At 37.9% G+C, this 144179-nt stretch overlaps 1 protein-coding gene and 4 pseudogenes across 1 annotated transcript; 4 read left to right on the forward strand and 1 right to left on the reverse strand.

The window, feature by feature from the left end:
• Nucleotides 1-6350: 6350 nt before the first annotated feature.
• On the forward strand, nucleotides 6351-7594 carry LOC109678787 (lipoamide acyltransferase component of branched-chain alpha-keto acid dehydrogenase complex, mitochondrial-like; annotated as a pseudogene).
• A 3913-nt stretch (nucleotides 7595-11507) lies between these two features.
• Nucleotides 11508-11707, forward strand: LOC109702252 (cytochrome c oxidase subunit 7C, mitochondrial pseudogene; annotated as a pseudogene).
• A 33452-nt stretch (nucleotides 11708-45159) lies between these two features.
• Nucleotides 45160-46219, forward strand: LOC109678785 (etoposide-induced protein 2.4 homolog pseudogene; annotated as a pseudogene).
• A 20657-nt stretch (nucleotides 46220-66876) lies between these two features.
• LOC109678782 (olfactory receptor 7G3-like) lies at nucleotides 66877-73411 on the forward strand. The gene is made up of 2 exons (XM_020154229.2): nucleotides 66877-67789; nucleotides 73383-73411. Exons 1-2 carry the CDS (start codon nucleotides 66877-66879, stop codon nucleotides 73409-73411), a joined length of 942 nt encoding a protein of 313 aa, XP_020009818.2.
• A 44189-nt stretch (nucleotides 73412-117600) lies between these two features.
• Nucleotides 117601-118617, reverse strand: LOC141416782 (olfactory receptor 7G2-like; annotated as a pseudogene).
• Between the last annotated feature and the right edge of the window lie 25562 nt (nucleotides 118618-144179).

The raw sequence follows: 144179 nt of genomic DNA on the forward strand, positions 1-144179 counted from the left end.
CCACAACAAAACTCTCTGTATAGCTATCTTATACAAACAAAAATATCTTTTTTTCAAAAACAGAGAATAGGAATGTAAAACAGTTCCTGCCCGGGGGTAGGCACGAGTGCGGGGGTGGGGGGAGGTTGTAGGCAAAAGGTGTAAGAGGGTGAATATAGAGGAAATATTATGTGCTCATGTATGAAAATGGAAAAATGAGACCTGTCGAAACTGTTCCAGGAATGGGGGTGGGGGAAATAAAGAACAATTATGAAAGGGGGATTCAACTATGATATATTGTAAGAACTTTGGTAAACGTCATAATGTACTCCCAGTACAATAAAAATCTTGAAAAAGATTTTTTAAAAAATTGATGTAAGACTGAGTTTGTGGCTCAAATGGTAAAGTGCTGGTCTAGGAAGAATTGGTGTATGCTGGTGATGACAAAGGATCTGTCTGCTATTCTGAGAACAAATGACATAAGCAATTTCCATAATGGTGCCTCTGCAGTTGGTTAGAAAAAAGAACCATGACAAAGCACTGGAGGTTCATGCCTGAACTCCTAGTTACTTGGGAGGCTGAAATAAGGAAGATCATGACTCAAAGACATCCCAGCCAAAAAGTTTCAAGACCCAATCTCATCCAATAACTTGGCAAAATATCATGTGACTGTCATCCCAAGCTATTCAGGATGCTCAGATGGGGAAAATCACCATTGCAGGCCAGCCCAGGCAAAAATGTCCATGAGGCCTCATATCAACAGAAAAAAACTGCACACGTGGGTGCACTTGTCATCAGGGCTATGGTAGTAAGCATAAGTAGGGGGATTGCAGTTCAAGCCATAAAAAGTGAGACTTTCTCTCCAAAATAAGCAAGGCAAAAGGGGGTGAAGTGGTAGAGCACTGCCTAACAAGCCTGAAACCTTGGTTTCAAACCCCAGTACACCACGAGAGAGATTGTATGCGTGTCTTTGAATAGTGCAGTAAGCCCAACTCAAGCATTCCTCTTTCTTCACAATTTGAAGGCTTGAGCAACAGATGACTTGCTTGGAGCAAGGAATGATAATGAAAGCATTGAGCACTTGAGCATAAAACTTGAACTCAGACAGTTATTGATGCAATCAGGAATTTCCCCATTGTGACATAAGAAATTTCAAGAGATTCTTTGAGCAGACTCATTTCTCTCATTTATACAAGATGAACTGCTGTGAAAATGTGCAAGATTATTGTAGGAGGCATAAATAGGTTAAGCATAGGGAAAAGTATATGGAGATTTATGACGACTTCCTTTCAGTTTTTCTTCAGCTGTGAACATGTTAGAAGCATAGAAGCTTAGAAGTTGAGGGTGACAGGATGAATGAAAAGGAGAAAAGAAAGACAGAGGATACCCCATAATTAATAGCTAAATACTGAAAAAGGCGGGACTATGCTCAAATTCTTCCCTGGGAAGTCATCCATGTGTAATGATGTAGAAGGAACAGAGTATTAACAAACATCAATATGGCAGTAACTATTCAAACTATGTCACAGTCAGGTAATGCCATATTAATGCTATTTATACTACTTTATATAATTTAATCATACATAATATTCAAAATTATCATTATGTTTTAAATGCTCCAAATGAATATATACCTATATATTAGTTCTGTATGTATAAAATTAAACTGAAAAATATAAAACACATTTACACAACAATAGCTAGAACCATGTGAAATCTTTACACGTAAAGGTTGTCATGTTACACATAAAGATATGTTACGTTTATACATAAACATAAATTCCCTTCAAAATAATTAAATGTTCTACTTATGATGCACTAGTTGAAAAATACTGAAAAGTACAAAAGTGGCAATGAAAGGCTTAAACCCATAGGCCAGCATGATCAAATTCAAAAGCAAATATTATGATGCACTTGCTTTGCTTTTTAGACATAAGTATATAAAATGGTCTAGATCAAACTTTGCAGTTTCAGTGAATACTTGCAATCTCAATTATGACCTTATCTCCCTAGGGACAAAGTATGGTAATGAACTTCACATTTACCATTCACCAGGAATGCTTTATCTGAACTATGATATATCCTATGCTTATGCAACATTCCATATTACATGTTCATAGTTTTATGCATGATATTATATTAAATATTTAATTCAGTAAATGTATTATTTGTTTGACACTGTATTGATGATGAGGTTTCCCAGTATTGTGAAAGGTACATGATAGCCTGACTTTTGTCACTGTTCCATATACCTGACAAAACAACATAAAAGGAGGAATGATTTATTTTGACTCATGGGTTAAGAGGTTTGAGTCCATGGTCAACTTGCTCTCTTATTGTTCACTTGAGATGAAATAAAACATCATGGCAGCATTGGCACTGAGAAAGAATGCCTGTGCTAATGGCTTTTGTTCATTTTCCCCTTTTATCCCATCTAGGCCCCAAGTCTATTGGATGGTACTGTCCACAGGAAAGGACTTCCACTATTAGTTAATCATTTCTGGAAATGCTATCTCAAACAAACCAAGAAGTGTGATTAATAATCACCCAGGCATCTATCAATCAAGTTGACAATGAAGATTAACCACCAAAGGTAAGTGGACAGAAAAATGCTAAAGAGGAAGGACTGCAGCTCTGGATCACCACTCAGTCCTGTAAGAAGGAATTCTGAAACATTTATTTGGTTTCTAGTTTCTCTGCTGTTAAATCTGAAGGGATGAGGCAGTGAAAAAATAACAAAATACATTCTCAGAAACAGCATCACTTAGAAATATGTTAGGAAAACACTCCTGCAGGCACCTTGGTCTTTGGACTTCTAGACTTCAGAACTTTGAGAAAATAAATTTCTGTTGAGTCACTGAGTCCTTGGTTCTTAGTTATAGCACCACTAGTGATGAATACACACACCATATACCTCTCTAATGTCTCTGTGAGAATTTGAGTAAATTTTAGAATACATTATAACATTCACAATGTTTAAGAAATGGCAGATGAATGATTTGAAGGATATGGCCTTATCCATGTACACAGTATGAGACTTGAAAAATGAGAGAGAGGTGTGTGTCAGTGCAAATGTATTTAAGAATTGGTGAAGGGGCTAGTGGAGTGGCTCAAGCAGTAAGAGCACCTGCCTAGCAAGTGTGAGTTCCAACCCCCATGCTGCCAATAAATAAATAAATAAAAAGAATAAAGATTTCAAAAAAAAGAATGGCTTGAGAAATCAGCAAACATCTGAGGTCAATACAAGAAACAGGAGAGGGAAAGAAAATGTTAAAGAATGAAAAATATTGAAACATCCCATTTATATATGGGAGATATATATATATTATATATATATATATATATAATATATATATATATGAATATAACATGACAAAATGCACTGTAAGCTGTTGAAGAATAAGGGAGCATGGTGATAGTGAAAGAGTAAATAATTGGGGGTTAATCTTATTAAAGTATAATATATGCATTCCCAAAATGCCAAGGCAAAACTCCCTCAGACTATTAATATACACTGTTAGCAAATTGAAAGACAAGAGGGAAAAACAGATCTTTTCATGGGATGGATATCACTGGAAGGGGGAGAACATAAGAAAGGAGTAAATGAGGAAATATGATAGATGTATTTTGTAATCATATATGACAATAGAGAAAGGAGACATGTTGAAATTGTTCTAAGATGCGGGAAGGGGAAAAAGAAAGAATCATGGTGGAAGTGAACCTATCTAAGATATATTATAAGCTTATATGTAAATATTACCATGTATCCCCCTGTACAACTGTTATATGCTGAAGAAGAAGAAAAGAAAAGAAGATGAAGAATAAAAGGTAGAGGCAGACAGTTGGGAGGAAAGTCTTGGGAGTTGTTTTTCTCATCATTTCCTCTCCTTTGTTTCTTATTCTCCTCACTACTTGTCAGGATAAAATTCTGGTAAATTCAGTTGCCCTTTACCAAAGGCTAAACTAAGGGACTTAGGTTAGGTGGTTGCCTCTTAGAGAAATGATGTTCATCATCTCACATGGATATAGACGATGGAAGATATATCCTTCAAAAGTACAGCCCCACCAAATGAGTCAATAAGTTTCTGGTCAAGATATATCGTCTATCTAAGAAGAGGCTCAGAGTTCCTTTAAAACTAGGTCAGGGCTGGTAGGCAGGTGAGGTGTCACTTGCTGACTCCTATCATCTCTATATTCCCAGTGCTCCACATCCAAAGATCCTCACTAGATCAGATATTTTACTAGTTTTAATATACCAGGAGTGCATGTCCTTAAAGATGAAGAATATAAAAGTGAGCTGCACAGTGGTGGCTCACACTTTTGATCCTAGCTACTCAGGAGGCAGAAATCAATAGGCTCACAGTTCAAAGCCAGCTTGGGGAAATAGTTTGTGAGACCCTATCTCAAAATAACCCTTCGTGAAAAAGGGCTGGTGGAGTGGCTTAAGGTGTAGGCCATGAGTTCAAACCCCAGTACAACAACAACAAAAGAATATAAGATTGAGTTCAGGAGAGCTGGTTTCTTGACCACCGAGGCTGGCTATACACCATTCAGTTCTCCATATTATTTCTGCTCATTTCATAGACTTTACATACAAATACACAACACTTCTATACTATTTTGTATCATTTAATTAAAACTACAAAAGAATATCCCATATTATTAGTGATATCAGGAAGACTGCTTTCTATTTTAGGATGAAAATATTCTTCTATATATACATATTAATACTGTAATTAAATATTAACTAAGATTTTATAAAACAGAAGCATTGAGGTTGTACACTATCATCTTTTCCAGGTGTATATTGAAGCTTAATTATTGATAGTTTGCTCAGAAATTTCTAATCTATTTTTCTATTCAATGCTCATTGCCAAAATGTATATAGGATCATAACTCCATTGTTTTTATAAACAGCTTTTCCATGTTATCACAATAGTTTTTATAGTTTATATAAACTAAGAACATGTTTTCTCTCATATATGGAATACAGACCTAATACAAATACAAGCAATATTATGAAAAACAGGGCATGCTAACTGGAAGTCACATATGAGAGATGGAGGGTAAAAGAAGGAAGTCAAGAAGGTGAATATGGTTGATTTACTTCCTGTACAAGAGTGAATAAAGAATTTTCAAATCTGTTGAAATCACCATAAGAAGGGGACTAGGCGAAATATAGAAATAGAGGAGATGAACCTCTTTGGGTTATAATAGATATATTCATGGAAATATCACAAGGAAACTCCCTGTAGAGCTAACTTTAAAAAAATACAGATCTGTCATTTTTTTCTTTTATAAAATTGGAGAACAGGATAATAGAACAGGTCCTGTCTCTTGGGGGTTGGTACCAATGAGAGGAAGGAGGATGTGAGGAAAGGGTGGAGCAGGGTGAATATGGTGCAAGTACTTTGTACGCATGTATGTTAATGGAAAAATTAGATCTGTTGAAACTATTCTAGGAATGGGAAGAAAGGGAATAAAGGAGAATGATGGAGAGGGTGAATTCAAGTATGATATATTAGAAGAACTTTTGTACATGCCACAATGTATCCCCAGAACAACAATAAAAAATGAAATAAAAAGAAACAAACAAGAAGAAAACTGAGAGTATATGTTAAAGTTGTTTCTTCTTTTTAATTGAAGCTTTAACTCAATTAAAAATCTCCAGGTAAAATGGTCTCAGCAGAAAAGCACCAGTGGTTCATACCTAGCTACTTGGGAAACTTTGATATCAAGAACATCAGGAAAATAGCTCATGGAATCACATCTCCAAAATAAGCCGAGCAAAATGGGATGGAGATGTGGTTCAAGCAGTAAAGTGTCTGCTTTGCAATCACAAAGCCCTGAGTTCAAACCCCAGTCACACCAAAAAAAAGGAGATGGCTGTCGAGCATGTGCTGAGGACCTGGAGCCAGAATGCTGGGCAGTTGTTATCAACAATTTGGTCTCTGAGCTTTCTTTTACACAGTTGTTCAAGCCAAGTCAAGCTACTCACTGCCAAATCAGACATGGTTTGTGTTCAATTTTTCCAAACACAGTAATGTCCATAGTTTGAAGCCAAAATGTATATGTTTTCTTCAGTTGTTCTTAATTCAAATAGTTATCACATCACTTGCTGAAAACTACTGCTGCTCTGCAGGGACAGGTTCTTCAGTTCAAACTTTCATACCCCAGGGAAGGGATTAGAGAAATAACTGTTCAACAATGGTATATTTGGCCAGGTGCTGGTCACTCATGCCTGTAATCCCAGATGCTTGGGAAGCTGAGATCAGTAGAATCATGATTCAAGGATAACCCTTGCCAAATAAAAAAATAAAATAAAAATGAGACCCTATTTCAAAAGTAACCAAAGATAAAGAGCATGTGGCATGACTCAAGCAGTAGAGCACCTGCCTTGCAAGCACAAATACCTGAGTTCAAACCCTAGCATCACAAAAAAACAAAAATATAAAAAGAAAGAAGGTGATACAGTGTCTTGGTTTGATAGAATCTAAGAACTTCAAAGTGATAAAGATTCTGATACCATCATTAGTCTTTATGATTGAGTCATTAAAAAACCCTTTCAATTTAGACAATATTGCCTATGTGGGGAAGCCATTAGTAGACATAGAAAGGGAAGTTAAAAGATTCAGAATAGCTGAATGCTGGCAGCTAACACCTACAATCCTAGCTATTGAGAAGACAGAGATCAGGAAGATTATGGTTCAAGGCCAGCCCTAGGAATAGTTCTCCAAACTCTATCTCAAAAATACCCAACATAAGAAAGGGCTGGCAAAGTGGTTCAAGTAATAGAATGACTGCTTAGCAAGTGTGAGATGCTGAGTTCAAACCCCAGTACTGCCACAAAAACATGATTCAGTAGATGTTGCTGAAATTCCTTCTATGTACCACAATGAGCACCCACACTAAAATGTAAAGGGCCAAAAAAAATCACAACTCCTAAAGTTCACCATCTGACAAAGGAATACAATATCAAGTTAAATGAAGTTGTTAGCTCAGAAAAAGATGGCAGGAAACTTAAAGAAGATATTCTCAACTCTTTGGAAAACTAGACAGGAACCATATTTCCTCCTTCACTAAAAGCTGAAATTACATCTTCTCCACCAAAACCAAAAGAGAGGATTGTTTCCATACAAATAGCAAAACTTCCAATATTCACAGGCAAAAATAAACAGAATTAGTGCCAAGCTTTCAAAAAACAGTCGTTAGGACCATAACTGCAGCCCTGAAGATACCTCATTTTGCTTATAGTGCTGAGGTTGCCTGTACTGACCTGGTAAGTCACAGGAAGAATTAAAACTCATTGCTTTGGCTGGTGGTATTAAATTCCCTTTTATGCCCTTCCCCTTAAAGCCTGCTTCTTTGAGATTGCTACAGATTCATATGCTTCATGATTCTGGGGATGAAAACTGCCAAAATATAACAAACAAGGCTCTCATAACATGAGATAGCAATTGATACTTAGTAGTGATTAATAGTCCCTAAAGTGAGAAACATTCAGATATACTTTGCATGTGAGATCACCCCTGAATGGAACAACCTCCAGAAACTGGGCTTAGCACCATTGGACTTACTAAAGGAACATTATTCTTTCCAATCCTGGATCAATTAGTAGTACCTATGCCAAACCAGTGATATTGCCAAAGAGTATATAAAACCTACCTGTGCTAACATATATTATTCATTACAATTTGCATTAGAAATGTTTTGTGTTGTGTCCTCAGGTGCAATATTTATCACTATTCTATTAGACTTACATTGAAAATGAATAATGGTGTAATGATTCTCCTGGGGCTTTCATGTTTTATAGGTCAGAGCATGACTTTTTTGGGGGGTAACAGATAAGTAGTGTGTGATTGAACTCAGGGCCTCACACTTGCTAAGCAAGCACTCTGCCATTTGAGTATGACTTCTAACTATGGTACTAAAATATGTGTCCCAAAATACGGAAAGTGGTACGGAAACAAAATTAATGTTACAAAAAAATAAGTATACATATACATACAATATTTGCCTTGTTTATCTTTTATTTTTATCTATTCCTTAATTAAACTTTTAAATTATACTTAAATTTGAAAAAGAAATCTATGTGTAAAAATATTTTCCATTTCCCTACAATTGTGCTACTTGTTATATAAAATATGTGCAATTAAGATAACCAGGAATCTATTCTTGCTTTATAGAAGTTATCATCAATAAATGTCTTGTTTTATAAATCAACATATTTGTTAAAGGGAAATTTATTACCTGGTTGTAATTATAGTTTTATAACTAGTAAGGTATTAAAGATATTTGTCTAAAATGTATATGCCTTTAGAATTTTGGTAATGCTTTTGACTTGGGGAAAATCTTGACCTTTGCAAATTCATTCCGTTTGAGAAAGGTACTTTAAGTGTAACAGCCACTGACATTTTTTAACATTCAAAAGTTCACTGCATTTTAATTTTCTCAATCTTCTGCTAAAAATGGGATCAGAAAAAGAATTTGGGTCTACCCCATTCCCCAGATCCTGAGTAGGAACATGAATAAGAGAAGAGTTTGGTGGGAAATCATGGGCATTAAAATAAAACAGTACATTTTACACAGAAATGAAGGCTTCAGACAAGAATGTAAAACAGACTCTGACTGGAAATGGGGACCAGTTGGGGGAGGGTGAATATGGTTGATGTACTTAATACAGTTGTAAAAACAACTCAACAATGAAACCTATTGAAATTGCTTTAAGAAGTGGGGAGAAGAATGGGGGAAAGTGATGGAAGGGGTGTACTAATCAAGGTATACTGTTAGCAAATATAGAAATGTTAAAATATTTGCTAGTATATGCTAGCAAGACATTAAAGAAATGAAGTCTTCATAATGATTGTTTTGTTAAAAGTCCACTTACTTCAGAAAGAAAGAGCATAAAGATGACTCTAATCCAATATCTTCTTCAAAATTCAGAAATCAATGTTGTTTCTAATACTGTCCAGCTGAATATGGCATACCAAAATGGTTGTTTAAATAGAGTTTTGTGACAGACAAAGGATAGCTTTATGTCTACATGATTTTTTCCAAAATGGAAATCATTTCTAAATCAACATAATAATCAAATAAATGCTGTTATTTTAAAAATTCAGAGCTAGGAATTTTAGTACAGGCCTATAATCTCAGCATTTCTCCCTGGAAGGAGACTCATGAGTTTGTGGACACCATGGGCTACATAGTAAGTAAGTTTGAAGCCTCTCTCTGATATGTAGTGAGACCATGTGACACACACAAAAAGAGAATCAGATAATAAGAGTTACAAGGCTGGTGGAATGGCTCAAGTGGTAGAGTGCCTGCCTAGCAAGCATGCAGACCATGAGTACAAATCCCCAGTACTGCCAAAAAATAAAAAGGGAGAATTACTAACAAAATAAAATAGCACTTAATCATACTGTTAACATTTTGATATGTATATCTGTATATAACGCTATCCTTTTTATAAAAATTAGATCATACTGTACCCACTATTTTATAACTTGAGTTTTTAATTAATCATTCTATTATGAGTAACTTCGTGTATTAATAAATAATTCTACATTATCATACTTTTAAATGACTATAAAAAATATCTCCAAAAGGCACTGGTATACAAATGGGTCCATATGCTCAGAACATTGGGATAGATTTCAATCATGCTTAATAGGTGGAGATTGTATCCAAGATTAATGCTCATTTTAAAATATTTTATATTTAAGAACATCAATATTTTCAGGTGTTTATCAACATTTTATACAATGTTCATTTATTCTACATGAAATTATAACATTAAAAATAGATTATTTAAAATTCAAGGCATAGCTTGTTAGCTCTATGTCATTCAAACCCAGTTACTTTCAAAAAGTATAATAACCACTAAAGTATACAACTCAAGCAGTAGAGCACCTGCTTTGCAAGCTCAAAGTCCTGAGTTCAAACCCCAGAACCAGCCCAAAAAAGTGAAATAAAAGGTAACACAGAAATTTGCCAATGGAGTTGTAAGACAAAAATCAAATTTCTTTAAGCAAAGAACTGTAAAATAAAATAAGAAAATAAAGTATTACACTTACCAAAATAAATGCAGAGAGACATGGTTATCAGGCTAAATACAAGGAGTTCTATGGACTTAGCTCCATAAGCAAGAAAGTACTTTCTCTTCTCAGATCATGAGGAAGTAGTGTCCTGGAAGATTAGTTGTAAAGGGCAAGTATAAAACTTCTGCTATAGAAAGTATTTTTTTTAATTTTAAATGAGAATTTTTTATTTTGGTGGAACTGGGATTTGAACTCAGGGTTTTGTACTTGCAAAGCAGGCACTCTACTGCTTGAGCCACACCTCCAGTAACATTATGGTTATTTTGAAGATGGTGGTCTCTCAAACCGTTTGCCTGGACTGGCCTCAAACCATGATCCTCCTGGCCTCAGCCTCCCAAGTAGTTTGGATTACAGGGGTGAGCCACAGGTACCTGCCTTAAAATGAGATTTTTTTAAAATCAGGGAGACTAACTAGTGGGCAAGTGAGTTTGTGTGGGTGGAACAGAGCCTCAGACTAAATAGATAATGATGGAGGCCCCTGCCCATAAGGTCTCCTCCCCAATGAGGAGTACAAATTGAGTACAATTTGGCCAAACAGCAATTATGATTGAAAATGCTTCAGGTGCATGGCTCAAGTCTGTAATCCCACCTACTTGGGAGGCAGAGATCAAGAGCATCTTGATTCGAGGCCAGACTGGGCAAAATAAGTTCATCAGACTCCACCTGAACAAATGGCTGAGTGTGGAGGGGTGTATCTGACATCCCAGCTACTCAAGGAACACAAGAAGGAGGATGCTGGCCCAGGTTGGCCCACACATAAAGTGAGACCTTATCTCAAAACCAGCCAATGAAATAAGGGCTGGTGGAGTGGCTCACGGCCTAGCAAGTGCAAGGCCTTGAGTTCAAGACCTAGAACCACACAAAAGGAAATTGCTGGGCATGGTGGTGCATGTCTGTAAATCCCAGCATTGGGAGTCTGAGATAGGAGGATTGTGCATTACAGGACACCCTGGGCTACATAACGAGACCCCATTATGAAAGAAAGAAGAGAGAGAGAGAGAGAGAGAGAGAGAGAGAGAGAGAGAGAGAGAGAGAGAGAGAGAGAGAGAGAGAAGAAAGAAAGAAAGAAAGAAAGAAAGAAAGAAAGAAAGAAAAGGGCAAAGTTCTAAAAATAAGTTAAATTTCAAGTAAGCCGAGAGATGGTGCCATATAAACATCCACAAAAACTCCAGCCCAGTTGAAGAGGAATAAAAGACACATATCAAAATCAGGACAAAAACAGAAACTATGCCTATAAATCCTATAGATGTTAAATGCTAATACAGGACAATTAGGAGCAAGTTATACTGGTGAATTTGACCCGTGAAAAGAAATAGAACAATTTCTTAAAAACAAATAAGCCACCAGAGCTCATTCAAGAAGAATAGACAATAGTGTTGCCCCTTCTTCTGCCTTTCGACTCTGTGCTTTAGCAGAACTTCGAATACCACCATGTTAGGTCAGAGCACCTGGAGCATCACCACCTCTGTGGTCTGTCAGACCCATTTACGAGGAGGGCTCCAGGCAGAATCTCCCATTTCCAGTGGAAAACAAGTGGCAGTTACTGGTTATGATGACCTTGTACCTTGGATCTGGATTTGCTGCACCTTTCTTTATAGTAAGACATCAATTGCTTGAGAAATAAGGCTGTAATTCATCCATTTAACAGGTATGAAGAATGTTTCAACCTCTTGAACTCACAGCATACTATTATTTACAAACATAGACACAAAGAAAAAAAATAAACAATATGAAGAAACTTGTAATTATTAAAGAAAATGAATTCATAGTTTAAAACTTTCCCATAAATAAGATTTCAGACCCAGGTGTCTTCTCCAGTGAACTCTACCAAAGATTAAAGGAAAAAGTAACCCCTATTGCACACAAACTGGCCTGGAAAATCAACAAGGAGGAACATACCAACCTTTTCATTTATAAGACCAGTTATCATGTGATATTAAGGCCACAAAAAGACACTATAAAGAAGGAATCCAGACAATTGCCAATTGTGAATACAGCACAGGTTTTTTTTTGTTTGTTTGTTTGATTTGGGATTCTGCTGTGTAGCCCAGGCTGGCCTCAAAATTGCCATTCTCTTGCCTTAGCCTCCCGTGCAGATGGCATTACAGCTGTGCACCACTGTACCAGCCTTCTAGATACAAAAATTCTTAAAACTTTAACAAATTGAATCTGTTAATATACAAAAGAGGATAACACATTATGACCAAATGGGTTTCCTCTAGAAATGCAAGGTTGGTTCAACACTGGAAGATTAATCACTGTAAGTTGCCTGTTAACAGACTAAAGGAAAATGATGTACTTACTTCAAAAGATGCAGAAAATATGTTGGACAAAATTCCACATCCATACAGGACTCTAGAGAAATCTCTCAGCAAATTAGAAATAGAACAGACCTTCCCTAACCTGAGGAGGGCATCTACAAACAGTTTATCATTAATATCCAACTTAGTGGTGAAAGACTAGCTATTTTCACTAAAAATCAGGAACAAGGCAAGAGATTGTCAATTCCCACAATTTCCATTAGTGTCTTAATAAGTGCACTCAATCGAGATCAAGAAAAAGGCATACTGAGTAATAGGAAGATATGTGTCTTTATTTTCAGATGTTATAAATACTTGTGTAGCAAATCCTAAGAAATCTGAAGATATATCTGCTAGAATAAAAAGTGGAGTTAGCATGGTCAAAAGACACAGTCTATATATAAAAACCAACTGTATTTCCATATACTAGCAATGAATAATTAAAAGTTAAAATAATACAATAAGGGGTGAGTGATAGCTTGAGTGGTACTCTTTGCCTAGCAAGTGTGAGGCCTTGAGTTCAATCCTTAGCACTGAAAAGAAATTAACACAAGTGCATCGAAATATGCCTTCTGCATCTAATGGAGATATTCTAAATCATGGATGTGGTGGCAGTTATATGTTGCTTTGCTCTGACCTTGTTCTCACTCCAAATTCATATGTTGAAGGTTAATTGACAATGTGATAGAATTAAGAGGCAGACCCATTGGGAGGTGATTAAGTCAATGAGGGGAGGCCCTACTGAATATGATAGTACCCTAATAAAAGAGGTACAAAGGAATGTCCTGGTCCTTTTTTTCTTCCATCCCTTCTACCATTTGAGCACACAGTGTTTTCTCCCCTACAGAAGACAAAATGAGGCATCATTGGTGGAAACAGAAAACAGACTCTTACCAAAGAACTTGCTGGTGCCTTGACCTTGGAATCCTAGCTTCCAGAACCAGGATAAATAGATTTCTGTTATTTCTAAATTATTCAGACTCAAGATTGTTTTATTATAGCAGCAGGAACAGACAAAGACCCATGATTATATCCATTTGTTAACGCATAAAATTGTAGCATTAGTGAATTTTATTGTTATGTAAATTAGAGAGAGAAAGAAAGAAGACAAAAGAGGTTGCTAGTTAGAGCATACCTATTTTATGTCAGGATCTAAGACTGAGAACACTGTAATGAACAAAATCAAGATTTGCCATTGGCCCTAACAATGACATAGGTGGCCATGAGTGTGGCAAATAGTGAAAAACACTGAAGAAAACAGTGCAGGCTAAGGGGATTGACAGCAGTGGAAGAGAGGAGGCATGAGTTGTTTTATGCATAATAGTTGTGGACCGTTTTCCTCTAGTGAGAGGACAGTTGAGCAGACAACTACATGAAATGTGTGAGCTATGCAGATGTCTGGAGAAAGAACATTCCAGCAGGAAGAGGAGCAGGTACACGCTTGATAAGATATATACACATACACACATATATATCATGTCATTCTTTTAAATGTATTTTTGAAAAGACAATAAGGACATTGTGGTGATCCTAACCATGCTGCAAGTCACAATCATCCTAAATGCTCTATGCAATGGAAATAACCAGACTGTTCTATCAATTGCTGAGCATTCTAACCATGACCATTCTGAGTCTTTGTCATCTATAGTTTGATATTTCTCTAAAACATTTACAATGAAACTCAATGAAAATGACTCTAGCAAGTACTTATTTCTTTCAAACAAAAAAAGGTTTTTTTGGTGGTACTGGGGTTTGAATTAAGGGTCTATACCTTGAGGTATAGACCACCAGGCCTTTTCGGGGATGGGTTTTTTCGAGATAAGCTTTGGGAACTATTTGCCCCAGGCTGGCTTTAATCATGATCCCTCCTGATGTCTGCCTCCTGGGTAGCTAGGATTACAGGCATGAGGCACTGGGGCCTGGCTTACTGTTTTTAAATATTTGCTCTCATTATTTTTTCAAAATTTCCCTTTAAAACTTTGTAACTGTTGGCTGTTCACATTTGCAGGAGTATAACTTCTAACAATAGCAACCTGAGCAACATTTTTTGAGATGTTAATGACATCAGCTACAGAACAGACAGAATTAGACTTAAGAATGGACTTCAGGTAAGCCCAGTCTAAAAGACACTTCTTCTAAAACTCTGTTGATTAATTTGGCCAAGGGGAATTTATTGGCACTGACTGCCACCTAATCAATATGTCTCTTCCCCTCTGACATGGCATCAGATTAGGTCATCTGGGACTCAGCTCATCCCAGCGATGGGGACCAGCAAAGCCAAACCACAAGGTGGTTAACCAATGGATAGCTTTAGAAAAAAATGTTCTGAGGTAGTCTGGGCAGGGGGTGAGGAAACTGCTCAAAATAAGAGAGGAAGTTATCAGAATCCAAATGGAGTCACTTGTGATAACCCTGCAAAATAATTAAAGCTGACAGGTTATGCAAAAGAGTTCTTATATGTGACTTCCTCTGACACTAAAGCCCTTCCGGGCACCTCTGACACAAGGCAAACTCCTATTTTTGGCCAAATCCAAATTAGAGACAAAAATGATTTCTGCCAGGTGTCCTAGCTACATGGGATAGTGAAATTGGGAGAATCTCAGTTGGAGACCAGCTCAGGCAAATAGTTTACCTCCAAAATAACTAGAGTAAGGTGAATTGGAGGTGTGGCTCAAGTTGTAGAGTGCCTGCTTAGCAAGGGCATAAGCCCAGAGTTCAAACCCCAGTCTCCTCCATACTTATTTATTTAAGTCCATACTTATTTATTTAAAAGAGGTTCATTTGATTGGACATCTTCTTTTACTCACTCTTGTACTCTGCTTTAGAGTGGTGTTTCTAGTTTAAAGCTTAAGCAATAGGTTCTTTTGGCTGATATACTCCAGCTATTACAATTTGTCCCCTTCTCCTGTACTAACTTATTCCCAGCCAGTTTGAAAACTTCAAAGCCAGATTGGACAACACCTCAATTCCCTCAAGACTGAGAAATGTTCAAGCATAAGTAGGTACTTAGAAACTGCTAAAAAGTAATGACTCCTTACTTGGGCCCATAAATTAACTAAAAGCAGGAGAAAAGCTTGGTATCTCTGCCTCCATTTTGTATCTGTCTTTGCTCTAAGCCATTCACCTAACAGTCACCTTGGAATCCAGGAGTGACAGGCCTGATCCATTACAACTCGGACTGAGGAATCTGCCCCCAAGAAAAGGAACAGCAGAGCCTCAGAGCCTCCACAGGACAGACCACCAGCCAGACAACAAGGACTTGCTTATCCTGACCAGATCGCTCAAGTGATGACAGCGATGACAGCTTCAATAAAACCCCTCTCCAAACAAGACTGCCATAACGACCAACCAGGCCACACTGCAACTGGGACTGTTTCACTCTACATACTTCTCATCCTCTGTCCTAGGTCTTTCTCTATTTAAGCCTGAAGCTCACGTCTGTGCCCACAAGATGGGTTGAAGTGCTTAATTTGCCTCTTCCCCTGGTGTGCCTGTGCTGCGTTAACAAACCTCCTCTCTTTACTTGGTGTGCTGGTGACCTGACATGTGCAATCCCAGGGCTTCGAACTCTAACTTCAAGGCTCCCAGTGACGTGCTTCAGATAAGTAGGGCAGTGGCGGAGCTGTGAGAGGCGGGCATCAAGAGGAGACACAGGTGTGGGAAGAAGAGCAAAGTCAGGTTGCCTTCAAGTTCTGGGGCTTGAGTAGCTCCAACAACGGAGTTGCCATCTGCTAAGCTGGGGTCAGAAGTTGGTTTGGGAGACACCAATCTGAATATACCAGTTAGGAAGTCATCAGGGAGGTGGGGCCTGGAGACCTAACCCTCGGACCCTACAGAGAAAGGCCCTTCGTCTATTTGGGCAGTGCAGAGAGTCCTCTAGCACTACACCTTCTTTCTGATGCTCATTGCCAACTCTGGCAGTTGTCAGGCAGCTTGCCAATAGCTCAGTCTTCTAACGCAATCATTTTCTTTAATCCCCAATGCCCAAACGAGAAAGACAAAAACAAACCAAGCCCGAAACCATAAGACCCATCTTGATTCAGTCTAGAAAGTATTTTTAAATGATTTATTTTTATACATATTTATGAGGTACAATGTGATGGTTTCCTTCTTATAGACACTGATTACTTATCAACTTAGAGTAATTACTAAATTTTTAAAACATTTTTATTAGTATATATTAGTTGTACAGTGAAGATTCATTCCATGTGTGCTTACAATTTACCTTGATTACTTACCACCTCAATCATGTTCCCACACATCCCCCTTTGTTACAACAACTTCATCAGGTTTCACTGTTCTGTTTTCATACAAGTATGTAAAGTACATTGACCTTATTTACCCTCCTTCACCCTCTCCATCCACCCTGCCCACTCTCACTAGTACAAACCCCATAGCAGAACCTGTTTTACATCTTATCCTTCATTTTTTGTGGGACTGGGGTTTGAACTTAAGTTTTGGTCATTTTGTAGATGGGGTCTTGCAAACTATTTGCCCAGGCCAGCCTCAAAACACTATTCTCCAGATCTCAGCTTCCCAAGCAGCTAGGATTATGAGTTAGACACCAGTTCATGGCTCTATCCTTCATTTTCTAAAGTATATATTAATTATTCAAGGAGTTTTGCCATGGTATTTCACACATGAATATTTTATTGTAATCAGATTAAACCCCTCTATTACTTTCTCTTTCCATTTCTTCCCTTTCCCTATTTTTAACAGCTTTCAGTGTGTTTTTTAATGCCCTCTTTTATATACAGGTGCAATGTATTAGATATTACTCACTCTGTCATTCTCTTTATTTCTCCCACCTTCCTCCAGTCCTCTTAAACAGTTCTACTATTATAAACATGTCCTCTATATACACATGTACGTATACCATCATTTAAGTATATGTTTATCTTTTAGGTCTATAGTTTCCATATAGGAAAGAAAACATGTGATCTTTGTCTTTTTTAATCTGGCTTACTTTGCTTAGCATGATGATCTCCAGTTCCAGCTATTTATTGACACTTTTATGGCTGATTAATGCTCCATTGTGTATATATACCACATTTTGTTTATTGATTCATCTGTCATGAAAGGTATCTGAGCTGTTTACACAGCTTCTAACCCATTATATCAAACTTCTATTTTTCCCTTTGTGGGAAGTGCATTCACACTTCCTTCTGCTAATGTGTATTATATATATAATATATAATATAATATTGTTTCATATAAACAATGTGTCTCTATTATTTATAGTCATCTTTCTATGACATACCTTAGAACTTATTACTCCTTTCAAGCTTTAACACTGCTCCTGTTAATTGACAGCATCATCCTCTCCCCTTTCCTGTTCTCATCAGTCTCCAGTAACCACTATTCCACTCTCTAATTCCATAACATCATCCTAGATTCCATTTTTTGAATGAGTTCACGCTGTTTGTCTTTCTATGCTTGACCTATTTCAATTAATGTAATGTCCTTCAGATCTATCCTCCATGTCACTGATGGCAGAATTTTGTGCTTTTTATGTGCTTTTTAAAATATATACCCTATTTTCTTTATCCATTATGTGCTGATGGACGGTAATATTGACTACATGTGGTGGCTATCATGAACAGTACTGTAACCAGCATCACATTGCATTTTCCCCATATGTTGATTTAATTTCTTTCTGTGTGTACATCATGACAACAACACCCTCACCTCAGGCTTTGCTTCTTAAGCAAAACAAAGAAATAGAGCTCTGAGATTGAAATCACTTACCAAGTATCACAGAGCAAGAAAAAAGGAAAAGTTGGATTCGAAGTCCAAGTTGAGACATATTTAAACTTAAACTGTTTAGGCATTTTTTGAAGAACTTCATGACGGATGACAGGAATTATGGCTACAGGTACTGCTGACACATTGACTATTTCTACAAATTCACTTCCAAAGTGAATGGCACAATAACAGAGATGATATCCTAATAATGAAATGTCTCAAAGCTTCCTTTCTTTCCCTGTTCCTCAAACTGTAGCTAGAGGTTCATCATTTGTGGAATGACAATGTGCATCATTGAAATGACTACAATGTTGGTGAAAGAGTCCATAACTGCAGAACACATATACACCCCAAAAGGTGTCTCATAGAATAAAGAAACAACTGAGAGGTGAGACCCACAAGTAGAAAACACTTTTTACCTGCCCCCCACTGATGGTATCAATAAAACAGATCTGACAATTTGAGTATAGGAGAAATAATCCCAACAAGAGGGATACCAGCAAACAGTCTAGCCACTAAATATGTCTGGATGTTATTGATAGTGCATCATAACAGGGGAGCCTGATGACCTGAACAAGTTCACAGAAGTAGGGGATTTTCACATTTGTACAGAAGGACAAACACAATAGCATCAGACTGTGGAGCAGGGCTTGCAAAATGGTAAAGAGCAGGGAGGTTACAACCAGCAGAATACAGAGGAAAGGAATCAAGATGACCAGGTACCTCAAGGGATGACAAATGGCCACTTAGTTGTCCTAGGCCATTATTACAAGGAGATAGTTCTCTACACCACCAAATATCAGAATAAAACAGACCTGGGAGAGGCATCCTCTGTAAGAGATGCTCTGAGTCTGTGTTTGGATGTTCACCAGCATCTTTGGGATTGTGGTGGTGCTTATACAGGTGTCAGTGAATGACAGATTGGAGAGAAGGAAGTACAGGGGAGTGTGGAAGTCAGAACCTGAGGTGACATCCAGTATGATGATCAGGTTTCCCAGGATAGTGACCAGGTATATGGACAGGAACAGGCTGAAGAAGAAGGGTTGCATATCTGGATTATCTGTCAGTCCCAGAAAAAGGAATTCTGAAATAATTGTTTTGTTTCTGAAATAATGTTGTCCAGGAAGCTTGTGGAAAAGATGAAGTAAAAATATAATAAACTGTATGGATAATAACAAAAACAAGAGCTGAGGGCAAGATGGAATTTCAAATTCTTGGTCCCCACACCATACTTACATTCTGAGGATGAAAATTGTCCTTCTATTATTATCAAGGTTTTAGTGCATGCTAAATTTTGATAACCAGTTCATTGAAATTTTATAAAATAGCATCTATACTGTGAATTCAAACTGCTACTTTCCCCACCAATCATGTTTGCTTAAACTCACATTTTCCTCCACTCCCTGTTTTTAAATAAATGTGTACTGAATACCAACTCTGCTTCATACATGGTGCTAAATGCTGAGAATAAAATGGTGTATAAGCGATGGCATTTCTATCACAGTTATGCTCTACCTTCAAATAAGTAGGGCTGGTGGAGTGGCTCAAGTAGTAAGAGAGACTGCTTAACAAGCATGAGGCCCTGAGTTCAAATCCCAGTGCCAAAAAACTAATAAATAAATAAATAAAAACCATGAATGGCTTTATGAAATATGTCCTCTAGAACAAGGCTTCACAACCTGTGCTTCTCTCACTACCAGTGAAGATCTTATGGAAGTGCCAAGATGTTCATTCATATTACCTCTCTATTTACCACAAGGACACTTAGGTAAGGTGAAGTTGCATCAAAGTTATGAAATAAACAGTTAATACCTGATAAAGACTGTGTCAGAGCTCAGACGGAGTGACTGCAGAGAGGACTCTCTTGTTCCTGGGTAGCACAAAATTGGCATACCTAGATAATCACTCAGATTTCATAATTTACCTTTCTAACTTTAATATTTTCTTCCTCAGCAAAACTTCTAGTCTTTTACTTGCCTTCAAAGTATGTACACCAATACCATAAATTTCTTATAGCAAGTGAATGGCAACTGCCCAGCTGGACATGAGCAAAACATATGCCAGATGTAGTACTTAGGAGATAGAGATGTGAAGGATCACAGTTGGATGGCAGCCCTAGGAAAATGTCTGCAAGACCTTATCTCAAAAAACAAGCTGGGCAAGGCGGATTGTGATCTGAGACCTTATCTGAAAAATAACTAAAGCAAAAAAGGAACAGGGACATGGCTCAAGAGGTAGAGCACCTATCTAATAAGCATGAAGACCTGAGTTAAAACCTCAGTACCACATAAAAAAAAAAGAAAGAAAAGAGAAAAAACATTGCCTCTGTACTTGAATCTCATAAGATTCCCCATTTGTAATGTTAGTTCTCTTCTTTACCAATTAATTGTAGAGAAGCAGGCAAACTTATCTATGAGATTGTCTGCTTCATCACAAGCAACTCTTTCTGTAGGGTGATAAGTGGCATAGCATTTTATTTATTTATTTATTTTTGGTCTTTCCTTTTTTGGCACTGGGATCAAACCCAGGGCCTCACGCATGCTAGGCAAGCGCTGTACCACAGGGCTACATCCCAGCCCGTGGCATAGCATTTTAAAAGACAAATCAAATTCAAGAAATGCACACAGACCAAATGAGTCAATGGGATTCATCAAGAAGGATCATCTCTGTGATGAGGCTCAGGTGCTGCTTCATGTATTGATTGAGGAGGTCACAGGCTGACTCCTATAGTCTCTACATCCCAGGGGCACAATATCCAAAGGTCCTCATTAGACTGGGTGGGTCACAATCAGTTTCATCCCAGGAAGGTAAGTCCATAAAGACCAACTTTATAGAAGTAAAGGATTAAATACAGTTGAATTCCTGAACTTCTGAGGCCAAAGTTTTATTAGTGTATAATAATTATACAAACTACTTCACCAACCCAAACTCCCTTTTTGGTGGTATTGAGGTTTAAACTCAGGATTTCACAGTTGCTAGGCAAGTGCTCTACCACTTCAGTGATACCTCCTGCCATTTTTGCTCACTTATTTTTGAGATAGAGTATTACTTTTGACCTGGGCTACTGGGACATCCTACTTATTCTTCTTATAGCCAGTGGAATAACAGGCATGTGCCACAACACTCAGATTTTCTGTTGGGAAGAAGGGTTAAATATATATATGAGCATATTACATGTATGATGGAAATATTGCTTAGGTAATAAATTATTCCGTCAGAATGACCACCCATTTTTTTGTGACATGGTCCGTCTTTTGTCATTGTTTTAGTTTCCCAAATAGTACTAAGCAGGGTAGAGTCACTCACAACATGTAATTCATAGGGTAGTAGAAGCTTTTTCTTGACTGTCCCTATACCACGAGAAGTCCTGAGATACAGATTGAGGTATCCAGCTTATTGAGATTACAGGTTATTAGGAGATACATTCATCCCAGAGAACAGGAGTATGTTTTTAGAGAAAGGAAAATATTTTGACTGACCTATGTCTCAGAGTGGAAGTTTTCTTCCTCTGAGATCTTCTTTTATAAACAAGGAGGGTCTTGAACATGTTAAGCTAGAGAAGGTATCAGGGTCCCCATGATTAATGTATGTATAGTTTCAATTTCTATAGACCATGACATTAAAATTCAGGAAAGTGGAGTTATCTTTAGCAACTTCATGAAATAGATGGACAGAAAAATTAACTACCACTGATAAATTTTCCACTCCTTCCCATCTAAGCACATATCCTTCCTCCATAATCAAAAAATGTTCCAAGTATTCATCAAACTCCAAACCCACTTCCTATCAGTTCAGCCTCTCCTTTACAATCCTCCTTCATGACTACTTAGACACTTTTAATTCTCTAAGGAATGTGAGATCCTAAATCCTAGTAAATTTCATCCACCCAGTAACTTACTAGATATAGTAGATGTACATGTAGCTGCCATTTTGCAGGTTGGCAAATAAATACACCCAGATGGCAGCTAGAAGAACCATGATGCTTCTTTTCTTGCTTCTATGGTTCAAAAATTCAGGAAATGCACTGATATAAATATTAATAAGAATGATCTATTGAAAAAAATCTCTTCCTAGGATGTACAAGTTAAAGAATTTGTCCCTGAGTATTTTCATTAAAACAAACTAAAATCAAAACATTAAAACATATTAGTTAACAGGAAAATGTTCTGATATGTGAAGTAAAAGAGAATTGAAAGCACTATTTCCAAACTGATCATGGTAAAATCTTTGCCTCTCTGGAGCTTGGTTGTGGTGATACTTGACAGTGAGGCAGAAATAGGTAATGACTGGGACAACAAACTGGGTTAAATACAATGTTTGCATACAATGCCACAGAAATTATACATGTAAACCATAGTATGAGATGAACCACGTATGGGTGCTAACAATAGCTAACTCCTTTCTCATACTTCCATGGACCATGAGCCACATTTTCAGAAAAAATGTTGAATTTGAAAGAAAACAATAGCAACATCAAAAACCTCAATGGTTTCTCTTTTGGGGCAGGGCCATTTTTGGGGTTGATTGGTTGTTTTTTGAGATTGATTGTTTTTTGATACAGGGTCTAGCAACATAGTTCAGGTTGACCTCAGAGTTGTGATTCTCCTGCCTCAGTCTCCCAAGTGCTGGGATTACAGGTATGTAATCATCACATCCAACTTGTTTCTTTCATCAACTCTACAAATATGAAGATCTCTGCCTTCTTACCAAAAGCCAAATTTCTTATGTTGCTATATGAGAGTCTTCTGTTATTGGCAAGCATTGATGTTTGAGTCATGAGATTTCATTCCTATGGGGCCTAGGACATCCTGTGTGTTGTTGGATGCTTAGAAACACCCTTGGAATCTACCAATTAGATATGAGCAGTATCTCCTGTTGGGAAACCAAAAATGTCTAGATATTACCAAAGATTCCCTAGGAAAAAAACTGTCCCAACTTGAGGCCCAGTGCTCTAATCCTTTTTTATCTTCTCAGGAAACTTACTCTATGGCTTATGACTTTGTTCTTCTTTACCCATCATCTTCTCCTCCATTGTACTCTTACCCTTAGTATTTAAGATAATCAAATTCCTCACATATTCCCTCATGCTGGGTGATGAACCAATGTCCACACATGTTAGGCAAGCACTGAGTTGCACACCCAGACTCAAATATGTCCCATCCTTAAATAAATTCATTTTCATTTGTTTATTTATATATTTATTGATTTATGTAGTTATTTATTTTATTTGAGTCAGGGTCTTGATATGGAGCCTAGATTGCCCTCAAATGTGTTGATTATCTCAGGGTAGCCTCAAACTCAGCATCTTCCAGCATTAGCAAACCAAGTTCTGGGACTAAAGGCTTGTGATACCACATGACTCTTCAAATACAATTTTGTCTTGAGTTCCACATAGCCCTCCAGTTAATGGTCAATCTCTCTGTGTGCCTGCGTCATCAGGTTTGACGGATGAAACTCATATTGAGTTCATCATTTCCTCACTTCCTTTTCACTCCTTTACTTACTCCAAACTTGCCTTCACTTACCACTGCTTCAGTCATGGACACTGCACCGGGAAAATTTTCAAAGATTTAAGAGAATTGATGATAATTGTTTCAGAGAACATATCTCTATCTCTTTGACTGATTTGATCCCTCAGAAAATTCTACCACTACTCTGTTCTAGAAATCATTTTCTTCCCTGTAGTTTTGTGAACACATTATCATTGCTATCATCTTACTTCTCTGGACACTTTCTTTTAGAATCTGTAACAACCCACACCACCAAAGGTGAAGTCCTCAAGACTTTGTTCTTCAGGAGGGAGGGCAGAACTGGTCCTGCATTGGGGGTGGGTAGAGAAGGGAGAGGTGACAGGGAAAGGGTATAGGAGAGTGAATATGGTGCAAAAAATGTGTACACATGCAGGTAAATGCAAAAATGATACCTGTTAAAATTGTTCTATGAATTATGGGGGGGGAATAAAGGGGAGTGGTAAAAGGGTTGAATTCAAGTATGATACAGTGATACATTGTAATAACCTTTGTAAATGCCAAAATGTACCTTCTTCCAGTACAACAGAAAAGGGGGGAAAAGACTTAGTTCTGTCCTTTATTCTCACCTTATTCTGTGCATTCTATACCTATCAATTTCTTGAATGTAATTTCTTCCTCTTCACTCATAACATCCAAGACTCCAGTTGGTACCTCAAATTTAAGCTTAAGAATTACATATCCCTCTGCTCTTTGAACTCTAGCCATCCAAAATATCCATAGGCACATCTGCTGAAATTCCTCAAAGATGGAACCATCTCTTCATTAAAAAAAAGTTTTTATTTATACCTTTGTACTTGAAAAAAGAGGATAATAGATTCCTAGGACTAAATCTACCTAAGGATGGGCAATGAAAATCACAAAACACCACTGAGATAAATTAAAGAAGACACTACAAGTTGGAAAGACCTCCCATGTTCATGAACAGAGATAATATAATAAATGGCCATAATACATCACTCTGTAGATTCAATGCCATCCCCATTAAAATACCAAAGGCATTCTTCACAGAAGCAGAAAAAACAATCCTAAAATTCATTTGGAAATACAAAAAGCCTATGATGATCAATCTTGATTGCACTTGATCATATTGATAAATGCCTCAATTAATAAGGCAGACATATGGATGTGTCTGAAAGGGTATTTCCAGGCATGATTGGCATGTAGGATAAAAAATGAGTAGAGAAGGGCCACCCTGAATACGGATGTCACTACCCAATAAGGTGAGGACCCAAATTGAAAAAAAACAAAAGAAGCCTACCAGTGAAAACATTTTCACTCTCTGATTCTGCCACAATATTCTGCCTCACCTTCAGCCAAATACAATGGGTTTAGGCCAACCTTACTCTAAAAGTGAGACAAAATTAATTCTATTTCCTTTTTGTTGTTTCCCTCAAGTATTTGTCATAGAGTTGAAAATTCTAGTAAAAGACTACTGGTAGCCAAAATACTCCTGAACAATAAAAGTACTACAGGAGGCATCACAATACCTGATTTCAAAACATACAACAGAACCATAGTAACATTTTAGACCAATGGAACAGGGTAGAGGACTCGAAAAAATAAATCAAAACATCTTCACCCACTTTATTTCCAATGAAGATGCCAACAATATACATTTAAGACAGTTTCTCAAAAAATGGTGCTGGGAAAACTGGATATCCACATGCAGATGATTGAAACTAGACCCAATTCTCACAAATGGATCAGTTCTTTTTTGTAGAACTAGGATTTGAACTCAGGGTGTACGCCTTTTGCCACTCCAACAGTACTTTTTTTGAATGGATTTTTTTCAAAATAGGATTAAAAAAAATCAACAATCAACGGAGAGAACCTACAGAATGAGACAAAATCTTTGCCAGGTATTCATTTGAGAGAGGACTGATATGCATAATGTATCCCAGGACTTGGGACAAGGAGGTGGGAAGTTCATGAGCTCAAGCTGGACGTCATTGTGAGTTTGAGTACAGCCTTTGCTATATAATGAGCCTCTGCCTCAAAAAGAAATCTATATCCACAAAGAATTTTAAAAACTTAACAACAAAAAAGTCATCCAATCAACAAATAGGCAAATAACCTGAAGATACACTTCACCAAGAACTACAAATTTCCAGTAAATATATTAGCCATCGGAGAAGGGTAGACCAAAATAACCTTCTGACCAGGCATGAAAGTACATGCCTGTAATCCCAACACCCAAAAGCTGTGGCAGGAGAATCTCAAGTTAGATCCCAGTTTGAGCTACATAGTAAGACCATGTCTCATGAGAGAGAAAAAGAATCAGGCACCAGTGGCTCACACTGTAATCTTATCTACACAGGAGGCAGAATTCAAGAGGATAGTGGTTCAAGATAAGCCCATAAATGGTTAGGGAGAACCTATCTCAAAAATACCAAACATAAAAAGGCTGTAGGAGTAGCTCAAGTGGTAGAGAGCCTGCCTAGCAATTGTGCCACCTTAAGTTGAACCCGTAGGACTACAGAGAGCAAGAGAGAGAAAGAAGAAAGAAAAGAAAAAAACCCTACATTTTGACTCCATTGTACCCCAGTCAGAATGACTATTATTTAAAAAAAATAATTCATAAATAACAAATTCTGATGAGGTTGTAAAAATAAAGAAACCCTTATACACTGTTGGAGGGAATGTAAATTAGTACACTATGATGATAGCATGGAACATCACTTCTGCATTGGAACAAGACACAAGGAAACACACTGCAAACTGTCAAACAGCACAGAATAGTGGGAAAAGGGTAAGGAAATGGAGTGGAGTGAGGCTACATTAACTTAAGCAAAATTCATGTTCAGGCAAAATTTCTACTGACCAATGAGCAGACAACAAAGGACAAGAAAGAAAAACAAGTCATGCTAAAGGGAGGGAAATAATTGGTAAGGGAGGGTAAAAGAATTGAGTAAAGGTGAATATTGTTGATATACTTTCTACACAAGAATGAATATAGAACTTTTAAACCTGTTGAAATCACCATAAGAAAAGCACTCAGGTAGAAAGGAGAAAAATGGAGGGGATGAAACAATTTGGGATATAGTACATATATACATGGAAATGTCACAATGAAATGCTCTGTACAGATATTGTAATTAAACAAAAATGTCTTTTTTTTTAAGAACAGAGAACAGGAAGGTAAAACAGGTCCTAGTATGGATTGGTACCACTGGAAGGGGGGAGAATATAAGGAAAATGTGTAGGAGGGTGAATGTTTTGGCAATATGTACTCATGTATGAAAATGGAAAAATGTGACATGTTGAAACTGTTCCAGAAATGGGGGGAGGGTGGATAAATGAGAATGATGGAGGGGGATGAATTCATCTATGATATATTGTAAGAACTTTTGTAAATGTCACAATGTACCCCCAGGACAACAATAATACAATAATAAAAATGCTTAAAATAATGAATATAAATCAGTATAATGTATCCTTTAAAAAAAAGAAAATACTATGGAAGTTCCTCAAATAACTAAAAATAGAACTCTGAAAAGATCATGCTATATCACTTCTGGGTATGTATAAGAAGGAAATGAAGTTGGCACATAAAAAAGATAGCTGTATACCCATCTCCTCTCACCCTCCATTCTAAATATCACCATTGTTATTATTACAAGCTAGAAAAAACTTAATTGTACACAGTACAGGGACAGTAACAACACCAAGGGCAATGATGGGAAGACAGAAAAAACAGGGAAACCTGTTTCCCCATAGCAAAAAATGAGTACAGGAACCAGAGGGGAATGAAGAAAACAGGTACTCAGATCCAGAATCCAACAAAATGAAGATAAACTATGACAAAGGACCCAATGAAGCCCACAAGAATAATTTAAAGGAAGACATACTACAGGTAGTCAATGAGAATTTTATAGAGATGATACTGGATCGGGTCAACCAAAATGTGCAGGAGACACTCAAGAAATTCCAAGACAACAAAAATAGAGAATTTGAAAAAGCAAAAGAAGAAATAAAGGAAACCATAGAAGCACTGTATAAACACCAAAGTGAAAGAGAGAACATGATGAATAAACAGATAAATGAACTCAGGACAAAAATAGACAACATTAAAGAGGAAACCAAACAGGATATGGAAAACCTCAGAAAAAAGAACAAAACAGAACTGCAAAACAAAATGGAAGGCCAATCCAGCAGAATAGAACAAACAGAAGACAGAATTTCAGAAACTGAAGATGAAATGGTAATTAAAGGAAAAACCAAAGAACTATTAATTAAACAACTCAAGACCTGTGAAAAGAAAATGCAAGAACTCACCGACTCCATCAAAAGACCAAACTTGAGAATCATGGGCATCGAAGAAGGAGAAGAGGTGCAAGCGAAGGGAATGCCTAATATACTTAACAAAATAATAACGGAAAATTTCCCAAATCTAGAGAAAGATATTCCAATACAGATGCAAGAGGCCTCCAGGACACCAAACAGACCAGATCAAAATAGAACTACCCCACGAAATATCATCATTAAAACAACAAGTTCAGAAACTAAGGAAAGAATATTGAAGGCTGTAAGAGAGAAAAAACAAGTAACATACAAAGGTAAACCCATCAAAATCACAGCAGACTTCTCAACAGAAACATTAAAAGCAAGAAGAGCATGGGGTGAGATCTTCCGGGCACTGAATGAAAATAACTTCAACCCCAGGATACTCTACCCAGCAAAACTATCATTCAAAATAGATGGAGCAATAAAAGTCTTCCATGATAAGCAGAAACTAAAATAATATGTGACCACAAAGCCACCAGTACAAAGGATTCTTTAAGGGATTCTGCACACAGAAAGTGAAACCCAACTTAACCATGAAAAGACAGGCAGCACCAAACCACAGGAAAAGAAAAAGCAAGACAGTAGAGAGTAACCTCAACTTAGGTACACACAATCAAACCTTCAAACAACTAAGACAACTAAATGACAGGAATCACCACATACCTATCAGTACTAACGCTTAATGTTAATGAACTTAATCCTCACCAACAACACACATGGTCCTTCTTTCTCTACATCCTTACCACTTCTGGTTATATTTTGCCATCTATACAATTATACATTTCCTAAACTCTGATGTCATTGTAAGAAGCGATAATTTTTTTATTTTCTCAGTATATTAGAATTAAAGTTTATCTTTCTTTGAGAAGTGACAGCATCTTTACTGATGAAATAGCAAAATCACAAAATCATCTTAAGCAACAGATTAAATTCACTAATTAAGTGAATCTTATAACTCATGATACTGAGTATGAAGGATGCTTATATGACTACATAAGACTAAAAGTTTTCAGGCAAGGTCTCAGTAATTATTTGAGTATGGAATGTCAGTTTCTTTACCTCATAGTAGGTCTGCATGTGGATTCAAACCATGTGATCCTAGCCATGAAAACAGGCCAAACCTACACTCTACATTCTGGCTTGCTTAAACTTTTCCCTGCTCTATCCGCCTTCCACAAATTTCCTTCTTTCAAGTCAGATTTATAAACACTTGCTAAACAACACCCTCACCTCAAGTTCTGCTTCTTAATCAAAACAAAGAAATGGAGCTCAGAGATTGAAATCACTTACCAAGTATCACAAAGCAGGAAAAAAGGCAAAGTTGAATTTAAAGTCAAAGTTGAGACATATTTAAACTTAAACTGTCTAGGCATTTTTTGAAGAACTTCATGACGGATGACAGGAATTATGGCTACAGGTATTGCTGACACATTGACTATTTCTACAAATTCACTTCCAAAGTGGATGGCGCAATAACAGAGATAATATCCTAATAGTGAAATGTCTCAAAGCTTCCTTTCTTTCCCTGTTCCTCAAACTGTAGCTAAAGAGGTTCATCATTTGTGGAATCACAATGTGCATCATTGAAATGACTACAATGTTGGTGAAAGAGTCCATAACCACAGAACTCATATACACCCCAAAAGCTGTCCCATAGAATAAAGAAACAACTGAGAGGTGAGACCCACAAGTAGAAAACACTTTTTACCTTCCCCCCACTGATGGTATCCACAAAACAGATCTGACAATTTAAGTATAAGAGAAATAATCCCAACAAGAGGGATACCAGCAAACAGGCTAACCAATAAATTTGTCAGGATTTTATTGATAGTGCATCATAACAGGGAAGCCTGATGACCTGAACAAGTTCACAGAAGTAGGGGATTTTCACATTTGTACAGAAGGACAAACACAATAGCATCAGACTGTGGAGCAGGGCTTGCAAAATGGTAAAGAGCAGGGAGGTTACAACCAGCAGAATACAGAGGAAAGGAATCAAGATGACCAGGTACCTCAAGGGATGACAAATGGCCACTTAGTTGTCCGAGGCCATTATCACAAGGAGATAGTTCTCTACACCATCAAGTATCAGAACAAAACAGACCTGGGAGAGGCATCCTCTGTAAGAGATGCTCTGAGTCTGTGTTTGGATGTTCACCAGCATCTTTGGGATTGTGGTGGTGCTTATACAGGTGTCAGTGAATGACAGATTGGTGAGAAATAAGTACAGGGGAGTGTGGAAGTAGGAGCCTGAGGTGACATCCAGTATGAGGATCAGGTTTCCCAGGATAGTGACCAGGTATATGGACAGGAACAGGCTGAAGAAGAAGGGTTGCATATCTGGATCATCTGTCAGTACCAGAAGAAGGAATTCTGAAATAGTTGCTTTGTTTCTGAAATAATGTTGTCCAGGAAGCTTGTGGAAAAATAAAGTAAAAATATAATAATAAACTGTATGGATAATAGCAGCAACAAGAGCTGAGGGCATGATGGAATTTCAAATTCGTGGTCCCCACAACATACTTATATTCTGAGGATGAAAATTGGCATTCTATTATTATCAAGGTTTTGGTGCATGCTAAATTTTGATAATGAGTTTATTGAAATTTTATAAAATAGCATCTATACTGTGAATTCAAACTGCCACTTTCCCCACCAATCATGTTTGCTCAAACTCATTTTCCTCCACTCCCTTTTTTTAAATAAATGTGTACTGAATACCAACTCTGATTCATACATGATGCTAAATGCTGAGAATAAAACGATGCATAAGCCATGGCATTTCTGTCAGTTATGCTCTACCTTCAAATAAATAGGGCTGGTGTAGTAGCTCAAGTGGTAAGAGAGACTGCTTAACAAGTGTGAGGCCCTGAATTCAAACACCAGTGCCAAAAAAACTTACAAATAAATAAATGAAAAACATGACCAGCTTTATGAAATATGTCCTCTAGAACAAGGCTTCACAACCTGTGCTTCTCTCACTACCACTGAAGATCTTATTGAAGTGCCGAGATATTCGTATTACCTCTCTGTTTATTACAAGGACACTTAGGTAAGGTGAAGTTGCATCAAAGGTATGAAATAAACAGTTAATACCTGATAAAGACTGTGTCAGAGCTCAAATTAAGTGACTGAAGGGATGACTCTCTTGTTCCTGGGTAGCACAAAATTGGCATACCTAAATAATCACTCGATTACATAATTTACCTTTCTAACTTTAATGTTTTCTTCCCCAGCAGAACTTCCAGTCTTTTACTTGCCTTCAAAGAGTAGGAAATACTCAGCAGTTAGTAGGTATAGGTAAGAACTTTCTCACGAAACCACAAAAGCACAGAAACTAAGAGATAGCATAGATAAATGGGAACTCATAAAACTAAAAAGCTTCTGTTCATCAAAAGAAATTGTCTCTAAACTGAAGAGAACACCCGCAGAGTGGGAGAAAATATTTGCCAACTATACATCAGACAAAGGACTGATAACCAAAATATATAGGGAACTTAAAAAACTAAATTCTCCCAAAACTAATGAACCAATAAAGAAATGGGGAAGTGAACTAAACAGAACTTTCTCTAAAGAAGAAATTCAAATGGCCAAAAAACACATGAAAAGATTCTCACCATCTCTAGCAATAAAGGAAATGCAAATTAAAACCACACTAAGATTCCACCTCACCCCTGTTAGAATAGCCATCATTAGCAACACCACCAACAAGTGTTGGTGAGGATGTGGGGAAAAATGAACCCTCTTACACTGTTGGTGGGAATGCAAACTAGTACAACCTTTCTGGAAAAAAATTTGGAGGCTACTTAAAAAGCTAGACATTGATCTACCATTTGATCCAGCAATACCACTCTTGGGGATATACCCAAAAGACTGTGACACAGGTTACTCCAGAGGCACCTGCACACCCATGTTTATTGCAGCACTATTCACACTAGCCAAGTTATGGAAACAGCCAAGATGCCCCATCACTGATGAATGGATTAAGAAAATGTGGTATCTATACACAATGGAATTTTATGCAGCCATGAAGAAGAACAAAATATTATTATTCACTGGTAAATGTATGGAATTGGAGAACATCATTCTGAGTGAGGTTAGCCTGGCCCAAAAGACCAAAAATCATATGTTCTTCCTCATATGTGGACATTAGATCAAGGGCAAACACTACAAGTGGATTGGAATTTGAGCACATGATAAAAGCTTTAGCACACAAGGGAGGGGTGAGGATAGGTAAGACACCTAAAAAACTAGTTAGCATTTGTTGCCCTTAACGCAGAGAAACTAAAGCAGATACCTTAAAAGCAACTGAGGCCACTAGGAAAAGGGGACCAGGAACTAGAGAAAAGGTGAGATCAAAAAGAATTAACCTAGAAGGTAACACCCACGCACAGGAAATTAATGTGAGTCAACTCCATGTATAGCTATCCTTATCTCAACCAGCAAAAACCCTTGTTCCTTCCTATTATGGCTTATACTCTCTCTACAACAAAATTCGAAATAAGGGCAAAATAGTTTCTGCTGGGTATTGAGGGGGTAGGGGGGAGAGGGAGGGGGGTGGAGTGGGTGGTAAGCGAGGGGGTGGGGGCTGGGGGGAGAAATGACCCAAGCCTTGTATGCACATATGAATAATAATAAAAGAAAAACAAAAAAACACAAAGTATGTACACCAATACCATAAAATTTCTTATAGCAAGTGAATGGCAACTGCCCAGCTGGACATGAGCAAATACTCTAAAATATGCCAGATATAGTATTTAGGAGATAGAGATGAGAAGGATCACAGTTGGAGGGCAACCATAGGAAAAAGTCTTCAAGACCTTATCTCAAAAAACAAGCTGGGCAAGGCGGATTGTGATCTGAGACCTTATCTGAAAAATAACTAAAGCAAAAAAGGAACAGGGACATGGCTCAAGAGGTAGAGCACCTATCTAATAAGCATGAAGACCTGAGTTAAAACCTCAGTACCACATAAAAAAAAAGAAAGAAAAGAGAAAAAACATTGCCTCTGTACTTGAATCTCATAAGATTCCCCATTTGTAATGTTAGTTCTCTTCTTTACCAATTAATTGTAGAGAAGCAGGCAAACTTATCTATGAGATTGTCTGCTTCATCACAAGCAACTCTTTCTGTAGGGTGATAAGTGGCATAGTATTTTATTTATTTATTTATTTTTGGTCTTTCCTTTTTTGGCACTGGGATCAAACCCAGGGCCTCACGCATGCTAGGCAAGCGCTGTACCACAGGGCTACATCCCAGCCCGTGGCATAGCATTTTAAAAGACAAATCAAATTCCTACTTACAAGATAACTGATGAAAATAAAAGTGATATGCTGCTCTTCAGGAAACAGAAACTTACCAGATTACACATACTTAACAGAATGCTCAGAAGATAATTAGAGTCTTAGTAGGAGTGTCTGTTTAGAGGGATGGACTCTGTCTTCAAGAAGAGATAGAAGTGGCTATGACAGCAGTTACCACTTGATGAAATACTGGACTCACACCATTCTCAAATCCAGCACAGGATTTGAGAAGAGAAAAATTTATCATCTGTTTCAAAAGTCTGGATGTTCAATTTATTCAAGAAGAAATGCATGATAGATGTGTTAACTCCCATGATTGATATAATCATTTTGTAAAGTATATGCATATCCAAACATCACATTATACAACTTGAATGTGTACAAATTTTCTCAATTATAATTCAGTGTAGTTGGAAAAAATCTTGGGGTGATTTCCTAAGACAAATGAATAAAACAAAAACACCAGCACAGTGCTCAACACATAGGACCATATGCTGTAATTTCTTTTTCCTTTACTGTCATGAAGTATTACATTCATTTCTTAGAAAGTAGCATCAGGTTGGGGTAGTTGAGTAAAGACAAAAGAAACAGACTATTCCTTGCCAATATCAAGAAATGCTAAAGTCAGGAAGGTATAAATGTGCAAATTACCTCTGGGATTGCTGGTCAGGTAAGAAAAATGAGAAAGGAAACATTGGTGATACCAGTATGCATTTGGCAGGAATATATGATGAAATATATAACAACTAAAATGAATTAAACAAAAAAGAAACAAATATGTGAATCATACATGACCTCACTTCCAAGGCATTTGCTAATGGAATTTAGGTCACCTAGTTAGTTTCAAAACAAATGATTGTCAGCATCTCACCTGGATATGGGAGATGTGTCCTCAAGAAATGCACACAAACCAAATGAGTCAATGGAGTTCATCAAGAAGGATCATCTCTGTGATGAGGTTCAGGTGCTGCTTCATGTATTGATTGAGGAGGTCACAGGCTGACTCCTATAGTCTCTACATCCCAAGGGCACAATATCCAAAGGTCCTCATTAGACTGGGTGGGTCACAATCAGTTTCATCCCAGGAAGGTAAGTCCATAAAGACCAACTTTATAGAAGTAAAGGATTAAATACAGTTGAATTCCTGAACTTCTGAGGCCACAGTTTTATTAATGTATAATAATTATACAAACTACTTCACCAGCCCAAACCCCCTTTTTTGGTGGTATTGAGGTTTGAACTCAGGGTTTCACAGTTGCTAGGCAGATGCTCTACCACTTCAGCGATACCTCCTGCCATTTTTGCTCACTTATTTTTGAGAGAGTCTTACTTTTGACCTGGGATACCTGGACCTCACTCCTCCTACTTATTCTTCTTATAGCCAGTGGAATGACAGGCATGTGCCATGACACTCAGATTTTTCTGTTGGGAAGAAGGCTATGAGCAAAAACTGGGGATAAAAGACCAACTTCACAGCAACTTCAGATAGGATTCTGAGTTACTCCAAGACTCAGTCCTCAGAATCATCCCTTCTATATTTATGCTTACTCCCTAAGTAATATCATCCAGTCTTGAGGATTTAAAGCATCTCTAACACATAACAAATATCTGTCTCTACTACTAGTCTGAGAGTGTTGGTCTCACTTTCCAGGGTTAAATATAGATATGACCACATTACATGTATGATGAAAATATTTGCTTAGGTAATAAATTATTCCATCAGAATGACCACCCATTTTTTGTGACATGGGCAGTCTTTTCTCATTGTTTTATTTTCCCAAATAGTACTAAGCAGGGTAGAGTCACTTACAACATGTAATTCTAAGCATAGAAGAAGCTTTTTATTGACTGTCCCTATACCACAAGAAGTCCTGAGATACAGATTGAGTTATCCAGGTTATTGAGATTTCAAGTTATTAGGAGATACATTCATCCCAGAGAACAGGAGTGTATTTTTAGAGAAAGAAAAATATTTTGACTGACCTGTGTCTCAGAGTGGAAATTTTCTTCCTCTGAGATCTTTTATAAACAAGGAGGGTCTTGAACATGTTAAGCTAGAGAAGGTATCAGGGTCCCCATGACTAATGTATGTATAGTTTCAATTTCTATAGACCATGACATTAAAATTCAGGAAAGTGGATTTATCTTTAGCAACTTCATGAAACAGATGGACAGAAAAATTAACTACCACTGATAAATTTTCCACTCCTTCCCATCTAAGCACATATCCTTCCTCAATAATCAAAAAGTGTTCCAAGTATTCATCAAACTCCAAACCCGCTTCCTGGCAGTTCAGCCCCTCCTTTACAATCCTCCTTCATGGCTACTTAGACCCTTTTAATTCTCCAAGGAATGTGAGATCCTAAATCCTAGTAAATTTCATCCACCCAGTAACTTACTAGATATAGTAGATGTACATGTGGCTGCCATTTTGCAGGTTGGCAAATAAATACACCCAGATGGCAGCTAGGAGAACCATGATGCTTCTTTTCTTGCTTCTATGGTTCAAAAATTCAAGAAATGCTCTGCTATAAATATTAATAAGAACGATCAGTTGAAAAAAATCTGTTCCAAGGATGTAGAAGTTAAAGAATTTGTCCATGAGTATTTTTATTAAAACAAACTAAAATCAAAACATTAAAACATGTTAGTTAACAGGAAAATGTTCTGATATGTGAAGTAAAAGAGAATTGAAAGCATTATTTTCAAACTGATCATGGTAAAATCTTTGCCTCTCTGGAGCTTGGTTGTGGTGATACTTGATCTTGAGGCAGAAATAGGTAATGACTGGGCCACCAAACTGGGTTAAATACAATGTTTACATACAATGCCACAGAAATTATACATGTAAACCATAGTATGGGATGAACCAAAGTATGGGAACTACCAATAGCTAACTCCTTTCTCAGACTTCCATGGACCATGAGCCACATTTTCAGGAAAATGTTGAATTTGAAAGAAAACAACAGCAACATCAAAAACCTCAATGGTTTCTCTTTTGGGGCAGAGCCTTTTCTGGGACTGATTGGTTGTTTTTTGAGATTGGTTGTTTTTTGAGACAGGATCTAGCAACACAGTCCAGGTTGACCTCAGACTTGTGATTCTCCTGCCTCAGTCTCCCAAGTGCTGGGATTACAGGTATGTAATCATCACATCCAACTTGTTTCTTTCATCAACTCTACAAATATGAAGATCTCTGCCTTCTTACCAAAAGCCAAATTTCTTATGTTGCTGTATGAGAGTCTTCTGTTATTGGCAGCATTGATGTTTGAGTCATGAGATTTCATTCTTGTGGGGCCTAGGACATCCTGTGTGTTGTTGGATGCTTAGAAACACACTTGGAATCTACCAATTAGATATGAGCAGTATCTCCTGTTGGGAAACCAAAAATGTCTAGATGTTACCAAAGATTCCTAGGAAAAAAAACTGTCCCAACTTGAGGCCCAATGCTCTAATCCTTTTTTATCTTCTCAGGAAACTTACTCTATGGCTTATGACTTGGTTCTTCTTTACCCATCATCTTCTCCTCCATTGTATTCTTACCCTTAGTATTTAAGATAATCAAATTCCTCTCAGATTCCCTCCTGCTGGGTAATGAACCAATGTCCACACATGTTAGGCAAGCACTGAGTTACACACCCAGACCCAAATATGTCCCATCATTAAATAAATTCATTTTCATTTGTTTATTTATATATTTATTGATTTATGTAGTTATTTATTTTACTTGAGACAGGGTCTTCATATGGAGCCTAGATTGCCCTCAAATGTGTTGATTATCTCAGGGTAGCCTCAAACTCAGCATCTTCCTGCATTAGCAAACCAAGTTCTGGGACTAAAGGCTTGTGATACCACATGACTCTTCAAATACAATTTTGTCTTGAGTTCCACATAGCCCTCCAGTTAATGGTCAATCTCTCTGTGTGCCTGCATCATCAGATTTGATGGATGAAACACATATTGAGTTCATCGTTTCCTCACTTCCTTTTCACTCCTTTATTTACTCCAAACATGCTTTCACTTACCACTGCTTCAGTCATGGACACTGCACTGAGAAAATTTTCAAAGATTTAAGAGAATTGATGATAATTGTTTCAGAGAACGTATCTCTATCTCTTTGACTGATTTGATCCCTCAGAAAATTCTACCACTACTCTGTTCTAGAAATCATTTTCTTCCTTGTAGTTTTGTGAACACATTATCATTGATAACATCTTACTTCTCTGGACACTTTCTTTTAGAATCTGTAACAACCCCCACCACCAAAGGTGAAGTCCTCAAGACTTTGTTCTTCAGGAGGGAGGGCAGAACTGGTCCTGTGGGAGGGCTAGGGAAGGGAGAGGTGACAGGGAAAGGTTGTAGAAGAGTGAATATGGTATAAAAAATGTGTGCATATGCATGTAAGTGCAAAATGATACCTATTAAAATAGTTCTATGAATTATGAGGGGGGATAAAGGGGTGTGGTAAAAGGGGTGAATTCAAGTATGATACAGTGATACATTGTAATAACCTTTGTAAATGCCAAAATGTACCTTCTTCCACTACAACAGAAAAGGGGGGAAAAGACTTAGTTCTGTCCTTCATTCTCACCTTATTCTGTGCATTCTATATCTATCAATTCTTTTGAATTTAATTTCTTCCTCTTCACTCATAACATCCAAGACTCCAGTTGGTACCTCAAATTTAAGCTTAAGAATTACATATCCCTCTGCTCTTTGAACTCTGGCCACCCAAAATATCCATAGGCACATCTGCTGAAATTCCTCAAAGATGGAACCATCTCTTCACTAAAAAAACTAGTTTTTATTTATACCTTTGTACTTGAAAAAAGAGAACAATAGATTCCTAGGAATAAATCTACCTAAGGATGGGCAATGAAAATCACAAAACACCACTGAGATAAATTTAAAAAGAGACTATAAGTTAGAAAGACCTCCCATGTTCATCAACAGAGATAATATGATAAATGGCCATAATAGATGACTCTGTAGATTCAATGCCATCCCCATTAAAATTCCAAAGGCATTCTTCACAGAAGCAGAAAAAACAGTCCTAAAATTCATATGGAAATACAAAAAGCCTATGATGATCAATCTTGATTGCACTTGATCATATTGATAAATGCCTCAATTAATAAGGCAGACATATGGATGTGTCTGAAAGGGTATTTCCAGGCATGATTGGCATGTAGGATAAAAAATGAGTAGAGAAGGGCCATCCTGAATATGGATGTCACTACCAAATAATGTGAGGACCCAAATGGAACAAAACCAAAAGAAGCCTACCAGTGAAAACATTTTCACTCTCTGCTTCTGCCACAATGTTCTGCTTCACCTTCAACTAAATGCAATGGGTTTAGGCCAACCTTACTCTAAAAGTGAGACAAAATTAATTCTATTAACTTTTAGTTGTTTCCCTCAAGTTTTTGTCACAGAGTTGAAAATTCTAGTACAAGACTACTGGTAATCAAAATACTCCTAAACAATAAAAGTACTTCAGGAGTCATCATAACACCTGACTTCAAAACATACAACAGAACCATAGTAACATTTTAGACCAATGAAACAGAGTAGAGGACTCAGAAATAAATCAAAACATCTTCACCCACTTAATTCTCAATGAAGATGCCAACAATATACATTTAAGACAGTTTCTCAAAAAATGGTGCTGGGAAAACTGGATAGCCACATGCAAAGGATTGAAACTAGATCCAATTCTCACAAGTGGATCAAAATTTTGTTTTTTTGCAGAACTAGCATTTGAACTCAGGGCATATGCCTTTTGTCACTCCAACAGTATTTTTTTGAATGGATGTTTTTCAAAATAGGATCCAAAAAAAAATCAACAGTCAACAGAGAGAACCTACAGAATGAGACAAAATCTTTGCCAGGTATTCATTTGAGAGAGGACTGATATGCATAATGTATCCCAGGACTTGGGACAAGGAGGTGGGAAGTTCATGAGCTCAAGCTGGGCTTCGTTGTGAGTTTGAGTACAGCCTTTGCTATATAATGAGCCTCTGCCTCAAAAAAGAAATCTGTATCCATAAAGAATTTTATAAACTTAACAACAAAAAAGTCATCCAATCAACAAATAGGCAAATAACCTGAAGATACACTTCACCAAGAACTACAAATTTCCAGTAAATATATTAGCCCTCAGAGAAGGGTAGACCAAAATAACCTTCTGACCAGGCATGAAAGTACATGCCTGTAATCCCAACACCCAAAAGCTGTGGCAGGAGAATCTCAAGTTAGATCCCAGTTTGAGCTACATAGTAAGACCATGTCTCATGAGAGAGAAAAAGAATCAGGCACCAGTGGCTCACACTGTAATCTTATCTACACAGGAGGCAGAAATCAGGAGGATAGTGGTTCAAGATAAGCCCATAAATGGTTAGGGAGAACCTATCTCAAAAATACCAAACACATAAAAAGGCTGTAGGAGTAGCTCAAGTAGTAGAGAGCCTGCCTAGCAAGCGTGAGACCCTACTTTGAACCTCTAGGACTACTGAGAGAGAGAGAGAGAAAGAAAGAAGAAAGAAAAAGGAAAAGAAAAAAACCCTACATTTTGACTCCATTGTACCCCAGTCAGAATGACTATTATTTTAAAAAAACTAAATTAATAAATAACAAATTCTGATGAGGTTGTAGAAATAAAGGAACTCATACACTGTTGGAGGGAATGTAAATTAGTACACTATGAAAATAGCATGGAACATCACTTCTGTGTTGGAACAAGACACAAGGAAACACACTGCAAACTGTCAAACAGCACAGAATAGTGGGGAAAAGGTAAGGAAGTGCAGTGGAGTGAGGCTACATTAACTTAAGCAAAATTCATGTTCAGGCAAAATTCCTACTGACCAATGAGCAGACAACGAAGGAGAAGAATGAAAAACAAGTCATGCTAAAGGGAGGGAAATAATTGGTAAGGGAGGGTAAAAGAATTGAGTAAAGAAGGTGAATATTGTTGATATACTTTCCACACAAGAATGAATATAGAACTTTTAAACCTGATGAAATCACCATAAGAAAAGCACTCAGGTAGAAAGGAGAAAAATGGAGGGGATGAACCAATTTGGGATATAGTACATATGTACATGGAAATGTCACATAGAAATGCTATGTACAGATATTGTAATTAAACAAAAATGTCTTTTTTTAAGAACAGAGAACAGGAAGGTAAAACAGGTCCTGCTATGGATTGGGACCAGTGGAAGTGGGGAGAATATAAGGAAAAGGTGTAGGAGGGTGAATGTACTCATGTATGAAAATGGAAAAATGTGACATGTTGAAACTGTTCCAGAAATGAGGGGAGGGTGGATAAATGAGAATGATGGAGGGGGATGAATTCATCTATGATATATTGTAAGAACTTTTGTAAATGTCACAATGTACCCCCAGGACAACAATAATATGATAATAAAAATGTTTAAAATAATAAATATAAATCAGTATGATGTATCCTTTAAAAAAGAAAATAGTATGGAAGTTCCTCAAATAACTAAAAATAGAACTCTGAAAAGATCATGCTATATCACTTCTGGATATGTATCAGAAGGAAATGAAGTTGGCACATAAAAAAGATACCTGTATACCTTTTTGTGTCAATAGCCAAGATATGGAATCAGCCTAGGTGCCCATTAACAGAAAAATGAAGACATATATAGATGGTGGAGTATTATACAGCCATTAAGAAGAATGACATCATATCATTTATGAGGAAAATAGATGAAACATTAGGATAGCATGTTAAGTAAAATAAGTCAAACACTGAAAGACATGTATTGCATATATGGAAAGTAAAAAAATTTTTAAAGAGGATGACCTGAATGTAGTAGAGAATTTGTTAAGGACTGGGAGTTGTATCCAGAGGAGTGTAGGATGGTAGACCATACAAAAATGCAAGGTGGACATGATCAAATTTAGGTATAATTGTGTATGGAAATGCCACAGTGAATCACATAAATTCAACAATTAATGTGTAAATAATCATAATACTAACACTAGCACTTGGGAGCCTGAGGCAAGTGGAACATGACTTCAACACCAACCTAAGCTACATACCAAGTTCCAGGCCAGATGAGGGTATATACCAAGACCTTGTCTCAAAAAATAATTATTATAAAAAGAAACAAAATGCTATTCTTTCATACTATCAATTAATAATCTAAAAATAATACTAAGAAAACAATTCTATTCCAATAGCATAAAAATGAAATATACTTAGGAATATACTTAAGATATGAACATTTAACCTGGTGACAGTGGCTCATGCCTGTAATCCTAGCTACTCAGGAGGCAGAGATGAGGAGGATCACAATTTGAAGCCAGCCCTGGGCAAATAGTTCACAAGACCTTATCTCGAAAATACCCAACACAAAAAAGGGCTGGTGGAATGCCTCAAATAATAGAGTGCCAGACTAGCAAGTGTGAGGCCCTAAGTTTATATACCAGTACTGCCAAAAATCTGAATATTAAAAACTATTGTGTGTATTGAAAGAAGGTTAACATAGATAAAGTAAGAAGAATGAAAATCCTGTGTTCATTACCAGAAGGCCTAATATGTTGTTGTCACTTGTTTGTTTTTATTTGGTTTGTTTATCTTTTGGTGGTTGTGGGGTTTGAATTCAGGGCTTCACACTTGCTAGGCAAGCACTCTACTGCTTGAGCCACAATTACAGCCCTTTGAAAGTTTAATATTGTTAAGGTGGGAATTCTTTCTAAATGCAATTGTAGATTGAATGCAAACACTATTAACAACCCAGCTCTATTTCAGAGTGCCTTTTTTCATCTTGAAGTAATTGGAAAATTGGTTCTAATATACATGTGGAATTACAGAAGATCCATAACAGACAAATTATCATAATAAGGAAGTTAAGTTAATAGATTCATGCTTCCTTCTTACAAAACTTGCTATAAAGCAAGAATACTCAGAAAATTATGGTATCAGTATATAGTTAAAAATATAAATCACTTGAACAAAACTGAGTCCCTAAAATTAGAACTAAAATTTATTTGACATTTGTCAACTGGCTTTATAAAATTTCCAAGGCAATTAAATATAAAAATTTTTTTCAACAAATGTTGATGGCCTAAATGAATATTCACAAGGAAATTAGAGTCCTTCTCATCACATAAAAAGCTGTTTTCAAAAGTATCATACAATTATACATAAAAGCTAAAAAAAATCCCACAGAAGACAGCATAGGAATACATTTTTTTGGCCTTAGTTTAAGCAGTATTTTGTGTGTGTGTGTGTGTGTATAACACCCAAAATACTAATGAGGATAGAAGTAAGATAAATTGAACTGCTAGATAATTTAAAAGATAGTATTCAAAGTGAATATTATACAATGTATATATGTATAAAAATATTATATAGTATTCAATAACAAATATGTATTCATTGAAATTTAATTTATCCCAGCTATGCAGTAAGCTATAGCTAAAAGAATTGAGATCAGAGGTTGGCCCCAGTTGTAATACATGAGTGTGTGGAAGCAATGCTAGGAATCTCTCCATGTAGCTATCTTTATATCAAACTAACAAAACCAGTATGTCTTTCTTATTATCTCCTATGTTTTCTCTTCAAAAAAATGAGACAACAAGAGGGCGGAACAGATTCTGCGCAGAAGCTGGGGTAGGGAGGAAGAGTAAATGTAAAAATGACAAAAGAAAGGAAGGAAGGAAGGAAGGTGTGAGATCCTGTCTGAAAAACAACTAAAGCAAAAAGGACTGATGGGTTTGCTCAAGTGATAAAGCACCTACCTAAGAAGTATGAGAACCTGCGTTCAAACCCCAATACTAACAAAAATAAAACTAAATTAAAAATGAACTCTAGTATTCAGCTATGTTTTATGTATTATGGTTCAGTATATTCAACCACTGCATTTGCAGATGATATTTATAGTCAGAGAAAGGAAGTGACATACAGAATGCAAAAGTGAAGTACAATTTTAACTGAGATACTCGTTACAATAGTAGGTGATAATCCACCTACAAATCAAGTTAGTTTACAGTTCATTATGTAAAGAGAAAACAATAGACCAAACTTAAAACATGTATGGAAACACCTTTAGTCTAAACTTAATCTAATGTAACACATTTTCAATATATGGAACTACCATCCTAGGTTTTCAAAGCAGGCAGAAGGGATCATTTGCAACACATTTCTCACCCTCTCACAAATGAAGTTAATTTGAAACCAGATAACTCATGGACTCATCATTCTCCTCTTCTCAAAGTCAAGAGAATCCTTGAGTCAGCTGGCACCAGCAACTCAAAATCTAAAAGACTGGGCAAGGACTGGGAATATAGTTCAGTTGTAGAGCAACTGCTTCATTTGCCCTGTGTTATAGTGTGGATTTTGGAACTGCAAGTAGGTAAAAGAATTTACCAAGATGTGTAAGTAGGAAAAGTAAGAGTTTTATTAGGATGCTGCTTAAGGGAATCAGGAGGCAGCTAAGCAACCACAGAGAGATGCTGCTGTGGGTTGGGGTTGGGGACAGACTTTTAAAGTGTAACTTTGGATTTTGTTGATTGGCTAGTTCCCTTTTAAATAGCCTTGTTGATTGGCTGATTCTTCCTGGTATCATGATTTGAATTTCCCACAGATAAAAACATTTCATTCATTTGGCCCTTCCTCATTCCCCCAGGCCCTTGGTATTTTGCTCCTGACACACCTACACATTCCCCCCTGACATTCCTAGTTTAAGGGTGACAGAGGTGTCTTCATGTAACTGCTTTGAGCTGGGTAAAATCGTCCCTGCCTATGTATTTTTTTGTTCTCACAGAGGGTTATGTGTCCACAATTCACATCAGGGTCCAGTTGAAAATCTGAATAAAATTGTATGGAATCCTCATCCAGGGGACAATAAGGTACTGGAGCATCAGGCAGTAGGGAATGGACCCACAGTGTAGCATCATCTATAACTTTATGGCCTGGAGGTGAAAAGAAACAAATCTGGTTAGAAGATTAATAAAGCAAGGTCCAATACCAAAACAGAACAAAATAGGCACCAGCGGTCCCAAGAAGGAGAGAAACCACAATGCTATGACAACTTATTTTCCTAGACCTATCCTTGGTTGGCTCATTCTCTCAGTTGAGAGACTTGGTAGATTAATTTATGAAAGTTGGTATGAACTTGCCCTGACCTATTAACCCAAAATCAGCCGCAGTCTTCCCCAAGCAGTAATCATACCTGAAGCTGTTCTGTTTTGTAATTCTATTGCCACTAAAGAGTCAGGTTTTTGGTTTTTGGTTTTTGGTTGGTTTTGTTGTTTTGATTTTTTTGTAAATTAGTGAGAGTCTGGAATACGGTTTCTTTTCTTTCTTTTTTTTTTTTTTTTGCAGTTCTGGGGCTTGAACTCAGGGACTCATGCTTGCTAGGCAGGTGCTCTACTGCTTGAGCCACTCCACAAGCCTGGAATATGATTTCTAAAACATTGGATATTTCAATGGACAGGTTTTTGTAAACCAGGGAAGAAGAGATAATTCCTCCAATTCTGGATTCTACACCTGATGTAATTCCTAGGCTAATCAGCAGTGGTAAAGGTTGAATGGCCCTTTGTTTTTAAAGGGTTGTAAATGTCCATGCATAGGGAGGGTCATCTGACTTTCTTCTAGAACTATGGAAATGGCAGGGAATTAGTACATAGGATACATGTTCCTGTGCAGTTTGAAGGCAGAGAGACATGGGCTTGCTGTCCACACAAAAAGTAATCATCCCCCATACGGCCCAGGCATGCCCAGTGCGGGCACAGTGGCCCGGGCCCTGGGAGGTCCTGGCAGAGTGATTGCAGGGCGCACAGGAACCCAGCGGCTGGGCCTGGGGTGGGCGAGCCGAGCGCTGGTGCCAGAGCTGCGGCAGCACGGCTGGGGGGTCCTTCATGATGAGAGATTTTGGAACATTTCTCTCTCCTCTGTGCAGTTGATAGTCTGGGTGGTGAATAGATGGCTGCCAGTGTCAAAACCTTTCTCCAGGACCTTGGCAGGGGAATCAAAGACTCCATCTGGGGTATTTGTACCATCTCAAAGCTACATGCTAGAATCCAGCAAAAGAGAGAGGAATAGCATTGAAGAAGGGCGAGCAGTGTCCTGGCACAGAGGAGTGTCCAGAGTATAGAGCAGAAGCAGGAGAGTGAGCCACGTATTGTTCATAGAATCTTCCAGCGCTGTGCTTGGAATGGCAGAGAATTCTGGCTCAGTCTCCTCTTGTTTTATCCAGTGTTTATCCCTGTGCTTCAGTCAGTAACAGCCCGAATTATTGGTGATTCATCACTGCATGGAGATGTTTGGTCGTGGCTGGAATTCTTCCTCACTCAATTTTCAGTGCTCTTTGGGTGCTCCTCTTGTATGTGCTTAACAAAGTTGTGAATGCCATTTGGTTTCAAGATATAGCCGACCTGGCATTTGAGGTGTCAGGGAGGAAGCCTCATCCATTCCTCAGTGTCAGCAAAATAATTGCTGACATGCTCTTCAGTCTTTTGCTACAGGATCCTTTCCTTATCCAGGAGATGTTTGTGAGTTTCTTTCCCATCCATCTTGTTGGTCATCTGGTTAGTCTTCTGCATATGTCCCTTCTCTACTTCCTGTACTGCTTTGAATATCGTTGGCTCAATAAAGGAATTGAAATGCACCAGTGATTGTCAAACATAGACAGGAACTGGCTTTGCTACTTTGGGTTTGGTTTGCCCTTGGCATTCCTCACAGCAGTCAGTCCTCATACATTACCAATGGTTGCCTCTTCTCTATTCTCTTTCCTTTATTCATTATCAGTGCCAGTGAAGCAAAGACCCCTGGAAAAGCATACGTTTTGCAGTTGTGCCTCTTCTGCTTGGTGGTCTTCTTAAGCAACAGACTCTTCCACAAGACAGTTTACCTGCAGTCTGTGCTTAGCAGCTCCACCTCTGCAGAGAAGTTCCCCTTACCACATCAATCTCCTGCCAAACTGAAGGCTGCTTCAGGCCACTGAGTTGCCTGCTATCCAGAGGGGATGGGTGGGGTTGGATGGAGACTATGGCAGCTCTTTTCTCTGTTCTAACATGCCAGGGAAGGCAGAATCCACTCTGCCAAGGGCCCTCTGCATTTTCCCTTCTCTGAGGAATTGGGATTTTTGTCTCTGGTGCATGTACGGCAGAATCTTCTTAACACCAGTACGTGGATTTTTACTACCAACATGAGTCTGAAAAGGACCACAGCTTTTTCTGCAGCTATTTTCTAGCATTTGCCAGCCCCTGTGCCTGGGTTGATTTGAATACTTTGTTTTTCTCCCTGTGCCATTTACCCTCCTATCTTTTTCCTGCCTTCCAGTATCCTTGGATGAATGGATTTTGTATTTCTAGGTGTTGCATTTTGTGGATTTGTTATTTTTGTTGTTTTCTTGTGAGGCACATACATTGGATGTGGGAGGTAGAAGAGTTACCTCAGTTGCTCTCTAGAACTCCCTTTATAGCCATCACTGTCATGTTTCTTGTAATTCAGGTTAGGTTTTGTTCTCTTGTGTGCAACTGCATAAAAAAAATAAGAAAAAAAAAGAGCCTGAAGAGATGGAACAGAAGGAAAGAACTTACAGCCAGATCAGCTGGTTTTGAGGAGTAATTTTCTTTCTTCCCCTTGAAGGGGAAAAAGATTTTTTTCACTAGTACATTTAAAGTTCCCCAACAATGGGGAGGTACCAATTCTGGACAAGTGCCACTGCAATACAGAATGCTTATAGAACCTGACCTTTTCAACTCTGGAAGATGGAAATTTACTGTTGGCCACTGCCAGGTATGACTGGTATTTCAAAGGAATATTGGGTGCTGCCAATAGGAACCGAAAGGGTAAACTTATTAAACCCATTAAACCTGTGATTGGTGATGTTATTCTGTCATTTTAAGATATTAATGTGGAGGGCAGATGTCAAAAACTTGCACGATTTTAAAATGTCACAATTAAACGTGAGCTACTTTCCCCCCGTCCAAAAAAAAGAGTGTCACTTTTGTTGTATGCAGGAATATATAATGGAAGCAATTGACTCCATACCAAAGAAAGACCAATATCCTGTAGAGCTTCCCATGATATAGTACTCAGCAGCAGCCAAGGGAGATAAGCATGAAATTTGTGGATGAATAGTGGAATTAGTTTTATTCTCCCAGAAAAGCATGGCCATCTTTTGATCAATCCAAAGGGTTTTAGGACAAAGGAAAGAGTTCCCTGCAGTGAACATTTGTGTACATGAGACCTTGCCATTGGGTGATATAATGGCTTGACTTGCATCCTGCAGGGTGACCTAGGCAGAACTGAGAAGTAAGTCTGTAAGTGGAGAAATATCTCAGGAATGGAAGAGAACCTGACCTGGCTGAAAGACCCAAGGGTATGGGTAAAAAATTTCTAGTGTTTATCTTTAATAGTTATAGTCACATTACAAAAATTATTGGGTAGTGTTCCTGCCTGAGTCCCAGGGGGGCTTTCAACCTTCAAGAAGATTGGAGTTTGACCTATAGATCCTACAGAGTTAAATAAAGTGCTAGGGGGGAGTTTTCCATAAGTAAGCAGAAAAGGTTGTTTAGATTGGCTATGATATTCCATAACTTCGATAGGAAGCTGATTACCAGAGGGTCCCCAGTGGTAGACAAAGGAGAGTTCTCTACAGATTTTCCCCTCATAAGGATTAAGAGGGTGCATCTTTCCTGAACCCTGAGGGGAGGAGTTTATACACAGTCAACTGTTGATAGCATACAATGAGTTTGTATGTTGCAATAATCTCTGTGTGGCCCTTCATGGCTCCAAAATATGGGTGTGAGGTAAAGTCAGTTTGTGTTTTCTGTTTGACAGAGAGAGATTACATTCAAAGGGAGCATTTTATAATACAGTGCGAAGATGAGTCTGAGGGACACAAATGGTAGTTGGATGATCCTTAGGAGGAATTCACGGAAGAGGAGAAGGAGTTCAAAGATGTGATTCCATTTATGTTGAGGCAGTGGGGTGAACGGAGTTTCCCAGGGCTTAGGTATGTAGTTACAGAAAAAAGGAAGGAACCTCTGGCTGAAAGAGAAGAATTTTGTGTTGGGAAAAGTCAGAAAATTCACCCTTCAGAAAAAGATCTTAAGACTCAGAGAAATCAGTAAGGGACAAGTGATTAAGCTCCTGGAGCATAATAGGGAAATGAGGTGATACTGTGAAATATGAGATCCATAAAAAGTTATGGTACAGAAATGGTATCACCTGGAGCATGTTAAAATAGCAGATGGCAGTCTCCTGTGGTCTCACAATGATAACTGGAATTCAGTGTGTTTCCAGATGGGAGTGTTGTCTTGATCCTGAAGACATGAATCCAGGAAGAAATACTTGAATATTTAACTGCTGTAGGAGTTAGAAGTACTTGATGGGGACCTGTCCAGATAGAATTTAAGGGTTCTTTATCATAAGGAAGAATTTTGAGATATATCCATTCTCTGGACCCAATGGATAGATTTTCTGATGACTTTTCTGTTAGGTCTTGTTTAGAGTTGTTGACATGTCGGTGATCATAGATATCTGCGATGGTTGTTCATAGTGATTTTACATACTGGGTCAAACAGTGGGCTTGAGGTCTGATAAGAGATTTGTTTGAATTGTATGGTTAAATGGTAGGAATGGTCTACAATATAACAGTTCAAAAGTTTTTGTCTTTGGTGACTCAGGCTCAAAGAAGTACTATTGCTGCCAGGTGCTAGTGGCTCACGCCTCTAATCCTAGCTACTCAGGAGGCAGAGATCAGGAGGATTGTGGTTCAAAGCCAGCCTGGGGAAATTCTTCTCAAGAACCTATCTCAAAAATACCCATCACAAAAAGGGCTGCTAGAGTGGCTCAAGATGAAGGCCCTGAGATCAAGCCCCAGTACTACAAAAAATAAGTAAGTGCTATAAGAAGCATAATAGGCCAGAATTTCTGAGTTCTTGCATAAGTTTGGTTATATGTCTTTGTAGGGTATAGTTAGGATTTTCTATCTTTTGTGAGGATTGGGGTGGTGGTAGGCACCGTGTAGGAAGAATTTAATTTAAAAAGCAGGTATTAGTGGTTCATGCCTATAATCCTGGCTGCTCAGGAGGCAGAGATAATGAGGATTACAGTTTGAAGTCACCACCAGAAAAATAGTTAGTGAGGCCCTATCTCAAAAATACCGAACACAAAAAGGACTGGTGGAGTGCTTAAGTAGTATGATCACCTGCCTAACAAGCATGAAGTCCTGAGTTCAAACCCCAGTAGCAAAAAAAAAAAAAGAAAGAAAGAAAGACAAGAACCTGGCAGACTCTCTGAGTTACCAGTGAGAGAAAGGTTGAGTTACAATCTGATTGTAGACATACAGGGAATCTAAAATGCAATATTATATGTTCAATGAGGGTGATAATCACCTCTGAGGACTTCACCTCCAAGGACTTTTCCACTTGTGTAGGAAAAGTATCTATATATCCCATGAAAGTATCCTCAAAAACAGGCAGATATTTGAGACCCTAACAAGGGAGCATATGGATGAAGTTGAATTCCCAGTCTTCCCTTAGTAAGGTCCCTCACCTCAGAATAGGTTCCCTTTGATTATTTGAAAGGTGTTACTTGATAGTGGTCTAAGGAGACTTTGGTCAGAAGATTTCAGGTACTTGCATCCTGTCAATTCCTGAAGAATTCAGGCAGGATGTAAAAATGTAGTGAAAGTGATAGTAAAGTTTATTGAAGGGAAGGGAGGCAACACAAAAGAAAGAAATAGGCTCCAGACAAATTGCATAGACTCTTCATGTCTCTTTTAAAGGGCCTTTATAATTGAAAGGACAAATGGCAGGACAAATCTATGCAGTCTTTTCAGGATGGAGTAGAGTGTTTGATAGTTTTGATTGACAAGATCTTATCATACAACATGGGACTCTGCACATCCACTTATACTAACTCTCAGGTATTTTAGTGACATGCATAAAGTGAGATCAATATTCATGTTTTAAGAAGAGGCCTTTTACCCAATCAAGTATAGAATACTCCCAAGGCTTCCTGTCTCTGGAGAAACTTACAACTGCAGAGGATTTACAATGAAAGAGGACTCTGCAACCTTTGCAGTTATAAATTTTTTCAATTGTAAAATTTTAGAAGTTGTAGAGTCCTTTTTCATTGTAAATCCTTTGCAGTTGTAAGTTTCTCCAAAGGTAGCATTAGGTTGAGAGGAGGAAGCAGTTTAACATGAAATGCACTGAGAAAAGGCTCATGGCACCAGAAAGTTCCATGACTCCTTTCCCTATTAACCAGTCTGCCTTACCAGCACTGCAAAAAATGTATGCAATTCTGTAAATTGGGCAGGGGATGTAACTCAGTAATAGAGAGCTTGATTTGTACACCCAAGACCTTGAGTTAAAAAAAATTCTGAGTTCGATCTCCAGCACCACAAAAAAAGTACGCAATTAAATAAATTGGTCTGAGTCATTTGTTCAGTAGTGAAGTGCTTGCCTAGCATATGTGAGGCCCTGAGTTAGATCCCCAATACTGCAAAAGTAAAGGAAAAACTTGGCATACTCTCTCCCCATTCACCATACATAGAAACCATTATTTTACACATATTCTGAATGCTAATAGGACTCACTGAAATATTCCCATACATTCCATGCATGCACACAATGTACATTGATTATTTCCAACCACTTCATCTCTCCTCTGTCCCTGTACCTTTCTCAGTCTTAAGTAATCATTATGGGTGAGGTTGAATTGCCAATCTTCCCTTATTAATGTCCCTCATCTCTAAATAGGTTCCCTTTGATTAGATCCCCAGTGTGAAACCCACAATTAATCCTTGACATGCCCTTCTTCCCTTCAATGTAAATGGAAACCCATTGAAACTCAGAATAATGCAAGACCCACCTTTTTCCACAGCACTCCTATCCAATCAACCTAATGGTCATCTCTTCATTAGGAAAAACCTCAAACCTTTGTCCTCCCCATCCCCTCCCTTATCACTAATAGGTAATTCTTCTTGTCATTTCTCAGTCTATTTAAAAGACATTTCTTCATAACTACCTTTGTTGTGATGAGCTACATATCCAACATAAAGTCAGTCTCCTTTGATTTTAATCACCGAGAGCTCACTTAATTTTTCTAATATAGCCTTTACCACAATTTGTAATTATATGTTCAGTTCTTTGTTTAATTAGATTCTGTCTCTTCCACTGAATTGTCCTTCCTGAAAGTACAGGAGAATACCTCTTTTTTCCCCTGGGGAAATGAAAATTATTCTATTGCTACATGTTCAGCCCCAAGTTTTTCTTTCATTAAAAATTATACCCACACTAGCACATGTTTAGCCACATCATAAATGTTCAAAATTCTGGGAGTTGAAATGAATCACAGAAGCATCAATTCTACCCTCCATGTACCCCCACAACATCACTTTGTGCTACTTTGCAACCATCAACTGTCTAACTCACTCTCATTTTACTTATTTATTTATTTATTGGTGATACTGGGTGTGAATTCAGGGCCTCTGCTTGCTAGGAGCCACTCCACCAATCCTTTTTTGTGAGAAGTTTTTCGAGATAGGGTCTTGCAATCTAGTTGCCTGGGCTGACTTCTAACTGGGTTGCTCCTGATCTCTGTTTCCTGAGTATCTAGGATTACAGGCATAGGCCACCATCACCCAGCTCCCTCAGGCACTTTCTTTGTTCCCTCCCCACTAGTGGCTAAACCCCACTAACAACATTTCCCTTGTCTGTATTCAGTGAACTGAAAGGATTTTTAGTAATACACATTTATAAACAATTTTAATAAATGATTAATAATGTAATTAAATTATTAATGTAATAAGTATAAAAATAGTTAACCTTAAATGTTAATAATACTCATTTATAAGCAATTGTTGATAATACACATTTACAATCAAATTGTCTTTTCTTCAATCCATTCCCACCATGTAGCTGTCTAAGCTAAGTACAAATTTAATCATGAAACTCCTCTGCTCAAAATTACTTCCTTCCAGCCTTAAAATTAAGATCTTTTCTTGCTTTTCAGGACCCAAGTCACCTGGCAAGGAAACCAGTATGTCACCTACCACCTGGCAAGGAAACCTGTACATCACCTCCACTATTTTTTTCTTTTTTAGTTACTCATTTCCAGCCTTACAATTTCTGCTAAGCTCCAGTGTTTAAGTTGCTTCAAGGATTTTGCATATATAATTACCTCCTGCTAAAATGCTCTCCACCCACTCCCCATTCCAGGTCACACTACAAGCCCACCTTTTACTCGCTGTATTCTAGTCCTTTCTAAATTGTGATTTGAATAGTTTTCTAATTTAAAATAACTTGCAGTCAGCTATCATTCACAAGGACACTTAACTTCAGGGAATCTGACCCTTGAGACATGTTTTTCCTATCCTACCACTGAGCTTGAGTAAATACTCCCAGACAATAAATCATATCCCAAGAATATTTTTTAGTGTGAATACACTACATTATAAGAATTATTAAAACACACCAGGTACAGTGGCTTACACTTGAAATCCTAACTAGTTGGAAGGCTGAGATTGGGTAGATGTCAGTTCAAGGCAAGCCCAGACAAATAGTTTCAGAAACCTCATCTCCAAAATAACCAGAGCAAAATGGACTGGAGGTGTGGCTGAAGCAGTGAAGCACCTGCTTTGCAACCATGAAGCCCTGACTTCAAACCCCAGACCAACCAAAAAAACCCAAAACAATAAAAGAGAAATACTAAAACACATTTCATAATAAAAGATGAAAACAATGAAGTTCATAAGTGAGTTTTTAAAACAAAGTGAATTATACTTGTAAGAGATGCTCAAACTGCTTTTGCCAAAAAGGAGTTAGGCAGGCTAGAATAATGGAAAGTTTAGGACTGAGACTCTACCTTGACACACCTTAAGAGCTCCATTGTAATTACAATAAATTAGAAACAATGAGAAATTCCTCCCTCATGTGTGGAAGTCAAAAGAGCCGGGTAATAACATGCCCAGGGAGGAAAAAGGGAAGGAAGGACCAGAGAAAGAAAGATCCATGATCTGAGGGTAGAAGGAATATTAGGGACTGCAAAGGGAAATAGGAGGAAGGAAGTGCAAATGGAGGGGACCAAAGATAGAAGGGTGGGTAGATATGATCAGTGCTTCATATATGCATGTATAAAAGTGTCACAGTGAATCCCATTCACTTGTAGTCAGTGTGTGTTAATAGTGAGCCAATAGTTATCAAAATATCCTCAGACCAGCAGCCAGGGTGTACAACCTGGGCAGTCCCAGAGAATCCCTCCTAGGTTTAATACTCTGATGTCACACTGTTGGTATCAGGGATAAGGATACCCATGTTATAATTTTTGACCCAAAAGACTAGTACCTGGTAAGTTGGTCCTGCCAAAATTATTAGCATCACCTGGGGAGCTCTTTTTCATATATACTACAAAATAGGATGTATTTATAGGGTACCAAGTAATTTTTAATTTGGGTATACATTGTGAATTGTTCAAATCAGTGTAAACTTGCCATCATCTCTTCAAATAAGTATAATTTCTTTAAGTGAAAACATCCAATAACCTTCTCTGTAGCCATTTTGAAATATAAAATCCATTATTAACTATACTCACCTTATTGCACAATAGAACAGCAGAACTTACTTTTCTCATGTACCTATAACTTAGTGCCCATTGACCAAAGTTCCCCATCATTCCCTCCCCTTTCTTTCACCCGCATTTGATAATCATTTTACTTTGAACTTCTATGAGATCAACTTTTCCTATTTGTTGATACAGTTTCTCAGTATGTTAGCTAAGCTGGTCTGGAGCTCATTATCCTTGTGTGTTAGCCTACCAAGTGCTGGGATTACAGGCATGAGTCACCATGCCTAGTTTAAATCAACTTCTTTAGATTACACATATGAAATGTTTGAAATACAATTTCTCATGTCTTATAAAGTGAATCACAAACTTTACAGTAAAGTGAATATGGTGGTACACCTGTGGTCTCAGGTTCTTAGGAAGCATAATACACTCTTAAGCCCAGAAATTTGAGGCCATCCTGGACACCAGAACAAGAAAGAAACAAAGGAGGAAGGAAGGAAAGAAAGAAGGAAGGAAGGAAAGAAAGAAAGAAGAAAGGAGGGAAGAAAGGAAGGAGGGAAGAGGGGAAAGAAAGAAGAAGAGAGGAAAGAAGAAAGAAGAGATAGAAAAAGAAATATAAAGGGAGGAAAAAAGTAAAATGAAGGGAAAGGGAAGAGAAGGGAAGGGAAGATAGGAGAGGGGAGGGGAAGGGAGAAGGGAGAGGAGAAGTGAGGAGAATAGAAGAGAAGAGAGGAGGGGATAGGAAAGCACAGCAGAGGAAAAGAAAGGGAAGTGAAGGGGAGGGGAGAGGAGGGAAGGGTCCACTCCATTGGGGCCAATAATTTGTGATTAAGTGACTTTCATGCATAGTCATGACTGAGGTATCATCTTCTACATGAAACATCTAACTTTTCATTAACTTCTCAGCATATTTCCAAATCTGTCACTAAATTCACAATTCCATGTAACTATTGACTTCTACCTTTTAGCCTAAAATTGCAGACTGATTCCCCACTCAAAATAATCAGTACTTTCTAAAATTTTCTAATGGCTAGAGGCTGCTCCAAAACTTTCCCTCATTTGCCAGTGTCAATCAATGCAACTTCACAAAGTACACAAGTGAAAAAAAATTATTTGGAGTGACATGAATTTTAACTTGGGAGACACATGTTCAGATAGCTCTGAAATAGTGTATCAAAGAATATGAGGGTGATTTAAGCTTATATTATGCAAATGGTGCTTAATTACAAAACAGTAAAAATCCCTTTGTGGAACAAATTCTGTTAGAGTGGAGAACAGGTGTTGTGCCATGTGGCAGATAGAAGATAAAGAAAAGAATGTATTTACTTCATTTAATTACTGACTAAAAAATAATCCAACAATCTGTTCACATGCATTTTGTTTTTCTGGCCAAGATGTTTCTAGGATGTCTGCAAACAGTGAAGGCAATGAAAGATCCCATTCCTATGTGGCAGCAATTGTGGTGCATAAGTCCTGATTCTCTAGTGGTCCTCTAACTCCATTATTTCTTTGTTTTGTTTTGTTTTAATAGTTTTTAAACGCACACATCAATGGAGTTCAGTGTGATACTTCATTACATGTATGAGCATTGTCTGATCGACTTCAGCCTCCCTTTTCTACTCTCTCCTCTTGTATTTCTCAATCTCTAGTAATCACCATGCTTTCAGGTTGTGTTTTGTGTGTGTTTGAGCTTCCACATTATTAGAGAATGTCTGGTACTTCTCTCTTGTGTCTGGCTTATTTCACTTAACCTATTTTCTCCAGTTCCATCCATCTTGCTGCAAATGACAGGATTTAATTCTTCTTTATGTCTGAGTAATACTCCATTGTGTATACATACTAGATTTTCCTCATCCATTCATCTGTTGATGGACACTTTGGCTGAACCCAACCTTAGCTATTTTGAAGAATGCTACAATAAGCTCTTTCAGGAATGGGGCTAAAGTGATCAAGATGTAACTCAGTGGTGAAGCACTAGCTTAGCATGCATGAGGTACTGGGTTTAATACCTGCACCACAAAAAGAGAAAAATAGTTCAAAATGAAAAGGTCTTTCAGAGTTGTTTTTTTCTTTCTTCTTTTTTTTTGGTGGAATTGGGGTTTAAAGTCAGGACTTTGCACTTGCAAAGCAGGCTCTACTGCTTGAGTTCTACCTCTAGTCCATTTTATTCTTGTTATTTTGGAAGTGGGATCTCACAAACTATTTGCCCATTCTAGCCAAACCACCATCCTCCTGATCTCAGCCTCCTAAGTAGCTAGGATTACAAACTTGATCCCCAGTCACCCAGCTTAGAGTTTCTTTCTTACTTTCCTTTTTCTTTCCTTTCTTTTCTTTTTTTGTACCAGGGCTTGATATCAGGGCCTTCACCTTAATCCAATCCACCAGCCCTTTTTGTGGTGTGTATTTTGGAGATAGGGTCTCATGAACTATTTGCCCTGGCTGGCTTCGAACCTCACTCCTCTTGATTTCTGTCTCCTGAATAGCTAGAATTACAGGTGTAAGTCTCCTGCCCCTGGCTAGAGTTTCTTTTATTATAGTTTTTTCTTTTATTTTCATACCAGGAAGGGGAGGATGATACCTGCCTGGCTATAAACTCACATGATTGGTTGTAGACCCAGCTTTATAAGACAGACATGGAGATTTGAGGAAAGGAGGCCAGTTTTCCCAGTCAACTCCTTGTTATGATCAAGGGACCTAGTAGAATGTTGGAAATGGCCCTCTCTTACAACTCAAGGGTTTTTGTTCTATGGTTGTTCACTACCTCCTTCCCTCCTTTTTCTCCTTTCATTTTCCCAACCCACTCTAACACACATCTTTTTTAAATTACTTTTTATTTTTTATTTATCACACATTAATAATATGAAGAGATTTCATTGGGATAATTCCATACAAGCTTACAGTGTACCTTGAAAAATTCATCTGTTCTATTATATTCCCATTGTCCCTCTCCCTCTTCCTCCCTCTTTCAGTGTTTGCTGGGTTTCATTATGCTGTCTTCATAAGTACATATGTAGCATATGTTCATCCACTTCCCCCTCAGTATCCCTTCCTTTCCCTCTCATACTGATTCCTCCCAGATAGGCTCCCATACATATTCATGTCCAAAAATCATCACTGTCATCTTCATTTCAGGTCTAGGTTCCACAACAGTGTGAGAACATATGATATTTGACCTTTGAGATTGACTCAGCATGATGATCTCCAGTTCCATCTATTTTCTGGCAAATGACATAATACATCTTTTTTCTTTTCCAGTGCTGAGGATAGAGCCCAGTGCTTTTACACATGTGAGTCAAGCGCTTTCCTATGGACTTACACTCCTAGTCCCAAATACAACTTTCTAGGGAAGAAATCACGTGAAAGTTGAGAATCTCTTTTTAAATCCTAATATAACTATTATAATATAACCATTTTATTATATATACATATATATATACATTTATGTGTGTATACATACATACATATAACCAATACATTATACATGTATGTATGTATATATACACACACATATACATATATAGGTATATATTCACAAACACATACATATATATACACATACATAATATAACTAATACAGCCAATGAGTGAAAATTTTGTGCTACCTAGTTTATTTTTTCCCTTTCCATATGCATTTCTGGAATGTGAGAACTGAATTATATTCCCATTACACAGATGAAAAATAAAAGTTCCAGCAGTTTCAAGGTTTTACTTCCGTGATTTTCCACAGGATTTGAATCAGATGTGGCAAATTCTACTCCATGTTCTAGCAACTTCAATAGCAGTGGCACTTAAAGTTTGGTCCCACTGAAGGAATGGAGGATGGACTGTGGGAGGTCCCAAAAGGCGATAAGTGGTCAACGAGACACTTCTCCATAAGAAATGCCTGTTTGAATATGAAAGGCATCTCCACCCTCAGGCAATGCAAACTAGGCTATAAAACCCACTCCCCACCCTGGCCCATGGATCACCAGTTTCCGGGTCCCCCTTCATTCTCCAATATGCAGTCTTTCTCTTCTCTTTTCTCCAACTAAATTCTCTATAAATAAAATCTTTCCGACCTCTGCAGTTGGAGTCTGCCTGTGCTTTCATTTCAGAGCAGGCTCAAGAACCCTGAGCATCTGAAATTCCTGCCCGTGTCATCTGTGCATCATATTTGGTGACACACAAAGGGATCAGCTTTCACCTGAGGTCGGTATAGGTTGTGCCAAACTGAGAAAGACTGCCTAGGAATGTGACCTTGAGTGTCTGGCACTCCGGTGGAGTCTGTTTTCCAGGAGAGACCCCCCCCCACCATGGCCTCGCTGTGGTGGAACTCCCAGGTCGACCTTTTCTCTCTCTCTCTCTCTGTCTTGTTAAGGAGGGTTTCTTCCTTGGGAAACTGAGGAAAAGGTCCGAGCCCACTACAGCTGTACGGCAGGCAATCTGAGGAAACTCAGAGGCCGGGCAGGGGTTTGTACTGCACTGCCAATGCTACGTGGGTGGAACTCGACTTCAGTGCACCAAGGCTTTTTCTTTTTTCCCCTCCTTAAACGCTAACACTCTCTGTCAAGATCTGACCAGCTTAAGGGGAGGTCCGAAAACAGCCGGTGGAAAGGAAAGTTTGTCTTCAAGCCACAAGGTGTTCTGGCCAGGGCACTCCCCGGTGTCACCCAAAGGCTGGAGATGCAACTTTTTGACCCGCCCTGAGGCTCCAGTCTTGGACCTCCCCAGCCATGTCCGTGGCAAACAGACAACCAGATCTCTCATGCTTTCTTCATGGTTTCTGTGGCCCAAGAGTGGAGGTCACCTCTTGCTTCCAGTGCTCCAGTACTGCCTTTGGGCAGGATCGACCTGGACAGCAGGGATGATCAATAATCCCTCATGTGTTGAGCCTGGAAACTCTCTTTTTCCCCAACCCTCAGCCTCTCTTTCCCCTTCCCCAGGCAGTTCAGGATGAGTGTCCCCCTCCCCGCCTTTGCTGTAAATAGCAGTGAGCTTCTTCAGGGAGTTTGGGAAAATCCCTACAGGCATCAGAAAGTGCTAGTCTCCAGTTTAGGCTTGACTGTCTTTGTCCAGCATCAGATTAACTGGTTAAACAGGTTCTGCAGCCTGCCCTCAGGGAAAGGAGAAAAAAATACAGTTAAAAGGCAAAAAACTCAGGTCTCCATTTTTTTTTTTTTGCCCCTTATCAGAGCAAAAGCCTCCAGATGCTCTCTCTCCTTTCATAGAAAGCATATATGCTTCATAGGATATATAGGGGAACAAAAGTCTACTTCATCAAGAGTCCCCATCTATGCCTCTAAAGGGGTCCTCCTTCTGGCCATGCAAGCCCTCTTGGTTACTTTGATAGAGTTATTTTTTTAAATTACAAGCGTTCAGCTGGTAGAGGAGAACTAGGCCTACTTGGGTCGCAGGGCAAACAGGCAAGTCAAAATAGATGAGAGATTGGTCAAAGATCATCTCAGGGGGGTGGGTGCAACTGAGATATCTATCTGTAAATCCTCCACGACTCTACCCACGAGTGGCAGTGGAAGGAGCAAGGGAGAGCAGGACGCCCTCTCCCACTAGAGTTTCTCCTTATCTGGGGACGCGTAGATAAAAGGAGAAACTTGTTAAGCTGACCAATTTTCCCTTGTTTCCCTTTTTAGATGGGAAATCAAGCCTCGAGGATCCAGGAAGCATCCCCCCTTGCCTGCTTATTAACTCAAGTTTTACTGCACCCAGCCTTGGCCACAGTATCCTCTGGGAGATGAGGAAAGATGGCCAGAAGGAGGGAGCATTAATTATAATACCATTCTTCAATTAGATATGTTCTATAAAAAGGAGGGAAAGTGGACCGAAGTTCCATATGTTCAATAGTTTTTTTTTCCTAAGAGACCACTCAGAATGGCTAAACAAATGCAGGCCAGATACCCAGATCATGGTGACCATTTGCAAAAAGCCCCCAAACTCCCTTGAGCAAAAAAACCCTTCTAATGCTCCATCAGTTCCCCCTCTTCCCCCTTACCCAGCCACCTCACACACTAGACACTGTCCCACAGGACTCTACCCCCTCCAGTTAATTCCCGGAGGGGACAGAGCTCATGTTCCTTTTAGAGTGAGTGAACTTAAAGAAATAAAAAAGGATTTAGGAAATTACACAGAAAATCCAGATCAGTACATCCAGGCATTTAGAGAAGTCAGCCAAAAATTTAAACTGAGCTGGAAAGATGTAACGCTATTGCTATCTCAGACCCTCACTTCTCTGGAGAAACAGCAGGTTCTAGATCAGGCAGTCACAGCTGGAGACAATTATCATTTAGATAAAAGTGGCCCTACAGGCCTGTCTCCTACTGGGTCCTCACAGGAGGAGGAGGGGGAGGGAGAAGAAAGACAAAGACATTGGATACCTAGAAGGGAGCCTCAATTCCCAATTCCAACAGGAGATCAGGCAGTGCCTAGGTATGACCCTAAGTGGTACCCTGAAAATGACAAGGATGAATGGAGTTGTAATCATTTCATCCACTGCATTCTTGAGGGACTAAGGAGAGAGCCAAGGTAAAACCTCTTAATTACTCCCAAGTCACAGCTGTACAGCAAGGACCCTTAGAAACTCCAGTAGCTTTCCTACAGAGACTTAAGGATGCTTTACAAAAGCATACCAACATTATACCAGAGTCACAGGAAGAGGAAATAGTCCTAAAAGACAAATTTCTAACACAGTCCGCACCAGATGTCTGTAAAAACTTCAGAAATTGGTGGCTGAAGGGAGCAGAGATCTGGACCAATTGGTCCATGTAGCCACATCTGTATACTATAACAGAGACTTAGAAAAAGAAAGGAAGGACCTGGAAAGGGAAAAGAGAAAGGATAAGCGGCAGGAGGCTCTGATCGCAGCTCTCTGAGAGGCTCCCCTGGGGCAAAGTCCAAACCCGAGGACATGCTTTCAATGTGGACAGGCCAGCCATTTTAGGAGGGAGTGCCCCTGGAGAAAGCTACCTCCGGGACCCTGCCCCATTTGTTGGGGGAAAACATTGGAAGGCACACTGTCTCTGGTTCTCAGGGGAACCGAGGTCAGAGCCTCCCACCCAATGACAGGTCCCAGGGCCTCCCATACAGGCTTCTGTAGCCACTGTAAAAGCAGAAAAGCCCCAAATTAAACACATGGTCAGCCTCCTTATCAATACTGGAGCCAGCATCTCAGCTATTCCTTTCTCTCCTGGACCCAGGTCCTCCAAGAAAATTACTGTTCGAGGCATATCAGGCCAGCTTCTAGAACATTATTTCACTCAGCATTTAGTCTGCTCCTAGGGAGATTTCCGTTTCTGTCACTCCTTTTTAATTGTCCCAGAACCCCCTACTCCTCTGCTAGGGTGAGACCTTCTATCCAAATTGGGGGTACAGCTTCTTTTACCACCAGGAGAGTACTTTTGCTTGCCCCTAATAGAGGAACAAGTAGACCCCATGTGTGGACGGATGGACACACTGTGGGACGGGCACGAACAGCTGCTCCAGTCCTAATTCATCTCAAGGACCCCTCCTGGTTTCCCCATCAAAAACAATATCCTTTAAAGCCAGAAGTTAAGGAGGGGCTAATTCCCATAATCAAAGACTTAAAGAGACAGGGACTGCTAATAGAATGCTCCAGCACATATAATACTCCTATTCTTGGTGTTAGGAAGGGACCTAACAAATGGGGGCTAGTCCAGGATCTCCGCCTGATCAACGAAGCAGTAGTGCCTCTCCATCCTGTAGTTCCAAATCCCTATACGCTTTTAGCCCAAATACCTCTGGGTACTACTTACTACTCTGTCCTGGATTTAAAAGATGCCTTCTTTTGCATTCCCTTACACCCTAAAAGTCAACCTATCTTTGGATTTGAGGACCCACAAGAAGGTCTGGACAGGTCACTTGGTCTGTCCTCCCCCAGGGATTCAGAGACAGGCCCCATCTCTTTGGGTTAGCTCTAACCCAAGACTTGGCAGAATGGCACTACCCACAAGCTACTCTGCTACAATATGTAGATGACTTCCTGCTCTGTGGCCCAAATGAGCCTGTCATTTCACGAGCCACTGAGTCCTTACTAACCTTCTTAGCAGATAGAGGTTATAAGATCTCTAAAGAAAAAGCCCAATTGTGTCAGTCTAGGGTTACATATTTAGGTCTTGTCCTGGAGAAAGAAATAAGGTCTCTAGGAGAAGACAGAATCCGTCCAATCCTGACATTTCCTCTACCTAAAACTCTAAAATAATTGAGGGCCTTTTTGGGTGTCACTGGATACTGTAGAATTTGGATCCTGGGATATGCAGATCTAGCCAGGCCCTTATATCAAATCCTTAAGGAAGCACAGAAGGATACCCAACCCTTTATTGAGTGTGATGACTAGTCAGAAAATCCATTCCACAGGTTAAAAAAGGCTCTTATGACAGCTCCTGCCCTGGGTCTCCCAATACAAGACAAGTTTCAATTATATGTCTATAAAAATGGAGGACTGGCAGTGGGCGTGGTGACTCAGCTCTGGGGCATCACTCCCCAGCCAGTAGGTTATGTAAGCAAAGAGTTAGATCAGGTAGCCAAGGGATGGCCAGGATGCCTCAGAGCAATGCTACAGTAAGCCTTCTAGTGCTTAAAGCTCAGAAACTTATCCTAAACCACCCCCTGACGGTTTATACCCCACACGACCTAGGGAGAATTTTAAACTCAAAAGGAGAACTTTGGCTATCTGACAGCCGTCTACTTAAATATCAGGCCCAGCTTCTGGGAGGAACAGAAATAACTTTAAGGACATGTCAGAGCCTAAATCCTGCATCCCTTTTACCAGAGGCAGAGGGAAATCCTGAGCACTCATGTGAGGAAGTACTTATGGAAAATTATGCTGCCCGACCTGACTTAACTGATAAGCCCTTAAAAAACCCAGATCTAGAATTATACACTGATGGCAGTTCCTTTGTCAAGAATGGTGCCAGACATGCAGGGTTTGCAGTTGTGACAGAATTTGGCATCCTCAAATCAGGTCCTCTTCCTCCTAATACAAGTGCTCAACTGGCAGAATTAGTGGCCCTAACAGAAGCCCTAAGACTGTCAAAAGAACAGAGAGTAAACATCTATACAGATTCTAAGTATGCCTTCTTAATCTTGCATGCTCATGCAGCCATTTGGAAGAAAAAAGAAATGCTAACTACAAGAGGAACAGCTTCCCATAGGGATAAGAGGGAGGTTACTTTAATGGTTTTAGGGATAGCAGCATTAGTTGCAGCCCTTGGTGGAATCAGCTATGGGGTAATTGCCAATCATGTAACTGCAAAAAACCTAACCAAAGTGGTAGAGGACACCTCAGACCAGGTAGGCCTTGCCATTAAGGACATGCAAAGGTCTTTGTGGTCCCTTGCCTGTATGGTAATGGACCACCGCCTGGCCCTAGATTTTCTTTTGGCTAAACAAGGAGGGGTATGTGCCATTGCCAATACCTCCTGTTGCACATATATAAACACTTCTAGTATTGTAGAGGAACGTGCAGATTACATTGTCCAACAGGCTAAATGGCTCCAGGAGCAATCTCTTGAAACTCAGGTTTCTACTCAGGTATGGGAACAAATAAAATCCTGGCTTCCCTCCAGGACTTGGTTCCTACCCTTCCTGGGGCCTATAGTTGCCCTTGTCCTCTTGCTTGTGTTTGGGCCTTGCATTTTAAACTTACTTGTCAAGTTTGTTTCTCCTCGCCTAGAATCCATCAAACTACAAATGCCTCTGGTGGAGATGAAAATGACCTACTACCGAGGTCCCCTTGACAACCCCTCTCGTGGTCAGCCCTGATGCTGCGGGCCCCTTCATCATCCCCTGTCAGCAGGAAGCAGTTACTGAACAGATTTCGTCATCCCAATCCCTAACAGCAGTTAGGGCTACCATTGAGAGGGGGGAATGAAGGAATGAAGGATGGACTGCGGGAGGTCCCAAAAGGTAATAAGAGGTCAAGGAGACACTTCTCCTCCCTAGGAAATGCCTGTTTGCATCTGAAAGGCATCTCCACCCTCAGGCAATGCAAACTAGGCTATAAAACCCACTCACCACCCTGGCCCACGGGATCACCGGTTTCCAGGTCCCCCTGCATTCTCCAATATACAGTCTTTCTCTTCTCTTTTCTCCAACTAAATTCTCTATAAAAAAATCTTTCCAACCTCTGCAGTTGGAGTCTGCCTGTGCTTTCATTCTCAGAGCAGGCTCAAGAACCCTGAGCATCTGAAATTCCTGCCTGTGTCATCTGTGCATCACCACCATGGGCAGTGTTAGTGAGGCTTGTTAGAAATGCAAATTCTAAGTTCCCACACTAGACCTAGTAAATCTGAATCTCTTGGATGGGATCCAAAGTCAAGTGTTTTAACAAGCCCTTTGGGTGATTTGACTTACACTAAAGTTTGAGAGCCACAATGGTGGAGTAATTTTCATCTTCCTAGAGAGTAATTCTCTAGTCTCTGTCCCTTTTTTGTTCCCTGCTGTGTGGACCTGGGAGGATGGGTGTTGAAAGCTTTCTGATTTTCTTTGTCTTTTCATGTCTGACCCCTGAGGGGTCATTATGGATGATCACTGTACCTTTATTTGTGAGAATAATTGCAGGACAATTAGAAAACCATTCTGCTCTTTGTGACTTCTAAGCATCCTCCAATGAAGAATCCTCTCCCAGGATCTAGAGGTGCAGAGGGGACTGAGCTGAAGAAGATTTAAACCTTTCACAGACTGTGGATCCTTCCAGGGTATGCCACTATCCTTTCTGAGCTGGACTTGGAGGTGATCTTACCAAGAACAAAGAGAGAGTGTGAGAGAGAGAGAGAGAGAGAGAGAGAGAGAGAGAGAGAGAGAGAGAGAGAGAGAGAATGGCTCTATTTTCTTAAAAGGGGCATTTGTATCCATGAAGTTTGAGAAAGGAGGGGCAGGTGATTTTTAAAACACCAGGAAGGAGAGGGGCAGAAATAAAAGTAAAGGAGAGCCTAGCACAGCACAGGAGGCTATGCCAATAATGTTAGCTACTCAGGGGGCAGAGATCAGAAGATCATAGTTAGAAGCCAGCCCCAGGCAAATAGTTTTTGAGACACTATCTCAAAAAACCCTTTAAAAATAAATGGCTGGTGGAGTAGCTCAAGAGGTACCTCAAGTGTGAGGCCATGAATTCAAACCCCACTGCTGCAAAAAAAAAGAAAAGAAAAAAAAGTAAATAAAATAAATCAGAATGTGTTCCCTCAACACTTTTTAATTAAATTCTTTTAAAATTACATAATTATATAAACAATAAAGTTTACAATTTTGATCTTTTTTTTACATTTTTACATTTTTTACATTTTTTCTGTGGCACAATGTGGTGGCTTTAAGCACATTCACATTGTCTGCAACCATCAACACTATCAGAAATTTTTCTTCTTGCAAAACTCAAAAACTTGACCCCATTAAACACTAACTTCTCATTCTCTTTGCCCAGCCACTTCGTCTTACTTCACTTATCTATGGATAGTTAGATATCAGTAGAATCTCAGTGTATGCTTTTTTGTGTCTGGTTTATGTCACTGAACAAAAGTTCATCCATGTTATAGCATGTGTGAGAATTTCTTTTCTTTTCAGGGATGAGTACTATTTCACTGTATAAATATACCACATTTTGTTAATGTATTTATCTACATACACACACTTGAGTTTGCTTTTAGCTTCTGGCTCTTGTGAATGATGCTGCCCCTAACATGGGCACACAAATATGTCTTAAAGTCCTGGATCACAATTATTTAGGGTAGATATCCTGATGTAAATGCGAACTGCTATTTTTACTTGATTTATTTACTTTTTCACACAGTCTCACTGAATTACCCAAGCTGCTCTTAAACTCCTGTGCTCAAACCATTCTCCTACCTCTGCCTCTGGAGTAGATAGGACTAGAGGTTCAGACCACTGTGCTTGGTTTGGTAATTTGGTAATTATATTTTAAATTTTCTAAGGGATTCTTCAACATTTTAATACAAAAAGTTTGTAAAGAGTCCCTTATTGGATTTAAATTTTCCTAAATATATAATCTCCATTAATGTTTCCAGAGTGCTTACAGAGTGTTAATGCAACAGACAATCAGCCTGTCGATCAGAAAACACAGGGAAAAGGGAAGAGCCTAAACCAGGCTGAACATTTGTCCTCTCATAGTGGACCAGAACAACTTCCTGCTATACCACAACTTTGTTTTGTGTCAACCATAGTACTGCTACTAGTAAAAGTAATAACAACAGCAATAATTACAGCTACCATTTCTAGAGTATCAACCATGTCCCTAGTAATGAGGAAATTTTATTTTTTCTGATTTATTTATGTGTTTAGTTTTTGTGGTACTGGGGTTTTAACATAGGGCCTACACATTGAACCACCCCAGTAGCCATTTTGTGATGGGTTTTATCAAGGAAGGGTCTTGAAAATTATTTGCCAGGGCTGGCTTGAAACTGTAATCCTCCTGATCTCTGTGTCCTGAATAGCTAGGATTACAGGCAGCTGTGAGCCACCAGTGCCTAGATGTACAGGGTTTTTCACTATGATATTTCTATACATGCTCACAATGTACCTTGGTTAGATTCATCCCCTCCATCATTCTCCATAATCCCCTTGCCTGATACTTAAAACAATTTCAACAGATTTCAATGTTTTAATTTCATGTAAATCTATAAAGTACCTTGACCATATAAACTCTCCTTTGTTCTCTCCATTCAAGTCCCCCACCCCCACCACTAGTATGTAATCCCTAACAAGACCTGTAAATTTATTACAATTTAACACTAATTTAACAATAGCAGTCAGGCTTGATAGTTCCTAAAATATGATTTTTAAAATTTTTTTTAATTTTAGCATTAGAAAAGCACACCCATTTTATTTTATATATCATAATACATAAAATTTACCCAAGAAGTAATGGTGAAGGAAAGAATGAGAGGGAGATTATGAAGGGAAAATGTCTTAATAATACTAGAAGTTAAGGCATCAATGGAATTTAAGTAAAATTCTAGAAATAATTATTAGGTGCTCCACACCTTTTTCCAACAAATGATAGTTGCATGTCTGTTTCACTGTCACACATATCTGTGTTCCAGCAGGCCACTCAACAAGATGGAATCAGAAATCCAAACAGGTGCAGCAGAATTCCTCCTCCTGGGACTCTCAGAGGATCCAGAACTGCAGTCCATCCTCTTTGAGCTGTTGCTGGCCATGTATTTGGTCACTGTACTTGGAAACATGGTCATCATCCTGGCAGTCAGCTCTGACACTAAACTCCACACTCCCATGTACTTCTTCCTTTCCAATTTGTCCTTTGTTGACATCTGTTGCACCTCCACTATAGTCCCTAAGATGCTGATGAACATCCAGACAGAAAACAAAACCATTACTTCTGCAGGCTGCCTTACTCAGGTCTATTTTTTCTTGCTTTTTGTATGTATGGACAATTTACTCTTGACCATAATGGCCTATGATTGCTATGTAGCTATTTGTCATCCTTTGTATTATACAGCCATCATGAACCCTGACCTCTGTGTCCTGCTGGTTCTGGTCTCCCTGTTCATCAGCAGTGCAGATGCCCTGCTGCACACTCTGATGATGTTGCATCTATCTTTCTGTACACACCTAAAAATCCCCCATTTCTTCCGTGAACTTACTCAGATCCTCAAGCTTGCTTGTTCCGATACTCATATCAATAACATCCTGGTATATTTAGTAACCATTCTGTTAGGTATTGGTCCTCTCTCTGGAATAAGCTTCCCTTACACTCAAATTATCTCCTCCATCCTGAGAATCCCATCAGCTGGTGGAAAGTATAAAGCTTTTTCTACCTGTGCGTCTCATCTAATTGTGGTTTCCTTGTTCTATGGGACTTCTATTTGGGTTTACCTTAGCTCTGCAGTTACTGATTCTCCCAGGAAGACTGCAGTGGCCTCGATGATATATGCTGTGCTCACTCCCATGATGAACCCCTTCATCTACAGCCTTAGGAACAAGGACATGAAAGGGCCCTTGAGAAAACTCACTTTAGGATCATTTTCCTTTTCATGCTTATATTAAGGGCCTTAAGTGTGGGCTTCCAGAATCAGAGAGACTGGGCATGCCAGAAATCCTGTCTATTTCTTAATTCAGTTCTCCTGGCAATGACTTACCATGATATTTGAAGATAATTAGTTTTATCTTGAATCCTGCTTCCCTATGTTTTACTCTATGTCATTGACTTACTAACACTTTGTGCTCAATTTCTACTTCTATAAAATGGACAGAGGAAAAAATCTCACTTAGTAGTGATTTTTTTAATTATAACCCTAGTATGGTAATATCTGAGAAAATTCAATAAATTTTATGTGAATAGAAATTTGTCTTTATTGAGCACTACTAAAATTAAAGAAATAATCACTGAGTGTAGAAAGCCTGTAAGGGATGCTATTTTGCTTCCAGGTTAATTTTTAGCTGAAATCTCACTTTGAGTCATCTTCATTTTTCTTATTACTTTGTGCTCATTTCTGCTGGACTCTATACAGATAAATGATTTCGAATAAAGTACTTTGTGATTTCTCATGTAATTTCTACATTATATAAAAATGCATTTCTTTTTGATTAGCAGGTATTAGTTGAACAGGAGAGTTTAATTGTGACATTTACATATGTGCTTACAATGTTTCTTAATTAGATTCACCCCTCCATCATTCTTCTTCATCCTCCATTCCCCTAGAAGTGCATTTCTTTCTTTCTTTTTTGGTGCAGTACTGACTGGAGCTTGAACTTGGGGCCTCATGCTTGATATTTCCACCAGAGCTTTGTTGAGTTGGGTATTTTTCAGATAAGGTCTCATGAGCTATTTGCCCTAGAATGGCTTCCAAATGACCTCTGCCTCCTGAATAGCTAGGATTACAGGCATGAGCCTCTGTCACCTGACTGGAAATGCATTTATTCACATCCAAATATAAGAGGACATCTTTTCATGTTCCTGTGATTTATTTCTAGTCTAGTTGCACTGTGGTCAGAGAATATACTCTGTATAATTTTATTTCCTTGAAATTAAAAATTCATCTTTTATAAACAAATTTGTGGTCAAACTTAGTAAATATTCCATTTGTTCCAAAAAATTATATGTGTGCTATACAATTGTGGAATGCATTGTTCTTTATATATCAAAAAGTTAAGTTTGGACCAGGGAAGGTGACACCACCAGTAATCCTAGCTACTCAGGAGGCAGAGATTGGAGGATTATGGCCAGCCCCAGGTGGTTAAAAAAAGTTTGCAAAAAATGTTTGGAAGACCCCATCTCATTTATTGGATGGGCACGGTGGCTTTTGCCTGTCTTCCCAGCTACTCAGGGATGCACTAATAGGAGGACTGTTGTTCAGGATGGCCCAGGTATAAAGTGAAATGCTGTCTCTAAAATAACCAAAGCAAAAAGGGCCTATGGTATGGCTCAAGTGGTAGAGCACCTGCCTAGAAAGCATGAGGTCCTGAGTTCAACCAGCAGTAACAGTCCCCCTCCAAAAAAGTTAAGTTTCTTTTTCATGTTCAGATCCTGATTTTGTTGATCTCATTGTATTGTTAATCATGGAGTAACATATGCTAAAATCACCTACTTTGATTTTGAATTTGTCTATTTCTGTTGTAATTAAGTCAAATGACTATTAAATGAGTATACATTCAGAATTATCATTGTCATAGCTTTCTGGTGCCTCTGACCTGGAAATTACTGTGTAGTTCAGGCTGGCCTTGATGTCATGATTCTCGTGTGTCAGCCTCCAAAGTATCAGATCTTTTATATTTATGAAGTCACCTTTGCTATAATTGGACAAGTTTTTACATTAATGTCTACTTTGTCTGATAGTAACAAATGGTAGTTACATGAGCCTTTTCTGTGTCCTCCAGATGATGGGAAACCTGGATTCAGTCCATACTTCCAATTGATTTACTTCCAAAACTCCTTTATTTCTAAGACATATCTTGTTATGGTCCCAGGGCAAAGAGAGAAGACCTTGACTCTCACTCTTCACTCCTGAGCCACTTCAGATTCACATTGCTCCTCAACTGGCTGTTCTCTAAATTTAGTCCTGGTGCCCATTTCACCTCTTTGGAGCCATATCTTCTCCTGGTATGTACATAGTGATTTGTTCTATATTCTTTAAAAGATATGTGTTTCTTATTTTATTTTTGGTAGGACTGAAGTTTTAACTCAGGACTTTGCCCTTGCAAAGCAGGTACTATACCACTTGAGTCACCCTGCAGTTCATTTTGCTATAGTTATTTGGAAATGGGATCTCATGAACTATTTATCCAGACTGGCTTTGAACTACAGTACCCCAGATCTCAGCCTCCCAGGTAGCCAAGATTACAAGCATGAGCCACTGTTGCCTGGCTATTTTTATTTTTATTTATTTATTTTTTTTGGTGGGACTGGAGTTTGAACTCAGGGCTTTACACTTGCAAAGCAGGTGCTCTATCACTTGAGCCACAACTCTAGTCCCAATTTCTCTCTCTCTCTCTTTCTTTTTTTCCATCTTTCTTTTTTGTGGCAGTACTGGGGTTTGAACTCAGGGCCTTGTGCTTGCTAGCAGGCACTCTAGTATTTGAGCCACATCCCTAACCCCTTTTTAAATTTTTAATAAATTTTTTTTAGTTTTCCCATTGCAGATGGGGAAATAGAGGCATAGAGAGGTTAAGCAATGTCCCCAAGGCTGCACAGCTGGCCTGGATTAGTGAAGATCTGGATCCAACAGCCCACTGAAATTCCACACCATACCCTCCATTCCATGTGGCCTGAATAAGCATAATATCTAAATGTTTTCTTAGTCACACAGCATGGAATTATTTTTGAAATTAAATTAGTGTGAACTGAGACAACAAAGGGGCTACTCTTTGATTCAGAATCCTCAAAATAGAGCTGTGGAGACACTGAGAGGATAGGGTCCGTGGATATTTTCAACTGAATATTTTTTTATCTGGACCCTCACTGTTGTTATGTCCACAAATGCTGAACAATAACTAATAGACTGTTGGATCTATGAACTGGCTGTTTTCTTCACCAATCATAATTTTGCAAAACAGTTTACATAATCGAAGTTTTTATTACTGACCTTTTTGCTTCCCTTTACAGCATAGTTTAGTTGCTACTCATCCCTGGGTCTGCAGTATTGCAATTCCTTAAAAGATCCAGAATCAGTATTTTTTATTCAAGTCTCATAGCTGGTTTTGTTTCAGGTTTATTGACACCATGAACTTTGGGCAGTGATTCTTATTATAGTTGCCAGGTGCTAAGTACTTACATATACTACACTAGTGATTCTCAAAATATAGTTACTGGACCAGTAGTAGCAGTACCCGGAAAGTTGATAAAAATAGAGAATCAGGAGCTGGGGGCATAACTCAAGAGATAGAGAGCTTGCCTAGCATGCCTGACATCCTTTGCTCAATCTCCATTAGGGATTAAGGGTCTCATGTGTATAATGCTATCATTCCTGAGGAAGAGATCAGGAGGATCAGAGTTCAAGGCCAGCCCAGGGAAATAGTTCATGAGCTTCTATCTCCAAAATACTCAAGAAAAAAAAAGGGTTGGAGGTGTGGCTCAAGTAGTAGAGAGCCTACCTAACAAGTTGGAGGCCCTGAGTTCAAATCCTAGTACTGTAAAACCAAATAAATGAATAAAAACAAATAAATAAATAGGAATGCAGATTCTCAGCCCCCTCCCCAGACCTATTGAGACCTGGAAACCAAATTCTCACATGCTCCAAATCAGGACTTTGTTTACCCCCGAAAGCCCAGTATTAATTAATTACCCACACATACTTAAATATGCCCCTGTTATGGCTTGAAGAGGTCCCCAAGATTCATGTGTTGGAAACATAGTTTCTTCTATTTCCATGTCCTCAATATTTACAGGTGGAGCTTTCTGGGTGCAGTTGTTTTTTCTTTTTTCTTCATTTTGCGGTGTTAGGATTGAATTCATGTCTCATGCATGCTAGGTAAGCACTTGACTTGACCCTGTAAATAACTGGGGTTAAAGGACTCATAGGGTCAGGCCCTCATGATGAGATTATTGGCTTTATAAAAAGATGAAGAGCTGGGGGAATGGATCAAGTAGTAGAGTGCTTGTCTGGCAAGCTCAAGGTTCTGACTTAAAAAAAAAAAGCCAGGTGCTGGTGGCTCATGCCTGTAATCCTAGCTACTCAGGAGACAGAGATCTGGAGAATCTTGGATGGAAGCCAGCCTCAGTAAATAGTTTGCAAGACCCTATCTCGAAAAAAACCATCACACACAAAAAAAGGGCTGGTGGAATGGTTTAAGGTGTAGGCCCTGAGTAAAAGTCCTAGTAATGGAAAAAAAATTTTTTTTAAAGAGGAAGAGAGAAGAGACCAAGCCAGGACCTCTCTTTCACTCTTGCAAGTTCATCTGGTGCAGATACTACTTTAAAGCTGGTGTTCCTAACTTTACGACTGAGAAATTCTAAAGGAGGAACCCAACTTTCTAATTTTGTTTTGTTTTGTTTTTTCTGGGTCTTGCCAGAAAATTTCTTACTCAGAACCAAGGAAAATCTTCCTGGCAAAATTGTCAGGTTCTGGGTTGGCATTCCAGGTAGAATTGACAACGTTCTGTGATGAATTCCACGCATATGTGCAACATATAAAGGATCCAAGGCAGGGAAGCGGTGGCTCATGCCTGTAATCCTAGCTACTTGGGAGGTTGAGATTGGGAGGATCATGGTTCAAGGCCAACCCAAGCAAATAGTTCTGGAGACCACCTCCCCACCTCCAAAACAACCAGAGCAAAGTGGACTGGAGGTGTGGCTTAAATGCTAGAGGGCCTGCTTTGTAAATGTGAAGCCCTGAGTTCAAACACCAGTCCCACCACAAAAAAAAAAAAAAAAAAGAGAGAAGGTGTTTAAACTGGACAAGTGCCCATAAAACTCCAAGTGGGGAATGCTGCAGTTTGGCATCTAGGGTAGAGGCGTGGGATATGACTGCAAATTTGAGAGTTTAGATTTTATAAATAGTACTTGAGGTAGGAATAGTCATAGTCACTGCTACCAGAGATTGATTTGAGGACGAGAAGACAGTGAGGAGTGACCTACATAGCACTGGGATCATTAGAATCTGGAGAAACATGCTGTGTGGTCAGATTTCAGTAGAGCATCCCTGCTGTGCTGGTCAAGCTTACGAACTACACATCCCAGAATCCTCTAATCCTAACTTCCGGGTTAGAGGCTACCAATGCTGTCCCGCGAGATTTAAAGGCGGAAGTGAAGCGGAAGCCATTACTCTCCGGAGGCAATTGCACTCGGACGCGGCAAAGGAGAGTTTTGTAGCTGCTACCTTCTACCTTTTTGGGGACCCAGGCCTCCCTGTAGGGTATAGGACCTTTCGTGTGAAGTTCTCATCCTTCGGCTACAGCTTCCCAGACCTCCACTTCCTCGTTTCTACCCAGAGTCCTGTAAGCTCCACTTTTATCTCTTAACCGTTTACATCCCGGTGTCCCTGAGGACCCGAGGCCCTGAAGCAATTGGGAGTAGGAATAACGGGACCCGATAGCTGGCGAAGGGTGTGTTTTAGGTTCTGATTTTCACCACTGCATTTAGTGACGATGGAGGCATCTCTAACCTGGTTTTAGAAACCTCTTGATTCTTGGGGCGTAAGAGCCCAGCCGAAGCCAAACATAGAGGCCGGGGAGCTGACGGCAGGAATTGGAGGTAGCTAGGATAGAGGACTTTCTCTTCTGCACTGTAGTCAGTTTTGTCTTATATTCCATGGACATGCTGGTTTGCGTTCTGTTACCATTTAACTTGGAGAATGCCCTGTATATTTTAAGCTAAATCTTTGGTAGAGTTATTTTAGTTGACATTCTCGTGGACGTAGCCTGTAAAGTTGATAATGCAGTTTAACATTTTGTTACTTAACTCTGAAGTTAGTTTATGTAATACCGTGGTCACTAATGTTTTGCACTGAATTTTGCCGTCTTTTGTACTGTTTATTCTCATTTTTAAATTGGAAAGTAGGACATGTATGCAAAATAAAAGTATGGTAACTCACACTTAAAATGACAACAAAAAAGCGAATATATAAACTAGACCAAGAAGATTGGTCTAATGAGGACTGTGTTCTCTTTGTATGCTGCCTCTCCTATCCCCTGTGATTTTCTTTATGGATTTTACTGTTTACATGTGTGTTCCCCAAAACATTTACAATTTTGCTAGTTATTTGTGAATAGACTCACTTGCTTAAGTATTTCGTAGACATCCTTTTTTCCCAAAGTGATGGAAAAGAATTGCAAGTTACATGTTTCACTTAGAGATTTCTGAGTATCATGTCGATGAAAAAGTGTTTTAACACCTTGCCTTTCTCAGGAATGTCATGAGAAAATCAGTTTACCAAGTTACTGGGCTTTTGTTTTTGTGTTGAATCTGTTTATGAATTTTCAGAATATTGGCTTTGCTTTTTTTTTGGTTTATTTATTTATTGTGTTTTGACGGGGTCTTGCTCTGTAGCTCAGGCTGGCCTGGAAATTGCTGTTCTTCTGCTTCAGCCTCCTTAGTGCTGGGATTACAAACGTGTGCCATCACATGTGGATAATATTGCCTAATTGTCCTAAGTTTTGTGTAGTTTTTGAATGTTCTTCATATACAGTTTTATCACCTTCATAAAATAAGTATATTTTCCATTGACTCAGACACATTTTCTATTTTCTTCCTTTGCTGATGGAGAGAACCTCTTTATGTCTACCTGTTCTTGTTACTTTAATATCTAAAGAGAGGAGAGGGACCCAGCTGCTCTGACTTTTCAGTTATTCCTTCCTTGTCCCAATGTCTGAGTCTTACCCTTTTAATATTTATTACAATAATATAATTTCCCTGTCTCCATATCCTGCCTCAGTTTGCAATGCTGGGAGTAGAACCCTGGGCCTTGTGTGGTCTCTATAAACACTCAGTCCTTCTGGTTGTTTTGTTTACTAACTTCATTGCACTGTCCTCAGGAGATTGATGTTGTTTTCTGAGACACACATCATGGTGTGGTTGGATTTTATAGTTAGAAAATAGTATTTTCATCTTGTCCCATCTGCATATAGTTACTTAATTGACTGGTTGAACTGGATTAGTGAGAGCTCTTGTAAGAGATCTTTAAGCTGTTTTTACTAAAAAGCACTGACTTCTTATTTGCGCCCTTGTTTAGGTAAACACAGAAGAAAAGCTTGGGATCTCTGTTTCCATTTTGTACCTACTGTCCTTTGCTTTGAGCCATTCTCTCCTGCAGCCACATTGGAATCAAGGTAGGACAGGAATGATTGGTAATGTCTTTATGACAAGGGACTAAAACTGTCCTTAGGGAACAGCACAGCCTTGCATGACAGACCACCCTACAATGAGGACAGTTACCTATAGTGATGAGGTTGCAAGTGATTACAGCGGTAGCTTCTCTGGGCACCCTCGAACTGAGAAAAGGATCAACCAGAAAACATCTGTGCCTGGGACTTTTTATGCTTAGCTTGTCCCCTGCTCCCAGTTCTTTTGTCTACTTATATTTATAGCTCATGTCTGTATCCTGAAAGTGAGCTGAGTATTTACTCTGCCTCTTACCACAGCATGTCCTGAGCCATGTAATACATCTCCTTTCTCTACCTTCATCATGCCTCTTTGTTTGGCATACAGGGAGATCTGACCTGGTATGTAGAATCCTTGGAGTTTGGGCCTTGGGTCTGAAACTCCATTTTCTTTTCTGGTGGTGGCTTCACCATTTCTCAGAATTCTGTCATCCTTCCCACCATCCCTCTGTACTTTGGAGGTTATGTTAAATACATATATAGCTTTTTCTTGCATTATCCCCCTTCATTATATTATATCTTTTTCTCTGTGAGTGTTTTTTGCCTTTATCCATTCTGTTTGATATTGTTATTATTATTATTGTCATTACTGGGGTTTGAACTCAGGCCCTTGTGCTTGTATTTTTTTATTATTATTCGTTTATTCACATGTGCATACATTGTTTGGGTCATTTCTCTCTCCTGCCCCCGCCCGCACCCTCTTCCCCCTTCTCCCCTTCCTTTCAGGCAGAACCTGTTCTGCGCTTTTCTCCAGTTCCATTGAAGGGTAGAAATAAAGCAATTATAAGAAAGACATAGCATTTTTGCTAGTTGAGATAAGGACAGCTATACAGAGAGATTCCTTTTTATTAACATATAGTAGTTGTGCAGGGGGTTTCATTGTGTCAATACCATAAATCCTTACAGTGTGTCTTGGTTAGGTTCATCTCCACCATCATTGTCCCACGTCCCTTTCCCTCCTACTTAAAGTAATTTCAGCAGATTTCAATGTTATGTCTTTATACATGTATATAAAATACATCAACCATATCCATTGTCTTCATTCACCCTCCTCCTCCCACTAGTACCTTCCCCCTAACAGGACCTGTTTTACATTCCTGTCCTTCATTGTTGAAGAATATGTTTATTGGTCAGTGCCAGTGGCTCATGCCTGGTTCCTAACTACTTGGGAGGCTTCGATATAGGAGGATTGAGGTTCAAGGTTCAAGACCAGCCCAGGCAAATGGTTGTGGAGATCCCATCTCCTAAATAACCAGAGTAAAATGGACTGGAAGTGTGGCTAAAGTGATTGACCACCTGCTTTTCAAGCACAGAGCCCTGAGTTCAAGTTCCAGTCCTGTTCTCCCACACCACAAAATATGTTCATTGTTCAGAGGGGTTTTGCCAAGGTATTTCACCTTTGAATATATTGTACTTTAATCATTCTAACCCCCTCTGTTAACACTTCCTTCTCACCCACAACAACTTTCAGTGCATTTCCTTATGCTTTATTCCTACAACAATGTGATGTATTTCCATACTGTTTACCTTATCATTCTCTTTTTCTTTCCCTCCTGCTAGTTTCCTCAAACAGTCCCACTATTGGAAATATGGTATATATATGCATATACATACATATGAGCATGCTTGTATTTATGTATATGTTTATCTTTGGACCTTTCACATATGAGAAAAAACGTGTGAGTTTGGGCTTTCTGAAACTGGCTGACTTCGCTTAACATGAGTTCTATCTATTTACCTGCAAAATACGTAATTTCATTCTTCTTTATAGTGAATAATATTATATTGTATGTATTATCACATATTCTTCATTTGTCAGTAGTAGGACATCTGGGCTGTTTAAGTAGCTTGGCTATTGTGAATCCTGCTGAGATGAACATGGGTATGCAAATGTTTTTATTTATCTTATCCTGACTTGTATTTCTTCTGATATATGCCCATAAGTAGTATCACTGGATCAGACTATAGTTCTGTTTCTGGTTTTCTGAGGAACCTCCATACTGCTTTCCATAGTGATTGTACATTTCCACCTAAATGTATAATGCCCTCCCCCACCCATATTTGTTTTTGTGTTATGAATAATAGCAGTTCCAACTGGAGTGAGGTGAAATCTAAATGTGGTTTTGTTTCACATTTTCTTTATGGTCAGGGATGTTGAGCATTTCATGTATCTATTGGCCGCTTGTACTTACTCCTTTGAAAATTTCTGTTTAGTTCATTTGCCCATTTCTTCATTGAGTCATTGAATCTTTGGAAATTTAGGTTTTTGCACTTCTTGTAAATCCTGATTATTAATACCTTGTCAGATATTATATAGATATTATACAGATATGTATAGCTGGCAGGGATTTTCTCTCATTTCTGTGGGTACCTTTACTGAGCAGAAGCTTTTTAGTTTCATGTAGTCCCATTTGTCAGTCCTTACTCTTAGTTGCTAAACTATTGGAGTTATTGCTTGTGCCTATCTGTGTTCCAGTGCTTTCTCTATTCTTTTCTGTAGTTTCAAAGTTTCAGGCCTTACAATAAGATCTTTCATCCACTTTGAATTGATATCAATACAGGGTGAAAGACCACTGTCTTTTTATGTATAACCTAGGTGGCTTCAAAGCTTCAATACACATTCCTCTTGCCTCAGCCTTTCAGGTGCTTGCATTACAGTATGCACTTGCTTGTCCAGCTGTGATTTCTTTTTATTGCTCCTCAATATGTTTATACCTTTCATCTGATGTGAAAAATCCACAGCTGCAGTATTTAGCAGGAAGTCTAATTAGAAATAGCTTAGTTCTTTTCCCTACGTGCCCCTTGGCTATTATCCATCTTCATACTCTGCATCTTTTTTATGTGCTGCCCCCAGGTTTATTTTCTAGAGCTAGTTTTTAAACTTCCATTTGCATAAAAGCCACCACTAATAGTGATTGTTAAAACTCAGTTTTTCAGTCCACTTCACAAAGTCTCATTTAATTGGAGTGGAATGTGATACAGATATTGAAATGATTAAAAGTATTCCAAAGGAGTGATGCTTATGAAGCTAGCCTAAAGACCATATTTTGGGTTATACTCAGGAAATAATTTTTTTTTTCTTTATATAATCTACAGTTATTCTCTCTTGTTTCTTGTTTTCCTTCCTGCGTTTATGTCAGCAATTGTATTTGTCCTTTAAAAAAAAAAATCACAACTTTAACCAGGTGAGTGGTACATACCTGTAATCCTGGCATTTGGAAGGCTGAGGTAGGAGTCGCCTCACCTAGACTACGTGGTGAGACCCTGCCTCAAAAATGAAACAGAACTTGATATCACAGATTTTTAATTTCTGAACATTAATTTATGTTAGCACATAAACAGCTTAAAATGTATTAAATATCTGTTTTTCATGTTGCACTGAAAATAGTTTTATGGAATGACATAGGCAGGGTACCAAGGTTGTTTGTTGGAAACAGATATCTTACCTTGCCCTTCTAGCCCCTGGGGCATTTCATCTATTTGATTGAAAATCTTCAGATCACAGAGGGCATATAATTATATCAATTTACTAATGCCACTTATTTTTGGACTGAGAAAATGATCTATAATGTTTTCATGCTTTGTGTAAATTTGCATGGGTAGTCACACTGGTAAAAATAGTTTTGTCAGTGAAAGAAAAAAGTATTGTATCTGCATTATATGCATCTACATTGTGAATGGCCTGCCATAATGTGAAGTTGAATATGGAAATAAAATTACATATTGGAAGAATTTTCTGCACAAAAGATCTCACAGTGAAACAACCTGAAAGGTCAAAATTAGTTTTGGACCACAGACTTGATGGAAGGTGCAGATGTTGTGCTTTGGTGAGGATCAGGGCTGGGGCTAGGATGTTGTATATGAGGCTTCCAGGTGCAGCAAATTCAAGGAGACACTGACTTTCATGTCAGTTTATTTGCATGATGCCTCTGAAAATGCCTTCCCGAATTTTATACTGTAGCAGTCTTACTTTCCACACCCTAGTTCTGGTCCTGCTGATGAGTAAAATGGATTTTAATAAGAATAGAGTAAGATTTGTGGAAGTAGGGCAGTGCTACAACAGATACCACTATGTTGGAAAGACATGAAAAGAGAAATTAAACTCTTCAGTAAGTCTGACAGGTTAATTCTGTTGTTGTCCATGGTGTTATTCTGATGATCATTGTTTTGTTTCTGTGTATCTTGCAGAAACTTTTTCTGAGTTGATAGATCCTACAGCTATAACTACACCTATGTTCCACATTCTGCATCTGTATTTAGGGCCACCAATTCTTTGTCACCCTCGTGTAGCACTGACAAACCTTGAATGTAGTCCAGTCACTCAGGTGAGAAATTTCTTAGAAACTCTTCTCTGGCCTCTAGTTTACATCACTACAGAGTGATGAAAAGGTTCTACAGGCCTGAATTTGATGTGGGTGCATTCTCTAAGCTTTAATCACCTAGGCCCTTAGTCCCATGTGGGGAGTGATGGTAGCTGATAGGGCTCAGTGTCGTGGGCTAGATCATATGTCTGTGTCTTAGTACCTGGGTTACTCTTAATTTTAAATTACAGTACCTTCTGAGAAGGTACCTCTAAATTCCATAGGCCACTGTAATCCGGCCAAGATGCCAGTACCTTGGAAGCTGTCTTTACTATGAAGGCAAATGTGGATCAGTTTTGATTTATTGTTATTTATTTTTTTATTATATGAGGCACTGGGGGAACAGTGAACAAAACTTTAGAGAAGTCAAAATTTCTGCTCTGGAGCTTATTGTCAAGTTGGGCATACATGAAGAAAACTAAACAAGTGAAGTATGTAATATGTGGGAGAGGTGGTAATACTTATTGGCCCTTCTCTGTTTTGTCCACATTTCCCTAGGATCCTTGTAGCTGCAGGGACATGTGACTAGTGTTGACCAATGAGTGGTGAGCACTTCTGGGTGAAAGCATAGAAGGATTCCTTTCCTGTTTTTCTGTGAGATGAAAAGACCCAGCGTTTCAGTTGGTTCAGGTATAGGAAGATACTCTTGAGCATCTGGAAATGCTCACCACCATCTCAGCTTGAGCTATTGACATGAGCAAGACACAAACTTTTACTTTAGTTTTGCTTTTTTCTGGTGTTGGAGATTGAACTGAGGCCCTCATGTCTGCTAGGAGAATATTCTGCCATTGACTGTATTCAGAGCTCCACTTTATAATGTATTGAATCAGATTTGGGGTTGTCTGTGTTAAAATATAACCTATCTGATCTTAAATAGTATGTTAAATAACTTTTCTGCTTTGGCAAAAAATAAAAGTCAAGGCTTTATATTTTAAAATGGAGTGGCTGATAAGTTCCATATTGAAAAACTTAAAGTAGATGGGTACCAGTGGCTCATGCCTGTAATTCTAGCTATTTGGGAGGGTAAGATCAGGAGGATTGAGGTTCAAGGTCAGCCCAGGCAAATAGTGTTCTAGAGTCTGTCTTCAAAATAACCAGAGCAAAATGGACTGGAGGAATGAAGCCTTGGAGCTCTTGCTTTTCCAAGCACAAAGTCCTGAGTTCAAACTACCATCCCAACAAGAAAGAGAGAAATAAAGAAAGACTGAGAGTCGAAAGAAGATCTGAAGGAGGAGAGGAAAGCAGGCACACTGAGAATGTGGAGAAGAACATGGGTAGTTGCTAAAACATCAGGTACAAAGGCCCTGAAGTAGGAGCATGCATGGCATAGATGTGAGGCCCAGCAGGGAGGCCAGTGTGACCAGGGTGAATGAGTAACAGGGAGAGGGAATAATTGGTGAGATGACAGGGACATGGGCCCTTGATCTGAGGAAGCCAGGGCACCATAATAAGATTTTGAGCAAAGAAGTTATATAACCTACATTTCAGAAACAAAGTTATGGCTACTGTGAAACTAAAGAGAAACAAGCATAGAAGCTGGGAGATCAGTTAAGAAGCTGTTGGGTGCAATTAAAAGAAAGGTGATGTCTTAGGCCAAGGCAGTTGGTGAAAACTAGTCATATTTTTGGCTAAGTTTTTGAATATAAAACCGCCACTATTTGCTGATGATTCAGATGGAGACAGTAGGAAAGAAAGAAGAGAGTTAAGGATAGCTACAAGACTTTTGACTTGGACCCTGGCTGGTGGAATTGCCCTTGAGGTTGGGAGACTGGCAGTATCCAGTTTGAAGCATTGAGTTGGAGATCCTAAGCAGACCCTTGGCTGTTTTCATTCTCTGGATTGTGCTGGGGTGGGACAGGTGCCAAAGACTGGAGGACGGCACTAACCACATGTGTTCTTAGCTCTGTTAAGTAATTTGTGATATCATTAGTAGTCTTGGTTATATGCATGTATTTCTGAGATGGTTTCACTATGTAGCCCAGGCTGGCCTGGAACTTAAGATCCTTTGGAGTGCTGGAATTAGTTTTTCCCACTTAACCCAACTAGTGGTGATTTATTTTAATGATAATAGCATTTTAGCTTGAATGCTTAGCAAGCATGTAGATTCCCTTCATATGAGAAATCTGAGTTTAAGTGGACTCACTCCTTCAAGGGTCCCTAGAGAGCAGAACTCTGGGCTTGTAGCAAAGTGAGGTCACTTGGGTCTCAGGGATAGTAGGTAGCAGTCTTCATGGAAATAATCAGAACCTGGATGTCAGTCTTCAGGATGTGGACATGTGTGGGATGAGGGAGAAAATTTCAGGAGAATCCTGACCCTTAAGGGAAAAGTCGAAAGAAATTGGGGGTTTTCTTTGGTGGGGGTGGGGGGAGGGAGCACTCAGGTCCTCCACACGTTAGGCATGTACTCTTTACCCACAGCATAGCCCAAGAGTCTTTTAAAAAGAAAATCCATAGATGAGGTATGACAGCCTGTGATGGGGCCCACAAGCAGCCCAGAGCAGAGGTGTTTTGAAGAAGGAGGGAGGTTTTAATAGTGAGCAGGGTCCAGTGTGTTGGGTCAGGCAATAAAAGACTCAAATTTTGGATTCAGGGAGTTTACCCATAGTGGACTTGAAGTGGTGACATAGGACACATGGAAAGGTGACCCATGTGGGTCTGGACAGCCTCAGCCCTCCTCTGTGACCTTTACCCTCTTCCTTCCCCTCTGGCTTAATTTCTCTAGGACAGTTAATCTTAGCAGATTGGGAGGATTAGATGGATGTCCCTGTGAGAACTCAGGAGAAAGGCTACCCTCACTGCTTATGCTATTATTTGTATCATTGGAATTGATGTTGCTAAGAAAAAATGGGAGGGTGTGACCTGTAGAAAGTTAATTCTGCATTGATGAGTGAGTAGAAGCTCATGGTATAGACCTTGTTCTTTGGTCACTGAGCCTCTCTCAGTGATATGATATGATATGAGAGCCCCAAAGGCAGTGTAAGAAAGGGCATTAAGGAAAAGAATCTATTCTACTTGCAAAGGTTAACTTGAGATGGCCTGCAGTACCACTTACATACAAAAGGTGGCAGCATGTGATCTCAGTTGGAGGCATTGGTTTTGATGGTGTCCAGAAATCAGTGAGTGGTAGTTAACATTTGTAAATTATCTCATACTGCATAAGGGAAAAGAGGGCTCGTATTTATTGGAAATAGGTGTCAACAGCTGGATGGTGACAGTATTGTGATCTAATTCTATTTCAGCTTCACTGTGTCAGGTAATAACAGAAAAAATAATCCCCGACTCCTACTACCTCAGTGGAAGAATGAACTCAATTTTTGTAGTTAAGGAAGTTGGAAACCATTTCCTGTGCTGTCATTTTTCTTTCTTGCTTTCTAGCAAGCACTTAACACGGGGTCTGTTTCCATATCTCTGATGGGGCTAATAATGCCAATCTGATTGGTTTGCTGCTTAATTCACAGAACCTGAACAGCAGACATGTCACACATAGTGTGGGATCTGGTTTCCAGCCAGAGGCAGTGCTGTTTCTACCCTGTACAACTGACTCAGAGGTATTCACTGGCCACTGTCACCATTACCTCACCCAGAGTTTCATTGTCTTCCAGAGAGATTTTAAGTTTTCTAATTTACTTGCAGGTTTGTTTTGTGTTTTTAAAGTTATGTTGTTATTTTCCTATTTCTAGGAAATAGATAGGGCTACTGTTTGGTAACTAACAGTTAACTCAAGTCCATGAAATTTGAGCAACTTGCCTGCCCTTTTTCCCTCTCCCTTCTGTGTTGAGGAGCAAAACCAGAGCTTTACTTGTGCTAGGCAGACACTTTGTCACTGAGCTACATCATCAGCTTGTCCCCCTTATTTTCAAGTTAACAAGGTACAAAATTGAGTTCTGTCTCTAAATATGTATTTTGTATCCTTCATCTAGTTTTTAATTTGATTTTTAAAAAATTCATCTTGGCAAACAAGCAAGCCTTCCCCCCCACCCCCCATGCATGGAATTATATACATAGCTAAAGGAAGTGTAAATAAAGAAGTTTGGGGTATAATCTTGCAGCACTAATAAAAGGTTTAAATGTATTCATAAGTGTTGACCAAGCATTTCACTATCTAGAAACACATACAATATCTAGAAACAAAGTCTACAGTGTGTGTGGGGGGGCCTACAAAAGTGTAGGTGAAAATATTTCTTGCAAGTGGTGTAGTTTTTCTTGTTAGGACAGATAAATACTAAATATTTTTAACATAGGACAGCTCAGTAAATTTGCTTATTTAGTGAAATAGCATGTAGACAAAAATGAAACATTAGTAGTGTATTATTTTACAAATGCTATAGCTGATTCTAAGTTCTACCTACAGTAAAATATCTAAGAATATTGAACATTTTTTTCATTCCTTTTTTGGCGGGGAGGGCAATAACTGTGAACTCAGTCTTTCGCTTGTGAGGCAAGCTTCCTACCACCTTAGCCACTTCACAATTCACCAGTCCTGTTTTGTGTTGGGTATTTTTTAGATAGGGTCTCATGAACTATTCACACAGGGCTGTCTTCGAATTGTGATTCTTCTGATCTCTCTCTCCTGAGTAGCTAGGATTATAGGCATGAGCCTTTGGCTCAGCTAATTTCACATTTTGTTCTCATTGTATTAGATGGAGAAAGAAGACATCATCAGTTAGGGAACTACACTGTTCTGTTGTCATTCAGATAGAATTGGGATCCAGTTTCTGGTTGTCTTTATTGAGGATTTGAGTCAAGAGTCCTAAGAGGTTGAACACTGCTGCTGCAGGCTGGCGATTCCTGGGAGAATGGCAAGGAACAGGTATGGAATTGCCTGTGAAGGGTGCATGTTCCAGGTACCTGAGGATCGTTCACAGAAATCACAGGTGGAGGGGCCCACAGTAGCTCATCAAAGTAAACAGGAATGCCATGGTCCTGGTATGTAGGATATGAGAGTTCAGAGCATCTTCACAGAGAGGAGCTGAGAAGTCACTGTCCTCTCATCTGTATCTCAGGATCCTGTCCTCAGAATATTGCCTCTCCATAAGGACAAGGCAAAGTTTTCTAACACTTGGCCCCTGGTTGGCCTCAGGAGTAGTACAATACACATCCTGCAAACTTACTAGCATGTGGAAACATTTTTTCCAACTTTCCTTTATATGCCAGTCAAATTGAGACATAGGGCAACTGCTTTTGATACTATGCGATTTTTCTCTCTGCCTTGCACTGCAAATTCAAGAAATTCCCATTCTTGCAGAAAACTTCAGATTTCATGGTCATTCCATGGATTAACTGGCCTGAAGACTTTCCTGGTTCTTGGTTTTCTGGGTGTTTCTGGAATTTTCATCCTGAAGTGCCATTTCCTGTGTTTTTATTCCTGAGTTGCCTCCTGGGATTCTTCTCACTGCAGCCAAAGGGTCTATTCCAAGTTTCCAGGAAAGTCAGGGTGCCTGCATCTAACAGTTTCGTAATATCAAACATTTTTGATGAAGAAAAGTGATGTTGAGATGACAGGTGCTAGATAGAAGAAATTAAAACAATGTGGTGTGGACTCTGGGCCAGACACCATTTTATCTCATGTATATGAATAGTATGGTATGTGTAGGGGTTTGAGGGAATGTGGAACTGGACTAGGAAAATGATTGCCATGGGTGTCAGTAGCACAGGTAGTTTTGATTGGGTCACAGTGTAACAGGTTGTATATGTGGGATATCCATCTGGTCTCAGTCAGTATATATCCCTAAAGACAAGTTTTAGAAGGAAGACTTCATTGTGACTGATTTCCAGCCCAGATGCTAGGTGTATATAACCTGGGTCTCTCCAGCATTTCACCTCAACTCCATTTTACGATAACACATTGAACTTCTCTAATAAATTCCAACGTTCCTTTTGGCTATCTCTATTTCAAAATGTCAGGTAAGTCAATTGAATTTTATATAGATATACGAGAGACAGATATATGCATATAGTTATGATATTTTAAATTTTGGTAAGCACCAAAATGTTTACCTGAGTATATTAATGTTCCTACACCTTAATTTTTTGTCAATATTTTGAACAAAAGAAACATTTATCTTTATTGTCTATTGCTAACTGCATTAAAACATGGCTAGTATACCTTGATCACATGTATTAACACTTCTAAATCAGTCATAACATTTTCCATGCATATTTCTTTCACATTAGTGGAATATGTATCAAAACAATGGTTCTACATTTTAAATCACCAAAAGTGGTAGTGTGCATATGTCTCTGTGGCAAGGTATTTGTTCATGTTTCATAGGGGGAGATGGTGCTCCATGTTATTCTTTTTAAGAGCTTCTTATAAGTAAAAATGTCAATAATTTCATCATATGAATATAGTTTTTCATGATTTGCCATGTTTAACTCCTTATGAATTTTAATCTATAATGTTAAGGTATATTATTTAATAATCAACTTACAACATTGCAATACCTTTCTTCTCCATCACCACACATTATTTAAAAAATGAATAATAGAATATAAAAAATCAAAACAATTACAGAATAAGGTCTACTGCTTTGTGTTACATATAAATAAGATTATAAATGTGAAATGAGATTGGTTTTTCAAAACAAAAATATTAATTATTTCAAGGGCTAAGTAAAAATCTCAAATATAATATAGTAAATGTGAAAAAGACAAGGATACATATAGATTTGTATTAATAAGCAAGAAAAGACTTTGCCTTCTCAGGAAATGTGGGCTTATTGTCCTTGGAGGAGAATGGTTGCCAAGGATAGAGGTGGATGTTGTTCATTTGAGAAATTGAGTTAATAAGAAGTAAAGCTCTGCCTACATACATGTATGTAGACTTTGAACACCTGAAACATTTAGAAAGTCTCCAAGGAAGAAATAACTCAGTTACCTATAGACTTGATTCAGGGATTTGTTCTATTATCTTTATTAATGAGCAGTAGAATACAGTAAACAGAATACAGGAGTAGAGACCTGAATACTGATTGGTGAAAGTGACTGTGAACTTTCCAGATGAGAAATCAAGAAAGGACTTATAACTACATTAAAATAGTTTTAGTATGGTGGGATAGAATAATCATTTAGATATGTGATATTAGACATGATATAGATAAAATAATCTTATTGTTTAGGGTAAAAACATTGTAGAAAAACATCACCAGATAAAGAGGGATTTTTACTGGTGAATTGGCATCAGATAGAAATGGTAAATTATTTAATAAATGATCCTAAAAATAAAATGAATTTAGATATCTGTCTCAAATTGAATCAGAAATAAATTTCACAAAGTTTCAGTTTCAACTTCAAAAGAAAAATAAGTCATTTATGAAGAATAATAGGGTGTTTAATATCAAGATCTGTAAATAGAACCCAGAGGAAAATATTGACAAATTAATATATGGTCAAATAAAATAAAATCTCAAGATGAGATACAGCCCTAAAGAATTACATATATTTATGTACATTTAAAACAATAAAATAAATTGTATGTATAACAAAGTATAGCTATCCCAGTGACATGAAGCATTATGAATATATGATTTCCACAAGGTGAGCAGCTTAATGGTAACATATTAAACACATATTTCATGAGAAGTAAACAAATGATGATAATGTGTATAAGCATTCTGAATCCCACAATAAGAGAAATGTAAATAATTAAATGCTTTTTCCTATGTAGACTGCCAAGGTAAAGAAAATATTTAGAGGAAGATGTGACACACCAAGAATATCTATAAGGATGTAAAATTGGTTCAAAAAGTCAGGAAACACTTGGACCTATCTCCGAAATTAAAAGCTGATTAGTTATAGCCAATAATTATAACCCAAGCATAAACTTTATCCAAGTATTTCAGAGAATATTTAAAAGAACACTTAGTTTTTTACAAGAGCAGTAAAATAACTTCTGAAATATCGTCAATCTCAAATGCTGTTGGTGGACACTGGTGGCTCACTCCTAAAATCCTAGCTACTCAGGGGGCAGAGATCAGGAAGATCACAGTTTGAAGTCAGCCTGGGCAAATAGTTTGAAAGACCCTATCTCAAAATACTCATCACAAAAAAGGGCTGGTGGAGTGGCTCAAGATGAAGGCCCTATTTTCAAGTCCCAGTACTACAGCTCCTTATTTTGAATATCATCATGTATAATATAAAAATACTGAGCATTAAAACAAAGGAACAAACATGAAACCCAATAGCATGATTCACTCTAAATTACACAGATGAGAATAATAAGAAGACATGCAATTAATCCATTAGGTTTGATATTTAATGAGGTCAAATAAAATAACATTTATTTAATAAATTACACATGTATGCCACAAAATTAATAAAAACTCACTAAAGTTTTTTGAAAATAGCAGTTTTGTAAGAAAAGAAATATGGTAAAATACTGACAATAAATTACCAGATGCTTCGAGGTGGAGTCTTCTGGCTTATAAAGGAACATATGAATACAAATAAAGGCCACCCAAACAATGCAAGGAAAGACCTTCCTTTACAAACTCCCATCTTCCAAATACTATTCATCAATTTACAAAATAAATCAATGTCATGTTAGTGAGACAGCATCTTCCCATATATTCAGATCTGACATACAATTTACTACAGACATGTGGTCTGCTTGTCTCATAAAGTTACTTATCAATGCATCCAGCTATGGAGATGTGCTTTTCTGTGTAAAGAATCTTATCTTTCTGTGACATTTGTTGCCTGTACTTGTTGCCGTGACCTGTTGACTTAGAGAAGATTCAGTTTTAGGATTAGCCTACAATACGGAGGACTAAAGGAAATCCTCTTTCTATTCCAGTACATTGCCTACTTTTGATGTCATTGGAGTAAATGTTATACTTTCTATTGTTTTAGTTCATTAGAATTACAGTTTTTTCTTATCCCATTGAAGACATGCTTATTATTGAAATTTACAATTACTTCAAACAACACATATGATCTAACTGATCTCCATTTATATTATATATAGTATTATTGAATATTTTTGCTTGTTAAGGATACATTTTGCCAGTATCAAGATGCAGTATATACTCCCTAAGATATGAATGTCCACTCCTTTGCCTCACAAGAGGAGTAACTGTAGAATGTAATTCTAATGTGTCACTAAAGATGATCAGTTGAAGGTCATTTTTAAAATGTGACCATAAATTCACTTAATATTTTCTTTGCCCTCTCCAACTTTCCTGACTCTGAGAAAACTGTACAAAAATGTTGCTAAAACTTGTATATACTACAGACTCAGCTTCTGTGGATCCCAAGTAGAAAAATATATTTTAAAAGTTGAAATAATATGTAAATATTTAAGAGCTGGGCCAAAAGCATTCAGGTTTTGAACTGAGTTAAAATACACATGGTCCTTACATTACCTGGTTATTTTAGAAAAAAATTTTAGTGAGAAAAGATTCAGCCATTCTGTGTCACAAGGAGTCAAATTAATTTAACTCAATCTAGAAACCCCATTCCCAAAGGAATGACCAATCAAAGAAGAAGAGATGCTATCCTGCCAATGAGTTTTCTCACAGCTTCCTTATGTCCCTTTCCTTAGGCCATAGATGAATGGGTTCATCATTTGAGGGACAATGGAATACATCACTGAAGCCACTGCAGTCTTTCTGGGTGAGTTGGTAACTGCTGAGCTAATGTACACCCAACAGTTGTCCTACAGAACAAGGAAACAACTGACAAGTGAGAGCCACAGGTGGAAAAGGTATTATACTTTCCTGCTATTGATGATATTCTCAAGACAGGGGGTATAATGTGAATATAGGAAAACACCCAGAGAGAGAAGCCCCACCAAAGATGCAAGCTTCAACATATATCAGTATGTTATCAATGGGAGTTTCAGAAAATGCAAGCTTGGGGACCTGAGCAAGTTCACAGAAGAAATGGGGGATTTAAAGGTCTGTGCAGAATGACAGATGCAATACCATCAGACTGTGCAGCAGTGCATACAGAATGCTAATGGACAAAGCAAATAAAATCAACACAACACAGAAGCATGGGTTCATGACTGTGTACCTAAGTGGTTGGCAGATAGCCACATAATGATCATAAGCTATTGCTACAAGAAGAAAGTTTTCCATTCCAACAAAAACCAGGACAAAGTAGATATGAGTGAGGCAGTCTATGTAATGGATAGCTTCTACTGTGTCCAGATGTTCACCAAATCTTTGGGACTGTGATTGTGCTTACACAAATATAAGTAAAGGATAGATTAGAGAGAAAGAAGTACATTGTGGTGTGGAGACGAGAGTCAGAGCTGATGGCCAGAATTATGAGATTTCCCAGAATGCTAACCAAGTATACGGACAGGAACAGGCAGAAGAAGAAGGGTTGCAATTCTGGATTATCTGTCAGTCCCAGAAGAAAGAATTTGGAGACAGCAGTTTCGTTTCTGGGTTCCATGTTGTTGATGATGTTGATGGAAAAGCTAAGGTGGACACAACAAAATCAGCAACTGTGAGAAGGTGTTAGAAAAACAAAGATTGAGGCTCTGCAGTGGCTCAAGCCTGTAATTCCAGTTATTTGGGAGCTTGAGATTGAGAAGATAATTGTACAAGTCCAGCCCAAGTGAAAGGTTTGCAATACCCCATCTCAAATTGCTGAAGCCAGTGGCATGTATCTGACATCACAGATACATGGGAGAGTGTTTTCAGGAGGATCACACTTCTAGGTCAGCCTGAGCAAAGAATTTTGTGAGACTGAATATTAAGAAATGCAGAGTGTGGTGATTCATTCTCATAATCCTTGTTACAGCAAGAATCATAAAAGAGGAGGAAAGCCTGGGCAAAAACAAGATCCTATATAAAAAATAATCATGACAAAAAGAGCAGATGGAGTGGCTCAAGCTGCAGAGCACCTACCTACCAATCGCAGAGTCCTGACTTCAAACACCAGTAACACCAAAGAAGAAAGAGATAGAAAGAAAGTAAGAAAGAAGGAAGATAACAAAGAAAAGAAAGAAAGCGAGAGAGAGAGAAAGAGAAAAGAGAGAAATGCAAACACTTGGCCAACTTCCTGACATAGTCCTTGGGATTAGGTCATATTCTTGGGGTGAGGACCAACAATATATTCTCCATGAAGCCCTATGGATGTATGATAAATTTAGATAACCAGTGAACAAAAAAAATTTCTCATGGGTATGTTCAACTCAAGTGAATATTCAGATACTTTCTTTTGTTCCTTTCTATACCTGTCCCTCTTCACTCATTCTTCCTTTTCCCTCCCTTCCCTCATCAAAATATTTTTGTTGAATATCAGCATTTTTCATGCATTTTACTAAGTGCAGAAAATAAAGTATTAGCCATAGCTTTGCTATCAATTTTTCCTTTCCTTCACAAAAGTAACATAAAAGGGATTAAGTACTAAGATGACATCTGGAAAATATCCCACAACATCTCATCTCATGGATACATTAAATTGAACAGCTAGACTCACAATGAACTTCCTCTAGAAAAGCTAAGGAGATCAGGATGTACAATACCTTAGATGTGTATACACTAGTATCCCGTGAACATGACAATATGTGTAGAAGGAGCATGGGGTCCAGTTATAGAGGGAGTGTGGTGAGGGCAGCAGCAGTGGCTCTGATTCCCAGACAAGATTATCCAGATCTGCTATGAGGACTTTTCAACCCATGGGATCAGAACAGTAACAACTGTGCCACAGAAACCCCCAACAATTCAAAAGATAGACTCCTAATGCTTAGTACAGCCCTGTTCCTAGCCACAGTGCATCTTAGAAACCTCATTGTTGCACATCCAGTGTCCAGCAGTATTGTCTGACTTGAGAAAAGTGCTGGTCCAGAAAAGAGCAGCCTTTGGCATTAAGTCCACCAAAGATCTGGTGGAAGGTAAAACCAGGGTCTGAGTGGTTAGGAGCCTAGCTTCTGGAAGCCAGCATGGAAAATTGCAAGCAGAATAAGTCTACTTGTCATTAAGTGGGTCCTGGGTAAGGGCCTGAAAATCTGTGTGATCACTTTGCTAATAGGCTAAATTTCCAACCAGATAGTCCCTACTATGCTAGTATCTTCATATTTTTACAAATCAAAAAACTGCTTTGAGGAGGAAAGGTCAAGACTACCTCCTTAATAATGAAGAAAATACTGACTATTCATTTGTCTGTGTCTTTGAGTTTTTTTAATTTGTCTTTGGCATTTTTTTTATTTTCTTGCTCATTTGGTTTCTTTTTTATTCTTTTTCTCCCTTTGATTGTTTGCAGTCATATAACATATGCACCTATATGTAATATATACATATACATGTATATATATATATATATCCACCTGTTAATATTCAATTTTAAAATTTCTCTTCTCTCTACCTCTCCTATCATGCTACTCATCTCTACTTTCTGTCAACAATTACATCTGTTCTCTATCTTATTCTGTTATTTTCTTCTTTATTTACCCATTCACAAAGCTTCTTTTTTTGCAATTACTTTTGAAATACTGTTAGATTACCAGATCACTTTTTTCTTTCTCATCCTTTTAGCTACACATTTTTGTCTCTCACCTTTTACTTTATCAATATACCCTTCCATTTAATTTAGCTGCCTCCTCTTTCATGATTATTTTGCCATACGTCTTGTACTATTCATTAATATCATCTTTCCTCTCTTAATTCAATTATCATTATGAACTAATGTCTTCTTAGTTCACAATGTATTATCTGTTCTCTTTTATTCCTCTAAAATTTCTGCAGCTATAGCAGTGATTGCTCTTAATCAGGGATTACTGCACTTTATACTGAGTGTGTCTATCAACTATCATCATTTCTAAAGCTTTCTAAAGTCTTCTTTACCTGAGTGGACTACAGGACTGGAAATTGTGTATAGTATTGTCAGTGAATGTTTGACTACTGAGACACACACTTAGTCCAATGATGAAAAAATGCACTACAACCTGGCTACTACCCAGTCTTGTCTAAACATTACAATTACATTAACTGAAAGGACACTGTAGACTAAAACTCCAACCAAAAATTTGGACTTAAATGCATAAATGTCAATGTAAAACCACAAGTAATGTAACAAATGTGGTAATCTGTTTCCTCCAAAAGTCAATAATTCCACAGTAGAGGATTTGAATGATAGTGAAATGAATGAAATCTCAACAAGGGAACTCAAAAGAATGATGGCAAGAATGTACAACCATCTGAACAAATTCAAGGAGAATAAAAGCAATACAGATTAATGAACTCAGAAAAAATTAAACAGATAAATGAAATAAGGACAATGATCATACAAAAGCAGAAATCACTAAAATCTAGAAATCCCAAAAACTCAACTTGAAATTCTGGAAATGAAAACCTCAATAACCTAAAGGTGAAAAAAAAAACTCAGTTGAAAGTCTTGCTAATAGAGTAGATAACCATAAAAATAGAGTATCAGGACTTCAAGATAAAGTAGAGGGGCTGCAGAACTCAGAAAAACAAAAAAAGTACTAAGAAAATGTGAACAGAACATGCAAAATCTCTGGGACACCACTAAAGGACCAATCAACAAATCATATAAAAAAAATAAAAAGTACAAGTTATAGGCATGCATAGTGTATTCTATAAAATTATAGCAGAAAAATTTTCTAATCCTGATAAAGACAGCATTATCTAAGTAAAGAAGCATTGGAAGACGTTAAGGAGAGTAGATCAAATAACTTCCACAAATTATATTATAATTAATATATCAATTGCAAAGAAAAAGAAAATATAGAAAGAACGTTGAAAACTGCAAGAGAGAAGTGACGAGTCATATACAGAGGCAGAAGAAGAAAGAAGAAGGTACTGGGAGATGAACATGATTGAAGAACATTATATATTTAAATGAAGATAGAGTAATGAAATCCACTAAATTCTCCTTGAAAAGGGGGAAGTGAATAGCCTTAAAAGAGGATGGCACAAGGCTTAAATTTGATAAAAATATGTTGTATGTATCTTTCAAAACATAATCAGACCTCCTTGTACAATTAATTTTTGGTAATAAAAATGAAGAATGACTTGATACAGTGTGTTCTCTGGAAAATTGCTTTCAAACTTTGGTTTACCTCAGAATAACTTGAAATTCTTGTCAAATTTCATATTTGTAATTTCTTATGAACATCCATATTTACCCACAAGGACACTTAGGTAAGGTATGAATATGTCATGGAAGTTATATATATATATATATATATATATATATATATATATATGTATATGTATATATATTTTGGGGCAAAAGACTAGGTCAGAGATCAAATATTATGGCCTCTAAACTGATTCTTGAACAATCGCTACTTAAGCTTGTTTATAGGGTATAATTAGCTTTCATAAACGAGCAAACAATTCCCGTAATTTACCTATGTAATTTTAATGTGTTCTTCCTATTCAGTGACTCTAAGATTTTCCTGCCTTTCAAGGTTGTTGAGCTTCCCGTGGAAGTTTTGTGGTGGGTAGATACAGTTTATCCAGATAGACTTCAGCAATGATTAGACAAGGTTATCTTTAATTTATAATTCATGGTTCCCCTTAGAAATTCAACTGATCTACTTTAACTATTAATTCCAACAGAAATTGGAAAACCCTATCTGATATTCTCAGTCTCATCCTGAGTGAATTCATCTCTTAAGATTTTTGGATAGCACAACATTAATAAAAAAGCTAAGAGAAAGATAAAGTAACTGCATAGAATCATAAAAACATGAAAATAATGATTTTTTGCTCTTCAGAAAACAGAGAAAAAACTACTTATGTTAATAAGATATTCATAAAATAATCCAGTCCTTGTAGAGCTGGGGTCTCTGTGTTCAGATGGAGCTAGAACAGGCTATGACAGAAATTACCATTTAGTGTGATACTGAACTCACACACATTCTGAATTTTATTTTTCATTCATTACAGGTCTTATATGAGAACCTGGAAAATAAATTTATAAAGTGCAAATAGTTTGATGTTTATGTTAATTATATTGATTGTTGTATACATTTTGTAACTTGTATGTATATCCAACCAGCATTGTAATCTTTAAATATATGAAATATTTATGGAATTGTGCTTCAGTACATATGAAAAAATTCTGGATTGTAACTCATGATTAGAACATAATTGAAACAAAACTCCCAGAACAGAAGATTAATCAACATATATCTCCCAGATAATGACATTTCCAATTGTGTTAGTTTGTGTCATGAACAATTTTTCATGACACTCCATTTCTCAGAAGGCAGAAATGGGCCAGGGAAGTTGGGAGAAAGTAGAAATAAATACAACATCCCTAGCATTACAAGGGTATATGAGGAAATTATTGAGATGTTCAAATTACCACTTGGAAATAATTCATGCACAAAAATGAATAAAAAGCAGCAATATTACTAATATTCATTTGATATGAATGTATGATTAAGCATATTAATGAAAATGAATTAAATAAATGCATAACATACACAAATAATATCGACCTAACATCCAATGCATTAATTAAGGAACTTTGGTTTACCTGGCTGACTTCAAGAGTAATGACTTTCAACACATCATGTGAACCAGTGGATGAAATTGTCTTCTGAAAGTGAACACAGACTGAAGAGAGGGCTTCTGATAAAGAAGGTCATTTCTATAGGAAGAGGCTACAGTGTTGCTTCTTCACTGGGGCAGGGTAGTGAAATGAGTTGATCACAGCCTACCTTTTTTTTTTTTGTCTTTTCTTTTTTGGTGCTGGGATCGAACCCAAGGTGTCACACATTCTAGGCAAGCACTGTACCACCAAGCTACATCCCAGCCCTATCACAGCCTACCTTTAGCAGCCTCCATATGTCTTGGGATTCTATGTCCATATCTCTTTGTTAGACAAGCAATTTTACTATCATGCTGATCTCAGGAGTGCATATCCTTAAAGGCCACAAATACAGAAGAGAGGAACTCAGATGGCTACTACCCTGACTCCAAAAGCCATTTTTGCCTTATTCCATTCTCTCCAGCATTTACCCTCACTTCTATTTATTATCCGTTGCATACAACACATGGTATTTTCTAATATATCCCAAATTCCATTTTAGCTATAAACAAAAGTGTCTGTATTTCATACTATCAGGAAAACATCACTGTGATAAGTCTAAAAACACATATATATTATTAAATATATATTATATATCGCATGGCTACAAATTTAAATAAAATATTATAAAATACAGGAGGAAATGGGTGATTTTCTGTTTCTGGGAACCAGAAATAAACTTAAGTACATGGCTACAAAGAAAGGTTTGCAAGTTGGTAAGCAAGGTGAGAGTATTAGACAGAGAAGACCGACATTGGCTAAAGAAAATTTACAAATATCAAACTTCATATCTATAAAAGAAACAAAGAGAAACTTCACTCATGTGGAGCCCTGAGCTGCACACAAGCAGGAACAGATATGCTGTATTTCTACATAATTCCAACACAGCTTATTTTTACTGGCTTGCTTTGTTGTTTTGGGTTGTTTGCATCTTGTTTTTTATTTTTTTGTTTGTTTGTGGCAAGAGCCATTTGCTCACAACTCACTGCAAAGGAAACTGCCAAGAGTACTAAGTGCATCCCAGGCTTACCCCAGCCACCGTACTGAAACTGGTACTGCTGCCCAGGGAAAAGAGCAAGCATGAGAGCAAGCAAGATAGAGTTCTTTCTAATCAGTACACCCTTAGGCCCAGTGCCCAACCCAACATTAAGATGTAAATGGGGAAACCATGAGACTCTCTGAAATACAAGCAGATCAGTGGCCCCAACACCTTGCTCCAGTCCAGAGGTTTGGTGGAAAACTAGGTCACTGCTCACAGTAAAAGAGAAGTACATGGAATCACACAAACCCAGAATATTTCCCTCCAACACGCTACATCCTTAACCTCTCAAACCATCCTACTGGGCATACATAAAAATACAGTGGCCTAAGAGACTGTCTGCAAACCTGGTTTGCTGGAGTGCCCCCCTCCTTTGCTGTGGTCCAGTGGTTGGGTGAACTTGGAACCTGGTTTCCCTGCTCATGAAAAAGAGTGGGTGCAAGAACACCGTAACGTGCTGGTTACAGCCCTAAATCCTCCACCCAATCTAGTAGTGTATATATACACATACAGAGGAAAAGTGTTATTAATCCATCATACCACAAAAGAAGCTTCAATCTATATGGCTAGGCTGAAAAGAGGAAACTTTACTGTGGATAAGACAGAGCTTCCATTAGATCCACTAGGTTGGGCAATGCATAGGCTTTAAGAGTTGTTGCAGTTGGCAGAGTGCTCCCTGACACATTAGTTGTGTTTGGAGATTTTCCCCAACTACCCCCAACTGATACTTAACTGGTCTGGAACTGTTCTGCCACAAGAGTACCCTGATAGAGCAGCCCAATTCTTGGGAATTATTGGTACTCCAGAAGACCTATCATACTTCATTCCAGCCACTACATCTGATCAAGAGCCTTACCTGTTAGGCTGAACCCAGAGGGAAAAGCCCAGCAATCTAGGGCCCAAAGATGATATATGCGTAAATACAACAGTAAAACCATGGAGAAAATGCTAGTGAGCAGAGATTGGAGTATAAGATCCCTTCTCTGAAAGAGCTGAAACAGACACATACTTCTGCAGAAAGTCAATATGTTGATTTTTTTTCCTGTTACTATTTTAATTTTTTTGTATTGGTAGATTATTCTACTTCCTTTGTTATTGTTATTTTTTCTGTCTTTTTGCCCTGACTATAGCACCTGTTTCCATAATAATTTAACCTTAATTCAACACACCATTGTTTTGTTTACCTTCACCACACATACTTCACCATCCTTCTCACTATCTTCCTTCATACTTATTCCTACAATTGCCCCCACCTTGTTTTACTACTTATATTTTAAATTGTGAACATTTTTTCTAAACTCCTAGTGTACCATATAAATGTGCTAGTCCCTTGTATGCATATAACATGATTGTTGGCATACTTGATATTGTCAGCTGGTTTTTGTTTTTGTTTTTTACTTTTTGTAAGTATGTAGCTTGGTTGAAAATTGGTGAAGTTGCTACTGCTGAATTATACCCCTAGACCAGTGGTGAGAAATGTCAAATCCACCCTACCACTATTAAGATTGAAATATACAGAATAATCCAACTAAAAGACTGTAAGTAATTAAAATGCCTAAACAATGATGGCATTTCAAATTAGCAAATCTCATTTCAGAAACAAAAGAAAAAAAATAAAGGCAACATGGAACTGTCAATAAATCATCAATCACATAATAAAGCATCTAACTGATTGTAAAGTAGATGAAATCTCAAATATTTAACTCAAAATAATAGCCAGATGCTAGTAGTTCTCAAATATAATACTAGGTACTTAGAAGTCTGATATTGGGATTGTTAAAGTTCAAGGCCAGACCAGGAAAATAGATCACAAGACCCCATTTTCAAAATAATCTGAGCAAAATGGGCTGGAGGTATGGTGCAAGCTATAGAGTGCTTGCCTTGCAAGTGTGAAGCCCTGAGTTCAAACCCCAGTTCAATGAAAATAAATAAATAAATACAATGATAAGAATGATCAACACATGTAAAGCTATAAGAGAAAATACCTCAGTCAATTCAAAGACCATACAAATAAACAGGTAAATTAATTCAAGGATGATACAAATAAACAATTGAAAAAAGAAGATGATGCAAGATATGAAAGGGAAATTCAATAAAGATAATTTCTCAAAAATCTAAATTCAGGAAATTAAAAGTTCTATGAATCAAAGCCTCAGTTGAAAGTTTCTCAAATAGGGTGGATAAAAGTAAAAACAATATCAGGTACAGAAGAAAAGGTAGATGTGCTGCTTGCCAATGGCTCATGCCTGTAATCCTAGCTACTTTGAGTGGTTGAGATTGGGAGAATAATGGTTCAAGGTTACCTTAGGCAAATACTTAAGGAGATGCCATCTCCAAAATAACCAGAACAAAATGAACTGGATGTGTGGTTCTGGTAGAAGAGTGCCTGCTTTGTAAGCACAAAGTCCTGAGTTCAAATCCCAGTCATATCTAAAATAATAAAATAAGACAGGTATATGTAATAGAAAAATCAAGTGAAGATAAAGAATAAAAATCTATGAATGGATCATGTGAGTCTCTTAGACAACATTAAAAGACAACATTAAAACCTGCAAATCATGGGCAAAGAAAGAGAAGGTCAATGCTAAAATAATAAATATTTTCAAAAAGATAATGGTAGGAAACTTCCTAAATCTAGAAAAAGATATGTCCATCCAGGTACAAGGGCCTTTAGGATCCCAAGAGATAAGACCAGAATATCAACTACTCATATCTTTTCATAGTTAAAACCTTAACTATACTGAACAAGAAAACAATATTGAAAATTATAAGGGAAAAGAGCCAAGTCACCTATAAAAACATATCCATCAGAATAACAACAAATTTCTCAAAAGAAATCTTAAAAGCAAGTAGAGGATGAAATGATGTTTTTAAGTTCTGAAAGAAAATAACAGCCAACCTAGATTACTCTATTCAGCAAAGCTATTCATCATAATTAAAGAAGAAATAAAAGCCTACATGTACCATTAACCAGCAATTAAATAGGAATACTCAAAAGGAAATACTCCAAGGGAGAGACCAAGATGTTGGATAAGCGAGGGACCTTGAGACTCTGTTCTCCATGATTTCAGAAAAATACTTCAGATTCATTATTGCAAGGGCTGGGTAATCCAGATGACTTTGCCAGCTAAGATACTGCCAATACATAGGGTGCTCATAATGTTCAATGACCAACTCTTAAAATGACTTTTTATACCATATAACAACCAAGGAAGCCTCGGTGCTGGGACCAGCAGTATCAGTTGGTCTGCCTGCTGGAAAGCTGTTTTCCCCTTTTTTAATGCCTGTTTCCCCCTGTTTTGGTAAAGTGAAAATGCAACACAGAGAACTACAGAAAGATTCTTGCAAGCATCTGGAAAGTTCTGGACCTGCCAGAATATGCGGACACATGACCTCAGATTCCAGCCTACCAGAGCAGTCTGGAGCTGACATGATTCCACCCAAGTGAATCTGCAACCCTGTCAGGTGAATACTACACAGCATCTGCTCTCGAGGAAACCACATAGTCCTGCCCAGTTGTGCAAAGATTGCATGCTGGTGGACAAAATTGGTGGCCAAAGATATGGAGGGAATATTTCTTCTCTGACTGGTGGGTGTGGGGTAGAACACTGAGTAGAACTAGCCTATGTAGGGGTGTCATGACCAGGCTCAGCCTGGTAAAAATAAAACCATGTACAAACACCTTGGAAAAACAGGTAGTGAGCTAAAAACCGATCTACCAAAAGGCTCAGTTCTAGCTGCAATTGTTGCCCTGTGGGCAAAAGGAAGCAGTCAGCAGACTGTTCATAAACCAGCTCCTCATGGGAACACTGCAGAAAACCAGCCTGCAGCAGATGGCCCATCCTACCAAGCCTATGAGTTAGGCTCACACACTACAAGCCAATTTCTTCCAAAGTTGTCCAAGAGAGAAGGGCAACATCCATTGCCACACAGCCCAGCAGATAAACCTTAAGAATGCACAGAGACCCTGAGAAAGACCCTGTCAACAGTGTCAGAACCTGAATTTGAAGTCAGAGCAAGAGTTCAGAACATTCATTGAATTGATTTTTTATGTAGTATTTTTATTGTTATCTTTTTATTTTTGTTTGTCATTTTATTGTTAACTATCTCCCTCTTCCATTCTGTACAAATATCAATTTTATTAGCCCTCCTTTGCTCCACATTCCTTTCTCTTTTTCGTTTTCTCTCTTCCTTTCTTCTCCTTCCATTTCTCCCCAGTACCCCTACTATCTCCACACTGACCATTCACTGAATAACATTTTATACCAACTTTACACATTACCCCCATGATTCTTATCCATCTGCAATCGCTGAAAATAGCACCATACCCACAAATGACTGAAATATACCTTTACACACAGTTTCACACATCTTCTCCCCCTTGCCCCATCCCTTCATCCTGCCCCTTCTAGCACATTTTAAAAACTTACATAACTATCTATCTCTATCCAAACCACTGTTATCTCCCCAGTACCCACTGTTAATAGATAATATCACCAAGAGGTTAGTAATATATTATGTATATAACTGCTTTGGCATTGAATTTGTGAACTGGTTATTCCTAAATTATACCTCCAGATCAGTGAAAGAATTTTTACAACAGCTTAGCTAATAACTAAGCTAGTCAGTGCATAGAAATTAAGTCAAGGGAAACTTAACAACTAAGGAATAAACCTTCAACTAAGTAATAAACAATATACTAACAAAGCACAAAATAGAAATTTGGGGAGAAAAAGAAGGCAGGGAAATTCAACTCCTAAAAGGAATAACAACAGCATAATAGAGGACATGAGGTAAAGAGTAGACGAATGATTGAAATTAGTATTCTTCAGGTCTGAATATATGATGAAGCATATAGGACTTAAGATGAATTAAATCATCAACAAATTAGATATCACACCTCACTTCATTTTCAAAGACTTATCTAAAGGACATTATTTAGTTTGTTGGTTTCAAATTGACTAACATTCAACATCGCACCTGCTTATCCAAGATGGAAGATGTACCTTTCCTACATTACCAAGAGACTGAGTCATTGGTTCCTGGTCAAGAAAGATCATCCCTAAGAAAAGGTTAAGTTGTTTGCTGACTGTGGCAGGGTTTTTGAGTAACATGGTTACAGGCCAACTCAGAGAGTCTATGCATCCCAGGAGGCACAATATTCAGAGGTCCACATTAGAGTCACTCTTTCACTATGATTCTAATCCTGGAAGTACATATCCTTAAAGACAAATTCAACAGAAATGATGAGTTTGGCATGACTGATTCCCTGATCCCTGAGGCATGTTGTCATCATTCAGTTATGCCTATTTTTTTCAGCCTCCCTCCATTTAAAGGATACATGACACATATTATCTATTAAATTTCATTGTTTCTTCATAGGTACAAACAAAGCCCTCACTCTATAATTAAAGATACCAGGAAATTTGGTTTTTATCTGTGAAATACATTTAGAAACTCATTATAAATACTATAAATATAAATACTGCATTATATTTTTAAAGTGGTGGACACTCAGAATATTTCTCCAAAATTTTTGACCTGCAATTTTTAAATATATTTTGCACAGAAAATTCATCTTTTTGTTACCTGCTCATTGCAAAAATATAGATTTTAGCTTGATATATCCTGCTGAAAAATTTTATAAAGGCCTTCCTCAACACCAATTATTTTATAATAATTTTATAAAGTTTATTTTACATTAGGGTTTATGAGATGAGGATGTAATTGGTCATTTTAAAAAATGTGTTAATTCAATTACACAATCACAAAAGGCTATTTTAGACTGGTGATGGATGCTATTCTCAGTATAGTTGGTTACATTATCACTACCATTTAATAATCCATATTACTACATCTTTTTAAATATTTTATAATAAAGACCTTTAGTATTTTCATGTTTGTTCACTTATAATGCAATATCTCTTTCAATGTTACGTGTGTTTCTACACTGTGATGTGTGAATGTGTTAAGTGGATATCTCATTCATTACCACTCAGAGTAGCAAAGGCAGAGAGCTATAATGAAGTCATCAATTTGGAAACAAACCAACTACTCACCCAATGAGGTTATAAAGAAAAGAACTAGGATAGAAAGGCAAAAAACAGAGGGGACTGACCAATTCAGGTTATAATACATACACACACGGAAATGCCACAATGAAACTCCCTGTATACCTCTCTGAAAGAAAAAATGTCTTTTTTTTTTTTTGAAAACAGAAGATGTTGGTAACAATGAGAAGGGGAATGATACAAGGAAAGTGTGTAAAGAGGGTGAATGTGGTCGCAATACTATGTACTCATGTCTAAAAATGGAAAAATGAGACATGATGAAGCTGTTCCACAAATGGAAGAGAGAGGAATAAAGGAGAATGATGGAGGGGTTGAATTCAACAATGATATGTTGTAAATACTTTTGCAAATGTCACAATATACCTCCAGTACAACAATAATATAATAATGAAAAAATAAAAATAATAAAATGAAAGAATTAGAGTAATTATAGAATAAATATAAGAGTTGAAAACATTTTACAGTATGGGTATTAAGCGGGAATGGGGTAAAGAAGGAACGAAAAGTGAAGAAAGAAGCTATGGAAGAGTAACAAAGCATATGTTATGAAAGTATTAGAAATAATTGTAAAAGAAAACAGTGTAAAATCCCACAGAGAAAGCCAAAACAGGGACAAAGATAAGGACACAATAATGTCTGCCAAAAGAAAGGACAAAAAAAAGGAGAAAAGCAAGCAAGATAAAAAGTTGGTATTTCTCTGTTGTTGAGAGATATTGGCTTTTTCTCACATCTGGAGTATTTTTTTGAAAATCTGAACAGGTTAGGACATGGGGTGTTTTGTGCTTTGGGGCTTTTGCTCAGGGACGGAGCACACACCCTGCATCTGTAAGATTCTGAGCCACAACACCAGCACAGCATGTCTATTGTAAATACTGCTTGTAAGCTCACCTCCACATCTTGGTTACCAGGAACCCCTTCCTACCTATTTCTCTACTACCTCAGTCACCATTGGTGTAGATTCTGGATGAACACCCCATTCAATCCATGGGGATTCACATTGCATAGGCTCAGGGCACCTCACAGGTCATGCACCAATAGCTTCAAATGATTTCTGAAACACTGAAATGCCGCTAGTTTCAAACTTGCTTCTCACTCATGCTAGGCTCTATACTAGCAGTCACTTCCTACACTAGAAATTTGGGTTTTGCCCCATAGGATTTTTGCACAGTAATTACTTTTATTTAATAGGTTTCTTATGCCATTAGTTTGTATACCACTATCTTTTTCTACATGGATTCTCATATTAGGCCTGTCATACAGTTCTTAAAATTTATTTTCATGCTTTCTTAATTTTTAAAATTATAGCAATGTAGTATTTCCTCAATCTTACCTTTAATCACTCATATTTTTCTGTGTAGCCCGTCCTATTGATCATGATATCCACTTTCTGTTTTATTCAGCTACTAATTTACATTTTCATTTTTTTTTTTAGAATATCAATCTTCTTGTTGATTTTCTTATCCACATTGCTGGCTTTCTTTTATTTAAAATGATTTCCACTTTATTATTTTTACATTTTTATCACCATATTATTGTTGTGACATTTACAGAAGTTCTTAGAATACATCATTGATGAATTCACCACTTCCATCTTTCTATCTTATCTCCTCTCCCCCTAGAATAGTTTCAACATGTTTGTAATACAGCGTTTGAATTGACATTCTTACTTAATTCATCACTTCTTGAATCTTCTTTGAGGTCATTTGTTCCCTTCATCTGGCATTTTGATAATTTCTTCTTCTCTCAATTCAATAAATGTGGGCATATGAGTTTTGGAATTGTCATATTATCTTAGTTTTTCACATTTGTTGTGTTTCTGTCTTGCAACTTGTGCATTTGTTGGGAAGGATGTATTTATTTTTTGTTTTATGTATTTTATTGGCGTTTTCTCCCTGGAGAGTTTTCTCAAGGTTTGCAATCTGTAGTCAGGTACATATCAAAGAAGTAATAATAAAGCCAACATATTAAAAACACATTAAATATTTAAATATAGTATAGGGCCATGGGAAGCATCATCTACATCCCTAAAAATGTTAGAAATGAAAGGAACATGAATACTTTTAGGATACACTAGGTGTTTACAATTACTAGATCTAGAAATATTAATTAAGTATTAAAGGAAGAAGAGATAGAAAAATGAAAGGATAGAAGCAAAATTAGAGAAGAAAAGCTTATAGGATGAAGGTAAAGAAAAATACTAGAATAATGATGAGAGAGAACAGGTTACAGTAAGTAAAGCAAAAGAAAAAATGGTGAGATGAAAAAAGGAAGAGAAAAAACAACAAAGCCAACAGCATCAAAAACAACTTTAAGAAGAAATGACATAAGTAAATGAAACATCAGTCAATGTTTCTTCCCTAAGGAGTAGAAAAGGTTGAGTTTACATGCCTTGGTGTGTTTTGTCAATTTCCATTCCATTTTTTTATTTGGTTGATTTTGTTTTTAACTCTGAATTCATAACAAGTGAAAACAGAAGAGACTCTTCACAGAGTCCTTACCTGGCTTTCATGTTGGGCTGAATTCAGGAGAGTTTACCAGTAAGTAGGCCTGTTGATTTTGGAAGTGCAGAATTCACTTCAAAATTGTCATTGATGACTAACATGAGAAACCCTCAGTTTGGTTATCTCCTCAGTCATGAGGCTTTCAACATGTGTTGGTGTACCTGGGAAATTCCATACCAGAAACTGTTGTCCACCAGTCTCTCTGGACCTCTGGAAGCATGCCAGTCAGTTTTCCTCTACAGGGCAAGGCACTGGATACCCTATCTTTACATTTCTGTATTTTTTCTTTTTACCTTATTCATTTTAAGATTCTCTGGCTTTCCGTGTTGAACATGTTTGATTCTTTCCTAAATCTCATGTGTTCTTCTCTTCCTTTCATGTAATTTGATGCTCACTGTGTTCTATTTTTGTGTGTACTATTCCTTTAAATAACATCTGAAATGCTAGCTTAGTGTTTTCCAATTCCTTTACCTTATGGTTATTTGGAAGGTCGTTATTTCTCTGCCAATTTTGTTTGGGAACTATTTACTTTCTGTACTTGAAATATGCCATTCCATGCTTTCCTGGATTTTAAGGATTTGCTGAGATGTTGAAACTAATTCTTACATGCTTGTCTTTGTACATAACTTTTTTTGCTAATAATATTCAGTATCTCCTTTGTTCTATATAACTTTAGCTATTTTGACTATAATATGATATGACAGATCTTTTTTTTTCATTGATATTTGGGGCTTTAAATTCATTCTCTACATAAATATCCACAACTTTCCAAATATTTGGGGAAATTTACTTCTATAATTTCATTGAATAGGTTCCCTATGACATTTCCTTATATGTCAGCTCCTTGTTTTACACAGTACACTCTTACATTTGGTTTCTTGCTCATGTCCCTGAATTATTGAAGTTTGTGTTTATATTTGTTTATCTTTTTTTTATATCTGACTGAGTGTAGTATTTTCTGTATCTTATATTTATCCCTGATAGTCTGTCTTCTGCTTGATCTTGTCTATTGAGTACACTTTCCAGTATGTTTCTATTTGATTTATTGAGCCAATCACTTTCAACATTTCTGAAGTTTTACCTGAATCTTTTTCCTTACTGAATTTCTCATTGATGTTACTAATTTTCTTGTCCAAATTGGGTTCCTTAGTTCATTTGTCTCTTTACTTGGATCTTCTCTGAGGTCATTGATCATTTTTAAAATACACTTTTTTAACATTTTTTCTGACATTTCAGTTATTTCAGTACATTTGAAATTGATTTCTGAGGTTCTATGAGATGTTGGAAGAGTCTTATTACCTTGTTTCTTCAAATACTTGTACTTGCATGCTGCAATTTATGCTTTTGTTAGGTTGTGTATCTGTTTCATTACCACTCAGAGGAGCGAAATTGTAAAGCAATAATGAACAATTCAAAAACAAACCTGACAGGTAAGTTTAGTAAAATAGACTGTGAGCATCAACTATTTCCCCAATGAGAATATAAAGAAAAAGGATGAATATTTTTAAGGTAAACCAGGTACAAAAATTTTAATGTTATCATTATTAATAATTAAGTAAAAAGTAATAGAAATGAGAAAAGGAAAACAGAAGATTCAAATAGGAGGAGGAAATTATATATTACATTTGTTTTGAAAAAAATAGTGAGAGGACACATTAAAATATTGATAGAAAAAGACAAAGTAAGAGTGGAAGTTTCAACAAAACAACAAACACTTCCAAAAAAGAATGAAAGATTTAAACCAGTTCATATTTTCAATTTATTGAGGAACAGGGTAGATTACCCTCTCCCCACCAAGCAAATTTTTTCTTAAGTCCAAACAGTTTAGGCCACAGCAACTTGTCTGAGCAATGTATCTCAGTGGTAGACAATGCACCTAGCACTTACCGAGCCCAATTCCTAGTGCAGCAAGAATACAGAAAGTGTTGTTTTCAAGTTTGCCATGTTTCCTCTCTTGGATCCCAAGGGACAGAGTGTCCTAATCTCCTAGCTCATGTCAGTCTGTTCTTTGCTCACATCAACTGAGTTTAGTCCAAACTCAACTCATTGTGATTGCCATGTTCCAACCACTGTTGCCCACTCCTTGATCACTATCTACTGGACTTTCATTGTTCCAACATTACTTAGGCTTGCACCAATTGCCACCTCACTTTACACATGACTAGCACCTCGTGTCACCGGAGTCTTATGGCAGCACCAGTATATACTCTGTGCATGCCACATCTACCTGGAAACATATACCAACAATTCCCTGTTGTGAATTTTGGCCAGGGTCTCAACCAGTTTTGTGGATCCTCCTGGATTAACAGCATAGTCCTTTTATTAGCTACTGGGAGGATTGGAGTTTGATGATATAAAACTTGATGATTTTCTGTTCTTCTTGGCTGAGGAATACATATTTAAGTTTTTTCATGAAGTCTCCCCCAGTGAATAAGTTGGAAAGTTCCAGGGTCCCCTCTGGAGTTCACTTCTTATGCAGGTTTTTTCTTAACTTCTTTTCACCACCAGCAGTTTATATTATCTTATGCACCTGTGTGCTCTCTTGAGGAGGGTTTCATCTTCTCTTTTACCTAAAGCCTAGTTGGGGGAACCTCTCAAGTAGCTAGGAGTGCAGGTGTAAGCCATGAGCACTCAGTGGAAAATGTGGTTTTGATATATTATTTTATTATATTACAAGAGCAGACAATATTTTTATGTGCCATGCACCATTTTGTCCCCATTAATTTCAACCAGAATAAATGATACAAAAAATTTAGGAAGCAAGCTATATCAGACATAGTAGCATAACCCATCATCACACAACTTGATAGGCTGAGGCAGGAAGATGATCAGTTTAAGTCCAGGCTGTGCTACATAGTGAGAACCTGTCTCAAAAAGCAACAAACATAAATTTCTGTATAATTAAAAATGAATTGAAGCATAAAACATGATTGAAATAAACTCAATTGATTCAATGTATTTACATCTATGAGGAAAATGTTACCCTTCTGGGTTATGAGGGCAAAATATACTAGGATAGAGGGTCTAGCCAAAGACAACAGTGAGGTCTCCATGCTTGGGAAATATAGATGGAGAAGATATTTACATAATGTTAGGATCATGGATATGAACTTAGAGCAGCTGAAGGTGCACAAGTCACTATGGTGAAAATTAAGCAAACTTCCTGCTTGCTTTTTGGCTAGATTGTGATGTTACAAAATAACAACTGAGTGGTCAGGATACTGAATTCAAGAATAAAGAACTGAATGATGATTAGTAAAATCAATGAGGGACATGTTAATTGAGAGAGCTGGTAAGTGGAAAGAAATAGGGAGAGCTCATTCCTATTCAAATAAGATAAGCAAGCCAAAATTTATAAATCCAGAAAATATAGTCTTGAAGCAGATTGTTTTAGGATTATATTGTTTTACAACAAAATGTTGCAACCTAGGTAATATACAAAGAAAAAATTTTTGGCTCTGGGTTCTGGAGGCTGCAAAAACCACTGTCAAAATGACAGAAGGGTTAATGTCTAATAGAATGGCCTCCACTTAGAAGATGGTTCATTGAAGACTGCATCTCCCAGAGTGAGAGAATGATCCTTTTCACATGATAGAAAAGGAGAAGGGAGCAAATTCATTTTTGAGCTCTTATTTATGGCAGAATTAATCCATTAATGAAGACAGAGACCTTATGACTGAATTATTTCTCAAACACCCCACCTTTTAATACTGTTAGACTTATGACCATTGCAGAAGAAAAACATTCATATAATAGCACAGATGATCACCAAAATGAATAATCATAATGAAATCATAATGAAACTAGTGCAGAATATTTGTAATGAAATGAGTGTTGAGGAAAACAGTAAAGAAGAAATCAATGAAGGCAGATGACATATTAGAAATAGTCACCAAACACTTGTATCCCAAAACCAAAAGTAAAGTCTCAAGTATATGGCTCCAATAAAAGGTGGTTAAGTTAGAAAGGCATAGGATACCAGTAAATAATAGAAACAATATTGAAATTTAGATCTACTTAAAAATGGGAAAAAAAAACATTATTTGGGTATAGCTCAAAGAACCTACAGATCCTGTGTCCTCCCTACTTAATAGCAGCTGCATTGGAAGGGAAATTCTGAGGAGTAGAACCAGGCCTAATTAATCCCTGGATGCACCAATGTATTTGTATGATGAAAGACACCCATGTCCTGGTCAACACTTTGCAAAGTGAGATCCAGCCCAGAAGTCTAGGAGATACACAGTAAGTTTAAATGAAGGTGACTTGATGCTAATTGGCACCTGAGGTCCTACCCAAGGCAGGACATGGGTAGAGGGTCAACTGTAGAAGTGGGAAAATGCCATGGAGTGCTCATTAACCTGCTTCATCCTTAGACCTATTACTCTGCATATTTATATGGGAAGAGCTAGCCACATACCATATGTTTTAAACAGATCACCAGACCAATGAGCTAGACAATATACAATCAACATGGCAAAGAAGAAGTTGCTCACTGTTAAAATGAGTCACCAATACAGGGAAGTGACCAATCCCAAGTAGGGTTACAGGACTAGCCATATATGGTATACTGCTCTCTGACTCATTAGCTATGCACATATGCTTCTCTAAACCCCTTGAGCCACATCCGCCCATTTTTGAGTTGCTTCACCCTCACCCCAACCATTGCATTAAGTCTTTATGGCCTCAGCCTCAGAACATTCCAGGACATTGGCATCACTGCTGCTGCACAGGAAAAGCATCAGCTTCATTTCAGACACTGTACATGACCAGAGCTTTAATTGTCCACCTACTATATTAACTAAGTTGCACTGAAAGGGAGAATCAAGGACAATTTCAGGCTCAGAAGATAAATGGCAGTGTACACATTGGAGGACTACAGACAGAATTCTTAGGCTAACTGCTAATCAATTAAACTCAATGTGTTTTCAAATGAAGAAGTACAAATGACTAATGAGTTCTGGCATCTTTTCCTTGTTAGGCATCAATTTCTTTTTCTGATTTTGACACTGGCTCTCCCTGCTTTAAACACTAAACTAAATTTAAGCTTAGAGAAGGGTTGCATTAATTCACCACGTCTTTTTGGATGACCACAGGGTCCTAAGCACTATTGGATACTTGATTCAAATGAAAATAAGTGTGATTCAGAAGCTGCCTTTCTTCATTTTTCTGAATCTGGATGAATTTTCAAGATAATTATCAGTTAGTGAAATCCAAAATCTAAACTATATTGAATTATAGTGACTATCATCAAAAAACAAACAACAAATGTTGTATTTTTGTTCACTGCTGATAGGAAATAAAATTAGTCATCAGTCTGGAAATCAGTATGGAGTTTCCTCAAAAAAATGTATGCTTAAGCTTGCTACAAACAACACTGTGTTATCATGTTTATTGTGGTGCTACTCACAGTTACCAAAATGTGGAATCATCCTAGATGTCAATCAATGGATGAATTGATAGACAATGTTGTATATCTACACAATGGAGTTTTAGGCAGCCATTAATATGGATGAAATTATGACTTACTGGAGATTGGGTTGAACTGAAGGTCATCCTGTAAATGACATAAAGTAGTATCAAAAGACAAATATCAAGTTTCTTGCTTTTGTAGAAGCTAGGGGAAAAGAAAAGAAAACAAAAAGCCAAAAACATGATACTAAAAGGATTAACAGGGAGCTGATAAGATTGATAAGAGAGTGATAAGATTGAGGGAGGAATGAAGTAAAGAAAGAGCAATAGAATGTACGAACTAGTCTATATTCATATATAGATATACTGTAATGAAGTCCCTTAGTTTGTACAATTTAACTCATGCCAATAAAAGATAAAACAAAAAAACCACTAAACACTGTGTGCATTAAATAAATTCTATAAGTACACACAAAGTGAGATACACACCAAAAATAATCTTGAAATATACATGTAATCTAATGTCCTCTATTCCAATTACACAAAACATTAATTAATTTATTAGAAAAAACACATGCAGCTCAAGCTAAATATCAAAAATACATAACTCAAGTAAGGATAATGAATGAGTCATGTATGAAATAACTTATAACTTTAAAATATGAGAAATGGAAATAAAAGCTGTCTTACAACAGTTAGGTTGTTTGATGAATGAACATGTTTTGGGAATGATGTGAGACACTAAGATTATCTAATGGGGAAGCAAGATATTGCAGCAGAAGGAGATAAATAATAAAAATAAGGGCCAAAATGAATGCAATAGAGACCAAAAAGCCATACAAAGAATCAATGAAACAAAAAGCTGGTTCTTTGAAAAAGTAAGATTGACAGACCCCTGGCAAATATGACTAAAATGAGGAGAGGAAAAACCCAAATCAATAAAATCAGAAATGGAAAAGGGGAGATAACAAGAAACACCAAGGAAATTCAGTGAATCATCAGAGAGAACTTTGAGAACCTATACTCCAATAAATTCAAAATCTTGAAGAACTGGACAAATTTCTAGATACGCAAGACCATACAAAAAAGTACCAAGAGGATATTAACCACCTAAATTGATCTGAACATTATGTGAATTGAAGTAGCAATAAAGGTCTCCCAAAAAGAAAAGTCCAGAACCTGATGGATTCACCTCTGAATCCTATCAGATGTTTAAAGAAGAACTAATACCAACTCTCCTTAAACTGTTCCACAAAATAGAAAGGGAAGGAACACTAAGTCATTCTATGAAAGCAATATTGCTCTCATCCAAAAACAGACAAGGACACCTCCAAAAAGGAGAACTACCAGCCAATTTCCTTAATGAATATCGATGCAAAAATCCTCAATTAAATAATGGCAAACCGAATCCAACAACACATCAGAAAGATCATTCACCATGAACAAGTCAGCTTCATCCCAGGAATGGAGGGGTGGTTCAACATACACAAATCTATAAATGTAATACAGCACAGCAATAGAAGCAAAGACAAAAACCACTTTATCATCTCAATAGATTCAGAAAAAGTCTTCAACAATATCCAACACCACTTCGTGATAAAAGCTCTAAGAAAACTAGCACTAGAAGGAATGTACCTCAACATTGTAAAGGCTATATATGACAAACCTACAGCCAACATCATACTTAACGGTGAAAAACTGAAACCATTCCCCTTCAAATCAGGACTGAGACAAGGGTGCCCACTATCCCCACTCCTATTCAACATAGTACTGAAATTTCTCACCAGAGCAATTAGGCAAGAAGAAGAAATAAAAGGAATACAAATAGGTAAAGAAGCTGTCAAAATATCCTTATTTATAGAAGACATGATCATATACTTTAAAGACCCTCCCAAAAAAAACTTTACCCTAAACCTCTTAGACACCATAAACAACTACAGTAAGGTGGCAGGATCAACTTACAAAAATCATTAACTTATCTATACTCCAACAATGAAGAAACTGAGAAGGAATACATGGAAACAATTCGATTCACAATAGCTTCAAAAAAAAAATCAAATACCTAGGAGTTAATTTAACAAAGGATGTGAATGAGCTCTGCAAAGAGAATTACAAATCCTGAAGAAAGAGATCAAGAAAGACTACAGAAGATGGAAAAACCTCCCATGCTCATGGATTGGTAGAATCAACATAGTAAAAATGGCTACACTACTGAAAGCAATCTATATGCTTAATGCAATTCCCATCAAAATCCCAATGACTTTCATCACAGAGATTGAAAAATCTTCCCTAAAGTTCATTTGAAAACACAAGAGACCGTGAAAACCCAAAGCAATACTCAGCAAAAAGAGCAAAGCTGGAAGTATCACAATACCTGACTTCAAACTATATTACAAAGCAGTAGCAATAAAAGCAGCATGGTACTGGCACAAAAACAGACATGAAAACCAGTGGAACAGAATAGAGGATCCAGATATGAATCCACACAACTATACCCATCTCATTTTTGACAAAGTTGCCAGAAATGTTCAATGGAGCAAAGACAGCCTCTTCAACAAATGTTGCTGGGAAAAGTGGTTATCTGTCTGCAAGAGACTGAAACTAGATCCATGTCTATCACCCTGTACTAGTATAAATTCAAAATGGATTAAGGACTGAAATATCAGACCTGAAACTCTGAAGTTACTAGAGGAAGGAGCAGAAAACACTGGAACAAATAGGTATAGGCAAAAACTTCCTCAATAGAACCCCAGCAGCCCTGTAACTAAGAGAAAGGATGAATAAATGGGACTTCATAAAATTAAAATCTTCTGCACAACAAAAAAAGATCTCTAAATTGAATAGACCACCCACAGAGTGGCAGAAAATATTTGCCAGCTATACATCAGACAAGGGACTGATAACCAGAATATACAGGGAACTTAAGAAGCTAAACTCTCCTAAAACCAATGAAACAATTAAGAAATGGGCAACTGAACTAAGCAAAACTTTTTCAAAAGGAGAAATTCAAATGGCCAAAAAGCACATGAAAAAATGCTTACCATCTCGGGCCATAAAAGAAATACAAATCAAAACCACACTAAGATTCCACCTGACCCCTGTTAGAATAGCCATCATAAAAACACCACTAACAACAGGTATTGGTGAGGAGTTGGTGTAAAAGGAACCCTAATCCACTGCTGGTGGGAATGCAAGCTGTTGCAACCACTCTGGAAAAATATTTGGAGGCTTCTTAAAAATCTAAACATAGATCTGCCATATGATCCAGCAATCCCACTCCTGAGGATATATCCAAAGGAATGCAACACAGGTTATTATTTTACAGGCACTTGCACACCCATGTTTATTGCAGAGTTATTCAAAATAGCCAAGTTATGGAAACAACCAAGATGCCCCACTATTGATGACTGGATCAAGAAAATTTGGTACTTGTACACAATGGAATTTTACTCAGTCATGAAGAAGAATGAAATCTTATCATTTGCAAGTAAATGGATGGGACTGGAAAACCTCATTCTGCGTGAGGTCAATGATGCTCAGAATGCCAAAAATTGTATGTTCTCTCTCATATGAGGACATTAGATCAAGGGCAAATACAGGAATGTGCTTGGACTTGGATCACATGACAAGGGGAGAGCACATACGGGAGATATAGGAATAGGTAGAAAACCCCAAACATGAAAACTTTTGATGTCCCCACTCCAGAGGAACTAATACAGAAACCTTAAAATGGCAGAGGTTATCATGAGCAGGGGATCAGGAATACACATGTGTGCATGAAAGCAATTGTAGGCATCTCTCTGTATAGCTAACCTTAACTCAAGTATGAAAAATGCTTTGTCATCCTTATTATGTTTATGTCATTTCTTCAACAGTATTAGTGATAAGAGCAGAACAGGACTTGCCTGGAACTGAGGGGAAGAGGGAGAGAAGGAAGGGGGAGGGGGTCAGGGTGATGAAATGATCCAAACAATATACGCACATGTGAACCAATGGAAAAAAAAAAAGATTGGGAAGGGAAAAAAAAGGAAACACTCTTATGGAGCTCAATCCATAAGATTGAGCAAACACATAACTTTACTAAGGATAATGAATTAGTTATATGTGAATAAACTTATAATTTCAAAATATGAGGAGTAGAAATTAAGTGAATGCTATCTTACAACAATTAGTTTGTTTGATGAATGAACATGTTTTGGGAATGATGTGAGAAACTAGAAATATCTAATGGGAAAGAAAGTTATTCAACAATTTAGAAAAACACTTTGTAAATACCCAAGTGTGATGAGCTACTTTGTTAGATACAATAATCTCCATGCTGAGTATACACTCCTTCCATTTCCATCAGAAGTGATAGAAGAGAATATTCAAACATTTTTATTATTAAAAGTAAAATACCTACCAAACTTCATCAACATCAAAAATGCTCCATATTTTTAATGTCACAACACACAGTACATAAGTATAGAACTTTGAAGGCAAATAAGTGATAACCCCCAAACATCATGATTGATCTTGAAGCACAATGATGAGAATAAAAACAAAACAGGAATTAATAACTTTGAACTTAATCAGGTTTAAGTAAGGACATTTATGCACAGACAGAATTTTTAAAACAGAGGAAATAAATTGAATATAGAGAAAATAATTGCAAAGCCAAAAACACCCCCATACAGTAGTCACTATGTGTGTGTGGGGTATTTGGGTTTTTTTGGGGGTACAGAGATTATTGTTAAAGGTAACATCATGGGCCACCTTGATGACTTGAACAAGTGAACAGAGTGGGGGATTTCCAGATCATTAGAAAAGACAGCACAGCCACAGCACCATGAGACTGCAGAGTAGAGCATGCACACTAGTAATGACCAGGGAGAAGAGAACCAGTGGGACACAGAAGTGGGATTAAATGATGACTGTGTACATCAGGGAATGATAAATGGCCACATAACAGTCATAGGCCATTACTATAAGGAGACAAGTTTCTAAATACAGGAAAACACACATATCACAGGTCAGAGATTGAAATTATGGAGCTAACACTGTCAATAATGGTAAAAAAAATGACAAGTTATCAGAAAAATAGTTAACTTGTGGTATGAGGAATCTTTGTGATTGTAAAAAAAAAACTGTTATATCTTGTTGCCATAACTATTATAGTTTTAGCTGAGTGAGATGCTGGAATCAAAAAGATATGTGAAAATTGTGCAGGGGAAAATACTATTGTTCAGAAAAGATAGACCAGACAATATATCAATACCTTAATAATGGCACAAAATTTATTTCTGTAATGGCATTACAGTGAGCAAATGAATGGTAATAATTCTTAAAAAGGTTCTAAGAAGTAAAAATGGATTCTTGTCTCACATCAAAGGCAAAATACATTTTAGTTAACTTCAAACTCAGTTGCAAAAAGCAAGAATGTAAATCCTCTACCAAGGAGAGTAGAGATTTCAATATCAATATTGAGCACAGAGTAAAGGGTAAAATAACAACAAATCAGGCCATGTTAAAACTTAACTTTTGTGGTAATCAATTATAACTCACATATATGAAAAGAGGCATGACTTAAAGGAACGTGTGTGTTTGTGTGTGTGTGTGTGTGTGTGTGTGAGTGTGTGTGTGTGATATCCCTATTCTAAATATATAAATGTGATGAATTACTTTTTAAATTGATAAATCATCTCAGTGGAAATATCATAAGTATATAGACCACAGAATTAAAAACTGGGCCATTTCCATATAACCAAAGTGGCCCTCAAGCTTTCAGTAAGACACAAGGAAATTGGTTAAATGATATTTGATTCCCATTACTCCAACAAATTAAATGCAAATTTAGGGAGGGAGTATTGTGGGGTACAAGTAATATCTAATGAGAAGGTAAATTGAATCAAGAACTTAAGAACACACTGTAAAAATACTGACGCAAAACAACCTACCCTGCTGCATACAATAATTTCATCCTGAGTAAAAAAAACTAGCTTTTCTTTCCTGCAAAAATCATGAAGAAAGTATCCAAGTGGCTTTATTTACAGTAGCAGATAAATATCTACCAAATTTCATCACCATCAGAAATGCTCCTTATACTTAGTGTCATCATATACAATATGAAAATATAAAATACTAAAATAAGTACAGAACTAATGAATTCAACATCATGGCAGTTCTGAAGCATAATGATGAGAATATTAAGACATGGAATTCATGAAGTCTGGCCTTGCCTTTATCTATGTTTAGAAAGGAATATATTATAATAGCTTGTGTAGGTGTTTCTCTATGAATGATAAAAATACATTAGAGTCCTGTGAAACTGACAGTTTACAGGATAAAATTGGTCACATACTCATATGAAATTCTAGATACACAAGTACAATATTGACTTCTATGATTAAACTAATTTTATATCTAATTCTCTTCTCCCCTTCTGTCAGTTGCATAAAGGAACATGACTACATTTGTAATGCAATCAGATAATGAGGAGAGGCTTCTCCTCTACAAATCCCCTTTCAGCAAACATTCACTTCTGTGTCATATGATAACACTAGTTAACAGAGCAAGACATATACATATTTTGAGTTTCACCATTCAGTCCCTAGCAGTGATTTATTCTGGAAAATCCATTAAAATTAAATAGCAAGGGACCAAGAGAAAGACCCTCCGGTTTCTGTTTCTGTCATCATGTCTGGTTAGGACATGTTTATCTGTATTTATTGTGCTCACCAGATGACATGGAGGGAAACCAGTCCTAGGAGGTTATGATATGTAAAGCTGAATGAAGTTCCACTTTCTGTTCCAGAATGTTGCTTATTTCTGGAGTCTTTGAAAGAAAAGATAATTCTCTTTATTTTTTGAGTATGTTAATGTTAGTTCTTTTTTCTTATTATCTTGAAGGTACACTAACAAATCAATTTTAAATATAGCACAATCATCTCTGGACACAAATATCATTTAATTGTGGCTATTTTTCAGAGGACTACCTTGAATTTGATGAAACTTATGATTACCATAGAAGAATATGGTTTAACAAAGAGAGGTTTCAGTAATTGTTTCACACAGTTTAAGTGTCTGTTCCTTTGATCCACAATAGGATGAACTGTAGGATTCAATTCTCATGAACCTAACTAAGTGATTGGGTGGAAATTATTCTCAAGATATGACAATAGATTTCCTTAGATTTTATCCAAGCCCTGTCAACATTCAACAATGAGATTTCTATTGAGTGTGCAAATCAAAGCAATTGCTAAGTTTAGAAGCACTATTCCATGATTTGCTTCTGTGGAAACCAGGGAAAAATAGTGTTTTAAGAATCAAATACATGTTTCACACTACACAGAATTTGGACAAAAAACAATGTCATAATTCAAGCCAATTTAAAATGCACCTGGAAATTATATGACTCATTTTGACAGACGAATCTGGCACTCTAGCCCACCAGTAATTCTCATGTTTGAATCTAAAAACCCTAGTCTAAATGACTGGTGGAGTGGTTTAAGTGGCGGAGTGCCTGCTTATCAAGTTTGAGGCCCTAAGTTCAAACCCTGAAACCATGAAAAAAGCCCCACAAATGATACCAGTACTTCTTATAGAAAACCTAGTCTAAGACAAGTGAAACATCATAGAGGAAACACTAATCTGCCAATGACTTTCCTCAAGGCTTTCTTCATGTCCTTATTCCTTAAACTGTAGATAAATGGGTTCAACATTTGAGGAACCACAGAATACATCACTTAAGCTGCTGCAGTCTTTCTGGATGAATCTGTAACTGTGGAGCTAACATAAACACCAAAACCTGTCCCATAAAACAAGAAAACAACTGAAAGGTGTGACCCACAGGTGGAAAAGGCTTTATATTATCCTTCTGATGATGGCATACTCAGAACACAGGACACAATGTAAACATAAGACAAAATTATTCCAGAAAGAGGGACACCACCAAATATGCAAGATGAAGCATATATCAATATGTTGTCAATAAATGTATCAGAACAGGCTAGTTTGGTAATCTGAGTAATTTCACAGAAAAAGTGGGGGATTGCAATTTCTGTGCAGAATACCAAATGTAACACCATTAGACAATTCACTAGGGCATTCATAATGCTAACCAATAGTGAAAACATTACCAGAAGAAGACAGAGGCATGATTTCATGATGATCCTGTATCTCAGGGGATGACAAATGGCCACATAGCAGTCAAAGGCCATTGCTGCAAGAAGATAATTTTCCATGCCAACAGAGAGCAGGACAAAGCAAACTTGGGACAAGTGTCCTGTGTAAGTGATGCTCTTGTTCTGTGTTTGCATATTCACTAGCATCTTAGGGATTGTGCATGTGATTAAAAAGATATCATTAAAGAAAAGTCTTGAGAGAAAGAAGTACATGGGTGTGTGGAGATTGATGTCAGAGCTCACAGCCAAGATGATCATCAGGTTTCCTAGGATGTTAAGTAGATACATGAAGAGGAACAGGATGAAAATTGGGAGCTGCAGTCCTGGATCATCTGTGAATCCCAAAAGAAATTCTGAAAGAGTTGATTGAATTAGAGTTTTCATATTGTTGACGAATCTGGTGGAAAAGAAAACAAAATATATGGACAGCAGCAGCACTTGAGAATATAGGAAACCACCACATCTTTTAATTTTAGCCTACATACTTGTGGTCAAATGAAGCTATTTTGTTCAACTGGGTGTTAAATACACCCAGTTTGTAGTACTTAATTAGAGCATCCCTAGCAGCTATTACATTCATCACATCAACTACCCATCATGAGCACAAGAACAGGATTAAATGACAAAATAGTTTACAAAGGCAATCAGGATCGAGGAGGAGCAGAGTTCTGTTTTGAAGGAAATGAGATCTTGTGGAAGTATGAGAGGAGCAATGGGAGATCTGGGTGTGTATCAGCTCAACATAGGAAAATGTGTCATGAAGATTAAAGATGGTTGACAAGAGTGGCATGAGGTAGTTTGCTTCTCATATCATGCATGTTCTGTCATTGCTTCCCTTTATAAATTCTAATATAACAGTTCCCTTCATTTTCAAGGCATTTACTAAGGGACCCTCTGTTACTTTATTTGTCATAAGAGCCATGAAGTTCAGCATCTCACCTATTTGGTTAAGATGGTATTTCTGTCCTCAGGAAGTACAAACAGACTAATGTTGTAAATGGACTTCTGATCAGGAATGATCATCTCTGGGAGGAGGTTTAGGGTTTGCTTTCTGACAGTAACAGAACTGCTCAGAGAGGTTATAGACTGAATCATGCAGTCTAAGTCTCCCTGGGGGTACAATATCCAAAGCTCCTCATTAACCATGCTATTTTGTCATCATTTTAATCTCGGGGGAATATCATTATAAACCAACTCTGGAGGTGATGATCCCTGATTCCTGAGGCTGGTAAAACTTTCAATTGCCACCATTGTTTCTGCTCATCTCCTTTACCAGGAACATGAATAAAAATACAAACCACTAGCTTCTACCTCCCAAGTGCAGAGACTATGGTATGTGGCACCACATGTGGCTCCTGTGGAGTTTTAAAATTAGTTTGCAAATGTTCTCACAAGGGTATAAACAGTTTTCTTCATAAAGTCACTTTAAGTAGAAAATATGGTTCCTCATTTTTACTGACCTGTTTTTCTCAAATTTTACTTTATCATTTTTATATTTACTTACATATGTCTACAATATTTGTGCCACCTTTCTTCCAAACTGCCCCCTGGTTTGTTTGTTTGCCTCTAGAAAGAACCTGTTTCATGCTCTTGTCTCCAATTTTGTTGAAGAAAAAACATATAGGATAAAAAGGTGTTTTTGCTAGTTTGAGATTAACATAGCTATACATGGTGATTCCTTGTGTTGTTTCCATGCATATGTGTATTAAAACCTAAATTGGTTCATTTCTACTAGACCTTTTCAGTACTTCCTAGTCCCCTCCCTATAGTGGTCTCTGCTAGTTTAAGATTATTTTCCTTTCCCTATCCCTCCCATAAGTAGTCTCTCCTTAGTGTGTGACTGATGTCCAATAATATTTTTGCATTTGTTTTAGGTCTATAATCCTCACATGAGGGAGAACATATGATTTTTGGCCCTTTGAGCCTGGCTAACTTCGCTAAAGATGATGTACTCTGGTTCCATCCATTTACTTATGAATGACAAAATTTAATTCTTTTTGAGGCTGAATAAAATTCTATTGTGTATAAATACAATATTTTCTTAATCCATTGGTTGGTAGTGGAGCATCTTGGCTGTTTCAATAGGTTGGCTATTGTGAGTAGTGCTGCAATAAACATTGGTGTTCATTTGTCTGTGTAGTAACCTGAATCACATTCCTTCAGGTATATTGCTAGGAGTGGTATTGCTGGATCATATGGCAGATCTATTTTTAGTTTTTTAAGAAATCTCCATATTGTTTTCCAAAGAGGTTGTACTAACTTACATTCCCACCAGCAGTGTGTAAGGATTCTCTTTTCCTTACATCCTCACCAAAATTTGTTGTTTGTGATGTTCTCGATGGTAGCAATCCTAACAGGACTGAGGTGGAATCTTAGTGTGGTTTTGATTTTCATTTCATTTCCTTTATGCCTTTATGGCCAGGGATTGTGAGCATTTTTCATGTATTTTTGACTATTTTTCTTCTTCCTTTGAAAAAGTTTTGTTTAAGTTTTTATTCAAAGATAAAAAATCATGTAAAGCAGACCACAAAGGGCAAGATGGGAGGGGTGTAGAAGCTTTCTCCATCAGACACTATGAATCAGAGTCTGGATAACAAAGAAGAGATAACATACAGAAGATCAAAAGAGAGGAAGACCATGAGAACATCAAAGAGTGAAATGATAGTTGAAACCTACTGTAAAACAGAAAGCCAACAGAGTCAGTTAAGAAACAGTGTGAATATCTAGCCCCAGCTTCCCTAGCAGGAAGAGGAAGCCAACACTTCCACACCGAGATAAGCTTTGTGGCCTGCACAAAGGACTGGCAGACATAGCTACAGGACAAAAACCACTTCTTGCCCCAGCCTTAATCACAGCACTAGGATTTAATAGAACAATTAAATCCCCCATGTGACAAGGCAGCAGCAGACAAGACACCCTTACATTCCGCATGTCTGAATCAAAGCACCATCATGAGAGAGTACCTCCTGATTGATACTGAGGCACTGTGGGGGTTATTCAAACCAGAGTAATTGCAGGGAATAGCACCTTGAAATGACTTCCAGCAATGTATCCATAGAGGTAGCCACAGAGTCTTTTGAAGAAGGAGAGGCCTTGACTTGGGTCAATCTGAGAAGTTACAGGGCATTAGGAAATGGAATGGTGCAGTGTGTGGAAGCCCTTCCCTACTTGCCTGTGGAAACTTTCAAAAACAAAGCATAATAGCCATGCTCAGGTTACAGACACTGCCCATGCAAATAGTTTTCAGGCAGGGGAGCAGTGAAAATGTATAATGTGGGATTTGAAAAATTACAACACAGGGAGTCCTGGGACTTCCAAACACAGTGTCTACATGGGAGACTGCTACCAGCCACAGACAGAGAGAGGGAGAATCCAGAAAGGTTAAGGCTCCTGGTGGGAGCCTGGGAAGCAGCAAAAGGCCCAGAGTTTGGCTGCCTTTCCATTTCCAGTGACAACAGCTACATTGACAGGGTCAACTTAGAAAACATAGCACCTTGTCTTGTTCCTGACTTTAGCAGAAATGAAAACACCAAATGTTGGCAAGGATGTGATGAAACAGGAACTCTTATACTGTTCATGGGAATTAAATTAGTACAACCATTATGGAAAGCAGTATGGGGATTCCTTATAAAACTAAAAATAGAACTGCCATATGATCCATATAGCTGAAGGAACATAAGTCAGGATACAGTAGGGATACTTGCAGACTGATGTTTATTGTTCACAATAGCCAAGCTTTTGAAACAGTCTAGATACCCAAAAACAGATGAACTGATTAGGAAAATGTGGTATAGATATACAATGAAGTTTTATTCAGCCATAAGAAAGACTGAAACTATGTGGTTTGATGGTAAATGGATTGAATTGGAGAACATAATGCCTAGGGAATTAAACCAGGTTCAAAGATGGAAAGGCTGCATGTTTTCTCTCATATACTAACTAATATGTAGAACATGTTTATGAGAGTGGAACTAATATGTGGAATTCAGGGGAGGTGGAAAAGGAAAAGAGAATAATAGTGTTAACAATATCAAAATACATAATATCTGTGCAGGTAGAAAGCTGTTGAATAATGGGGGGTGGGGAGAAAGGGTAAGAAAGAGTAACAGAAGAGGTTGAAGTGACTAAATTAAAGTATGCTCACAGCTGGGATACATCAAGAAACTCTTCAAACATTGTAGAGTAAATAATGAAATACAGGACTGAAAAATAGGTATAGTGTGTTAGGGGGCACTTGTTGGATGAAGAGGGTGAAAGGAGGAGATGAATGTGAGAGAAAATTGTAGATGGGGTCCATATACATATAAAAATATAACAAAGAAATCTCTTGTGATTGCTTTAAGTGGGACAGGGAGGGGATTGTGTGTGTGAGAGAAGATGGTGGGGGTAATCTATCTAATATACAATGTAAGACTATTTGGAACTGTCCTACTGAATATATGTTAATAAAAATATATATGCTAATATGTAAAAAAAGCAAATAGCTCCACTGGCAGGCACATTAGTCTACAGAAGCTGCTTGCAAACTGCCTGCAGGCAGGGGAGCATTGTGACTGAGTAATCCTGAAGATTGAAAAGTTGCAGCTTGAGAAGTTCCAGTGATTGAAGCCTCATTGTATACATGAGAGACTGCCTCCAGAGGCAGACCTAGAGATGGTGAGGTTTTGACCAAAGCAAACTGAGGGCTCCTGGAAGGATACTAGGAAGTAACAAAAGGCCCAGAGTTTGGTGGCCCTACCCTATCTAGTGACAGCAAGTCAAAAAACTAATGCCAATTTTAAAAAAAAGCACCCAGCCTCCACTTGAAGAGAGCTCAGATTATTGGGGTGCCCCAATCTGCTGGGGACCAGGCAGACTTTTAAAATGAGCCATTCTGGGAACTGGAAATGTTCAGGAACAATTGCAGCTCAGGTTCCCAATGTTGGAAGAGAGATAGCCAAGAGAAATAGACCAGGAGAGGGAGGGGCTGTTGAGGATTCACAAATTGTTGGATGGTGGTGAAAAACTCGATCTGCCACTTATCAAACCTCTGGTTAATTCTGTAAATGTCACAATGGAAACATGGTAGTAGAATAGGTATGAGACAAACTAGCTTTGAAAAGGGAGTGAGTTGAAAAGGAATGGAGAGTCTGGAATACTAGAACTGAAGCTATCCTGTCTGGATAACTTGCCAAATATATCTCCAAATTGGATGATCAGGTTCAGGAAACAGAACTGTCTTGATTTCATCTAAGAAATAATTAAATAATGGATACAGAGCAGACTCAGGAAGGAGCATGTTTATTAATGCAAAGCCAAGCATAAGTGCACCCCTTGGTGGAAGAGTGGGTAGAGTCAAGAAGGAGCACTGTTTTGGAGATCCCAAGACCTCAAGGTTTTATTTGGGTCTGTGCACATGGAAAACTGGGTCAGTGTATCAACTTCTGGAGACTATGCTATGTGTCATCAACTCCACCCACAATTTGAACTCCAGAACTCTTAGCCTTGGATGGTCAGACTTGGGTAGCCATGGGGACTCTGAGTCTGTAAGACTGTACTATATGTCACAGTTCATTTACATAACATCACCATTCCAGTATGTGATTCATTATCAACATTCAAGCCATAATTCTCAGCCATCAGGTTTGTTATTTCACAGCCTAACACCCATACCAATTCCATGTTTCAAATGATGTAATAGACTAAATTATATAAGTGTAAAACAATTTGTGACCATCAGAATCTGTAGCAAGAAGGAAATTAAGTATGACTGATAATGCCAATAGTATTTCTTTGGGTAAAATGAAAATATTCTGGAATTGGATACTAGTAATAACAACATTCATTCTGTAAATATCCTTTTTAAAATTGTTTGGTACATATAAAAATCCTAGTCTTTATAACAAATTGACTGATATTGTGTCATCTAGTAAACATGTTTGAGCTCAATAAATGAAGAAATTGTGTCGACCTTTCAAATTTAAGCCAAGTTTTGAGTTTGCCAGCATCATATCCATGTAGTCTGTTCTCTGTGATGTGTTCAGCAAGTCTCATTTCTCAGTGAAATCCATGACCAATCATTATGGTCAGTGAGCTCTGCAATACCAATATATTCTGCAGGAACAAGATGCTAATCCTACCCATGCTTCTGGGAATAAGGTCCTCCCAGCAACACTAGGAATGAAAGAGGGCTTCATACTAACTTCAAATAGGATTGTGAGTTATTCGAAGTTGAATCCATAGAAGCTTACCATCTCATTTCATGTTTATTTTGTAAGAGATATGACCCAGTATTAATGATTTCAAACAACTCTACTGAACTGGCATTTTATTTCACAGTTATGTATTATATATTTATAAGATATATATGTAACATATTCCATGTTATATATTTATAATATATAACATACTTACATTATATGCACACAAACTCACACATAATAGAAGTAACTACAAAAGAATAAAAGTGGCTGCAGAGATCAAAGACTCAAAGAGAACATACAGAAGACAAATAAGGGAGTTAATACAGATGAATGGAAAAGCCTCTGTAGGGGATAAGGAAAAGGTTTTATGAAACATAGGCACATAGATATTCAAAGCCCAGTTTTGTCAAATGCAGGTCAGGTTGAGGGGCATTTTGAAGTGTCAATCTAAAGTTGGCTGTGTGCCATGGGAAATAGAAATTGCGTATGAATTTGTGCTGTTGACAGACATGCATGACTTTGCTGTGGCAATTTTTCTATACAAGGCTTATGAGAGATGACTGGATGACAAACCATTTTGACTGCTACGGTAGTGTACAGTGCCCCCACGTGAGTGAATTGCATAAAGTATGATTGATAAGCTTATATGTCTGTGATTTCTGATACAATGTGATATATTCATAAGTTTAAGTCTATACAGGGAAGAATAAATTATCAGTTTGCACCTTATAGCATGTTGGCAGGTGGTATTTTTAATTACTTATATAAACAAGATATGGAGACATTCTACTTTAGAACTTATACTCACAATGGAATAACACAGCTCAAAATTTTTCTTTATAAAATAGATTACATTAGGTTTAGGTACTGCTACTGTTCCAGAAATCATAAAGTAACCCATAGCCAGTCTAGCCTTCTTTGTTCAATCCACTCCTTGATACCTGAGAGCAGGATCTCAATGTCTCTCCATTAAAAGGGATAACACATTCTTCTTTTTATATGATACATAACAGAGAGTTATAGCAAAAAAAAATAAGCAAGTAGAATACAAATGTTATTGCTATTATTTACAACAATAATTCCATTTTGTATATAAGACCACAATGTGGTTGTCAGGTTTGGCCAATCGATCTTATCCAGGTCAAAGTTGCTAGTTGGGCTATAAACCTATACATGCTATTTGGGCTTTGTGTCATTCATTGCAGCATTGATACTATTTGTCAACTTAATATATTCTGAGTTTATAACAACATTAGCATTTGGTCTTTAGGTATGATTTTAAATTGTACCTTATTTCTTGACTTATGACATATTAAGCATAAAAAGTTTCCTATATGTTTTCTTTTATGGGGGAGGGTTGAGGCTGGGGTTTGATCTCAGGGCTTTACACTGCAAAGCAGATGCTCTGCTGCTTTTGCCACATCTCCAGTCCATTTTGCTTTGGTTATATTGAGGATAGTGTCTCACAAACTATTTGTCTAGTCTTGGCTCAAAGTGTACTCAACCCAATCTCAACTTCCTGAAAAGATAGGATTATATATATGAGCCACCAGGATCCAGGCCCTATATTCTTTTCTTAATTACCATATTATACTTGTGCAGGGGAAACATTCTGACATTCACAACATGCTTACAGTATATCTTAGTTAGATTCATCCACACCATCATTCTCCTTTATCCCTCATGCTCCATTCATAGAAGAGTCTCAGTGGTCTTGTTCTACTTTCATACAGGAGGACATAATATTTCCACAATATTTATCCTCTTTCACCTTTTCCTATGTCCTCCCCGTAGACACTGGTACCAACTCCCATACAAGACCTTTTTTTTTCTTCATGACCTTCATTATTAAAATAGACATTGTTGTTTGGTTACCCACAAAAAAGCCCTACAACTCCTACCCACTCGGTCCCTACCCCATCTCTCCCCTATCTAGCAAATTACCAAGTGCCTATCACTATCAAAATAGCTTTTACCTCCCAATTCCCATGGCTTATAGATATTACCAAGAGAATCACTATATAATATGTAAACAACTGGTCTGGCATTGAATTTGTGAATTTGTTATCACTAATTTACATTTCCAGATCAGGGACAGAAATAGCACATCAACCTAGCTAATGACTAAGCTAGTCACAACTCAGTAATTAACTCAATGGGAAGATAACAGGTGATTAAAACCACCTACTAGCCAATAAATACCATAGGAGCACAGCACAAAATACAAGTATGGGGAGAAGGAGATGGCAAGGGAATTCTACCCTACAAAAGACCAACAAATCAATAGAGGATTTAATGGGAAATGAAGAAAATGAATAGCCAGTATCTGACTCCAACAGAACTATGACAAATATGAACAATGAGCTCAATTATATTCATAAAAATTTCTCAAACAGGAAACAAGGAATGAGCTCATTGAGACATTCATGGAGAAACTACAGGAGATGATTAAACAGAAGGTTTGGAATGAACTCAAGGAATATCACAAATAACCTGGAAAGACACAGAAATAGCAATAGGAACTCAGATAGCAATTCAACAAACTTCAAAGTGAAACAGAGGAAGCTATAAAAAAAGATATATGAAATAAAGAATACTGCACAACATACAAAAGAGGAGTTCAGTAAAGATATGGAAAATCTTAGAAAAAAGAATCAGACAGAAATCCTGGAAATAAAAAGGTCCTTAAATCAAATAAAGACACAGTGGAAAGCCATTCCAGTCACCTAGAACAAATGGAAGACAGAATCTCAAGGATCAAAGACAAAATTGATATTAAAGAAGAAATAGAAGTAGTCTTAGACAAAATACTCAAGAGCCATGAAAGGAATACCCATGATATCAGTGACTCCATCAAAAGATAAAAACTGTGAATCATGGGCATTGAAGATAAAGAATTGTATGATAAGGTGATATATAACATATTCAACAAAATAATAGCAGAAAATTTGCCAAATCTTAAGAAGGAGTTGCCCTTTCATGTACAAGAAGCCAGGATATCAAACAGACTTGACCAAAGTAGAATGTCTCCATGGCATATTATCATTAATACAGCTAGCACAGAGAACAAAGAAAGGATATTGAAGGTTGTAAGAAAGAAAAAAAAACAATGTATAAAGGAAAACTCATCAAAATAACAACAGATTTCTCAACGTTAAAAGCAAGAAGGGCATGGAGTGAGGTATTTTGAGCACTGAAAGAAAACAACTTCATTACTAGAATACTCTACCTAGAAAAACTATAATTCAAAATTATTGGAGCAATAAATTCTTCAATAACAAAAAGGAACTAAACAATATATTACCAACAAGCTACCACTACAGAAGATTCTGAAAGGAACCTTACACACACACACACACACACACACACACACAAACATAACCATAAACAGATGGGAAGTATTAAATCTCATGAGAAGAACAGACAAATATTCTGAGAGTAGCATTGAATCAGCTGCACACGCTTATCTTTAAATAACAAAAACAACTAAATGGTAGGAATCACCACATACCTCTCAATATTAACACTGAATGTTAATAAACTCAACTCCCCTATCAAAACACACCATTTGTGAAAAACTGAAAATGTTTCCCCTAAAAATGGGAATAAGACAAGGATGCCCACTATGCCCACTCCTATTCAACATACTACTGGAATTCCTAGCCAGAGCAATTAGGCAAGAAGGAGAAATAAAAGGAATACAAATAGGTAAAGAAATTGTCAAAGTATCCCTATCTGCAGATGATAAGATCCTATACCTTAAAGACCGAAAAACCTCTACCCAAAAACTCCTAGATACCATTAACAGCTACAGCAAGGAGGCAAGATATAAAATCAACTTACAAAAATTATTAGCTATTTTATAAACTAATAATGAACAAACTGAGAAAGAATATATGAAAATAATTCATCTTACACTAGTCTCAAAAAAAAATACCTAGGAGTAAACTTAACAAAGAATGTGAATGACCTCTACAAGGAGAACTACAAACCCATGAAGAAAGAGATTGAGGAATACTACAGAAGGTGGAGAGATCTCCCATGCTCATGGATTGGTAGAATCAACATAGAAAAAATGGCTATTCTACCAAAAGCAATCTACACGTTTAATGCAATTTCCATCAAAATCCCAATGACATTCATTAAAGAGATTGAAAAATCTACCCTAAAATTCATTTGGAAACACAAGAGACCTTGAACAGCCAAGGCAATACTCAGCAAAAAGAACAATGCTGGAGGAATCACAATAACTGACTTCATACTATATTACAAACCAATAGCAGCATGGTACTAGCACAAAAACAGACACAAAGAACAGTGGAACAGAATAGAGGAGCAGGATATGAATCCACACAAATATGCTCACCTTATTTGTGACAAAGGAGCTAAAAGTATACAATAGAGAAAAGACAGCCTCTTCAATAAAAGTTGTTGGGATAAGTGGTTAGCTGTCTGCAAAAAACTGAAACTAGATCCATGGTTATCACCCTGTACAAGTGTCAACTCAAAATGGATCAAGGACATTAATATCAGACCACAAACTCTAAAGTTGGTACAGGAAAGAGTAGAAAACACTTTGGAAGTAATAGGTATAGACAAGGACTTCCTCAACAGAACCCTAGCAGCCCAGCAACTAAGAGAAAGTAAAGACAAATGGAATTTCATAAAACTAGACAGATCTGCACAACAAAAGAAATGGTCTCTAAGCTGAAGAGACCACCCACAAAGTGGGAGAAAATATTCGCCAGCTACACCTAAGAGGACTGATAACCAGAATATATAGGGAACACAAAAAATGAAACTCTCTCAAAATTAATGAACCAATAAAGAAATGGGCAACTGAACAAAACAGAATTTTCTCAAAGCCATAAAAGAAATGCAAATCAAATCCACACTAAGATTCCACCTCACCCCTGTTAGAGGAGCCATGATTAAAAACACCAACAATAGGTGTTGGTGAGGATGTGGGGGGAAAGGAACCCTAGTCCACTGCTGGTGGGAATGCAAGCTGGTGCAACCCACTCTGGAAAAAAATGTTGAGGCTTCTTAAAAAACTAAACATAGATCTGCCATATAATCCAGCAATCCCAATCCTGGGGATATGCCCAAAGGAATGTGACACAGGTTACTCCAGAGGCACTTGCACACCCATGTTTATTGTAGCATTATTCACAATAGCCAAGTTATGGAAACAGCCAAGATGCCTCACTACTGACAAATGGATTAATAAAATGTGATATTTATACACAATGGAATTCTACTCAGCAATGAAGAAGAATGAAATCTTATCATTTGCGAGTAAATGGATGGAACTGGAGAACATCATTCTGAGTGAGGTTAGCCAGGCTCAGAAGACCAATAATTGTATGCTCTCCCTCATATGCAGACTTTAGATCAAGGGCAAATACACCAAGGTTATTGGACTTTGGTTACATAATAAGACAAGAGCACACAAGGGAGTTATGAGGATAGGTAAGAAACCCAAAAAACATGATAGTATTTGATTTCCTCAATGCAAAGATCTTATGTAGAACTTTAAAGCAACAGAGGCCAATAAGAGAAAGGGATCAGGAACTAGAGAAAAGGTCAGTTCGAGAAGAATCAACTTAGAATGTAACACATATGTACATGGAAGAAATGTTAGGAAATTCCCTGTACAGCTATCCTTATCTCAACTAGCAAAAATGCTTTGTCCTTCTTATTATTGTTTATACTCTCTCTTCAACAAAATTAGAGATAAGGGCAAAACAGTTTCTGCCTGGAAGCGAGGGGATAGGGACAGAGAGGGATGGGGGCAAAGGGTAAAGGGAGGGAGCAGGAGGTAGGGGGGAGAAATGACCCAAACATTGTATGCACATAGGAATAACTGGGAAAAAGAAAAAAAAATACAGAAAGATTAAATCTAAAAAAAAAAAAAAACCACACCATTTGGCAAACGATTAAAAAGGGAGATCTATCTGTTGTTTATAAGAAACCTACCTTATTGACAGAAGCAAACACTGGCTCAGGGTGAAAGAGTGGAAAGAAATTTACCAAGGGAATGTCTCCCCCCCCTCCCGCCAAAATGGCAGGAGTACATCAGTTAAATTAGTCAAAAGAGAAAAAGACTGTCACTTTATACTAATGAAATGAATAACACATCAAGGAGTAATAACAATTTTCTTCTTATATGAATCCAATGCCAGTGCACCCAACTTCGTTAAGCATTACACTAAAGTATTTACATTCAATATAGACTTAAACACAGTGGTAGTGGGAGACTTTAACTGTGGGAAAGCCTCAGGATTCCCAAAGACTCTTGAAAATGAGCAGAGTCACTGTAGCTTTTGTTCAACAGCCCTAAGAGAGATTGCAACAGTCCAAAAGGATAGTTGCTGAACTCTCCTGATCTCTCTCTCTCTGCAAGGGACTGGGAAATCCTGGTCTGGAGAGCATGGTGTTCCATTCTTGGGCTTGTAGCCTTGCAATGTGACAGCCAGTCCTAGTACAGAGGTCAAGGGAAACCTGGAAACTGCCACATACTCCTTCTTGTTTATCTGCACTGCTTAAATACTCTCTTCAGAAAATAAACTGCACCATTGCTGCCCAGCACAACCCTGAGTTCATGTCATTATTTGCTGCTCGAGCACCCAAGGCCAGAGTCGGTGCCCCTGTTGCAGCTGGACTTCAGCAAGTGGTGCCATGACTTGGATCTGCTCCCAACGTCTTGGCAGTATAATTCAAGGAGGGACAGGTTCGCTGCAGAGCCCCAACCCAAAGTGTTGTGAACCGTAAATTGGGGGATGGAATGGGGAATTCACTGAATTCAGAACATAGGCAATTCTTTCAGCTACTGCACTGTTTGCTAAAAAGTAAGGGTTTATCTCACACTCAGGGACAAATTTAAGATTTTATAGAGACAGGTATCTGATTTATCCTTGGTTTCCTGAGCATGGAAATTTGGGTCCTGATAGCTGGAGGCAGATAGGAGAAATATAAAAAGAACTCTCCGAAGAGGGGAAAATATTTCTATTCATTTTTTTGTGATGTGGTCCTCTATTCATTATTGCTTGAGACCTCTAGCAGATCCTTCTAAAGAGGCTCATGTATTAAGTGTTCTGGAGAACAATAAAGAAGACAATAAGAAGGATAATAAGAAGGACAATAAGGAGGAGGAAAAGCCTCCCCCACAAGAACATGTAAAATTTCAGTTTTCCTCTATGGAGGATTCTACACCACCTTATGCTTGCCTTTACACATCATTGGCCCCATTTCAGGTTGATCCTCAGAACAGTGCCATACCTAAGGCAAAAACAAAATAGAGAGAGGAAAATGAAGAAGTTTCCCTAGGAACAACATTAAGGCAACTCTTATTGGAGGATGGGAATAATGACCCTTCTCCTCAACCTTTGGCTCTTTCATCTTCAGTGGACCCTCTAGCCCTTCCAGTCATCCTGGGGCCTCAGGGACAACAACAGCCTGAGCCCACTTTGCTTGCAGTACTTAAAAGATTTAGAGATTCAGTCAGGGAGAATGGGGCTAATGGTCCCTACACTCTTCCTCTATTTGAAATCTGAGTTGAGAAATTTGTACACCATGGGACTACAAGCAGGTAGCCCAAGCTTGCCTTAGCCGTAGTGATTTCCTTATATGGAAAGCAAAATATTATGATGAATGTGATGAACAGGCACAAAGAAATAGGGATACAGGGGTTCCTTTAACTGAGGACCAACTGCAGGGTGTTGGCTGATTTGCTGATGCCTGTCAACAGATGCAAGGTGTGTCCCCATATCTTAATCAGGTAAGACTTTGTGCCAAGAGAGCTTGGAGTAGCCTTTCCGACTCAAGTAGAGAATCAACTGAAAGTTTCTTGCAACTAAAACAAAAGGCCAATGAGCCGTGGGCTGAATTCTTGGCTCATGTAAAACATGTTATCAGCTGCAAAATTCAACATGCAGATGCACAAAGATTCTTGGATCACCAAATTGCATATTAGGGAGCTACCAAAGAATTCAAACAAGCTAGCAGACCAGAAAAGAATGGAGATATTTTTACTTGGGTTTCTGCTACCCAGGATATTGGCACCCAAACCTATATGGCCACCGCTCTTGCAGCTGCCCTAAAAAAGGGAGCCTTATGCTCTCCCACACTACATGCTTTGGATGGGGACAAAAAGGCCACCGGAAAAGGGACTGCCCTGAGGGCAAAAGTTATCAGGGCCCAAAGCTTGTCACAACAGGAGGAAAACCTAAAATGTGCCCATGTTGCAATAAAGGCTATCATTGGGCTAAAGAGTAAATCCAAACATCATGCTGATGGGAGACCTTTAAATGGGACTGGGGGAAACCTTCAGCCCCACCCCAAGAAGGAACAATTTCCTGTATCCAGTGGGAAAAGTCCCGGAGTTCAGGATTTAATCTCCTGGTCTTAGTGTCATTTAACCATCTCTCTGGGTAATACACCAGTCCAAGTAACATGTCATTTCTATAACTGTAAAATAATTAACAGGAATGAAAAGTATCTTCTTCAAGGACTAACTGTGCATCCTTATTATACTATGCTGCAATCCAAGTCTCCAAAAATAGTCTATGTTTCTGGCTCTAGGCAATGGTTAGGATTGGGGAAGGGTGCCAAGATTGCAGAATTTTTGCCTTTACCATCTGAGACCTCTCCTCAAATGTATTGGACTCAACCCATTTTAGATCAAAGAACCTTAGCTGTTATCTATGTAATGGAAATATCTTTGTGAGGTCTTTGAGACACAGAAGCAGATCAGAGCGTTATCCCTCAATTGTTATGGAGTAAACATTGGGGAACAAAAGGAGGAACTACAGTACAAGGAGTAGGGGGACCACAATTAGCCAAGGTTAGTTCTGAGGTACTCCTATGGGTGGATGAAGAAGGCAATTCAAGGACTTTTCAATCTTTCATAATTACAGGACTAAAATTGTGCTCATGGGGGAGAGATATAATGCAACAATTGTGCATGACTCTTACCATGCACAAAGCTCAACCTTTGGAGGAGGCTCTTTCCCCGGCTCAACAAGATAGGACAGTCACAAAGTCTTGGGGGGCAGCCCTTTCCCAAGCTCAACAAGATTAGACAATCATAAGAACTTGGGAGGAGGCCCTTTCCAACGTTCTCCTGTCACTGTGGCCTTGGTTATTCTTGTAACCACCCCCCACCTAGGGGCCATTGATATGAAGTCCCAGCCCACAGCTACACCACTTAAATGGTTAATTAATGACCCTATATGGGTTGATCCGTGGTCACCTTAAAGACAAACATTGCAACAGGCTCATATTTTGGTATAACAACAAATAAAAGCTGGATGTATGGAGCCTTCCAATAGTACATGGAATAGTCCTATTTTTGTAATACAGAAAAAAGTCCAAAGGAAAATATAGATTAATATATGACCTTTGAGCTATTAACAAAGCCATGCAAACCATGGGAGCTTTACAACCTGGCTTCCCTTCTACTGCCATTATTCCTGCAGGATTTGCAATTATAATTATAGATTTAAAAGATTGCTTTTTTAATATTCCATTACATGAAAATGATAAGGAAAAATTTGCATTTACATTGCCATCCATTAATAATGAAAAACCAGATCAATGATATCAATTGAAAGTATTACCTCAAGGCATGAAAAACATTCCCACCATATGTCATGCCTATGTCTATGCTGCTTTATACCCTTTTATTTAAAAATGGCCACAAATGAAATGTTTTCATTATATGGATGATCTTGTACTTCCTCATCCCTAATTTACACTATTACAGCAGGCCCTCAGAGACTTAGAAAGATGGCTAGCCAAGGAAGGTTTAAGTATAGATCCTGACAAAACACAGCTCTGTCCACCATTCAAATATTTGGGACACACTTTAGTTGATAATATAATCAAACCTCCTAAACTAAAATTAAACTTAAAAGAAATTATGACATTAAATGAATTACAGACACTATTGGGAAGCATTAATTGCATTTGGCCTTTTCTTAAGATCCCTTCAGACTATGTAAAACCTGTATTTGAACTATTAAAAGGGGACTCACAATTAAGCTCATTAAGAGAAGTAACTCCAGAAGCACAACAAGGTTGAAACCACTCACCAACAGGATAGACCCCAGTCAGCCCCTCCAGCTAATCGTATGGGGTACTCCAACTACTCCAACAGGGGCTATTACACAATGACCAAATAAAATGATAGAGATGCTCTTTACCCATAACACACCCCTGAGGACCATTTGCTCCCTATATACAAGAGGTAATATATCTAACTATGAAGGGAAGGCAAAGATGCAAACAATTGTCTGGCAATGATCTGTCACTCATAGTTACACCCTTCACCAATATTAGGATAGTTTATCCACAAAACTATGCCAAAATGCAATTAGTAATTATTCAGGACAATTTGGCAATTACTATCCCAAAGACCCTACCATAAAAATTTTAACTTCTCAGGCCTGGTCTCTACCTCACATCACAGGCACCAAACCCCTAGCCAATGCAATCACAGTATATACTGATGGCACCAGTAAAGGGAGAGCTGGTTATATCATTTACTCCCCCTCAAGGACATGTACAAAACAAGTAAGCATTGCTCCATACACCATGGGATCTCCGATCCTCTGGCCCTGCTCTTTTACTACACCAGGGCTGTGCTACCCCAAACTCCCTCCACTCAGACCTGCAGGATCTCCATGGGTTGAGCCCTTAAGGACAGGGATCCACAGATTCCAATATGCACCAGGCCATGCCCCACCAGGCCTGCACAGCCCTTCAGGAGCTCTGTCTCAATGGGCCACACTCTGCAGCCCTGCATGATCTCTGCTTTCCTGGCCATGCTCCCAAGGCCTGCACAGCCCTGCAGAAGCTCTGTCTTGCTGGGCCATGCTCCCCAGCCCTGTATGATCTCTGCTTTGCTGGCCATGCTCCCAAGGCCTGCATAGCACTGCAGGAGCTGCATCTTGCTGGGCTGTGCTCCCCAGCTGTGCACAATCTCTGCTTTGCTGGCCACACCCTCAAAACCTGCACAGCACTGCACAATTTTCACTCTGCAAGGCTGTGCCCCTAAGGCCTGTCAAGCTGGGGACCCACACCACACACACATGATATCCATTCTGCTCGACCGTGCCCCCCAAGCCTGTCAAGCCAGGGATCCAATAACAAACAGGATCTCCACTCTGCCAGTCTGCACCCTTCAGGCACACCAAGCCCACACTCCAAAGGCCCACTACTTCACCACAGCTTAAGGCCTCCACTTGAAGGCCTGTGGGACCCCTCCCACCATCCATTTGCCACAGGAAAGCTCCAAACCTACCAAAAAGACACACAAAGACAGGTCTGGATGCTAGCATCAGAACAAATAAGACTGCAATTCTACTGCTCCAGAACTGGTGATTTTTTTTAATTTTAAATTTTTAGTTTTTTCCCTTCTTTTGTTGATTTGCTGCATGGTTTACTGTTTGATCATCCACCATCTCTACCATTTTTTTCTCTTTTCCTCTCTATTCCTTTTATCTTTCCATCTCTCTTTATTTATCCTTCTATCTTGGTTTCATTAGTAATAATATTGCTACCCAGCTAATACTAAATTAAACATAGTTCAGGGATAGAAACATTACCTAGTGGAAATATTGGAAGAAGAAGAAGGGAAGGAAACTATTCCTCCCCAAAAAATAAAGTACTGCAGGATTTAGAGCAAAAAGAGGAAAACGGATACCCAGACCCAGACTACAACAAAACAAAGAAACCCAAGGAACCCAACAAAGCCCACAAGAACATTCTGAAAGAAGAAATCCTACAAGTAATTAATGAAAATTTCACAGAGATGTTGTTAGACATGGTAAACCAACATGTATAGGAGGCACTCAAGAAATTCCAAGAGGACAAAAATAAAGAATATAAGAAAACACAAAAACAAATAAATGAAATCATAGAAGCCCTAAATAAATGCCAAAATGAAACTGAGACCACCACAAACAGAGACCACCACAAACAGAGATAAACAAGTTAAGGTAAAAAATTGACAATATTAAAGAAGAAGTAACCCATAATATGGAAAACACAGAAAAAAGAATGAAACAGAAATACAAAACAAAATGGAAAGCCATTCCAGCAGAATAAAACAAACAGAACACAGAATCTCAGAACTTGAAGATGAAATGGCAATTAAAGGAAAAACTGAGGATCTATTATTTTATCAACTCAAGACCTGTGAAAAGAAAATGCAAGAACTCACTGACTCCATCAAAAGACCAAACCTGAGAATCATGCATATTGAAAAAGGACAAGAGGTGCAAGCAAAAGGAATGTGTAATATATTCAACAAAATAATAACAGAAAACTTCCCAAATCTAGAGAAAACTATGCCCATTCAGGTACAGGAAGCCTCCAAAACACCGAGCAGACCTGACCAAAATAGAACTACCCCATGACATAGTGCCATTAAAACAACAAGTACAGAGACTAGAGAAAGGAATATTGAAGGCTGTAGGAGAGAAAAAAACAAATAACATACAAAGGTAAACCCACCAAAATCACAGCAGACTTCTCAACAGAAACATTAAAAGCAAGAAGAGCATGGAGTGAGGTCTTCCAAGCACTGAATGAAAATAACTTCAACCCTAGGATACTCTACCTAGCAAAACTATCACTCAACATAGATGGAACACTAAAAGTCTTCCATGATAAGCAGAAACTAAAACAATATATGACCAGCAAGCCACCATTACAAAATATTCTCCAAGGAATTCTGCACTCAGGAAATGAAAGCAAACAAAACCATGAAAGGGCAGGCAATACCAAACCACAGAAGAAGAAAAGGCAAGAAAGTAAAGAGTAACACTGATTCAGCTACACACAATCAAACCCTTAACCAACAAAGACAACTACATGACAGGAATGACCATGTATTTATCAATACTAACACTGAATGTTAATGGATGAAATTCCCCCCATCAAAAGACACTGATTGGCAAACTAAATTAAAAAGGAAGACCCAACAATCTTCTGTCTACAGGAGACCCACCTCATTGACAGAAATGAGCACTGGCTGAGAGTGAAATGCTGGAAGAAGATTTACCAAGCCAATGGTCCCTGAAAACAGGCAGGGGTAGCAAAACTTATCTCAGACCAAGTAGACTTCAAACCTACTTTGGTGAAATGAGAGAAAGAAGGACAACCATACTAATAAAAGAGGAACTACACCCAAAGTAAATAACAATTATCAACCTATATGCACCCAATGTCAATGCACCCAATTTCACGTATCCTATTCTGAAGGGCCTAAAAGCATATATAGACTCCAACACAGTGGTAGTGGGAGACCTTAGTACAGCTCTATCACCAATAGATAGGTCATCCAAACAAAAAATCATTAAAGAAATCCTAGAACTAAATCATACCACAGACCAAATGGACCTAGCTGATGTCTACAGAATATTTCATCCACCTTCTACAAAATATACATTCTTCTCAGCAGCCCATGGAACCTTCTCCAAAATTGATCATATCTTAGGGCACAAAGCAAGCCTCAGCAAATATAAGAAAATAGACATAATTCCATGCATTCTGTCTGACCACAATGCATTAAAACTAGAAATCAACAACAAAAACAGCAGTAAAAAGCATGCAAATAATTGGAAACTGAACAACACATTACTCAACAATGAATGGGTCACTGGTGAAATAAAATAGGAAATAAATTAAAAGGCTCATGGAAGTTAATGAAAATGAAAACATGACCTGCTGTAACTTATGGGACACAGCAAAGGCAGTCCTAAGAGGAAAGTTTATAGCCATGAGAGCATATATCAAAAGGACAGAAAGATCTCAAATCAATGACCTAACACTACAGCTGAAACTCCTAGAAAAACAAGAACAAACAAACCCTAAAATAAACAGAAGGAAAGAAATCATTAAGATAAGGGCTGAAATCAATGAAATAGAAACAAAAAAATACAAAGAATAAATGAAACAAAAATCTGGTTCTTTGAAAAAATAAATAAGATTGACAGACTCCTGGCAAACCTAAGTAAAATGAGGAGAGAAAAAAACAAAATCAATTAAATCAGAAATTCAAATGGAGTAATAACAACAAACACCACAGAAATCCAGGAAATCATCAGAGACTACTTTAAGAGCCTATAATCTAATAAATTTGAAAATCTCAAAGAAATGGATAGATTTCTAGAAACTTACAACCACAGAAAACTGAACCAAGAGGATATTAATCACCTGAACAGATCTATAACACAAAAAGAAATTGAAGCTGCCATCAAGAGCCTCCCAAAAAGAAAAGTCCAGGACCTGACAGATTCACTGCTGAATTCTAGAAGACATTTAAAGAAGGACTAATACCAACCCTCCTTAGACTGTTCCATGAAATAGAACGGGAAGGAACACTGCCTAACTCATTTTATGAAAACAATATTACTCTCATCCTAAAAACCAGACAAAGATACCTCCAAAAAGAATGACCGGCCAATATCCTTAATGAACATCAATGCAAAAATCCTCAATAAAATAATGTCAAACCAAATCCAACAACACATCAGAAAGATCATTCTCCACGACCAAGTCGGCTTCATCCCAGGGATGCTGAGGTGGTTCAACATACACAAATCTATAAAGGTAATACAGCACATCAATAGACACAAAGACAAAAACCACTTGATTATCTCAATAGATGCAAAAAATAACCTTTGACAAGATCCAACACCACTTCATGATAAAATGGTAAGAAAACTAGAAATAGAAGGACTGTACCTCAACATTTTAAAGGTTGTATATGACAAACCTACAGCCAACATCATACTTAACAATGAAAAACTGAAACCATTCCCCCTAAATTCAGGAATGAGACAAAGATGCCCACTCTCCCCAATCCCATTCAACACAGTACTGGAATTTCTAGCCAGAGCAATGAGGCACAAAGAAGAAATAAAAGGAATACAAGTAGGTAAAGAAACTGTTGAAATATCCTTATTTACAGACAATAAGATCCTATACCTTAAAGACCCAAAAAAATCTACCCCAAATCTCTTAGACACCACAAAGAGCTACAGTAAGGTCACAGGATACAAAATCAACCTATACACCAACAATGAACAAACTGAGAAGGAACACATGGAAACAATTCCATTCACAACAGCCTCACAAAAAATCAAATACCTAGAAGTAAATTTCACAAAGGATGTGAATGAACTCTACAAGGAGAATTACAAACTCCTGAAGAAAGAGATTGAGAAAGACTACAGAAGGTGGAAAGACCTCCCATGCTCACAGATCAGTAGAATCAACATAGTAAAAATGGCTATACTACCAAAGCAATCTACCTCATTTTTGACAAAGGTGCCAAATATATACAATGGAGAAAAAGACAGCCTCTTCAACAAATGTTGCTGGAAAAAGTTGTTACCCATCTGCAAGTAACTGAAATTAGATCCATGTCTATCACCCTGTGATAGTATCAACTCAAAATGGATCAAGGACCTAAATATCAGACCTGAAAATCTGAAGTTACTACAGGAAGGAGCAGGAAACACTCTGGAACAAGTAGGTATAGGCAAAGATTTCCTGAATAGAACCCCTGCAGCCCTGTAACTAAGACAAAGGATGAATAAATGGGACTACATAAAATTAAAAAGCTTCTGCACAACAAAAGAAATGGGCTCTAAATTGAAAAGATCACCCATAGAGTGGGAGAAAATATTTCCAGCTATACATCAGATAAGGGACTGATAACCAGAATATACAGGGAACTTAAGAAGATAAACTCTCCTAAAATCAATAAAGCAATGAAGAATTGGGCAACTGAACTAAACAAACTTTTTCAAAATAAGAAATTCAAATGGCCATAAAACAGATGAAAAAATTCTCATCATCTTGGGCCATAAAGAAAATGCAAATCAAAAACACACTAAGATTCCACCTCACTCCCGTTTAGAATAGCCATGATCAAAAACACCACTAACAACAGGTATTGGTGAGGATTTGGGGAAAAAGTAACCCTAATCTACTGCCGGTGGGAATGCAAGCTGGTGCAACCACTCCACAAAAAAATTTGGAAACTTCTTAAAAATCTAAACATAGACCTGCCATATGATCCAGCAATCCCACTCCTGGGGATATACCAACAGAATGCAACACAGGTTACTCTGGAGGCACCTGCACACCCATGTTTATTGCATCACTATTCACCATAGCCACGTTATGGAAACAACCAAGATGCCCCACTACTGATGAATGGATTAAAAAAATGTGGTACTTGTACACTATGGAATTTTATTTAGCAATGAAGAAAAATGAAATCTTATCATTTGCAGGTAAATGGATGGAACTGGTGAACATTATTGTGAGCGAGGTCAGCCAGGCTCAAAAGACCAAAAATCATATATTCTCCCTCATATGTGGACTTTAGATCTAGGGCAAATGCAGCAATGTGGTTGGACTTGGATCACAAAAAAGGAGAAAGCACAACAGGAGATATAGGAATAGTTAGAAAACCCAAAACATGAAAGTGTTTGATGTTCCCACTCCAGAGGAACTAATAAAGAAACCTTAAAATGACAGGTCACCACTAGCAGGGGATCAGGAACCAATGTAAAGATCAATTAGAGTTGAATCAACATGGGTCATAACACATGGGTCCATGAGAGCAAGAGTAGGAATCTTTTTGTATAGCTATCCTGAACTCAACTGGCTAAAACGCTTTGTCTTTCTTATTATGCTTATTTCTTTTCTTCAACAAAATAGTCACAAGGGCAGTATGGGACCTGCCTGAAACGGAGGGGGGGATGTGTATGGGAGGGGAGCAGGGTGGAGAAATGACCCAAACAATGTATGCACATGTGAATAAATTAACAAAAATGTCACAATGTACCCCCTTCCAGCACAATAATAAAAAATAAACAAAATTAAAAAAATAATAATAAACATTGCAATTGCAGGAGCAACTACACAACATGCTGAAATCTTAGCAGTTCTTGCATTCCAGCAAGCTCTGCCTTGTCCAGTCAATATAATTTCTGACTCCCAATATGTAGTTAAAGCCACTAACTCTATTGAAACAACTAGACTAAAAGGAGATCATTATTCTACCTTTTTTCAGTTATTCACATGGGTGCAAATGGTCTTTCAGGCTCGTACCTCTTCATTTTTTATTACGTATATCTGTTCACATACAGGCCTGCCTGGTTCTATGTCTGAGGGAAATCAAACAGTAGACCCGCTCATCTTCACTGCTGTTGAGAACACTAAAAATCATTCTTCCATTTTTCAACAGGTCTTATAAAGCCACCCTTTACTATACCAGAGTGCTAAAATATTACACAAACAATTCCCAACCTTGACTCAAGACCAATGCAAACATATTATTAGGGCCTGCTCCACCTGCAGTACTCTTCTACTTTTGGGCCCCAATACTGGTATCAACCCTCGTGGTCTAAAAGGAAACCATATGTGGCAAACTGCAATGCTACTGATATTCCCCAGTTTGGCACCTTAAAATATGTTCATGTGACAGTGGGCACATACTCTGGTGTCCTCTTTGCCTCAGCCCACACAGGAGAAACTACCAAGCATGCCCTTGATCACCTGCTTGGTGCTTTTGCAACCTTTGTGATTCCAAAGTCCATAAAGATGGACAATGGTCCCTCCTATACAAGTAAAAAAATTCAAGAATTCTGTACATTATGGGACATTACTCACAGTACTGGGATTCCTTACAATCCTCAAGGCCAAGCCATTGTAGAATGACAACCTCAAAGGATCAAAAACCAACTTTTTAAAATAAAAAAGGGGGAGTTCACCCCCAAGTCTCCACATGCCTAATTACATCTTATCCTATTAACTTTAATTTTTTTCTCACTTGACAATTAAGGCATTACACCTATGGAAAAGCACTTCCATGCATGGAACACCTGCCCACCTGTGCCTGTTCTCTGGAAGAATTTAGAGACAAACACATGGCAGAGACCTGACCCTTTACTAACTACAGGTCGAGGGTATACTTGTGACTTTCCAGAACATGAACAATGACCAAGATGACTGCCTCTCTGATGAATCAAACCAGTCACAGCCATTGATGGGACCCATGAAGAGATTTTGGCCAGACAAACTTAATCCTAGTCATTGTTTTAATTTTGGACTTAAAGGACTAATAGACATAAGTATACTCATGTTTTTGGGTATACTTAGTATCATATGGCTAAAAAGACTAATCACTCAAGAAGCTTACTGCTGCAAAAAAGAGAAAATTCTAAACACCTTTTTCATAAAACATAAAAAAGAAGGAGATGTGGGAAACTCTCAGGACCCCCAAAACCTCTTGGAAAGGAGCGGAGTCACTGTAGCTTTTGTGCAACAGCCCTATGAGAGATTGCAACAGTCCAAAAGGATAGATTCTAAACTCCCCTGTTCTCTTTCTGCAAGGGACTGGGAATACTCAATCCAGAGAAAGTGATGTTCCACATGTGGGCTTGTAGCCATAGCAACATGACAGCCAATCCTAGTATAGAGGTCAAGGGAAACCTGAGGACTGCTTTGTACTCCTTTCTGCTTGTCTGCACTGCTTAAATACAGTCTTCAGAAAATAAACTATGCCATTGCTGCCTGGTACAACCCCGAGTTTGTGTCGTTATTCACTGATTGAGCACCCAAGACCAGAGTTGGAGCCCCTGCTGCAGTTGGACTGCAGCATTTAACCCTTCTATAACCAACATGGAGGCCACCCAGACAAACAAATCTACAAAGAAATCCTAGAAGTAAATGACATAGTAGATTGAATGGAAATAACAGGTGTCTATAAAGTAATCCATCCTGCAAAAGGACAACATATGTTCTTCTCAGCAAACCCAGGAAATTTCTCCCAAATAGACCATATCTTAGGGCACAAAGAAAGTCTTAAAAGATATAAGAAAATTGAAATAAGCCTGTGTACTATCTGATCGCAATGTGGTATAACTAGAATGCAAAACAAAGGAAACAGCAGAAAATACACAAACAACTGAAGATTGAACAACACATTCCTCAATGACCAGTGGGTCATAGAAGAAATAAAGAAATCAAAAAGTTCCTGGAATTTAATGAAAATGCAAACACAACCTATGAGAGTGCATAGGCACTCCTAAGTGGAAAGCTAATAGCCATGAGTGCATATATAAAAACACAGAAAGATCTCAAATAAATGACCTGCTACTATGTCTCAAATACCTAGAAAAACAAGAATAACGTAAACCCAAAGCAAGCAGAAGGAGAGAAATAATAAAAATAAGAGCCAAAATCAACAAAATAGAGATGAAAAAATCCATACAAAGAATCAAGAAACAAAAACTGTTTCTTTGAAAAAATAAACCAGATTGACAAACTGCTGGCAAATCTATCTAAAATGAGGAGGAAAAAGACCCAAATTAATAAAATCTGAAATGAAAAAGGGGAGATAACAAGAAACACCAAGGAAATCCAGGGAATCATCAGGAACCTATATTAAAATAAATAAAATAAATAAATATAAATAAATATCAAAATAAATAAAACCTATACTTTAAAAAATTGGAAAAACTACAAGAAATGGAAAATTTCTAGATACATATAACCAACTAAAACTGAACCAAGAGTATATTAAGCACATAAATAAATTTATTACATGTAATGAAATTGAAACAGCAATAAAGCATCTCCCAAAAAAGAAATATCCAAGTCCTGACAGATTTTCCACTGAATTCTTCCAGACATTTAATGAAGAACTAATACCAACACTCCTCAAACTTTTCCATGGAATAAAAAGAGAAGGAACACAACCTAACTCACTCTATGAAGCCAGTATCACACTAACCCCAATATTGGATAAGGACACAT

The sequence above is a fragment of the Castor canadensis genome, chromosome 14, assembly GCF_047511655.1.
Source record: "Castor canadensis chromosome 14, mCasCan1.hap1v2, whole genome shotgun sequence".
NCBI lineage: Eukaryota > Metazoa > Chordata > Mammalia > Rodentia > Castoridae > Castor > Castor canadensis.

Excerpts from the sequence above, each read along its gene's own strand:
- LOC109678782 (XM_020154229.2), top strand. The coding sequence starts at position 66,877 with ATGGAATCAGAAATCCAAACAGGTGCAGCAGAATTCCTCCTCCTGGGA. Across the intron at positions 67,790-73,382 it reads AGGGCCCTTGAGAAAACTCA|TTAGAAACCTCTTGATTCTT; the intron begins CTTTAGGATCAT and ends TCTAACCTGGTT.